This window comes from Dipodomys merriami, unplaced genomic scaffold (assembly GCF_024711535.1).
Source record: "Dipodomys merriami isolate MVZ:Mamm:240054 unplaced genomic scaffold, mDipMer1.0.p SCAF_484, whole genome shotgun sequence".
Lineage (NCBI taxonomy): Eukaryota > Metazoa > Chordata > Mammalia > Rodentia > Heteromyidae > Dipodomys > Dipodomys merriami.
In genome coordinates this window covers 346321-490499 of record NW_027206051.1, presented here as the reverse complement: position 1 = coordinate 490499, position 144179 = coordinate 346321, and the positions used below count along the sequence as shown (strand labels likewise).

The following is a 144179-nucleotide window of genomic DNA, read 5'->3' as shown; positions in this document are numbered from 1 at the left end:
GCAACTTTATGGAATCCCATTTGTCCAACATTTCTTTGATTTGTTCTGTTTCTGGGTCTCTATTAAAAAAATTTCGGGCAGCGCCAAGGAGACCTAGGGTTTCTCCTATTCCATCCTGTAATGTTTTCAGTGTCTGCTTTGACTCCGAGGTCTTTGATCCATTTGGAATTGATTCTGTTACATGGTGATATATAAGTATCTAGCTTTAGTTTTCTACAAGTAGTTAACCAGTTTTTCCAGCACCATTTACTGAAGAGGCTGTCTTTCTTGTATTCTATTTTTTTTAACTCCCTCCTTTGGTCCTGAGGTCTGTTCTTGTGCTAGTAACAAGCTGTTTTGATTACTATGGCTTTATAGTAGAGTTTGAAATTTGGTATTGATATTCCTCCAGCAGTGTTCTTTCCGTTGAGGAGCGTTTTTCCTATTCGGGGTCTTTTATTGTTTCATATGAATTTTTGGATTGCCTCTTCTATTTCCTTGAAGAATTAGGTTGGAATGTTGATAAGTATCACATTGAATTTGTAGATAGCCTTGGGAAGTATTGCCATTTTCACGATGTTAATCTTTCCAATCCAGGAGCATGGGAGTTTTTCCCATTTTCTAAGTTCCGTTTTTGTTTCATTTTTCGTTTTTGAAGTTTTCATCATAGAGATCCTTCACTTCTTTGGTTAAGTTAATTCCTAGGTATTTTATTTTTTGTGGGGCTACTACAAATGGAGTTGCTTTCCTAATTTCAGCCCCACTTTTCTAACATTTGTTACCTTTTCCTCCTTTTGGTGCTGGGGACTGAACAGAGAGTCTTGTGCATGCCAGGGATGTACTCTACCTTTGAGTTGCATCTTCACCCAGAGCTTTGTGTATCATACTAGTCAAGGACTCTATTAAGTATTTGATACAATTACCAAGGTACATGAGAATAAGGGAGATGCTGCACTTAGCATTTGGACAAAATAATCACCCTGTCTATAGGAGTCACCTCAATGTTGGCTTGTGTGGCAATGAGTGCAGACCTCTGGCTGGGAGGAAACAAAAGCCATGCCTGAGAAATATATGGTGATCTACTGATATAATTATCAAGAAGAGTTTCCGAGGGGTGAGGCAAGAGTTATTAATTGTGAAACAAGAATTACTTCATCAAGAGTGTAAACTAATAATCCAAAGCCCCCAGAAAAGGCTCATAAATGAGTATTTAAGAGAAAACAAAAAAATATTCTTAGTCATTTGTTGTTGGGGGATTTAATTTTTTGAGTTCCAAGTATATTTTAGATATGAGACCCTTGTCCGTTTTATGGCTAGTAAAGATCTTCTCCCAATCTGTGGGCTTTCTATTGATCTTGCTAGCTATGCCGTTTGCCATGCAGAAGCTCTGCAACTTTATGCAATCCCATTTGTCCAATCTTTCTTTGATTGGTTGTGTTTCCTGGTCTCTACTCAGAAAATTCCGGGCAGAGCCAAGGAGACCTAGGGTTTCTCGTATTCCATCCTGTAATGTTTTCAGAGTGTGTGCTTTGACTTCGAGGTCTTTGATGCATTTGGAGTTGATTCTGGTGCAGGGTGATATATAAGGATATAGCTTTAGTTTTCTACATGTAGTTAACCAATTTTGCCAGCACCATTTACTGAAGAGGCTGTCTTTCTTCCATTCTATTGTATCAAATCCTCAAAGAAACAACTGCCCAATAAATAAGTGGGATAAAGACTTAAAGACAAACTTCTCTGAAATAGAAAGAAGGATGGCCAATAGACACATGAAGAAATGCTCAACATCCCTAGCCATAAAAGAAATGCAAATCAAAACAACATTGAGATACCACCTCACAACAGTTAGAATGGCAAAAATCAAGAACTCTAACAACAGATGCTGGAGGGGATGTGGACAGAAGGGAACCTTACTTCATTGTTGGTGGGAATGTAAACTTGTTCAACCACTTTGGAAAGAAGTATGGAGGTTCCTCAAAAGACTTCACATAGACCTCCCCTATGACCCAGCAATCCCACTTTTGGGAATTTACCCAAATGTTTACAAACAAGACCACACTAAAGCTTCCAGCACAACTATGTTTATTGCAGCATTATTTACCATAGCTAAGATATGGAACCAACCCAGATGCCCTTCAGTAGTTGAATGGATCAAGAAAATGTGGTATATATACACAATGGAATTCTATGCCTCCATCAAAAAGAATGACATTGCCCCCTTTGTTAGGAAATGGAATAACTTGGAAAAAAATATATTAAGTGAACTAAGCCAGGCACAAAGAAACACAGGTCCCATGGTTTCCCTTATTTGTAATATCTAGTATATGTATGAGTCAAGTGGAAAAAGTAAGATAATGTGATGTTAGGAAAATGAATCCTTAGATAGGTATCTTAATGTTTTTTTTCTTTCATGCATGTGTTTCTAATGCATTTATAAGATTATTTCTTTGTTGCTTTGTATGTCCCTCCCCCACAGTATAACCCCCGCTTTCAATATATTTGATGTCAGTATAACTTGTGGAGGAGATGGGGAAAAACAAGTCGTTTAAGTATTCAGGTGGACCTGTTGCAACAATGAAAAGTACAAATTGCCATGTCAAAAACGAGCTTTACAATGTCGGTGCGGGGGAGATGGGGAAGGATTGTGTGGGCGGGGAGGGGGGAGGCTGGTAAGGGAGGTGAAGGGTAAACAAAGGAGGAGGCTGCAATGCTTGGTAAGAAATATATTCATTATCTTGCCCATGTAATTGTAACCCCTCTGTACAGTATGTTCACAAATAAAATAAAATTTAAAAAATATTCTTAGTCACGGGCTGGGAAGGTGGCTCAGTGGCAGAGTGCTTTCCTTGCACGCATGAGGTCCTGGGTTCGATTCCTCAACCCCACATAAGCAGAAAAAGCCGGAAGTGGTGCTGTGGCTCAAGTGGTAGAGCGCTAGCCTTGAGTTGAAGTGCTGAGGGACAGCACCCAGGCCCAGAGTTCAGGTCCCACGTCCAGCAAAAAAAAAAAAAGAAAAAAAATATTCTTAGTCAAATACTGGTAGATATGCTAGGTGGGACCTCCATCACAGCTTGGCCTCAATCCTTAACCCACTGAGGAGTGAGAGTGCTTTGGCCAGACCTGCCTTCAGTTCTGACCCAGCAGCCTTATTGGGTTTGGGGATCATCCAACCTGATCAGTTCCAGTACTAAAGACCCAGGAATGTCAATTTGCTGGCCAACACCTACTCCCTAGGACTTCCACATTAGAAGCTCATTGCACTTTGATATGCCTTGGGGCAAGGACAGAAAACATCTTGCTTCTAGTCACAGATCACCCCCTGGGGAAGTTTACTTTCTAATGAGTGAGATCAGCTTGGCTTAAAGATCTGTACCCCACTCATCTCCACCCTACCAACCTCAGGCCTGGTAGAGGAAAGCTTAGGGAAATTACTATTTCCCAACTTTACTAGCAGCAAGGAACTTGCAACTCACCCAGTAGTATCTTTTCCTTAGAGCTTTCTAAAAGTTGCTAAATTCCCATAGGTCCTGTTTCTGAATAAAAAGGGGCTTACAGGTTATTGGTGGCCATGCAGGAATGCCTGGCACAGACAACCTACCTGAAGCCTCACTGCAAGAAGAGTGAAAGATTCTGGCAAAAAGAACCCTTGACTGATGTGGCCTCCTGTGAAAACAGAAGTGTTCGACCTCTTCCTGGCCATTGTAGGTTCTAAGCAATTGAGATTTCCATCTTACTCATGTAAAGTAACCATACCCAATAGGCTAGCTCCATGCATCCCTTTTGTCCTTACAACTCCCCCTGGGCCTCAGATAGCTTTGAATGCTGGAAAAGTGAGTATGAGAATGGGTCATTGGGCCATGTCTCCCCTTCTCTCCTTCACTTGGAAGGACAGAATCAAGCAGTTCTTGATACACTATGGGGCTGGTCAGCTTTTCACTCCCTCAAAGAGCTAGACTCACTTCTGTCCTTAATGTTGCCAGATGCCTTGAGAAACTACCCTGGCAACCAAGATCTTGCACTCATCCTGTGAGTTCTGCTTCACTGTAAGCACAGGGATCGGGGTTCCTGCTACAGTTTCTGGAGAATGTGACTGCAATCCCTCTGATGGGGCATGAGACAAGAACCTATCATTGTGTGAAGGAGAAGTAGATGTGTAATGGCCAGTATTCATAACTGCCTTTTGTGGTTCCATTCCCAAAGAGGAATGTGTAATGGGTGGCAGGTATAGCCAGTCCTGTGTCAGAATGAAGGAGGAAGAGGCCCTGCTACCTCAGTGCCCAGACAAGCCTTGAACGTCAATCCTGTCAGTACTCCAAACATCAAATTGGTACTAGGAAAATTGTAATATCTAGTTTCAGTTTTCTTTCTCTTCAAACTGCTTTTTTGCTACTGGCATGCTATTGAGAGATTGCTAACTTTAAAACTGGGCCAGGGAAAATAAAAAATATTGGCATTTGTCATACTCCTCTTCAAAATAGAAGAAATACCATGAATTTGAAACTCCTCTTGAGCACCAGTCCTATATTGCTAAGATTAAATCCTGCTGGCCACCTTTATATTTCAAATACATTGAAAGAATAAAAGGGATTCTTAAGAAGAATAAGGACTAAGAGTATAAAATGTATACTTCTTTATTTATATAAATAAGGCTTTCATATAATTATATTTAAAAGAAATCTGTATTTTTACATTCACCACCAGTGAGTTTCTGACAGGAAAGGCTGTGCATAATGATACACAGCAAGGATCCCACTCCAGGACAACAGGAGCTCAGGAAAGCACCATTAATTTGAGAAGTAGGCAGGCTCTGACACTCCTGTTGCACTGCTAGCAATGGGAAGTCTTAAACTAGTTCCTCCACCAAGTCTTCTTCAAATTCCCCCTGTTCATCAGCAGTGTCATCTTGGCACTGCTGGTACTCGGACACCAGGTCATTGATATTGCTCTCAGCTTCAGTGAACTCCATCTCATCTATGCCCTCACCTATGTACCAGTGCAAGAATGCATTGCACTGGAACATGCCACTGAACTGCTCTGAGATGCACTTGAAGGGATCCTAGATGGCTATGTTTTTGCCGATGAAGGTGGCCGACATCGTGAGTCCATGTGGGGGTGGGGTGGGGGGGAAGGGAAGGGGGGATGTCACACACAGCCGTCTTCACATTGTTGGGGATCCAGTCTCCAACGTAGCTGCTGTTCTTGTTCTGCACGTTGAGCATCTGTTCATCCACCTCTTCATGGACATTCAGCCTCGGAAGATGGCAGCCGCTGTCAGGTAGCAGCCATGGCGGAGATCACAGGTGACCATCAAGTTCTTAGGGTCAAATATCTGCTGGGTGAAGCTCGAGTACCGAGAGAGCATGGTACTGCTGGCTGGCACGGCTGGCCAGGGGCACAAAGCCAGGCATGAAGAAGTGCAGGCGGGAAAGAGCACCATATTCAAGGCCAGCTTGTGCAGGTCTGCATTCAGCTGGCCAGGGTAGCACAGGCAGATGGTAACCCCGCTGTTGGTGCCTGACACCAGGTGGTTCAGGTCGCCATAGTTGGGCGTGGGCAGCTTCAAGTTACAGAAGCAGATGTTGTACAGGGCCTTGTTGTCGATGCAGAAAGTTTTATCTGCATTTTCCACCAGCTGGTGGACAGAGAAGATCGCGTTGTAGGGTTCCAGCACTGTGTTTGACACCTTCGGGGAGGGCATGACACTGAAGGTGTTCATGGTGTGGGTTGGGTACCCCTCTTGAATATTGTTGAGAATCAGGGTGCCCATGCTTGACCCGGTGCCACCTCCCAAAGAGTGGGCCAGCTAGAAACCCTGTAGACAGTCACACCTTTCTGACTTCCGCCTCACCACATCCAGTACCGGCTCCACCAGCTCAGCTTCCTCTGTGTAGTAGCCCTTGGTCCAGTTATTGGTTGCCCTGCTCTGGCCTATCAGACACAAGCCATGATGGGACACACACTCCAAGAATATTTACTGTGCCATTTGCATTTTGAAGACAACAGGACTCTTCTGAGCCAACCTTTGCTTTTAATTTAGATAACTTTGGTGAAATAAAGGAAATGTTTTCATTGTATCTGGGACCCTACAAATCACCCAGGTTCTAAAGAAATAAAGACAATGTGGAGGAAGATACATTTTAACCCAAATCAACTACTTGTAGAAATGAAGAACAGAGCCTGCCTCAATACTGGAAATGTAATTAGTTTCACAGGAGGGACAGGAGCACATTGTGATCATAGGAAAGCTAAGCTGCAAGCACTTGTCTGCACCTTGCTCACACATAGCTATGCTTTGATTTCTGGTGTCCTGAAGTAGTTCTCTGTTATTGCCGGGCCTTTGAAATGACCAGCAGTGCTGAAACCTTGTTGGAGGCTTTCCCTGATTGCTGATCTTTCCATTCAGAGGCTTCTTTGTCATGGAGGGCTTGCAGAGTTGCACTGATCTGAGCTGTCTGAGTGGCCAGGGGCATGACTCCAGTGGACTGGAATAGGTGGGTTAGGTGAGGACAATATCTAGGTGTATAAAGGCTCAGCCCAGCACTGGAGTGCCTGGATGTTAGGACCCATAGACCATGATGACATACCAAATATGAAGTTGTCTGGCCTGAAGCTCTGGCCAAATGGTCCTGATCTCACTGAGTCTAAGGTTCCAGGCTCTAGGTCCACCATGATGGCCCGAGGAACATATTTTTTGCCTGTGGAGACAAGAGTTGACGTAGGCCTATAATTGACAAGAAACTTAGGGGCAGAGCTTATGATTCTGAGTGACTCTCAGCATTCATTACAGAAATTACAGCATTTGAGACATGGAAACAGAAAAGATTGGTTCAGCCATTGAGGGATTTTTTGAAGAGGAGATTAGCAGTGGTTCTCTCACTTCAGCCCTCCCTTCTTTTCAGGCCTCCTGGTCACTTCTGCCTTTTGCACACCATCCCATCCCTGCCAATCCTCCAGGGCTAGTCAGTCTTTACTGATGCAGTCAATATAAGCTAGCTTATGTGGATTCAGAACAGACAGAAGAAAGTAGAAATGCATTTGGAAGGTGGATGGAAAATGCCTCTCAAATGTGACTACCCATTTTGCCCCTTGGCCAATGAGACAGTCATGAGACAATCAAATTGCTTCAGCTTTCTTGTCATCAAGAGGTGATTCAAACTTATCCATTCTCTTTCTTGACACTGTCTCTCAAATTACAGAGGAACAATATGGTAATCTTGCTTCACAAAAAAAAAATGGAAAAGACAACATTGAAGGAAAAGCTCATTGCTTCATGATGAGTGTTGGGCTGTTAAGAGCCAGTTGTCATTGTTGGAGTTTTTTAAAGTTACTCACCCATAAATCCTTACAGGTGTCTTCCTTGCCAAGGTAATTCAAGTCATTGATTGATATTAGCCTATAAAACTTCCATGGAGATGTTGAATATTTTTGTGATTACCATCTTGTGAGATGAAATCCATTTCTGACTTAGTAAGGAATGGACTTGAGAATTCTGATAATTCTCTTAGAACTTCAATTCTGAAGGAAGCTAAATAAATCTTGATAGGATAAGAACAAATATATGTGAACTAATCCTTCCTCTTCATCCCTTTTCCTTCCCTAGTACTGTTAATTGGGCCACTGGCTCCTCTTCTCCAGTTCCAAATGCCTCAGGCCTTAACCCATTCCTTCTCCACCTCCTCACATTTTTCTCGTCTCCATTCCTGCCAGTTTTCATCTTCAGGTTCACCTTTAATTCACCTGCTATTGTCTCTGCACATTCCAACACTGTAGATTCCACCAAATGTGGCTTGTCAAGGGAAATAATTATACACTATTTTCTTCTCATATACTTGTACTGTACTCTATAGTAAATCCACTGGCTACATAGCATGTACCTGTTATTAAGTATGATGTCATGTAGAGACACTTGAATGTGTGTGGCAGATTATTTGTAGGTTCTATACAAATACTATTTTATATAAAGAACTTGAGTGTGTGAAGATGTTGTTATTGGTGGGGGTCCTCGAGCCCATTCCATGAGGATACTGAGGGGTGATTGAATTTTAACTAATGGTGCTGTTTTCATACTTCTTTAAATGAAGTTATGAACTTATTAAAAGACTATTTTTTCAGCCCTTTGTTTACGGATCAAATCTATAATCCTAGCTAATCAGGAGGCTGAGATCTGAGGATCATGGTTCAGTGTTGTCTCAGAAGGGAAGGAATGTACTTGGAACTCTTATTTCCAATTAACCACACACACGCACACACACACACACACACACACACACACACACACACACACACACACACACACACACACACACACCACAACACAACACAAAGCTAGAAGAGAAGCTCTATCAATTGAGCCACTAGTAGACTTCCATGTGAACAGTGACCTGATTGAGCCTCACAGGTGTCTGCTGGACCAGACATCCATTAAAATGGCTAAAGGATGCAGATATCTCATACAAGCTGTGTGACATCTCTGATTGGGTCTGGGATGGATATGGCCACAGACTTTCCTATGACCTTGAGAGTCATATAGCTCTCTCCTACAGACAATTAAACCCTGTACAAAGCAACCCAGTAAGTACCTTCCCTTAGGACCCCTCCTGTCTAGCAAGACATTTGATATTCTCTTCTTCAATAAATCATTGCTGTTTTATTCTTCCCTCTGCATCCATGAACTCATTCTTTGAGATCATAGAGACAAAATATGTGATTCAGTTATTAGGTTTTCAGTATCAACATGATGGCCTGCTTCAAAACAGAACTTTTTTTTTTAATTAATTGTATTTTATTTTATTTGAGAACATACTGTACAGAGGGGCTACAATTACATGGGCAGGATAATGCATATATTTCTTACCAAGCATTGCAGCCTCCTCCTTTGTTTACCCTTCACTTCCCTTCCCCGCCTCCCCCCTCCCCCCGCCCAATTTTACCCCCCTCCCCCCACCCAATTATAACCCCCTCCCCCCCCACACCGACATTGTAAAGCTGGTTTTGACATGACATTTTGTGCTTCTCATTGTTGCAACAGGTCCACCTAAATCCTTAAACGACTTGTTTGTCCCCATCTCCTCCACATGTTATACTGACATCAAATATAGTGAAAGCGGGGGTTACACTGTGGGGGAGGGACATACAAAGCAACAAAGAAATAATCCTATAAATGCTTTAGAAACACATGCATGAAAGAAACGAAAACATTAAAATACATATTTAAGGGTTCATTTTCCTAACATCACATTATCTGACCTTTTCCGCTTGACTCATACCTATACTAGATATTGCAAATAAGGGAAACCATGGGACCTATGCTTCTTTGGGCCTGGCTTACTTCACTTAATAAAATTTTTTCCAAACCTTTCCATTTCCTAACAAATGGGGAAATGTCATTCTTTCTGATGGAGGCATAGAATTCCATTCTGTATATATACCACATTTTCTTGATCCATTCATCTACTGAGGGGCATCTGGGTTGGTTCCATGTCTTAGCTATGGTAAATAATGCTGCAATAAACATAGTTGTGCTGGTAGCTTTAGTGTGGTCTTGTTTGTAAACATTTGGGTAAATGCCCAAAAGTGGGATTGCTGGATCATAGGGGAGATCTATGTGAAGTCTTTTGAGGAACCTCCATCCTGCTTTCCAAAGTGGTTGAACAAGTTTACATTCCCACCAACAATGAAGTAAGGTTCCTTTGTGTCCACATCCCCTCCAGCATCTGTTGTTGTTAGAGTTCTTGATTTTTGCTGTTCTAACTGGAGTGAGGTGATATCTCAATGTTGTTTTGATTTGCATTTCTTTTATGGCTAGGGATGTTGAACATTTCTTCATGTGTCTATTGGCCATCCTTCTTTCTTCTTCAGAGAAGCTTCTCTTTAAGTCTTTCGCCCACTTATTTATTGGGCAGTTGTTTCTTTGAGGATTTGTTGTTGGGTGGTTTAATTTTTTGAGTTCCAAGTATATTTTAGATATGAGACCCTTGTCCGTTGTATGGCTAGTAAAGATCTTCTCCCAATCCGTGGGCTTTCTATTGATCTTGCCAGCTATGTCATTTGCCCTGCAGAAGCTCTGCAATCTTATGCAATGCCATTTGTCCAACCTTTCTTTGATTTGTTGTGCTTCCGGGTCTCTATTCAGAAAATTTCGACCTGAGCCAAGGAGACCTAGGGTTTCTCCTATTCCATCCTGTAATGTTTTCAGAGTGTCTGCTTTGAGTTCAAGGTCTTTGATCCGTTTGGAGTTGATTCTGGTGCAAGGTGATATACAAGGATCTAGCTTTAGTTTTCTACATGTAGTTAACCAATTTTGCCAGCACCATTTACTGAAGAGGCTGTCTTTCTTCCATTCTATTGTTTTAGCTTCCTTATCGAAGATTAGATGGCTATAGGTCTGTAGGTTCATTTCTGGGTTTTCAATTCTATTCCATTGGTCCTGAGGTCTGTTCTTATGCCAATACCAAGCTGTTTTGATTACTATGGCTTTATAGTAGAGTTTGAAATTTGGTATTGATATTCCTCCAGCAGTGTTCTTTCCATTGAGGAGCGTTTTTGCTATTCGGGGTCTTTTATTGTTCCATATGAATTTTTGGATTGCCTCCTCTATTTCCTTAAAGAATGAGGGTGGAATTTTGATAGGTATCGCGTTGAATTTGTAGATAGCCTTGGGAAGTATTGCCATTTTCACGATGTTGATCTTGCCATTCCAGGAGCATGGGAGGTTTTGCCATTTTTTAAGTTCTGTGTTGATTTCCTTTTTCAAGATTTTAAAGTTTTCATCATAGAGGTCCTTCACTTCTTTGGTTAAGTTAATTCCTAGGTATTTTATTTTTTGTGGGGCTATTACAAATGGAGTTGCTTTCCTAATTTCAGCCACACTTTTCTCATTGTTGGCATATAGAAAAGCCATTGATTTTGGGGGGTTATATTTTATAACCTGCTACTTTGCCAAAGTTTTGAATCAGCTTGAGTAATTTGGGAGTGGAGTCTATGGGATTCTTTAAATACAAGATCATGTCATCTGCAAAGAGGGAGAGTTTTATTTCTTCTTTCCCTATTTGGATCCCCTTTATGTCTGCATCTTGTCTTATTTCTGTAGCTAGGCATTCTAATACTAGATTGAAGAGAAGTGGAGAGAGTGGCATCCTTGTCTTGTTCCTGAGTTAAGAGGAAATGGCTTTAGTTTTTCACCATTGAGTATAATGCTGGCTGTAGGTTTGTCATATACAGCCTTTATTGTATTGAAGAATGTTCCATGGATTCCTAATTTTTCCAGAACCTTCATCATAAAGGGGTGTTGGATCTTGTGAAATGCTTTTTCTGCATCTATTGAGATAACCATGTGGTTCTTATACTTGCTCCTATTGATGTGATGAATAATATTAATTGATTTGCGTATATTGAACCAGCTTTGCATCCCTGAAATGAATCCTGTTTGATCATGGTGTATGATTTTTTGGATGAATTGTTGAAGTCGATTGTCCAAAATTTTGTTGAGAAGTTTTGCATCAATGTTCATCAAAGAAATGGTTCTATAGTTCTCTTTCTTTGATGAGTCCCTGCCTGGTTTTGGGATGAGGGTTATGATGGCTTCATAGAATGTGTTCGGTAGTGAGCTTTCTCTTTCAATTTCATTGAAGAGTTGGAGGAGTATTGGTGTGAGCTCTGCTTTGAAGGCCTTGTAAAATTCCGCTGTAAAACCATCTGGTCCTGGACTTTTCTTAGCTGGGAGGTCTCTTATTGCTGTTTCTATTTCAATGCTTGATATGGGCCTGTTAAGCTGGTTTAACTCATCTTGGTTTAGTTTTGGCATGTCAATATTTGCTAGGAAAAGGTCCATTTCTGTCAAGTTCTCAAACTTATTAGCATAAAGTTTTGAGAAGTATTCCCTTATAATGTTCTGAATCTTGGTTGTTTCCGTGGTGATGTTTCCATTCTCATCTCTGAGTTTATTAATTTGGGTGTGTTCTCTCCTTTTTCTGATAAGGTTTGCTAAGGGTCTGTCAATTTTGTTAAGTTTTTCGAAGAACCAACTCTTTGTTTTGTTGATTCTTTCTATAGTTTTTGTAGATTCTAATTCATTTAATTCTGATTTAATTTTGATTATTTCTTTCCGTCTACTGGATTGGGGTTTATCTTGCTGCTCTTTTTCAAGGAGGTTTAGATGTGTCATTAAATTGCTAGTTTCAGATCTCTCCAATTTGTTGATGTAGGAGCTCAGAGCTATAAACTTGCCTCTGAGTACTGCCTTTGCTGTGTCCCAGAGGAGCTGGTAATTTGTGTGTTCATTTTTGTTGAATAGCATGAACATTTGAATTTCCTTTCTAATCTCTTCCATGACCCACTCATGATTCAGCAGTGTGTTGTTCAGCCTGCATGTGATACCGGACTTTCTTTGGTGGCTTTTGGTGTTGAGTTCTAATTTTATTCCCTTGTGGTCAGAGAGAATGCAAGGTATAATTTCAATGTTTCTGAATTTAGACAAGTTTGCTTTGTGGCCTAAAATGTGATCTATTTTAGAAAACGTTCCATGTGCTGCTGAGAAGGACGTGTATTCTGATGCTGCTGGGTGAAATGTTCGGTAAATGTCTGTTAAGTCTAGTTGATCTATGCAGCTGTTTCGATCTGCGGTTTCTCTGTTGAGTTTTTGCCGAGTTGATCTATCTAGTGTGGAGAGTGGTGTGTTAAAATCCCCAACAATTAATGTCTTTGGATCTATATGGGATTTGAGGGAAAGTAGTGTTTCTTGGATAAATTTGGGTGCTCCATTGTTTGGCGAATAGATATTTAGAATTGTAATATCCTCCTGAAGGAGAGATCCTTTAATTAGTATGTAGCGACCTTCTTTATCTCTTCTCACGAATTTTAATTTGAAGTCTATTTTATCTGATATTAGGATTGCAATTCCCGCCTGTTTATGAGGGCTGTCTGCTTGGTAGATTTTGTTCCAGCCTTTAACCTTGAAAATATGTTTGTTTTTATGGGCAAGATGTGACTCCTGCAGGCAGCAGATAGAAGGGTCTTGTTTTTTAATCCTATTAGACAGACTATGTCGCTTAATTGGAGAGTTCAGTCCGTTAACGTTAAGAGATAGGACTGAGAGGTATTTGGGAGTTACTGCCATGTTATCCACCTTCTTGGGGGCTGTGAAAGCTGGGTTCTTCCTAAGGTTCTTGGATTCTCAGTTTAGGTGCAGTTTTTTGGCCTTTGTTGCGTTCTTGTTGGTTTTCTATGTGTAGGACTTAAAAATCTTTTGTAGGGCTGGTTTGGTGGAGATGTATTGTTTCAATTTTTCTTTGCTATGGAAGGTTTTTATTTGGCCTTCAGTTATGAAGGAGAGTTTAGCTGGGTACAGTATTCTTGGTTGATAGTTTTTTGTTTTTAGGGCATGGCATATGTCATTCCAGGCTCTTCTTGCTTTGATTGTCTCTGCTGAGAAATCTGAGGTGATTCTAATTGGTTTCCCTTTATAGGTGATTAACCTTTTCTCCTTGACTGCTTTAAGGATATTTTCCTTGGTCTGTGTTGATCCTGTTTGGATGATAATGTGACGGTGGGATGTCCTATTCTGGTCTGGTCTATTTGGGGTTCTAAAAGCTTCTTGTATCTTAATAGGCCTATCTTTTTGTATGTTTGGGAAGTTCTCTGCTAGGATCCTGTTAAACAAATTTCCTAGACCATTAACTTCTGTTTCTAGGTGCTCCTCTACACCCATTATCCTTAGATTGGGCCTTCTGATGGTGTCTTCCAGGTGTTGGATAGACCTATCATATTTCTTGGGCTTGTCTTGGATGGTTGTATGTTCTTTCTCTATAATATCTAGGCTGTCTTCAATCCCTGAGATTCGATCTTCTGCATGGTCTAACCTGCTGTCCAGACTTTCTACTTTGTTTTTTATCTCTTTTCCTTCTAATTGGTCAGCTTTGATGGCTTCAAGTTCTTTGTTGAAGCTCTGTTTTAGGTCTTTTATGAATTTCTTTACTTCCTTAATTTGGTGTTCAGTGTTTGTTCTCAAATCACTTAGTTGATTGGTTATGGTTTCTTTGGACTCCCATTCCTTCTGTTGGGTTCCATTCAGCATTCCCTTTGTGGTCTCCCTGACTTCCTTCAGCTCTTTGTTAATGGATTCCATGAATGCCTTTAGTGATCTTTGTGTATTCTCTACCTGGTCTCTTAATTCGTGAATTACTCTTTGATTAGTTTCCTCCCTTCTGTGGGATTCCTGCAGTTCTCTTTGAGTGTTCTCTGCCTGCTCATGCCATTCCTCCCTTTCTCTTTGAGTATTCTCAAGTTGTTCACGCAAATCCTGTATCAGTTTTTGAGAAGCTTCCTCACGCTTATGATATTCCTGTATAAACTTCTGGGATGCCTCCTCTCTCTCCCTATCACGCTCATACAGAGTACTTTGTACATTGTCAAACTTCTCATTTATCATGTTTGCTATTAGTGTTTGTAGAGCTGTTTGGGAACTCTCATCTGGATTATTCTTTATCTGTTCTAATCCCTGATTATCAAGGTTGGGAATTGAGATACCCGAATTTGCCATTTTTCTTGTGTTTTTCCGGCTTACTCGGCCCATTTGAGATGAAGATTGCACCACAGTTTTGTGCTAGAACACTATCTTAAGGCAACCATCAACCAAAGTTTGCATTTGTACCGTCAATAGTCTACAGATACAATCTAGTTCAACAGATACATCTATTCAACATCAAACGACTATATGTTAAAGGACTTGGAACCGCAGAAAAGAATTTGGAAAACCAGAAATTATTATGATTAGGGAGAGATGTGGGTAAAAAATGGGAATAGATTGGTGTGGGGAGGCACAGGGAGAGTTAACTATGTCCTAATCACAGTGCAAGAAATGGGTTGGGTAGGATGCAAGTAGAGAGAGAGAGAAAAAGAAGAGACGGTAAGGGGAATAAAGAGAGACCAGAAAAAGAATAGAAACGTAAAAATTAATGTTATTATAGAGGTTAAAAGACCGTCTATTTAGAGAGGAATGTGAATATGTTCAGAGAAGGGGAGGGACATAGAGGAGATGTGAAAATCTTTAAGGATGGGAAAGGGAGAAGAAAAGATCAGAAGTTCAGTAGAGCTAGATAAAAAACAAAAAGATAATTAAGAAAGAAAGAAAAAGAGAAAGAAGACAAGAAAAGAAAGGAAAACTCTCATTCACGTATTCCTAAAATAAAAATTATAAGATGAGAAAAAAAATAGTTACTGGAAAACAATTATTTTTTCAGAAGAGGCAAAAATTAAAGATTAATAAAAGTTTTAGAAGGGAAAAAATTTACATATATATATATATATATATATATATATATATATATATATATATATATATATATGGTAACAAAAAACAAAAAACAAGCAAAAAAAAAAGAAAAGAAGAAGAAGAAAAAAAAAGAAAAGAAAGAAAAAAAAAGTCTTTTGATTTTTTTTTTTTTGGGGGGGGAGGAGTGGGAAGAATCCTGTATCTCCCTTTTGTCTGCAACCAGTCTCTTGTTGGAGTCTCTGGTCAGCTTGAGGTCCTGTGGCTTGATTGGTTTCTTAAGTCGGTTGGTTAGAAGAGGCAGAAAAATGCTCTGCTTTACCCAAGATTTTGAGATCCCCCTCCCAAGTTAGTTTTCTGGGAGGGTGGTCTGCTTTGAGAGTCACAAAAGAGGGGGATCTGGTGATGAGGCTAGGTTCTGGGTAGAGTTGAGGCCTTTCAACAAACAGTAGCTTTTTCCTGGGGCTATTTTGTGATAAAGCTCACAGCGCCCAGCCTGGAGCCATTCTCAGGGTTTCTGTTTTTCAATTGATTGTGGTGGCTGCTAGAGGGAGGGGCAGCCTCTGGCTCTGGTTACCCAGCGAGGCAAGGCACTCCGATGGCTGGCGCCTGAGCTGGGTGACTTTTCCCTGGATGGAGCTGAGTCTGGCAGGTCACTTCGCAGTTAAGTTCTTGTGACCTGCTAAATGACTCATTTTATTCCAAGGCCTGAGCTGGAGCTAGCAGCTCCTCCGATCTTTGTCGGTATCCAAGATGGAGATCACCGGTGCTGGGGGTGGAGGGGTGGCCTTCCCTCCTCTGCTCCCTGAGGAGTGAGGACCTAGGGCTTGTACTCACGCCGAGTCTTGGATCCTGGGTCGTCTCTGGTCTGCAAACAGCAGGATGAAGATGTTCGCTCCTTGTCGGTTCTTGTTTGTGTTGAGTAGAATCCGCTCGTCCGCTGCGTCTGGCTCCTTCGTCCCCGACTCTCTGTGTCTCAGGTATGACTCCGCGGCGGTGGTCGCCGCCGCGACTCCGCCGCCGGAGCGGCAGCTGATGCGTTTCCTTGGCTTCCCCTCTCTTGTCTAACTCTCTGTCCTGTGATGGCACACTTGGTGTGATTCTCTGGCTTAGGACTGTTCACTGGAATTCTAAAACTACTTTCTATGCGAGAGCTTGTTCAGATTCCAGCTTCTCCTCCGCCATCTTCAAAACAGAACTTTTATCTGCTTCCTGGGCACCAAAGCTGGTGGATCCTGAATGCTTTTATCTTGAGCCCTTTTTGTGTTGCCACCAAACCTGTGCTAGAGTATCATCAGTGCCCAAGGGACACACCGGGAATGCGTTTGTTCCAATCACACATGGTATACCTAGGTGTTGAGTCTGCAAACATGATGGGTACTCACAGATGTGTGACTTAGTGATGTCAGCCACTCAGCACAAGGTTTCCCTGGACCAGAGTCTCATCCCCATGCATTGGGTGGATGATAGGTGAAACCTTTGTTTCTCATACACAGATTATATCCTGGTTGTTCCTAGCAAATGAATTCCATAGACCCCAGGGGAAACAAGCTGAATCCTTCTTTTAGTCATTTCTTCCCTAACACTGACACATCTGCTCCTTGAAGACACCATGGCCACATACCTCTCAGTAGAGGCTTTCCAAGACCCTACTCCATCATGTCACCCACCCACTTCAGATCTTTTAGCAGCCACTTTCCTCTAATAAACACTTCCCTCACGTCCAGCCTCCCCTATGAAAGTCTTCACTGTTGGGTTTTTATCCTAATGTAGAGGTCACATGCTTAACTATCAAGGTCATGGTTATTTGATATCTTTGGGGTCTACACACAGGACTGCTCAGGGCAATATTGATCCAATGTCTATGGCTCTGTTCACAAGACTGCTCAGTGCCATGGTGATGGGATGTATAGTGTCTGCATATGGGACTGCTCAGTACTATAGTGAATGATGCAGAATATCCATAGAAGGGCACCATTTTCCCATTGAGATTTTCAGCTTTCATTACTTGTGTATAGCTGGTATTCCACACAGCACTCTAAAATCTATGGGAATTTAGGAGAGAGCCTCTTTATCATGAGTTAGCAGAGAATGGAATAAAATAGAATACTCAGCTGTAGTGGTGGTGGCTTTAGCTGGTATTTCTTGATACTCAGCAGACTAAGATCTGAGGATCTAAGTTCAAGGCCAGTCCAGGCAAGAAAATTCATTGAGATTCTTATCCCTAATTAACCACCAAAAATCCCAAAGTACAACTATGACTGAAGTGGTAGAGCACTAATCTTCAGCAAAAAAAAATCCAAATCAATGTTTATGCATTAATTTAAGCCTTAGGACCAACACACACACACACACACACACACACACACACACACACACACACACACACACACACACACACACAAACACACACACACACAACCATTTGTCCAGCACTGGTGGCTCACACACCTGTAATCCTAGCTATTTAGGACGCTGAGATCTGAACTTCAGAGTTTCAATCCAGCCTAGGCAGAAAAGTTTGAGACTTATCTCCAATTAACCACCAGAAAACCAGAAGTGGTCCTGTGGCTCAAAGTGCAAAAGCACTAGCCTTGAGGGACAGTGTCTAGGTCCTGAGTTCAAGCCTTTCGACTGACAAGAAAAATAAAATGTAACACCTGGATCAGGTCCTTTGTCTCCTTTGTTTGAGGAAAGAGTCTACAGACAAAAAGGAAGAGGTAAGACAGCATAACTTTATTGACGGAAAAGACCATCAGAACCCTTGCTAGACAGGAGAGGCCCATGGGAGGGAAGGCACTAGTTGGTGTGGGTTATGTAGGTATTAATGAGGTGTCTTTAGGAATGATCTATATGTCTCTCATGACCATTGGACAGTCTGCAGGTCATATCACTCCCCAGGCCTAGTCAGAAGCTCCACAAAGCCAACCCAAGATCTTTATGCATTCTTTAGTCCTTCTGAGTAAGTTATAATTTTGGTACCTACCTCTGGGGTATAGTCACCTCATCACAGTGTTCATTGTTCCAGGGGCGATGGGCCATGATATGATGTCAAGGAGCCTGCACACAGGACTGCTCAAGGCCAAAGTAAAAGAGAACTTCTGTGGGAGAGAGACTTTGCCTCCATTGCACAGACATGCTCTTTTTATGCTCTGATAACTCTGGGCGGTTTTTCCATGTTTTCTCATTTTTTTCTCCAATGCTTTAGATGGAAACCAGGACATCATGCATGTAAGGCAAGCACTTTCCCATTGCACTTATATTTCTTTCCTTGGATTTGTTTTTAAATGAGCAGTAGATTTCATCTTTGTGTATAGGAAAATAGTTATCAAATATCTCCATTTTAAAGGTTTCAGCTGATGAAGTAGCACAGTATTTTTTATAATCTAAAATAGAGATATTCTGCCTTGGATATGTCCAGAGGCCTCAGACATAAAAAGGCTTGGGATAACTGCTGTGCAATTGGAAAGGCCAGGCTGAAGCCTTTTCCTTTTGCCCCAGCTTGCTGTTGCACCAGTGCTCCTTTCACCAGAAATGCTCATTTTCTCCATTTCTGCTCCTTGACACTTAGCTAGAGGAGTCAGCTCCAGCCCTCTGAGAACTCTCTATGGGGGTGCGGAGTGGGGATTCCAGTATGGGAGAGGGCTTCTCTTCCCCCTCCATCTTTTGTGCTGGTCTTGGGCTTGATCTCAGGGACTGGCTCAGTCAGTTTTTCTGTTTGTGTATTTTTTCTTGCTTGTTTGATTTTTAGTCAAGAGTAGAACTTAGGCAACAGTTTCACTTCCAGATATTTGGGCTCCTAATTAGTGATGAGTCTCATGAACTTCCCTACACAGGCTGGCTTTGAACCTCATTCCTCAGATGTTTGCCTCATGAATAACGTGGATTATAAGCATGAGTCACAATCACCTGGCAGAGAGAGGGGTCTTCTTTCAGACATACCAACTACACAGTGACAAAGATCAAGAGGGGTAGCCTCTTTGTTTCAGCTGACCCCATCTTTTTCCATCACATCCAGCGTCAGCCCTGTACCAGCTATGGAGAAGAGCTTGGTGCTTCTTCAGGCCTGATCTGAATTAATTCATTGATCATACTAATAAATAAAATATTTCATGAGTATGTTTGTCTTCTCACCAACAGGAACGGATCTAGAAATCAAGAATCATTTATACCTTAGCTTTCCAACTCCAGAATGTAGAAAATTACTCACGTTGCATATGCCTTTCTTTACTAAGTGAATTAGATCAGAACAGCCTTCACATGTGCTTCTCACCCAGTGGAGATGATAACAAGGTAGCAAGATGTTGGGCAGTCTTGTATAGAAATTGGGCAAGGACCATAAAAACAAACACATTTTGACTTTGAAAGGCTGGAACAAAATCTACAAAGCAACGGTCCCCATAAACAGGCAGGAGTAGCAATACTAATATCAGATAAAATAGACTTCAAATTAAAATTAGTTAGAAGAGATAAAGAAGGTCGCTACATACTAATGAAGGGATCTCTCCTTCAGGAGGATAGTACAATTGTAAATAGTTATTCGCCAAACAACGAAACACCCAAATTTATCTGAGAAACACTCCTTTCTCTCAAATCTCATATAGATCTAAAAACATTAATTGTTGGGGACTTTAACACACCACTATCGCCACTAGATAGATCAACTCAGCAAAAACTCAACATAGAAACCACAGACCTAAACAGCTGCATAGATCAACTAGATTTAACAGACATCTACTGAATATTTCACCTAGCAGCAGCAGAATACACGTTTTTCTCAGCAGCACATGGAACATTTTCCAAAATAGACCACATTTTAGGTCACAAAGCAAATTTGTCCAAATTCAGAAACATTGAAGTTATACCTTGCATTCTCTGAGACCACAAAGGAATAAAATTAGAACTCAACACCAAAAGCCACCAAAGAAAGTCCTGTAACATATGGAGGCTGAACAACACACTGTTGAACCACCAGTGGGTCATGGAAGAGATTAGAAACAAAATTCAATTGTTCATGATATTCAAAAAAAATGAGCACACAAACTACCAGCTTCTCTGGGACACAGCAAAGACAGTACTCAGAGGCAAGTTTATAGATCTGAGTTCCTACATCAACAAATTGGAGAGAGCTGAAACCAACAATTTAATGAGACAGCTGAGCCTCCTTGAAAAAGAGCAGCAAGATAAACCCAATCCAGTAGATGGAAAGAAATAAAGTTAAATCAGAAATAAATGAATTAGAATCCAAAAAAATCATAGAAAGAATCAACAAAAGAAAGAGTTGGTTCTTCAAAAACATTAACAAAATTGAGAGACCCTTAACAAATCTTATCAGAAAAAGAAGAGAACACACCTAAATAAATAAACTCAGAGATGAGAATGGTAACATCACCACCGAAACAACCAAGATTCAGAATATTATAAGGGAATATTTCTCAAAACTTTATGCTTATAAGTTTGAGAACTTGCCAAAAATGGACCTTTTCCTAGCAAATATCGACATGCAGAGACTAAACCAAGATGAGTTAAACCATCTTAACAGGCCCATATCAAGAATTGAAATAGTAATAGCAATCAGAGACCTCCTTTCTGCTGTTTTACAGCGGAATTGTACAAGGCCTTCAAAGCAGAAATCACACGAGTACTCATTCAACACTTCAATGAAATTAAAGAGAAAGTTTACTACCGAATTCATTCTATGAAGCTATAATAACCATCTTCCCAAATCCAGGCAGGAACTCATCAAAGAAAGAACTATGGACCCATATCTTTGATGAACACTGATGCCAAACTTCTCAACAAAATTTTGGCAAATCAGCTTCAACAATTCATCCAAAAACATCATACAGCACAATCAAACAGGATTCATTTCAGGGATGCAGTGCTGGATCAATATACGCAAATCAATAAACATAATTCATCACATCAACAAGGGTAAGGACAAGAACCACATGATTATCTCAATAGATGCAGAAAAAACATTTGACAAGATCCACCACCCCTTTTGAAGGTTCTGGAAAAATTAGGAATCCATGGAACATTCCTCAATACAATAAAGGTTGTATATGACAAACCTACAGCCAGTATTATACTCAATTGTGAAAAACTAAAGCCATTTACTCTAAACTCAGGAAGGAAACAAGGATGCTCACTCTCTCCTCTACTCTTCAATCTAGTATTAGAATGCTTAGTTACAGCAATAAGGCAAGACCCAAACATAAAGTGGATCCAAATAGGGAAAATGAAGTAAAACTCTCCCTCTTTGAAGATGAGGTGATCTTGTATTTTAAGAATTCCATGGACTCTGCTCCCAAATTACTCATGGTGATTAAAAACTTTGGCAAAGTAGCAAGGTATAAAATTAATCTCCCAATATCAATGGCTTTTCTATATGCCAACAAGGGGAAAAGTGTGGCTAAAATCAGGAAAACAACTCCATTCAGAATAGCCCTACAAAAAATAAAATAACTAGGAATTAACTTAACCAAACAAGTGAAGGACCTCTATGATGAAAACTTTAAAAACCTGAAAATGGAAATCGAAACAGAACTTAGAAAGTGACAAAAAACTCCCAGGCTCCTGGATTGGAAAGATCAACATGGTGAAAATGGCAATACTTCCCAAGGCTATCTACAAATTCAATGCGATATCTATCAACATTCCAACCTCATTCTTCAAGGAAATAGAAGAGGCAATCTAAAAATTCATATGGAACAATAAAAGACCCAGAATAGCAAAAAAGATCCTTAACAGAAAGAACACTGCTGGAGGAATATCAATACCAAATTTCAAACTCTACTATAAAGCCATAGTAATCAAAACAGCTTGGTATTGGCACAAGAACAGACCTCAGGACCAATGGAATAGAATTGAAAACCCAGAAATGAACCTACAGACCTATAGCCATCTAATCTTTGATAAGGGAGCTAAAAAAAATAGAATGAAAGAAAGACAGCCTCTTCAGTAAATGGTGCTGGCAAAAATGGTTAACTAGTTGTAGAAAATTAAGCTAGATTGTTATCTATCTCCCTGCACCAGAATCAACTCAAATTGGATCAAATATCTCAGAGTCAAAGCAGACACTCTGAAAACTTTACAGGATGGAGTAGGAGAAACCGTAGGTCTCCTTGGCACAGGCCAAAATTTTCTTAATAGATACCCAGAAACACAAGAAATCAAAGAAAAGTTGGACAAATAGGATTGAAGGAAAGTGCATAGCTTCTGTATGGCAAAGGACATAGTTCGCAAGATTAATAGAAAGCCCACGGATTGGGAGAAGATCTTCACTATCCTTACAACAGACAAGGGTCTTATATCTGAAATATACCTGGAACTCAATAAATTAAATCCCCCAACAACAAATCTTCAAAGAAACAACTCCCCAATAAATAAGTGGGCTAAAGACGTAAAGGGAAAATTCTCAGAATAGGAAAGAAGAATGGCCAATAGACACATGCTCAACCTCTCTAGCCATAAAAGTAATGCAAACCAAAAAAATATTGATATACCACCTCACACCAGTTAGAATGTCTATAATCAAGAAGTCTAATTACAACAGATGCTGGAGGGGATGTGGACAGAAGGGAACCTTACTACATTGTTGGTGGGAGTGTAAACTTGTTCAACAACTTTGGAAAGCAGTCTGGAGGTTGCTCAAAATACTCCACATAGAGCTGCAATCCCACTTTTGGGCATTTACCCAAATGTTCACAATCAACCACACCCTAAAGCTCCCAGCACAACTATGTTTACCACAGCATTATTTACCATTGCTAAGATACGGAACCAACCCAGATGCCCCTTGGTAGATGAATGGATCAAGAAAATGTGGTATATATACACAATAGAATTCTATGCCTCCATCAGAAAGAATGGAATTGCCCCATTTGTTAGGAATTGGAAAGACTTGGAAAAAAAATATATTAAGTGAAGTAAGCCAGGCCCAAAGAATCATAGGTCCCATGGTTTCCCTTATTTGCAATAACTAGTATATGTCTGAGTCAACCAGAAAAGTTCAGATAAGTTGATGTTAGGGGAATGAACCCCAAGGTACGTATTCAGATGTTTTTTGGGTTTTTTTCCTTTCATGCAATTGTTTCTATCATATTTAAAGATTATTTCTATGTTGCTTTGTATGTCCCTCCACCACAGTATAACCCATACTTTCACTGTTTTTGATGTTGGGATAATTTGTGGAGGAGAAGTGAAAAAACAAATTGTTTAACTAGGGATACAGGTGGACCCATTGCACCAATGAGATGTACAAGTTGTTATGTCGAAAAACGAACTTAACAACTTGGGGGAGGATCGGTTGGGGGGAGGGGAGGAGTATGGGAAGGGATGGGAAGGGGAAAGGAGGAGTCAACAATGCTTGATAAGGAATGTACTCGTTATCTTGCCCATGTAATTGTAACTCCTCTGTATGGAATTCTCATAGTAAAAAAAGTAAAAAATAAAATAAAAAGATGTTGGAAAGGGTGGCTCGTCTGAAATCTGAGCTATTCAGGAGGACAAGATCTGAGGTTTGAGGTTTGAAGCCAGCCATAGCCAAAAACTGACACTTTTGTCTCCAGTTAATCAACAAAAAACCTCAAGTGTATCTCATGTGACAGAGCCCTAGCCTTGAGCACAAAAGTGAAGAGAGAGTATAAGGCCAAAAATTCAAGCCCTAGGGCCATCACACACATATACACGCACACACACACACTCACACACTCACAGAGTGGGAGAAGCTACGTGGACTAAATGAACAATTGGGACTCTGCCAGTGGTTTTTTGTTTTGTTTGTTGGCTTTTGTTGGTCATGGGGCTTGAAGTCTGACGCTAGGCACTGTCCCTCAGGTCTTCAGCTCAAGGCAAATGCTCTACCACTTGAGCCATAGCGCCACTTCTGGTTTTCTGGTGGTTTATTGGAGATAAGATTCTCACGGACCGGGCACCAGTGGCTCATGCCTGTAAACCCATGGTTTCCCTTATTTGCAATATCTAGTATATGTATGAGTAAAGCTGAAAAGGTCAGATAATGTGATGTTAGGAAAATGAACCCTTAGATATGTATTTTAATGTTTTTTCTTTCATGCATGTGTTTCTAACGCATTTATAAGATTATTTCTTTGTTGCTTTCTATGTCCCTCCCCCACAATATAACCCCCGCTATCACTATATTTGATGTCAGTATAACTTGTGGAGGAGATGGGGGAAAAAAAGTCGTTTAAGGATTCAGGTGGACCTGTTGCAACAATGAGAAGTGCAAGTTGTCATGTCAAAAACGAGCTTTACAACGTCGTGGGGGGGGAAGGATTGAGTGGGGGGAGAGGGGGGAGGCTGGGAAGGGATGTGAAAGGTAAACAAAGGAGGAGGCTGCAATGCTTGGTAAGAAATGTATGCATTATCCTGCCCATGTAATTGTAACCCCTCTGTACAGTATGTTCACAAATAAAATAAAAAAAAAAAAAAAAAAAAAGAGTCTCACGGACCGGGCACCGGTGGCTCATGCTTGTAATCCTAGCTACTCAGGATGCTGAGATCTGTGGAACGCGGTTCAAAGCCAGCCCAGGCAGGAAAGTCCGTGAGACTCTTATCTCCAATAAACCACTAGAAAACCAGAAGTGGTGCTGTGGCTTAAGCGGTAGAGTGCTCACCTTGAGCTGAAGAGCCCAGGCCCAGAGTTCAAGTCCCATGACGGAACAACAACAACAAAAAAGAGTCTCATGGACTTTTCTGCCTGGGCTGGTTTTGAACCATGATCCTCAGATTCAGCCTCTTGAGTAGTTAAGATTGCAGCCATGAACGACTGGCACCCAGCTATGCCAGTGTTTTTAATGATCTCCTTCCCTCATGAGTTCTGCTTGAGAATGTGGCTTCTGCCTTTGGACAGTGGCCACCGGTAGCGCTAGCTCTGGTCAAATCCAGGCAGGAATTTCTGAAGCTTCTCTGACCCTGTGTACCCAGGCACCCTCACCACCAGCCCTCGCTGCCAACAGGAATGAGTAATGAACAATCACATGACCAGATGAAGTGCAGAAAATTCCATGCTTAGTGATCTTTTACTCTAAATAGCATTTTTAAAAGAAACGTTTGGTAACACAATGAAGAGACAAAGGTCAAGGGGGTAACCAATACAACAACAATATAAACAAAACAATATGTTGGAAATGATCTGTACAACTTGGGGCTGGGTGATGGGGGTAGAGAAAGCAGGAGAAAATTGAGGGATGGGGTAACAAGTTTGTCAAGAAATGTATTTATTACCTTATGTAACACTAAACTGTACATCATCTTGACAATAAAAATAAATAAATAAAAATGTATAAATAAAAGGAAAATTTCAGCATAGCAGACTGGGAGTGAAAAGTCACGTTTATGAAAGTACAGTCAAACAAGAATAGTTTCTTAGGTTAGTGAAGGAAAAGATGATGTCATATTCATTTTTATATTACTCAGCCTCAGAAGACAATGAGCACATATTTAAACATACATTTTATGCGAGGCACTATTGTCTCATGGATACAATTCTAGCTACTCAGGAAGCTGACATCTGAGGACCAACGTTCAAAGTCAGCATAGGCTGACAAGTTTTCAAGACTGTTATCTCCAATTAATTAGCAAAAATAATGATACTAGAGGCATAACTATATGGCATAGCACCAGCCACAAGCCAAAACAAAATAAAACAAAGAACCCCAGTAAGAATGAGAGATCCATTTTTCAAGACCTAATAGTGGGACACACGCACACACACACACACACACACACACACACACACACACACACACACACGCACGCACACACACACACACACACACACACACACACACACAGGTAAGCAGGATGCTAGCACTGTATGCCAGAGATTAACTTGTAGGTATGCTAGAAACTACTTCTCAGGAGATCTCTCCCAACCCTGAGCATAGGACAGGCTCTCTGAGAAGATCCTCTCTTCCCCTGGCAAGTCCCACATATGCACAGCCCTCTGTCCTCCAATTAAATCACTTTGTTTTGTGTTTGCTGTTTTGTGGTCTTGAACTCAGGACCTTTTACTGTGATGTAGCTTATTCACCTTTTCAGTGCTTACTTGGAAATAAGAGTCTCATAAACTTTCTTCCTAACACTGGCTTTCAATCTCTTATCTTTAGATCTCAGACTTAGTACCTAGGGTTACAGGCGGGAGAAATGAGTGCATGACCTCTAAACTATTTTTAAGCCTTAAATTTCTTTTTTGTGCATTCATGGTCCCCCCTCTTCTTTTCAATGGCAGTATCTGTGGTTTTCTGACTCATTTCCTTTGGCATTCAGTGATATCAGTAACCAGATCTCTGATGGTGGGACAAATCTCATTGTTTGATAGACATACAAGGAAAAAGTTGGGGCTTGAAATTTTTCCCCAGGTAACAGGAGATTAAAAACTTGGTGAGGATAGGAGTAGAGAGGTGGTCGTTAGGATTCTAAGGTGTATTAGTTAATATTGTTTAAATAGAAATTAGGATATACTTACATAATTTTTCCAATTTTTAATGCTACTCATTAAAATCATATTCATTATGGTTCGGACCTGGAATTTCTCCAAAAAGGATAGTCATCCATTGTAGCAATTAATGTTCAGAGATGCAGCTTCAGTGAAGTAATTGCATTTGAGTGCTCTGTCCTCATCAGTAAGTAAATCCATTGTTAAGTTCCTAATTTGATAGACTTTTGGAAGCGATGGAATCTTTGAAGGTTAAAAGACCTAGTTGAAAGACCTGGGGTTTTAAAAGTGATATCCTTTCCTGGCCTGTTCCTCTCATTTATCCTCGTGCTCTGTTTGCTTCCTATTTGGTCCATGAGCTGAGTAGCTTTTTCTTAACACATGCTTCCACCACAATGTGGCAGACTCTCTGGAATCTTCCCAGATTCATCAAAGGACAAAGCTGCCCTTGAGTGTGTTTACCACAATGATAAAAATAGGTAAATCTGTCATTTTTGGAGGTTAATTGCTTTTAATTAGAACAGTGATTCTCAGAGTATGGCTCAAACCTACATCATCAGCACTGAGGAATTGTCAGAACTGTCCGGTTTTTTGTCTTTTAATATTTTTTGGTAGTTCTGAGGTTTGAATGAAGGGTTTTACACATTGTAGGTAGTCACTCTAGCAATTTGAGCCATGCCTTTTAAACTTTAGTTATTTTTCCTATAAGGTTCTATGTTTACAACCCCAAGGCAAGCCTCAAACCATTATCGTATCATCTAGCTTTCTGAGTTATTGGATTTACAGGTGGGTTTGATCCTGAGATAGGATCTTGATAATATTTTTTCTGAGTTGGCCTTGCTTCCTAAGTAGCTGAGATTATTGGCTAATGCAAACCCAAATTGTTGGCTGTCCTTTTCCTTTGCCCCAGATAAGCTAATTAGAGAAGAAGGGTAAGAGTGAGCCTATCCAAATGATTTTGGGGAAATGTAGATTAAATGTAGATTGGATTTGCAGGAACTGTGTTGAGGACTGCTTTAGTAGAAATTTAAAAAAATATTCTAAGGATGATAAAGGCTGATTTTTGAAGAGATATGAGTGATGGAAAAACATGTTTATCACTCTTTAATTTGTTATCTGTCCCTTCACAAACATGTGACATCCAAAGCTGGCAAAACTATGTCCATATTGTCAAACATAGCTAACATCCTGTCCACACACAGCCAGCAGGCAGCAGATATCCATTATTAAGTTAACATGCATAATTGAATAATAGTAGAATAATAAACTATTATTTCAGTCTTTATTAGAAAGACAGTCAGCAATGTAGGCCCATATAGTTCAAGCATTTGTGTGTCTTAAATCATTTAAATAAGGATACAGTTGGACTCATTGCAACAATGAGATGTACAACTCGTTATGTCGAAAACGAACTTTACAACTGTGATGGGGGAGGAGGATTAGGTGGCGGGGTGTGGAGAGGATGGGAAGGAATGGGAAGGGGAAACAAAGGGGGAGACTACAATGCTTGATAAGAACTGTACTCATTATCTTGCCCATCTAATTGTACCCCCTCTGTATAGTATTTTCACAATAAAAAAGTCTACAAAATATCTGGGTTCAAGTTGTAATTAATTAACTTTAATTTTTGTGCCTTTCCTGGGCTTGAATTCAGGGCCTAGACAATGTCCTCATGCATTTTTGCTCAAGATTTGTGCCCTACTGCTTCAGACATGGCTCCACCTCTGGTTTGTTGATGGTTCATTCGAGTTAAGAGTATTACAGACTTTCCTACCCAGACTGGCTATACATATGATTCTCAGATCTTAGTCTCCTGAGTAGCTGGGATTTATGAATATATCATCAGTATCCTGAAAGCTTTTATTATAGAGATCTTAACATGTTCATTTGTATGCAGAATTAGAACAAATCATTATTCTCCTTAAAAGCTTTGATTGCATATTCTAATTATAGCATGTGCATTAATTTTGTTGCTGTCATTAAAAATCCCTACAACTTCGGGGATTTAATTGACTGAAATTTTGTATATCAAAGTGACATATAAGCTTGGTACTGGTGGTTCGCACCTGTAATCTTTGCTACTCAGAAGAGTGAAATCTGAGAATCATAGATAAAACTAGCCCTATCAGGACAGCCTATGAGACTTTTATCTGCAATTAAGAGCCGAAAAATGGCAGAAGTGGGGCTGTGGCTCAAGTTGTAGGGCATTAGGCTTTTATCAAAGCAGTTTAGGGACTCAGAATCCAAGCCTCAGGACTAGCAGACATAAAAGGAGACAAGGGAGCTGCACAGATGCAAAAGGCCTGAGAAACACTAAAGGTTTGTGTTTTTAAGTTTTAATACAAAGTTGTATAAAGTTGTAGAGATTTGATTACTCACAACGGTGGTACTTAAATGAATTAGCAGGCAACAAGTGAGTGTTTGTGGGTCTCCTTAGATGACTCAGTTTATTAGAGGGTCAATGGAAAAGTTCACCTGACAAAATTAAAAGGGCAAAGATGAATTTTGGCTATTACAATACGAGTTATTCAACTCAGCTGAAACAAAATTGGGAGAGAGTTTGCTGTGTGTGCCAATTCTGTGGTTTAGACAGGGCCTGGGTGCTGTCCCTGAGCTTTTTATTGCACAAGGCTAGTACTCTGCTCCTTGAACCACTGTTCCACTTCAACTTCTCTGTGTTTAATTGGAGATAAGAATATCACAGACTCCTCTGCCTGACCAGTCCATGTTGCACATGTAGTGACAATACGAAATGGAACCTCATTATCAAAAAATAACCATGGTTAAGTTCATACTTATGATAAAATATTTGAACTATAATTTTTAGATATTAACAAATATATTTTTGTATGCTAGGCATTGGTGGCTCATGCCTGTAATTCTAGCTACTAAGGAGGCTGATATCTGAGGATCAAAGCCAATCCAGGCAGGAAAGTCAATGAGACTTTTTTTGTTTTAATTTTTCTTTCATTTCTTTTGTGAACATACTGTACAGAGGGGTTACAATTACAGTGGCGAGATAATGCGTACATTTCTAATCAAGCATTGCAGCCTCCTCCTTTGTTTACCCTTCACATCCCTTCCCAGCCTCCTCCCCCACCCCCCCCCCGCCACCCGACCCAATCCTCCCCCTCTCCCGCCCCCCCCCGCACCAACTTTGTAAAGCTCCTTTGCTACATGACAATTTGTACTTCTCATTGTTGCAACAGGTCCACCTGAATCCTTAAACGACTTGATTTTCTCCAATTCCTCCACAAGTTATACCGACATCAAATATAGTGGAAGCAGGGATTATACTGTGGTGGAGGGAAATACAAATCAACAAGGAAATAATCTTATAAATGCATTAGAAACAAATGCATGGAAGAAAAAAAAATTAAAATACATATCTAAGGGTTCATTTTCCTAACATCACATTATCTGACCTTTTCCGCTTGACTCATACCTATACTAGATATTGCAAATAAGGGAAACCATGGGACGTATGTTTCTTTGGGCCTGGCTTACTTCACTTAATATAATTTTTTCCAAGCCTTTCCATTTCCTAACAAATGGGGAAATGTCATTCTTTCTGATGGAGGCATAGAATTCCATTGTGTATATATACCACATTTTCTTGATCCATTCATCTACTGAAGGACATCTGGGTTGGTGCCATATCTTAGCTGTGGTAAATAATGCTGAAATAAACATAGTTGTGCTGGTAGTGTTAGTGTGGTCTTGTTTGTAAACATTTGGGTAAATACCCAAAAGTGGGATTGCTGGGTCATAGGGGAGCTCTATGTGGAGTCTTTTGAGGAACCTCCATACTGCTTTCCAAAGTGGTTGAACAAGATTACATTCCCACCAACAATGAAGTAAGGTTCCTTTGTGTCCACATCCCCTCCAGCATCTGTTGTTGTTAGAGTTCTTGATTTTTGCTGTTCTAACTGGAGTGAGGTGATATCTCAATGTTGTTTGGATTTGCATTTCTTTTATGGCTAGGGAGGTTGAACATTTCTTCATGTGTCTATTGGCCATACTCCTTTCTTCTTCAGAGAAGTTTCTCTTCAAGTCTTTAGCCCACTTATTTATTGAGCAGTTGTTTCTTGAGGATTTGTTGTTGGGGGATTTAATTTTTTGAGTTCCAAGTATATTTTAGATATGAGACCCTTACCTGTTGTATGGCTAGTGAAGATATTCTCCCAATCCGTGGGCTTTGTAGTGATCTTGCTAGCTATGACCTTTGCCATGCAGAAGCTCAGCAAGTCATGCAAACACATTGCTCCAACCTTTCTTTGATTTGTTGTGTTTCCGGGTCTCTATTAAGAGAATTTCAGCCTGAGCCAAGGAGACCTAGGGTTTCTCCTATTCCATCCTTTAATGTCTTCAGAGTGTCTGCTTTGACTTCGAGGTCTTTGATCCATTTGGAATTTATTCCGGTGGAGGGTGATAGATAAGGATCTAGCTTTACTTTTCTACAAGTAGTTAACCAATTTTGCCAGCACCATTTACTGAAGAGGCTGTCTTTCTTCCATTCTATTGTTTTAGCTCCCTTATCGAAGATTAGATAGCTATAGGTCTCTGGGATCATTTCTGGGTTTTCAATTCTCTTCCATTAGTCCTGAGGTCTGTTCTTATGCCAATACCAAGCTGTTTTGATTACTATGGCTTTATAGTAGTTTGAAATTTGGTATTGATATTCCTCCAGCAGTGTTCTTTCCGTTGAGGAGCGTTTTTGGTATTCGGGGTCTTTTATTGTTTCACATGAATTTTTGGATTGCCTCTTCTATTTCCTTGAAGAATGAGTTTGGAATTTTGATAGGTATCACGTTGAATTTATAGATAGCCTTGGGAAGTATTGCCATTTTCACGATCTTAATCTTCCCAATCCAGGAGCATGGGAGGTTTTGCTATTTTTGAAGTTCTGTTTTGATTTCCTTTTTCAAGATTTTAAAGTTTTCATCATAGAGGTCCTTCACCTCTTTGGTTAAGTTAATTCCTAGGTATTTTATTTTTTGTGGGGCTATTACAAATGGAGTTACTTTCCTAATTTCAGCCACAGTTTTCTCATTGTTGGCATACAGAAAAGCCATTGATTTTGGGGGGTTAATTTTATACCCTTCTACCTTGCGAAAGTTTTGAATCACCTTGAGTAATTTGGGAGTGGAGTCTATGGGATTCTTTAAATACAAGATCATGTCATCTGCAAAGAGGGAGAGTTTTATTTCTTCTTTCACTATTTGGATGCCTTTTATGTTTGCATTTTGTGTCATTGCTGTAGCTAGGCATTCCAATACTAGATCGAAGAGAAGTGGAGAGAGTGGATATCCTTGTCTTGTTCCTGAGTTAAGAGGAAATGGCTTTAGTTTTTCACCATTAAATATAATGCTGGCTGTAAGTTTGTCATATTCAGCCTTTGTTGTATTGAGGAATGTTCCATGGATTCCTAATTTTTCCAGAACGTTCATCATAAAGTGGTGATGGATCTTGTCGAATGCTTTTTCTACATCTATTGAGATAACCATGTGGTTCTTATACTTGCTCCTATTGATGTGATGAATAATATTAATTGATTTGCGTATATTGAACCAGCTTTGCATCCCTGAAATGAATCCTGTTTGATCGCAGTGTATGATTTTTGGATGAATTGTTGAGGTCGATTGTCCAAAATTTTGTTGAAAAATTTTGCATCAATGTTCATCAAAGTAATGGGTCTATAGTTCTCTTTCTTTGATGAGTCCCTGCCTGGTTTTGGGATGAGGGTTATGATGGCTTCATAGAATGTGTTCGGTAGTGAACTTTCCTATTTCAATTTCATTGAAGAGTTGGAAGAGTATTGGTGTGAGCTCTGCTTTGAAGGCCTTGTAAAATTCCACTGTAAAACCATCTGGTCCTGGACTTTTCTTAGCAGGAAGTCTCTTATTGCTGTTTCTATTTCCATGCTTGATATGGACCTGTTAAGATGGTTTAACTCATCTTGGTTTAGTTTTGGCATGTCAGTATTTGCTAGGAAAAGGTCCATTTCTGTCAAGTTCTCAAACTTATTAGCATAAAGTTTTGAGAAGTATTCCCTTATAATGTTCTGAATCTTGGTTGTTTCTATGGTGATGTTTCCATTCTCATCTCTGAGTTTATTAATTTGGGTGTGTTCTCTTCTTTTTCTGATAAGATTTGCTAAGGGTCTGTCAATTTTGCTAATTGTTTCGAAGAACCAACTCTTTGTTTGTTGATTCTTTCTATAGTTTTTGGATTCTAATTAATTTAATTCTGATATAATTTTAATTATTTCTTTCCCTCTACTGGATTGGGGTTTATCTTGCTGCTCTTTTTCAAGGAGGTTTAGATGTGTCATTAAATTATTGGTTTCAGATCTCTCAAATTTGTTTATGTAGGAGGTCAGAGCTATACACTTGCCTCTGAGTACTGCCTTTGGTTTATCCCAGAGGAGCTGTTAATTTGTGTGTTCATTTTTGTTGAATAGCATAAACATTTGAATTTCCTTTCTAATGTCTTCCATATTCCACTCGTGATTCAGCAGTGTGTTGTTCAGCCTCATGTGTTACCAGAATTTCTTTGGTGGCTTTTGGTGTTGAGTTCTAATTTTATTCCCTTGTGGTCAGAGAGAATGCATGGTATAACTTCAATGTTTCTGAGTTTGCTTTGTGGCCTAAAATGTGGTCTATTTTAGAAAATGTTCCATGGGCTGCTGAGAAAACGTGTATTCTGATGGTGCTGGGTGTAATGTGCGGTTGATGTCTATTAAATCTAATTGACCTATGCAACTGTTTAGATCTGCGGTTTCTCTGTTGAGTGTTTGCCGAGTTGATCTAACTAGTGGGGAGAGTGGTGTGTTAAAATCCCCAACCATTAATGTCTTTGGATCTATGTGGGTTTTGTGGGAGAATAGTGTTTCTTTGATAAATTTGGGTGCTCCATTGTTTGGTAAATAGATATTTAGAATTGTAATATCCTCCTGAAGGAGGGATCCCTTAATTAGTATGTAGCGACCTTCTTTATCTTTTCTCATGAATTTTAATTTGAAGTCTATTTTATCTGATATTAGGATTGCAACTCCCGCCTATTTATGGGGTCTGTTTTCATGGTAGATTTTGTTCCAGTCTTTAACATTGAAAATGTGTTCGTTTTTACGGGCAAGATGTGACTCCTGCAGGCAGCAGATCGAAGGAACTTGTTTTTTAATCCAACTAGACAGTCTATGTCGCTTACTTGGAGATTTAAGTCCGTTAACATTAGTAGATAGAACTGAGGGGTATTTGGTATTTCCTGCCATGTTATCCACCTTCTTGGGGGCTGCGAAAACTAGTTTCTTCCTAAGGTTCTTGGATTCTCAGTTTGGGTGCAGTTTCTTGGCCTTTATTGTGGTCTTGTTGATTTTCTATGTGTAGGACCTCTTTAAGAATCTTTTGTAGGGCTGGTTTGGTGGAGATGTATTGTTTCAATTTTTCTTTGTTATGGAAGGTTTTTATTTGGCCTTCAGTTATGAAGGAGAGTTAAGCTGGGTACAGTATTCTTGGTTGATAGTTGTTTGTTTTTAGGGCATGGCATACATCATTCCAGGCTCTTCTTGCTGTGCTTTTCTCTGCTGAGAAATCTGAGGTGATTCTAATTGGTTGCCCTTTATAGGTGATTATTCTTTTCTCCTTGACAGCTTTAAGGACCTTTTCCTTGGTCTGAGTTGATCCTGTTTGGATTATAATGTGATAGTGGGATGTTCTATATTCTTCTTGTCTATTTGGGGTTCTAAAACTTTCTTGTATCTGAATAGGCCTATCTTTTTGCATGTTTGGGAAGTTCTCTGCTAGAATCCTGTTAAACAAATTTCCTAGAACATTAACTTCTGTTTCTAGGTGCTCCTCTACGCCCATTATCCTTAGATTAGGTCTTCTGATGGTGTCTTCCAAGTGTTGGACAGATCTATCATATTTCTTGGACTTGTCTTGGATGGTAGTATGTTCTTTCTCTATAATATCTAGGCTGTCTTCAGACCCTGAGATTCGATCTTCTTCATGGTCTAACCTGCTGTCCAGACTTTCTACTTTGTTTTTTATCTCTTTTCCTTCTAATTGGTCGCTTTGATGGCTTCAAATTCTTTGTTGAAGCTTTGTTTTAGATCTTGTATGAACTTCTTTACTTCCTTAATTTGATGTTCAGTGTTTATTCTCAAATCACTTAGTTGATTAGTTACGGTTTCCTTGGACTCCCATTCCTTCTGTTAGGTTCCATTCATCATTGCCTTTTTGGTCTTCCTGACTTCCTTCAGCTCTTTGTTAATGTATTCCATGAATTCCTTTAGTGATCTTTGTGTATTCTCATCCTGCTCTCTCAATTCCTGTATTACTCTTTGCTAGCTTCCTCCCTTTTGTGGGATTCCTGTAGTTCTCTTTGAGTATTCTCAGCCTGCTCATGCCATTCCTGCCTTTCTCTTTGTGTATTCTCATGCTGCTCACGCAAATCCTGTATCAATTTTTGAGTAGCTTCCTCGCGCTTATGATATTCCTGTATAAACTTTTGGATTGCCTCCTCTCTCTCCCTATCACGCTCATACAGAGGCCTTTTTATGTTTTCAATCTTTTCATTTATCATTTTTGCCAGCAGTGTTTGTAGAGCTATTTGGGAACTCTCCTCTGGATTATTCATTATTTGTTCCTACCCCTGGTTATCAAGAGTGGGAATTGAGATACCCGGGTTTGCCATTTTTCTTGTGTTTTTCCAGCTTACTCTGCCCGTTTAAGATGAAAAGAGCTCCAGTGTTGTGCTAGTACACTATCTTAAGGCAAGCATCAACCAAAGTCTGAATTTGCACACACAATAGTCTACAGATACAATCTAGTTCAACAGATACATCTATTCCACATCAAACAACTGTATGTTAATGGGCTACGTACCGCGAAGAAGAATTTTCACAACCAGAAATTATTAGGGTTAGGGAGAGACGTGGTTAAAAAAAGTAATAGATTGATGTGGGAAGGCACAGTGAGAGTTAACTAAGTCCTAATCTCAAAGCAGGAAATAGGTTGTGTAGGATTAAAGTAGAGAGATAAAAAAGAAGAAATGGAAAGGGAAAAGAAAGAGAATAGAAAAAATATAAAAGTAAAAATTAATAATATTATGCAGAACAAAAACAATCTATTTAGAGAAGAACGTGAATATATTGAGAGAAGGGGACGGATATAAAGGAGATGTGAAAAACTTAAAAATAAAAATGCTTAAGGGGCTGGGATGGTGGCTCAGTGGTAGAGTGCTTGCCTTGCATGCATGAGGCTCTGGTTTTGATTCCTCAGCACCACATATACAAAAAAAGCCGGAAATGGTGCTGTGACTCAAGTGGTAGAGCACTTGCTTTGAGCTGAAGAGTTAAGGGACAGCGCCCAAGCCCAGAGTTCAGGCCCACAACCGACCAAAAAAATAAAAATAAAAATAAAAATGCTTAAAATATTATATAGGTATAAAGAGGTAGTACTGCTATTAAGGAATTTAAGCCTCAGAGGTTTTGAATTGAGTAATAAATTTGTGGATTAAGTGTGTACACAATGGGGGATATTGTCTAATAGTCAACTAAGAGTTTATCTGAGGATGTGCAGGACAACAATTAAGTCACATAAAGAAGAACAAAAGAGAGGAAATGGTGAAAAGGACAAGAAAGGAAGAAAAAAGATCAGCAGTCCAGTAGAGCTAAACAAAAAACAAAAAGATAATTAAAAAAGAAAAAAAGAGAAAGAAAACAAAAAAAGAAAGAAAAACGCACACTCAGGTATCCCTAAAATAAAAATTATAAGAGGAATAAAAAGTTACTGGAAAACCATTTTTTTTAAAAAACGCAAAAATTAAAGATTAAAAAAAGTTTTAGAAAAGAAAAAAAAATTTATATAAGGTACCAAAAGAAGAAGAAGTAGAAGAAGAAGAAGGAGAAGGAGGAGGAGGAGAAGAAGAAGAAGAAGAAGAAGAAGAAGAAGAAGAAGAAGAAGAAGAAGAAGAAGAAGAAGAAGAAGAAGAAGAAGAAGAAGAAGAAGAAGAAGAGGAGGAGGAGGAGGAAGAAAGTTCTTTGATTTTTTGGGGATGGGTGGGAAAAATCCAGTATCTCCCTTGTGTAGGTAACCAGCCTCTTGTTGGAGTCTCTGGTCTGCTTGTGGTCCTGTGTCTTGGTTGGTTTCTTAAGTCAGTTTTTTCTAACAGGCAGAAACATGCTCTGCTTTACCCAGGATTTTGCGATCCTCCTCCAAGGCTAGTTCAATGGGAGGCAGATCTACTTTGAGAATCACAAAAGAGGGAGTTGCAGTGATGAAGCTAGGTTCTGGGTAGAGTTGAGGCCTTTCAACAAACAGTAGCTTTTCACGCTGGCTAGTTTGTGAGAAATTCACAGCACCCACTCTGGAGCCATTCTCAGGGTTTCTGTTTACTGAATTTCAATTGATTGTCGAGGCTGCTGAAGGGAGGGGCAGCTTCTGGCTCTGATTACCCAGTGAAGAAAGCCACTGCTAGGGCTGGCGCCTGAGCTGGGTGACTTTTCCCTGGGTGGAGCTGAGTCTGGCAGGTCATGCCGCCGTTAAGTTCTTTTGACCTGCTAAATGACTTGTTTCATTCCAAGGCTTGAGTTGGGGCTAGCAGCTCCAACGAGCTTTGTCGGTATCCAAGATGGAGATCTCCGATACTGGGGGGGTGGGAGGGGTGGCCTTCCTTCCTCTGCTCCCTGGGAAGGAGTGAGGATGTCAGGCTTCTACTTCCGCCGAGTCTTGGTTCCTGGGTCATCTCTGGTTCTCTGAACTGCAGGATGAAGATGTCCGCTCCTTGTCGGTTCTTGCTGGTGTTGAGTAGAATCCACTTGCCCGCTGCATCTGGCTCCTTCATCCCAGACTCTCTGTGGTTCAGGTATGGCCCCTGCAGTCGCCGCCACCACCGCTGCCGCCGCCGCCGCCGCCGCCGCAGCTGCTAGCAAGAGCTCAGATCTGTCTCCTAGCCTGGATTTTTTCTCTCTGGCCTGACTCTCTTTTCTGTGATGGCACACTTGGTGTGATTCTCTGGCTTAGGACTGTTCACTGAAACTCTAAAACTGCTTTCTATGCGAGAGCTTGTTTAGACTCCAGCTTCTGCTCCTCCATCTTCCCGGAATTCCATCTCCATGAGACTCTTATCTCGAATAAACCACAAGATAAACCAGAACTGGCACTGTGATTCAAGTACAGTGTTAGCCTTGAGCTGAAGAGCTAACTGACAGCGCCCAGGCCCAGAGTACAAGCCCCATAACCAAAAATGTGTATACTCACTCACACACACACACACATACGTAGGGATTGTGTTTTTCTTTTACCCATTCATCATTGGTGGACCTACAGCTTTCTTAATGATTGCAATAAATATGGACAAGATCACATAGTAGATCTACTATTGCCAACTTAGATATTTTTAAATGTGCATTTCCATGCAATTTAGTACATTAATGATGTTGTCCAGTGATCTACTTTGAAACTTTTTCCATCTTCTCTAATTGAAACATTGGAGAAATGCACCTTCTACAGATCTGCTTTGCTAATTACATCACCATCAATTATTTAATGCATATGGCATTCCATCAAGGTAACTGTCTTTTGAACTAGTGCAGCTGCAAGCACTTAATCATTCATATGTTTACTCATATTTTTTTTATTTTCAAGATGATGTACAGAGGGGTTACATTTACCTAAGTAAAGTAGAATGTGCATTTCTTCTCAAACATGTTACCACTTCCCTCATTTTTCTCATAATTTCCCTCCCCTCTTACACCTTCCCCCCAAGTTGTACAATCATTTCCGACATATTATTCTGTGTATATTGCTGCTCTGTCATCTTTTCTCACCTTTCTGTTGTTCCCCTTCCTTTTCCTTATTCAGATAAATGTATATAAAATACCAGAGTACCAAAATCAAATACAGTGACAACAGGGGATATATCATAGTGGGAAGAAAATACAAAAAATTTACTTGTTTTTATTTTTTATTTTTGGCAGGGGGCGGGTGGTCATGAGGCCTGAACTCTGGGCTGGGGCCTGTCCCTCAGCTCTTCAGTTCAAGGCTAATGTTCTACTACTTGAATCATAGCATCACATCTGGCTTTTTCTGTTTAGATGTTGCTGAAGAATTGAACCCAGGGCCACATGATTGCAATAAATAGAGGCAAGTACTCTACTACTGAGCCACCATCCCATCCTGTTGTTGCACTTTTAATGTACTATGTGATTTTTTCGTTTTTTTGGTACATTCTCTTTTTTTTAATGAGTTTCAAATAATTGTGGAAAATTCTTTCATATACAAATAGATCCTGTGGAGATTTTAGCTAGAAAAATTTTCTATGTGTTTCATTATTTTTTATTTTTGTCGGTCATGGGGCAAAAAAAAAGAAACTTTGCCACTTTAGCGGGGAGGGGGGGAGGGAGGAGGAAATGGGAAGGTATGGGAAGGGGAAACAAAGGAGGAGCAACAATGCTTGATAAGAAATGTACTCATTTCCTTGCCCATGTAATTGTAATCCCTCTGTGTGGTATTTTCACAATAAAAAACAATAATAAAAAATTGCTATGTGTTCTGGTATATAGGTATAATACTGTCTTCTTTGGAGGCCAAAGTAGGAAGATTTCTTGTTCAAGTCCAGCCCTAGTAGATTAGCAAAACTATATAACCCCCAAGTATAAACAAAAGGGGTTGTGGACATAACTCAAATACTATAGCACCTACGTAGCATGCACAGGCTTTGATTCAATCTTCAGGGGAAACAAAAGTGAAAAGGAAGAGAAAAAATCCTGAATTATCAAAGTTGATACTGTGCAGATATTTCTAGATAACCATTTAGCCATCAAAACTATACAGGAATTTTTAGAAAGAGATAAGAATTTCAACAAATTGCAATTGCAGCAAACATGGCTTATTTATCTTATTTATATTATGGTGGGAATAATAGGCAATTAGAATGAATATGAGAGCTTCAGAAGAAATTGGCAATTTATCGAGGAAGAATGTCAAGCATTGCTTTGAGACACTAAAAATGGAAGCAGCAGGTCAGATTTCAGACATATTTGCAGCTGAACTGGGATGTAGACCAGCCCTGCCCTTACTACAGTCCCCTGAAAAAATTTTTGCCAACCTCTGCTATCCTTCTGGGCTGTAAAGCCATTCTCCTAACCTGCTCAGAGACAGGGGCTTCACCCCAACCAACGTCTTACAAAACAGTTCACCTTTTGCCAGCCCCAATCAAAAGTCCTGACAAATAAGCAATGGAATTCCCATCTCTCCTTCGTGTTTTTGAGCTAAAATTCTGCAGCCATATTTTAAGAATGTATTTTCAAGATTGTTTGAATTCGTGTTTCCTGGATGGGAAACTGGAATAGCCCCAAATGCATCTATTTTTATTTGTTTCCCACTCTGCTGATGTTGTACTCACTTGACACCATGGAAATCATTGTGGGTAACCCTTGAAGTTGAGCTAATTTTTCAAGGCCCCTGGGCAGTGGGATAGATCACCCTCTCAGATTAGCTATTACAACCAGTGATTAAAGTGTAACCTGGTCTTTCAGAAATAACAGAAATTCTGCCACGTTTTTCAGTTCTGTTAAATGTGGTGGACAGAGCTAACCCTGAATGCTGGCTGCATGTTGGGTTGCCATAGAAGCAAGCAGCATCCTTGGCCACTTGTTCCACAGAGAAGCTCCTCCCTGTGCCAGCTTAATAAAGCAGAAAGTACCTTTCTTTGTTGCTGGCATAGCTATCTCTGCCCTCCCCAAGATAGCTGAACAATAGAAGGGGTATCTCACTAATATGTGGCATGGAAAATACAGGCAACAAAGTGATGGACTTAGCTGTGTCCATCGCTGGCCTTAATGACCCTAGGGGATAGGTGAGATTTTACATTAGACAAGATCATCAGTAATGCCAGTGGGAGATTCTTGTCTAAGCATTGGGAATAGCTCTCAGTGTTTCTTTTGCCTACATTAAAGGCTGCTTAATGCACTAGAGCTTGTCTTGGAAAAGACACTGAAAGGAAAAACATAGGGGATCGAAAGGGCCACAGAGACACAGAGTTGTCCTAGCCCCTTGTTAGGGATCTTAGAAGAGGAGGTGCACACATGTGGAAGCCCTCAATTTAAGCCTCACTTGATTTGTGAAATAAAATCATTCACTGAGTTGATGTGCCTCCTGAATTCTGCCTACCTGCATGTTTCCCTTTACAATTCACCCAAATGCCAAGGATGATACAGTACACTGTACTCAACAATCTTTAAATAAACTGAGGCTCAGGGATATGAGCCTGAGTTCCTTGGTAAGCAGCAATGCTGGCACTTGGATCTATGACTCCAGCTGTGAACCTACACTTCATTTGTCTTTTCTGACCTTGAAATAAGAAAATTCTCTTTTCCTGCCTGCCAGCTAACTAGCTCCATGCTCAGTGCCCACTTCCCTATACTCCAGTTCTATCTAGAGAATAAAATACTCGAAGTCAACTATCTTCCACACTGATGTGTCTCTGCTTACCAGGAATCAATGCCTGGGGTGCTGGTAGGGCAGCAGAGGACAGCCTCCTTCTGCCTTCCTTATTTCATGCAAGTTTCTTTGTATATACTATCTCTCTTGTAACGCAAGGCTCTGGTGGAGCAGTGTTGCTAATGGGGCAAGATAGAAATCCTAGGAGGTGGAGTTCTCTTTTAATTTTAAATTCCTTAATTCTCAGTTGTCTTACTTTCTGAGGTATAACATATAAGCAAGGGGACAAAGAAATATGCTTTTAGCAAATATCAGAAGAGTTCTCTGTGTCTATTAGAATTGTTGTTTTTGTTGATCATAGAGTTTGAACTTAGGGTCCAGGCACTGTCCCTGGGCTTTTTTGCTCAAGACTAGAGCCCTACCACATTGAGCCAAATTTCCACTTCCAGTTTTCTGGTGGTTAATTGGAGATAAGAGTCTCACAGACTTTCCTGCCAGGGCTGGATTTGAACCACAATTCTCAGATTTCAGCCTCCTGAGTAACAAGTATTACAGTCGTGGGCCACCAGCACCTGGCAGAAATTTTTTCTTTTTTCTTTTTTTAAATACTGTGAAATTTGCAGAGAAAGCAAGAAATTAGAATCTATTGTTGGGAGAGCAAATTAATTAAATGTTTTGTGGACAGCTTGACAAAGTACATTAAGTAATGAAATATGCCTCATCTTTGACCCAGCTAAATACATCTGAATATTCCTCAAAATAAGTCACAGAGAGAGGAAGATATTCTGGGCAAGCATGCCTCAGCACCATATGTCCGTCCTAGGCAAGGTCTGGAAAAATAACCTAGGTGATAAAATTATTACTGCATGTATTCAACTAACTGGAAAGCAATTCTTAAAATACTACATGCCTATTGAAAGGAAAAGGTATTCTTGACACAGGAAGCAAAACAAAAGCAAAGTGTTAAAAATAATAGAGTTATCTTGGGGTTCATTTCGCCTAGCATCATCTTTTCTGACCATCTCGGCTTGTCTCATATGTCTATAGTTCTAGCTATTCTGGAACCTAAAGCCAGAAGCTCACTTGAACTCTAGTTCAGGGCTCACCTAAGCAACATATTGAGATACTGTCTAAACACAAATAGCTGTCTTCATCTAACCAGACCATGCTCAAGAAATTATGTAGTCCCAAATGTTTGTATAAAGTACACTTAGGAAGAAGAGGTTCAGGTGTACCTTCACATACAAGGGTGACAGATAGGTAATGACAAATATTTAAGGCTTGAAGACAGAATTTTTATTGTGTTCACTATAAATGATGTATTTGAACAGATCAGACAGACAGATAGAATTGTGTCCATTCATTGAGCCTAAATCAGAATAAAATATACTTAATCGAATCCATTACATGTTACCACAAATTATAAGGCAGCTATCCAACCTGGGTCCTTGCATCCAGCATAAGGAGAATTCAGGTAAGAAGAAAACATATGTAAAGATGATCGAAGGGTTTAGTAGAAGAGAAAAATAACAAAGAGCACATATTATAGACACACCACAGAGAAAAGGGCAATTCGGCCCAGGTCAGCCATCTTGGCCATCTTCCTCATTACAGAGATTGGTCTTGGGTTAAATAGGGAGAATTGTAGACCTTGAAGATGGCTTTCCGATTGGTGGCTATCCTTTCTGTTTCTTGTAATGTTATGACTTCAAAGATTTATTGCCCCATCCTTATGTACTCAACATTTTGAGCATACTCTTTATTCTTCTGTAGCCCTCTTCGCCCATATCCATGTCAGCTAGCTTTGGTTTAGCAGCTGATCATGCCATCTGCCAGTTCTATAGACCACATGTTCTGATTGACTACTTTGCACTAACTCACACTAGAATTACTCTGATTTAAAAAATATGCCATGTTATACATGCATCTGAACAACATGTGGTAGCACATAGTACATTATGTATCAGGTAAAAATAGGGAATAAACATTTTCAGAACAAATACTGTAGTATATTCCCTAAAGTATTAAGTACTACAATTGTTTTATTGAAATGTATAATCATACATAACTGGTATTTTTGTCAATAAACCTGCTTTTATTTAGGAGGTAGTATGTACAGAAATAGCTCTTAGACATAATATTAAGTTATCGTAAAAAGAACTCCACTTCCATTTCTATTCAAGATGGGTAATTTAGGTATCAATTCCCTCACTTTCTAGAGCAATGAGTTCTCTTCTTCATAGGCAGAACACAGATTCTGATAGCCTTCTTGCTTTAGAGCTGGCCCTGACATCACCCTGACACACTGGCATGGCTTTTTCTTCCCACCAGGTTTCTATCAGATAGGGAAGCTTTATGGTTGCACACTGAAGACTGACCACCCCAATCTCCAGTCCATGTCTCCCAACTTGAGATAGGATATTCCTTACAGTACCTGAAGTCCATTAGTCCATTAGTCCATTATCTATCTATCTATCTATCTATCTATCTATCTATCTAATCATCTATCTATCTATCTATCTATCTATCTATCTATCTATCTATCTATCTATCTATCTATCTATCTATCTATCTATCTATCTATCTATCTATCTATCTATCTATCTATCTGTCTGTCTGTCTGTCTGTCTATCTACCTATCTATCTATCTATCTATCTATCTATCTATCTATCTATCTATCTATCTATCTATCTATCTATCTATCTATCTATCTATCTATCTATCTATCTATCTATCTATCTATCTATCTATCTATCTATCTATCTATCTATCTATCTATCTTTCTGTCTGTCTGTCTGTCTATCTATGCTCTATTTTGTGTGCCAGTACTGAAGTTTGAACAGAAAGCCTCATGCTCTTCCTTAGCTGTTTTTGTTCAAGGTTGTCAGCCTCCCATTTTAGCCACACTTCTGCTTCCAATTTTTTGCTGGTTAATTAAATATAAGAGGCTATAGACTTTCCTGCCCAGGGTGGCTTTGAAACACAATCCTCAGATCTCATCCTTCCAAGTAGCTAGGATTACAAATGTGAGCCACCCCTGGGTGACTTCTTATCTTCATACACCTCCTATGGTTTGTGTCATCACCCAAAGGGCTTCTAGCCATAGAAAGCTTACCCATTCTGTCCATGGTTTCAAGATGGAGGCAGCCAAAACTGACAGTCTCAAAGCCTGTGATTTCATCCCACTAGACCCTACCGAAGCCTTCACCACATGAGGCATCTCCCTGCCATATTCTAGCTCCAATCTTTTTATATCCTTTCTCCCTTTTCTCACCTTCTACCCAGACATGCATAATCTCATCATTACCTTGGAACTAGTCATCTATCCATCCCATTCCTGGCATTTAAAGAACCCCTGGATTCCAATAGCTCAAGCCTGTATTCCTAGCAACTCAGGAGTCTGAGATCTGAGGATTGTGGGTCAAAGTCAGCTTAGTAAGAGTGAAGCCCACGAGAACCTTACCTTCACTTAACTACTAGAAGTTGAGCTGTGGTTCAAGTGACAGAACACGCTAGCATTAAGTAATAAAGTTCAGGGACCATGTACAGGCCCAGGTCTCTTGTGCATGTACACAAATACGCATGAAAACACATAATGTAATCTGGTTTTATTGTTTGGTGTTTGAATAAGGCTACTTGTTTACAACCTTAGGAAAGAGCACATTTCAGTTGCTTTTTCTACAGTGAACTTGGATGTAAGTCCTGTGTTGTCCTCAAACCCCTGAGTTTCAACAACTGAATATTACAAGTACTGGGATGTTATGCCTGAATGAAATCAACTGATGGTTGAGTCTGCCTTTGCCAGCTGACACTGTCCACAGGGTACTTCTAGTCTTTAGACACTTCCTATGGAAGTGACTGTCCCTTGTAATGTAAAGACTTTTCAGCGGGGGGGGGGGGAGGGTGTTGGGCTGGTAGGGATGGTAAGGGGAAAAAAAGGAGGCAACAATGCTTAATAAGAAATGTACTCATTACCTTGTTCATGTAATTGTAACCCCTCTGTACAATGTTTTCACAATAAAACTTACTAATAATAAAACAAACAAACAAAAAAGACTTTTCTGCCCCCTGGCTCCTGAAACCTCCTCTGAAGTTTTCTTCCTCCTGTTGTCAGGATTCAGCTCATGTGTGCTCCTCTCCAAAAGGCTGAGCAAGCTTTCTTGGAAGATGCATTCTGTCTCCAGGGAGAATGAGACATAATACCTCTTTGGGCAGTAACTCAGGTTTCTGCCCAATCCCATCTGCCAGGATTTTGACTCTGCACTCAGAGCTGCAGCTAATATGGAATGAATGAAAAAGACAACAGTGAAAAAGAAGACCTCCCAAAAGAGCTTAGAGAAAGAGTCATAGATTGGAAATTGCTTGGAATATGGTCTTCCGTCCATGAGGCCTCTCCATTTACTAGCTAGCATTCCTGGGCTGGAGTGCCTCTTTGTGGCTCCACCCTTGGTCATGTATACAATTCCTATATTGCCAATGTAACATCAAAAGCTGATGTTCCCAGGGACATTGGAGGGGACAGCAAGAGGTAGCTACCTATTACTTACACACAAACTACTTAGGCTGTCTAAAGAAATGAAGTCTGGTCATTTGTAGCATTGTGTTGGCAAATTCACCATCTATGGATGGGAGTGCACCTTAATCCTAGTGGAGCTAGAAGAGTCATACAAACGGATTACCCTGAAGCTTTGAGCAGAGCTAGCTGTTGCTGCTGGCTTCTCGACTATTTTGTCTTTGAAGTACCAAGAAATTGATGAAAACATCAGCACATCAAAGCAATTCTCAGTGTTCTTTTGTCACAAGAGTTCCAAAATAAGTTTCCAGCAATAGTTTTGCAAAAGCTTTGGCTGCTCTGTCCCCAGGAGAGACGTCACCTGCCCAAAGTGCCTATTGGACCTGGACATCATCTTAGAAACCAGCTCATCTGGGCTTGTTTGAGGGCTCTCGAGGTAGAGGCGGGGGTGGGAAGTTGATATCCCCAGACCTTATGTCTTTTATCGAGGCATTATCTCTTATTATAATGGTCTCTTTTCTTTTCAGTGAATATCAAGTGTTGTCCTGAATACTGGGTACAAAGCTGTGAACAGAATGAGGTACTTTCATCATGGGGCTTATTTATTGCTGCAAAGCCTAATGCATCATAAATAAGTGGAGATTATGCAGAATATTATGAGAAAAAGGCATGGTAAGGAAAGCCAAACTGTATGATTTCACAATTGAGGGATGTGTAGCTTATACACAAAGCCCAAAAAACAAACAGCTTTAATGTTGTTTCTCTTTTTTTTTTTTTTTTTGGTGGTAGTAGGGCTTGAACTTTGGGATTGGGCGTTGTCCTTGTGCTCTTCAGCTGAGGTTGAGAACTCTATTTGGTTTTCTGGTGATTATTTGGAGATAAGAATCACAGGGAGGGCTGGGAAGGTGGCTCAGTGGTAGAGAGCTCTCCTTGCATGCTTGAGGCCCTGTGTTCGATTCTTCAGCACCACATAAGCAGAAAAAAAAAAGCCAGAAGTGGCGCTGTGGCTCAAGTGGTAGAGTGCTAGCCTTGAGCTGAAGAGCTGAGGGACAGCACCCAGGCCCAGAGTTCAGGCCCCACCACCCGACCCCCACGCCAAAATAAAAAAGAATTGCAGGGAGTTTCCTGCCCATGTTGGTTTTGAATCGTGATCCTCAGATCAGCCTCCTCAGTAGCTAGGTTTACAGGTGTGAACCACTGGTGCCTGGCTAATGTTGCTTCTTACTTGCTCACCTTTGGTGCCAACGACCTCCATGAGTCAAATCTCGAAGTGTCAAATTGAGAACTATCTTGTACTTTGAGAAGTTATAGGGAAATAAAAAATTCAGAGATATATGCCACAGGTTAGGGAGTCAAAGTTGGATTTGAATGTTTTGTCTCCCTTTGGGTGAATGCTTCCTCTTTAAAGATTTAACACTTTTCTCAAAAACAAAACCAAAAAATATGGGATGGATATACTTAAGCCATATCTTGTCTTGAAAGCCTTCTTGTTTTGAAATTATTTTAAACTCAAAGAAGAGTTGCAAAGAGTAGTGAGAGTTCCCACATACTTCTTCACTGCTTTTTTATTATGAACATACTATTAACATCTTATATAACCACTCTCATTTACTGATTCTAAGACATTCACATTTGCACAATATTTTCAAGCTCCAGATGTTATTTGAATTGTATCATATCCCTCTCTAATGTCTTTGTGTATGTGTTCTTGTATTAAAGTACTGATGGCCACAAAAAGGGGTCAGAAATCATTTTTTCCTTACCTGAAAAGGAAGAGGCATGGGACATAGTTCTAACAGTGTGTAAGTGTGGAGACTGCACATTTTGGAAATGGTTACAAGCCTTATTAAAAGAACTATCTAGTTAATAAAAGTTGTCACCCTGGTCAATTGTCCTGGGCCACTGCCTCAAATGTTGCCTTAAAAACCAGCTGGACACCCGCCTATCAAGCCTATGCCACATATCCTTAACCAGTCTTAGTAGAAATTTGCAGCCCAGAAAAATGTGTGATAACCCTTTTGAGTCAGTGTGGGACCCTGCTGCTGCTTCTACCCACCCTTCTGGATAAAGTTCAAGGACGGCCTTATAGTCATCTGGAAGGAAATCTATGTTGTCATCCTGACCATGTTGACCATAGTGACAGTGGACTGGACTCCTGCCTGACTCCATCACCTCTGACTGCTTCCCAGTGGAAAGCTGCTTTGGATCTGCTGAAACTGAGTCTGTGGTATATTATTTCAGTGATATCCAGTAACTCTCTCTATTCCCACAGTAGATATTGAGGGCAAGGATGATATCACTGGCTTGCCTCAGGCACTTCAAGGATTAGGAAACTAGAAATCCACTCTACAATCAAATCCTTGCTTGGTTTGGGTGTGGTAAAAGGCCGCTTCCAACAATAGCTATAAAGGAGAGATCTTTATCAATGGAGGTAGTAGGAGGAATGAAACTCACCCCTGCTATTAGAATTAAAAATTTAACAAAATTCTCCACCCAAGGGATGCCTTGAGGCAGTTCTGATAACCTGGTTCCTCAAGCCAAAGAAGCAAAATGGGCCCAAAAGCCACAAAGAAACTCAGGGAAAGAAAGAGTGTAGTAAAGAAAGCCTTAGAAAGGAATTGAAAAAAAATCTCATCTGGATTAAAAAAAAAAAAGATATAAAAATAAGGATTGTCTTAAAATGTTTGTCACAGTGAAAAGGGGAAGAAGACAAACCCCAGAAAGTTTAAGTATGTAACAAATGGTAGGAGTATGTCTTAAAAATGAAGCTTATGAGTAAGTTGGTATGAAATTAAACTAGCTTTCATATACATAGAGTCAGGATGGGTGAATTGATGTGGAACTATTCTTTATGTTTATCTGTATGGTAGGGAGGAAGGATATGCCCACTTCAATCTAGATGCTGGTTTAGCTAATTAGAGCAGCCAGGTAGACTCGTTGTGAGAGGGGATTCTCTTAAATTTACCATGACTGAATGACTCCTTCCCTTTGCCCTTTTGCGCTCCCATTGCATTGTCTATTCCAAAGGGTTTATGCCCTGTGAAATGATGTTTGGCAGACCATCCTTCTTGTATCCTCGCTTAAAAACTGCAATGTTGACATAGATGACTGCTCCAGTCTTTACAGGCACTGCAGACTGTTCAACAGGAACTCCATTCCCAATTTCAGGCACTCCTGCAGGCAGCCCCTGTAGTTGGCCCTAATTACTGATCATGAGACACTGTGTGGGTCATATGACATAAAAAAAACTAACTATCCTCAGTGGAAAGGACCTTATACTGCTATCCTAACAGCTCCAACCACTGTCAAGGTGAATGGGATCTGGTCCTGGATCCACGCTTCACCACTTAAGGTGGCCCTGCTACCAGAAGAGACAAATGGATGGACCCTGAAAAGCCTCTCAAGCTAAGACTCATCTCATCATAATTTTTCATTTATGCTTCTGTGCTCTAAATGATGTTAACTACCACTGGCAGTTTAAAATCAGAGACAAGGGGACAGTTTTCTTACTTCTGCTATTGTAATGTCCCTGATTGTAGCAATTTAATTTTACCAACCAACTCAACTTGTGGAATATGACAAACTGCTTCAGGTATCTTGATGTCAGACCCCTTCTCCTACTATGTTCTGGTGCAATGGAAGCCTATGGTCATACATTAATCCAACCTTGGCCTCTTGGATTTTGATAACAGCAGTTCCCCAATTAAATCTTTATACCAAAAGTGAAAATTTTCAGAGATTGTTATGCCACCTCTTAACCAAGAGGACAGATTTTATTCCTATAATGTTAGGGATGAGTCTGGTTACCTCTGTTGGAGGAGCAGCTTTTGCTGGAGGTGCTGTAAGACATAGTTTAAAACTTGCTCAAGAATTTGAGGAGAGGGTAGATGAGGATACTCATGCCTCTTCAGTGTCTCTGGCATGCATACAAAGACAACTGAACTCTCTAGCGGGGGTGGCCTTGCAGAATCATACGGCACTAGACCTTCTCACAGCTTCCAAAGAGGGAACCTATGTTTTTCTAAGGGAAGAGTGCTGATACTGTGTAAATGAATCACGGCTGGAGAAGAAAACATAAAGGTTGTAGGTAAACTGTGTGAAGGACTCCACCAGCATCCATCTGCTAAACTAGATCTAGTATGGGTTCAAAGCCTTTTGGCCTGGTGGCTAGTATCCCTAGCCACCAGCAATTATACTATTTCTTCTACTTGTTATTACTGGTTCCTGTGTGGTTAAGTCTTTGATATCACTTATAGAAAAAATAATTGGGACTGTCAAGCTGATGGCCCTTCAGGCCCAGTACAGCCTCCTGAGTCAGGAAAAAGAGTCAAGAATTTGACTCAGTTACAAAAAGAAAGGGGAATGTAAGGATCTCTTAGGATTAAAGACCCCAAGACCAAGCAAGGACACTGAGTCAGAATATTAACCTCTTATGGGGAACTGAGGAATGCAATAATCTCTTGCTTGAAACTGAGGAATGAAATAACAGGAAATTGCCATTGTAAAAGTCCCTTGTTTGGAAAAAAAAGTTGATGTTATCATACTAATAGAACTTTGCAGCTTGTACCTGCTTGTGTTTTTTGCCTTCATTAGCCTAGGCTGTGTTCATGTTTAGGGTCATAGTGTTAGCTCCCAAGTCTACACTGTGTCCCTGGCAGGACAACTTCTGTAACACCTAACAAACTTCTTTAATCTCTAAGCCCGCTTTGATGGACTCATTCTCAGACCCTGTAAGAATTGAAATAACAGTGATTAAGTTGTCTTAGATACTAATGAGGGGAATTTGTTTTAAGGATATCTCAGGTAACCTCAAAGTAAGAATAGAGTAGGATCAGACCTAAAATCTAGAAGTAGCCATGAACATCCATTGGCAACCTGGGAATGATTGTCTCCTGAACCCACATACCTGTTTCAGCATTCTCACTGTTAAGAAAATGGAGGAAAACAGAAAAGGAATAGGCCAGACTCAATGATCAACAGGTGGGGACTGTTTATTGCCAGCAAGGTGCATAGACCTTTCAGGTTTGGAGGTTGTTTGAGGGACTATATTTTGGATGGACTTATATAGGGCTTGTTTTCACAAAGAAGCAGAAAATAAAAAGTGGCTTATGCTCTCTTAGGCCACAAGGAGACTTCCTTGACCAGGCCCACAAGTTGAATGTTCTACACTGGATGAAGGGCTATTGTCCCCTGGGGACCAAGTGTTATATCCTTGGCCAGGCACTGATTGGAACCTGCCTGCTGACAGGCATGTGGCCACGCTTGTTTTCTTGTACCTGGTGTCTTGCTTGAGCTGGAGGAATTAGGCAGGAATCAATCTTTCACTCACTGTAACAAATTTTTCAAGCCAAATTGCACAGATTCCAGCCTGTTACCTTTCCTGCAGCAGAATGTGGGGACATCAGGTTATACAGTGCTGTGGCGTTTTAGTGAGAGCAATGAAAAGAGTCCCCAGTATGTGACTTCTGTTAGAGTCATAGGAACTCTTGAACAGAAAAGTGTTGGTAGCTAGTTGTGATTCAGCTAGCTGCAGAAGGTCTCTGGCATCTCTAAAGGAGAACTGGGTCTCTCTGTTGACTGCCACTGGCAGGTAAGAATGTTACTGTAACAGAATAGAGTTCTAATGCCTGTTCCCAGAGCTAGGGCTGGCTCTGATTAGTAGAACCAAAGGACGAGGCTTGGGAGTGGTAGAGGCTGGTGGTCAAATGAATCTAGCTGCTCAGCAGAAAATGGAATATGAATTTTACTAAGAAATACTGGAGCATCTCTTAATCATGAGATACCCTCAAATCAGGCTTTCACTGAGCTGGATGCAGAGCAAAACAAGCACAAAGCCACTGGTAACAACCAAAAACCAGCCCTGCTTCTATTCCCTGCAAACATTCTCCAGGAAATATTGCCACACCATGCAGAACAATTCCTACCAGATCTGCTGAGTTTCTGCTAGGCCCAAAAGTCGGGTTCCCTTTCCATTTTACTTTTCATTTTCAGTCTTTTTCTCTTGTTTGTTTTTCTATGAGATCTTCTTTTATTTGTATTTATACACACACACACACACACACACACACACACACACACACACACACACACACACACACACACACGCATTTGTGAAAATACCTTACAGAGAAGTTACAATTACATGAGTACATGAGCAAGGTAATGAGTACATTTCTTATTAGGGATGGTAAGAGGAAACAAAGTGGGAGGCAACAATGCTTGATAAGAAATGTACCCATTACCTTTTATTTGTATTCTGTGACAAGTGATCTGAATTTTCCCTGTTACTGCTTCCAGCACATGCTGCCCTAGGTCCAATTGAACACTCTACCACAATGCCTGGACCTCTGCTGTAACAGCTTCACCTAGTCCTATAATTGAATCCCAGGAGGCTGGGAATATGGCTCAGTGATAGAATGCTTCCCTAGCATGCATGAATTCATGGGTTCGATTCCTCAGCAACACATAAGCAGAAAACACCAGAAGTGGTGCTGTGGCTCAAGTGGTACAGTGCTAGCCTTGAGTAAAAGAAGTTCAGGGGCAGTGAAAAGGCCCTGAGTTCAAGCCCCAGGACTGGCACAAAAAAGGAAAAAGAATTGAACCCCAGGGCTTCCGATGTCACATTTAGAAGGCATGTTTTCTTCCTACATTGTCTGTCATGTGTATCTACAGCTTTCTCTAACAAAGGTTTTTCATTGAAACTACAGTTGCTTACATCTTAGCCTTAGGATCTGATATAGGGATTGATCTCTGGGCAACAGGGCTGGTTGAAATGCAAGACATTTCCTTAGCACAATTCAAGGGCCTACTCTACTTGTTTTAATGTTCTGGGAAAGTTTTCTCTTTTTTTTTTTTTTTGGGTCCAGTCGTGGGGCCTGAACTCTGGGCCTGGGCACTGTCCCTCAGCTCTTCAGCTCAAGGCTAGCACTCTACCACTTAAGCCACAGCGCCCCTTCCGGGGTTTTCTTTTTGTTTATGTGGTGCTGAGGAATCAAACCCAGGCCCTCGAGCATGCAAGGCAAGCGCTCTACCACTGAGCCACCTTCCCAGCCCCTGGGAAAGTTTTGTAAAGCAGTTTTGAAAGTTTGAAACAAGAAAGCACCAAGCTCATGGCTGGTCTCATTAACTATTGGGTGAAAACTCCAGAAAAGTGGTGGGAGGTGGGGATGTCTTCCTGCTTGGCCCATAGTAGCATGGCATGCAGCTCTTCTGCAATCAAGCATATTTCTACTGATCATATGTGGACATGGCCAGCTCATCCTGGTACTCTCCAGGTAGTATTTCTTAGGCACCAGGAACTCCATGTAATGAAGTTCAGGGAGTTTACACAGTGCAGAGAAGAGGCGCTTGAGGGTGCAGGCTCACAGCAGGTTAGCAAGGAACTTGAGCTCCTAGAGATAGAGGCAGGAACACAGGCCCAGGATCATCATGACCACATAGCTATGGGTAATAGCACACTCCACTGGGGTCCACACCCGCACTATCTGGGCAACCTGTTGCCGGAGCTTGAGGAAAGTAGAGGGATATAAATGAAGCAGATTGTGTCTACTGAGGTGCAACACATCCAGCTGGGCAGCATGGATACAGTCTGCCAAGAAGTTCATGTCCACATGGTTCAGAGCACAATTGGCCAGGTCCAGCATTCTCAATCATGTCCTGAACGGGCTGTAGAACATGGAATAATCAGCACTAATCAGGGGAGTTCCATGTGAGCAACAATGGATGTGAGCAATCCATCTGCTTGTCTGTCACAGAGAACAAAGACTACACCTTGCAGGGCAAGTCTTGTTCTTACCTGACTGCATGCAGTCTATGAAAATCGTTTGTGACACATGATGCTACATGAAATGCAAATGTCTGTGTCCATAAATATGGTTCACTGGGATGCAGGCTGGCTCCCTTGCTTTCAGACAGTCTACAGCTGCTGGGCTTGCTGTGTGGTTCAGAATTAACCTGAACCAACGAAACCTTTGTCTTCATCTCACCTAAATGGCAGATTTTATCAACAACCATTTTCATATGAAAGGAGTTATGTACATGATCCTGGAGAGAACATCCACTCTGAGAGCTTGCTACAGAGGAAATGAGGCATTAGTAAGAAAAAAGAGCCATTACTCTAACAATAGAAGAATCCATTACTATAGAGCCAGGAAGGGAAAGCCAGACATCCCCAACTGAGGCACCATATCCACAATCCAATAATTCTGATTTAGATAGTGTTGGCAGCAAGCATCAGCAAAGGGGCAGCTGGGCCCTGTCTCTGACTGAGTCCCTCACTGTCTGTGCATGCCCCTCTTGATATCATAACTGCAAATGGGTGAAACTATTAGCTAAGACCTTATGATAATCCTGCTTATGGAGGAGGCCAGGCATTCCCCCAATTCCCATGAATGATCTTGGGTTAATATCTGCTCAGAAAGGCCAGGGTGACACTGCAGTCCCACAGTCAGCTGACAACAACCTCATGTCACCCAGCTGAGCCAGATTTCTATACCTGACCTGAGATAATGCCAGTCACACAGTGTTGGGAACTTTTTTGCACCACAATAGACAGCTACAGGAGTCACTATAGTTAGCTTTGCCTTATAAAGCAACATTCTAGACCCATTAGTTAGCATGTTCTTTTCACAGAGACCTCTCCCTCTCCCTTCCCCCTCCCCCTTTCCCTCTCTGTCCTGCTCTTCTTGCTTTCCCCCACTCTTCCTCCTATCTATGCTAGGGATTACAGCCAGGGTTTTTCATGTGCTAGTCAAACACTGTAGCATCAAGGCACATTTTAGCCCTCATTTTTCTTTCTTTCTTTTTTCTTTCTTTTTTTTTTCTATCTTTCTTTCTTTCTTTCTTTCTTTCTTTCTTTCTTTCTTTCTTTCTTTCTTTCTTTCTTTCTTTCTTTCTTTCTTTCTTCCTCTCTCTCTCTCTCTCTCTCTCTCTCTCTCTCTCTCTCTCTCTCTCTCTCTCTCTCTCTCTTTGTCTGTCTCTTTCTCTCTTTCTTTTCTTATTTTGAAGACCAAGACACCATTCAAACTCAGTATCTGATGCTTTTGCTCACTGGCTGGTACTCTAATATTTGAGCTACACCTCCAGACCTTGTTTTTTGAGGCAGTCTCCCCATGTTATCCATGCTGGACTTGAACTCACTTTCCTTCTTCCTCAGGCTTCTGAGTGTTGGGATTGCAAGCCTGGTTTTGATGCCTACCTTACACATTGTCTCTTTCTAACTAGAAGCAGTCCCCTGAGGTCCCTCACTATTCTGGATCACTCCTGGTCCTCCAACTTCTTTATTTCTCTTTTGTGCTCTCTTATGTGCAGCTCCAGAGAGCATTGAGCTTGGGGCTTTGTGAATAAGCTGTTCTTCTACCTATCACTCAGTGCCCCTACAGCCTGTGAAGCCAATGACCAGAGTGCTTGACCCATCCCTCCTCCTTTCAGTATCTGAGATTCACCCTAGGAGAATCTGGATCTTCCCTGTCAGCATGGAGAGGGCCACACTCAGCTCTATCAGGTAAGTCATGTGACTGAGCTCTCAGGAGATGGAGCCAAGGAGGCAGTCTTCATGCTTAGAAGTTGGGACAGAAGTGAAGGGTGTGTCAAAGGCCTTAATGGGGAGGATGAGTGAAGTCAGACGAGGGAATCCCACCTGGGCTAACAACTGCTGCACATGCCAGCATGTAGCCGCACATTGTGGGCAACTTCCAGCTTGCACAGCTAACCTGTCCTGGCTAGGCCTAACACCTGCAGAAGCTACCCAGGGCTCAAGCTGTCTTCCCTGAATGAGGGGCAGTGCATTTGCAGAGCAGCCATACCTGCTGATTCCAGGGCCTGCACCACTATCTCAAAGTTGCCTTCAATGGGCTGGGAAGGTGGCTCGGTGGTAGAGCGCTTGCCTTGCATGCCTGAGGCCCTGAGTTCGATTCCTCAGCACCACATAAGCAAAAGGAAAAAAGCCGAAAGTGGCGCTGTGGCTCAAGTGGTAGAGCGCTAGCCTTGAGCTGAAGAGCTGAGGGACAGTGCCCAGGCCCAGAAGGGCCCCACGACCGGACGCCCCCCCCCCAAAAAAAAGTTGCCTTCAATGACAAAGAAATAAATGAGGACTTCAATAGGTCACCTAACTGCACAGGGCTCTGCCTGTAGTTGGCAGCATATTCTAGCCAGGAGCTCAGTGTGGCTCCATATTCCCAGAGCCCTTCCACAAAGGCATTGCTGTACCTGCACATCCCGGATACCCATAAGGTCAGATCTCTGCAGCTGATGAATCCTTTTAAAGAATTATTTAAGAAAGATTTTTCCTTTGTTTTATTTAGAAAAGAATATTTTAAAGGTTCATTCCCTGGAAAACACTTCCCCAGTTTTAAATGCCAAGACAAATAGTTGGGTTCCACATGAGAGTGCCATTAAGATACTAGAACTCTATGTACTTTTCAGGGATACAATGAATTTTGGGATGACTCAATGTTTTAGGTATCCATGATTCTAACACTAGATACATTTCTACTTTCTCAATACACTGAGAAGAGATTTTGATTCCAAGAGACTTTGAAAAATAGTATGAAGTCTTTCATAACTCCGCATCAACTCTTCATTTTATGAACTTATTTTCCTAATATAATTTATGAAGCTTTATAGTTAATTATTTTCTCCAAAGTCACAAAATCATTTTTTGAAGATTTTCTAATAGGGATAAAACTTTGAGACTGAAAGGTCAATATAATCCTTTTTGTCTACTATAATCAAGAATCTCTTAAAATTATTGTTGAATGTTAAATTCCTCCAAAGCCTATACTTGAATGGAATCGCTTCTATCTTGAGGGTATGAATTGTGTGTGCTTGGGAAAAATTCCATTTATCCCATTAATATGTGGAGGATATTTCACAGTAAGGAGATCCAGGTAGTACTTACCCACTTTGGTCTCATCTCTGTACTCTGTGCGTTTGGGCAAACTTCAACTTTGTTCACGACTCATTTAACTTCTGTAGATTCTATGATGAAGATACTCTTTTTTTGTGGGGGGGGGTCTGGTTGTGGGGCCTGAACTCGGCCTGGGCACTGTCCCTCAGCTCTTCAGCTCAAGGCTAGCGTTCTACTACTTGAGCCACAATGCCACTTCTGGCTTTTTTCTTTTTGCTTATGTGATGCTGAGGAATTGAACCTAGGGCCTCAGGCATGCCAGGCAAGCACTCTACCCCTGAGCCAACTTCCCAGCCTGATGAAGATTCTCTTAAATTTAATTTTTTTCTAAAATATATCAGAAGCCTGTAAGTATTCCTCAATACATCATGTATTCCCACAACTTATGCAATCCCTTCCTTTGATAAAAAGTCCTTCCTCTAATTAATATTAGCTAACTCCAATAGTATAGTATAAATAATTACTCAGGTTGAGGAGAGAAAGTTGTTCTATAAGTGAAATAAATACTTAGTTTTATCAAATTTTATCATTTTTAACCTCTGAAAAACTCTAGAGGTCCTAATTAAAAGCAGCTTTCATTTACACACACAAGAAAAGAGGTTAATTAATCTATTATACACTAAGAACAATGAACCTCTGAGAGAAAAACCCATGGCATTTTTAATTATGGCTGTTATTATTATTTTAAGAACTTTTGTATCCCTTTTTATCCAAAGAAAAAAATTAGATACTATTCTTAAACAGACCAAGTTTCATTACCAAGAAAGTTAAAAAAAAAACCTAAATAATGTGAGAAAATAACTATATATTATAGATTTTAACCTCAGAGAATATATGAAGAACTCCTCAATCAAGTAACACAAAAGGAAATTCACTTTCAAATAGTTGTGGAACTTCAACAAACATTTCTTCAAAGCAGAGAGATAAAGCACCACTAAGCAACCCCAAAGTTGCTAGGAAAATGCCATCAAATCACAGGAAGATACTGCTTCATGCCTTCTACAATGACTGTGACTTAAAAAAAATACAGAAAATGGTCTGGGAATGTGGCTTAGTTGTAGAGTGCTTGCCTAGCATGCATGAAGCCCTGGGTTCAATTCCTCAGTACCACATAAACTGAGAGAGCTGGAACTGATGGTGTTGCTCAAGTGGTAGAGAAAAAGAAGCTCAGGAAGAGTGCCCAGACCCTGAGTTCAAGCCCTAGGACTAGGAAAAAAAGAGGAGGAGTTGAACTCTTTTGGCACAGCTAAGGTAATGAGAATGTAGAATGTTACAACCACATAGAAAAAAAGTTGGTGAATCTTCAAAGAGTCTAACATAGAATTACAATATGACTCAACAATTCTATTTGTAAAGATACAAACAAACAATGGACAATAGAACTTACATGGATGCCAGTGTTCATTGTAGCCTTATTTATAAATACTGGAGAGAAACCTTCCGAATGTTCATTTATAGATGAATGAATAAACAAAATATGGCATCTCATAGTATGGAAATTAATGTGCCACAAGAAATAAATGACACTCTGTCCATGCTGTAACATGGACTGCACCAACCTTGAAAAACATTATAAAACTAAGTATTTCAAACCAGACACAAAAGCATAGCTCATGTATGATTGTACTTATAAGAAATATCTAGAATAGACAACAGAAACTGATAGCAGATTAGAGATTGTCCACAGTTAGATGGAGGAAGAGATGAGTGACAATTTATTGATTAATGATGATACAGTTTCTGTCGGGTCTTTGTCCGTCCCACGAAAGACGGACGGGGTCTGAGGAAAGGTAAGTGCGGCGCTCGCCCGTTCCCCAGCCTCCCTCAGCCCGGGAGACAATCAGACACAGGAGGGAGCCAAATCCAGCAGGTAGAAAACTCATTTATTAAAAGAGAGCAGCCCTTTTTAAAGACAAAAAGGCAAGGGAGGAAGAGGAACCAATCACTGTCAAGGTCATACCCTATCATGCACCTAAGCCTTCACGGACTGGTTAGGAACTGATCAGAAGGTCAATTGGGCTCTGCCCACTCTACTCCCTCCCAGCACCATCTTTGCTGCCCATGTGCTCTACAGTTTCTGTTTGAAGCAATAAAAAATTTAAATACTGGTGATGGTTGCACAACACTATGAATATGAGCAATGTAACTTAAACACTTATATATTGGAAATTTGGTTATTTATAATTCACCACAGTTTAAAATGTCAAAACATGAAAATTAGTATTAAAGATGTGTTTCATGGGCTGATAAAAACCAAAATGACAGCTCAACATGAGTGGCTCATGCTTGTAATCCTAGCTACTCAGGAGGCTGTGACCTGAGGATTACAGTTTGCAGCTAATCCAGTCAGGACTTTTATCTCCAATTATATACAAAATAAACTAGAATTGTGGCTGTGACTCACATGGTAGAGAGCCAGCCTTGTGTGAAAAGGGCTAAGGGACTTGGGCTCAAGCCCCAGTAGTAGCACAAAAGAACAAAAAAAAAACCCAAATGATAATGGTTGTTCTCAGCACTCAAGAAACCTACTAATATTTGTTCTTTCTCAATGTTTCCCTAATGTTAGGATATGAAAACCACATCCAGGAACTTTTAAAAATTCATCTTTCCTCAGCGTTTCCATAAATGCATGGCAAATCCCAGAATTGCTATACTGATTTCTATTACAGGCTTGTGACATCATGATTTCAAAACCACACACAAGGGGCTAGGGATGCAGCTCAGTGGTAGTGTTCTTGCGAAGTGTGCACAAGACCCTGTGCTCCATCCCCACGACTTCTATGAAAAAACTCCAAATCACAACACACATACTCATAAACAAAAGTATTGTTTTAACTGATCATTTCCTATAAGAATGGCTTCTATTATTTCTTTGACTAATGTTTAGCAAATCTGTGGCTCCTAAGAGAGACACAATTTACACTAACAGAGTTAAATGAAGTGATAATTTATGCGGAAGGTAGAAATTTCTCATAAACTCTAACGGAGAGCATTATATTTCAAGTGGTACTAGGGAATTTCTTTTATCTTGCAGAAACCAGTAACATTTAGAGGCACATCAAAGACCTTTTAGAAGAAAATATGGGAAAGAATAACACGACCATTTAGGAATGCCTCAATTTCTTTTTGAGACAACAAAATAATAATAATAATCAGAATGAATATTTTCTGGATTTTGAAGATTCTGTGTATTAGCACAATGAAAATATGAAGTTTTTATAAAATTTAAAACTCTTCATTCTAACAGATCACATACAGTTGGATTTAAAAGTTTCTCTTTCTTATTTGGTAAAAGAAAATGTTATATTTTGTCTGGCTTGCCCCACAGGATCAAAAAAAGCAAGAAAATCCAAGTATTCCAGCTGGTTGCTGGTGGCTCATACATGTTATCTTAGCTGAGGATGAGATCTGAGGATTGCAGTTGAAAGGCCAGGAAGAAAACTTCCTGAGAAATTTATCTCCAATTAACCACCAAAGAAAGCCAGAAATAGGGCTGTGGCTTAAGTGGTAAAGTACTAGCCTTGAGCAGAAATGTTCAAGTACAGGACCCTAGTCCTGAGTTCATGCCCCAGGATTAGCAAAAACCAAACGAAACCAAACAAAAAATACCACCCAAGAGAAAACCCCCAAATATCCCCTTTATTCCAATCTTACTTTCTCAGATATTAGTGAGCACATGCCTGATAAATCCTGCCCCATATTGGTGAGCATTGTCCCCCGAGGAAAACTTGATCATTCTCCATCATGTAAACTCTGAAGTGGATGAGAAAGAGAGGTGTTTGAGACTTAAGCACTAATATTTCGTTTAGTATCTTTTTTCCAGTAGCAGGAAAAATTGATGAAAGTCTGTTATTGCAAAATCTCAATGCTGGGATTCAGCCGAGATGCATTCCTGAGTTCATAGAAGAATTTACGTTAGGAAGTGGCGCTGTAGCTCAAGTGGTAGAGCGCTCGACTTGAGCTGAAGAGCTAAGGGACAACGCCCAGGCCCAGAGTTCAAGCCCCACGACCGACAAAAAAAAAAAGAATTTACGTTATGCTCCTCAGTTCAACAAGAAGAGGTCCATGTTTTTATTTTCCATGCTACTTCAACACTTCAACCCTTGACATTCAGATAGAACACACACACACATATGCCTTAAAGGGCTTCTCTTCCACATTTTGCAAAATATAACGTTGAGCATGTAGGTTTAGGTATCCATTTCTGTTGTTGCCAGGGACCAGCCTCGGATCACAATCCTCTACATACTAATCCTTCATAGCTCAAATTATAATGTGTACCATTATCCCTGCTTGTTGGTTGATCTGGAAACTCACATTTTACCCAAGCTGGCTTCAAAATGCAATCTTCTATACTACTTTCCAAAGTGGTTGAGCAAGTTTATACTCCGACCAACAATGCAGTAAGGTTCCCTTCTGTCCACATCCCATTCAGCATCTGTTGTTAATAGAGTTCTTAATTATAGCCAATCTAACTGGGGTGAGGTGGAATCTCAATGTTGTTTTGATTTGTATTTCTTTTATGGCTAGGGAGGTTGAGCATTTATTTCTTCATTGGCCATCCTTCTTTCCTCTTCAGAGAAATTTCTCTTTCATTCTTTAGCCCACTTATTTATTGGGCAGTTGTTTCTTTGAGGATTTGTTGTTGGGGGATTTAATTGAGTTCCAGGTATATTGTAGATATGAGACACTTGTCCGTTGTATGGCTAGTGAAGATCTTCTCCCAATCAGTGGACTTCCTATTGATCTTGCCAGCTATGACCTTTGTCTTGCAGAAATTCTGCAATTTCATGCACTCCCAATTGTCCAACCTTTCTTTGATTTGCTGTGTTTCTGGATCTCTTTTACAAAAATTTCTGCCTGTGCCAAGGAGACCTAGGGTTTCTCCTATTTTATCTTGTAATGTTTTCAGGGTGTCTGCTTTGACACCCAGGTCTTTGATCCATTTGGAGTTGATTCTGGTACAGGGTGATATATAAGGATCTAGCTTTAGTTTTCTACAAGTGATTAACGAATTTTGCCAGCACCATTTACTGAAGAGGCTGTCTTTCTTCCATTCTATTTTTTTTAGCTCCCTTATCGAAGATTAGATGGCTATAGGTCTGTGTGTTCATTTCTGGGTTCTCAATTCTATCCCATTAGTACTGAAGTCTGTTCTTGTGCCAGTACCAAGCTGGTATCATTACTATGGCTTTGTAGTAAAGTTTGAAATTTGGTATTGATATTCCTCCAGCACTATTTTTTCTGTTAAGGATCGTGTTTGCTATTCGGGGTATTTTATTATTCCATATCAGCTACTTTGAAAAGTAGTATGGAGGTTCCTCAGAAGACTCCATATAGAGCTCCCCTATGACCCAGCAATACCACTTTTGGGCGTTTACCCAAATGATCACAAACAAGGCCACACTAAAGCTACCAGCACGACTACGTTTATTGCAGCATTATTTACCATAGCTAAGATATGGAACCAACCCAAATACCCCTTCATAGATGAATGGATCAAGAAAATGTGGTATATATACACAATGAAATTCTCTGCTTCCATCAGAAAGAATGGCATTGCCCCATTTGTTAGGAAATGGAAAGATTGGTACAAATTATATTAAGTGAAGTAAGTCAGGCCCAAAGAAACATAGGTCCCATGGTTTCCCTTATTTGCAATAACTAGTATATGTCTGAGACAAGCAGAAACGGTCAGATAAGTTGATGTTAGGCAAAATGAACCCTAAGATAAGGACTCATGTTTTTTTTTCTTTCTTGTGATTTTTTCTTTTTTTGAGGGGGGGGTCTGGTTGTGGGGCCTGAACTCTGGGTCTTGGTACTGTCCCTCAGCTCTTCAGCTCAAGGTTAGCGCTCTATCACTTGAACCACAGCACCATTTCTGGCTTTTTTTCTTTTTGTTTATGTGGTGCTGGGGAATTGAACCTAGGGCCTCATGCATGCAAGCAAGTGATCTACCACTGAGCCACTTTCCCTGCCCCTTTCTTGTGATTATTTCTAACATATTTATAAGATGATTTCTTTCTTGCTATGTATGTCCCTCCCCCACAGTATAACCACTGTTTTCACTGTAGTTGATGTTGGTATAATTTGTGGAGGGGAAGGGAATAAACAAATTGTTTAAATAAGGATACAGGTGGATCCATTGCAACAATGAGATGTGCAAGACGTTATGTCAAAAAACGAACTTTACAACTTTGGTGGGGGGGCGCATATGGGGGAAGGGATGGGAACAAAGAAGGAAGCAACAATGCTTGATAAGAAATGTACATTACCTTGCTCATGTAATTGTAACCTCTCTATATGGTACTTTCACAATTAAAAAATGCAATCTTCCCTATCTCCACCTCCAGAATAGCTAGGATTATATATATGCCACCGTGTTCAATGTAAAATTAACTCATTTTTTTGTTTGACTGAGGTTTGAACTCAGGGTGGCATTCTACCACTTTGTCCATACACCAGCTCTTATCAAGTTTTTTATCTTTAGTTTATGGATCACTTAATTCACTCCAAGTATCAATTTCATTTTAATTTTAAGAATTATAGTTTATTTTTGTTTTCCTTAAAATATTTGTGCAAAGGAAGGAATGTTCTGTTTGAAAATAAAGATAGTTACCCTTTAAAATATTTACTCTGTATTGAAACTCTTAGAAGGCAAGGTATGGCTCAAGTGGCAGAGCACCATTCTTGAGTAAAAACCAAGCAAGCATGTGAACAAGCCCAATTTTACCGCACCCACACACACCCACCCACCCACACACCCACACACACACACACACACACACACACACACTACAACACTTGGCATGAAATTTTAAGCTTTACAGGTATTAATAATTTTACTTCTCACAAAAATGATTGTGTTAACTAATACCTATAGTTAACACACGAAAAGTCACTAGAATTATATATACTATTTTATTTTCCAGATGAGGAAACTGAGTCATGGGAAAGATCAGAGGATATTTTAGAAGAGGAAGCCAGGAATTCTGTTTTAGAACCCACAGGACTTAACACACTATTGACACTATAATACTGCTTGATTTAGTGTATTAAAAATCCCCTCTGTACATTATTTTTACCACACCTCTGATGGACTTCCTGCTCATTGTGTTGATTAAAATTTGACCACTTTCATTAATTCACTAAACATTTTCCCAGAGCTGCCCAGGCTTCTGAAAACACTAAGCTAATAGATAATTTTGAGGGTCAAGTAAAAATCTGCAGAGATAGGTTTGTATGAAGCTAATGAAGTTTAAGCTTATCCTCTTGGGAGCCCTTCAAGTCATGGAAGAGGAACAAGCTGTGGTCACCCAGTCAAAAATTTTGATACATTTTGAGACATATAAATTCAAATGGATAGAACTAGTATATCTTTCTAACCCAATATCTCCTGTGTCATTTGGCATGCTTTCTTCCCTTCTTAATTATTTTTAGATAGTTGTAGGAGTTTCAACTAAATGTGTCCCTTTACATGTACAGTGCATTTTGATCAGTTAATGCTTGCATCATTCTCCCCTCCACCTATCCATTTCCTTGCCTATTTTCTAATATGTCTGAGTTCCATTTCCACATGTGCAAATTGAATATTATGACTATATTTGCCCACCATTCATCCCTCTATTTGTCTACTCACTTCTCCTTATTTCCCATCCCTCTCACTCATATTTGAGCTCCTTAGTATTCTTTTGTTAAACTGTTGTTCAAAGTTGTACTAATTTATATTTCCACCAATTAAGGTTCCTTCTCCCCTCCTACTCCATTCTTGTCAGCATTTGTTGCTGTTTGTATTCTTGATGATGGCCATTATGTCTAGAATGAGATGGAATCTTGATTCTGTTTTGATTTGCATTTCTTTTTTGGCTAGAGGTCTTCTACAGGTTGTATTTTTAGGTAAATAACCATGTCCTTTGCTGTGCAGAAGCTTTTTAGCTTGATACAATCCTATTTGCCAAGTCTCTTTTTTATTTTCTAAGTTCCTGGAGTTATATTTAGGGAGTTTCTGCCTATGTCAATACATTCTAATGTTTACTCTTTCCTGTAGTAAAGTTTTAAATCTTATATTGAGGTTTTTGATCCACTCTGAATTGATATTAATTTAAGGTGTGAGAGAGGTCATATATATGGACATTTGGTTTTCCCAGCACCATTTGTTGAAGAGGCTGTCTTTTTCCACCATACATTTTATCAGATAGCTGTGGGTTCTTGTATTCATTTCTTCGCCTTCTAGTCTGTTCCACTTCAGGTCTGTCATACTTTCTAGAGTGGCTAGGACTATTTTGAGATTAACTAAGGAGAATGTGAGTTGGAATTCATTTAGTTTGACTTTACAGAAGTCTCTGATAATCACATATTGAATAATTTATTTACTGATAGTGATTGTACTGTAGCAATAATTTTTATGGCACATTTTTAATAGAAACATTGAGCAAAGCTGTTTAATTGTTTAATCATTTGTTAATGAAGAGGAATTCATCACATAGATTGAGAGAATATTTTGGTTCTCTTGCTGATTGATACATATACACCTAAAATTGATGAAAGCAACATAATTGTTAGACACACAGGTTAATGAGTGTCTAAGTAAGTTGAAAATGATTTAAGGTTAGTCTCTGGACAGGAAAAAAATAAAAGGATCTGAGAATATAGAACTCACCTAGAAAAAACTTCAGAGAGAGGATTTCACAAACAAGACAATTCAAAACTGAAAATATGGAAGAATGAAAATATAGTCAATTATATTGTATGAAAGTATGAATTATTTTTTATAAAATATATTAATAAACAATTATCATTTTACAAAATATTTATAGTATAACCTAAAATATTAAAATACCTTTTCATTTCAAAGAATGAAAAAAAAGATACCAAAGGAATATGGGATAACTGCAAAAGACGTTACATATGGATGATGGGAATATCATAAGGAGTAAAGGAAAAGAAATAGAAAAAGTATTTGAAATAATAATGACAGAACTTTCCCCAAATTAATGTCAGGTATGAGCTACACTTTCAGGAGAAACTCTGGTAACAGCAAGTTACCAGAATGAATTCTGCAAACAACAATAAAGGCCCCTAAAAGAAGAAAAAAATCCTCACAAAACAGGTATATGTGGCATGCTGTAATAGTTCATGGTTATAAATTAAAAATAGCCAAAAGGTCTAAGCATCTTTCAGAACTGTAGTACAGGTGATGACAAGTCCCTGGACACTTTCCTAATGTCTATGACAATCAGAGGGAAACCTTCCTTGACCCCATGAGAGCAGAACTTTCTAGAGGATTACGAGGTTCCTATGACAATGAGTCTGAAATACCTTATTTTCCCTGGGGACAAAGTCATTACACTACTTATAAGCTATATGAATCTTAAAATGAAGCTTACTCCTGCAAAATCTGCTTAAAGTGCATTTATGAAAGTAAGAACTGATAGCTCAATATAAGAATAAGAAAATGGGAAGCATTCCTAAACTCTGAAAATGGAATTCTCAAAGTTAGTCAGCTGACTACTGACTACTGCCCTGGACCTGCTTCTATTTTCTACATTGTAACACTGCTAGTGGTTCATACCTGTAATTATAGCTACTCAAGAGGCTGAGATCCTAGGATGGCAGGTCAAAGAAGTCAGACTGGGCAGAAAAATACCAGAAAATCTTATCTCCAATTAACCAGCAAATAGCCAGAGGTATGACTCAAATGGTAGCATGCTAGCCTCAAATCTCAAATAAATAGAGAGAGAATCCAAGGCCCCGAGTTCAAGTCTCAATTCCGGCACACAGAAAAACAAACTAAAAGAATACTGTTATGGGGTGAGGGGAGCATCAAAAATATAAAAAATAAAAAAGAATACTGCTAAAGGAAAGTTTTTGAGTATTAGAAGGGGCTCAAGGTTTATAACTTTATATTATATACGCATATAATACGTACAGCTATAATTTAAAATATATAATCAATTTATACATGTAAGAGAGTCCAATCATGATATAGATTATATAATATGTTTTTCCTTTTTTTACTTTTTTATTGTGAAAATACTGTACAGAGAGATTATAATATATTTTTCTATGGACGAACAAAGACAAGAATTTCATTTTTAGAAGCCAAACAAGTAAGAATATGAAGTGAAATACTTAAACTCTACTAAAAACAAAAATCACCAACCTGGAATTCTGAACCCATGAAATTATCCTTCATCAGTCAGATAAATATAATTGACATCTACATTAGAAGGGATTGTATTCAAGTTCACACATGAAAAAAAAAAAAGGTCACACATGAGCTTTCATTGAGACAGAGAAAATTCCAGGTAAGAAGATAAATGAAAACAATAGAAATAATATAATACCTGCTCTTGCACCAAATAGAATTAAACTTGAAATCCATAATATAAATTAATAATAGAAAGATACTTAAAGATTAAACACTGCTAGGTGTCCAGGGTACATATCTGTTGTCTTAGCTATGTGAAATGCTGAGACTAGGCAGATTGATGTTCCAGGCCAGCCAGGGTGGAAAACAAAAGTCTTCAAAACTTCATTTAATGGAATGAAGATGGTATACACCAGTCATCTCAGCAATGATGAAAATCCATATGGGAAGGAGGTGAGACACATCTCAGAAGTATATAACCAATGCTAAAAAGACTGGAGATATGGATCAGCAGTATGACACCTGACTAGCAAATGTGAGGGCCTGAGTCAAACTCCAGTGTCACCTAAACAAAGAAACGAACAAATATATCTCAAACTTTGAAATGCATCAGAAGCAGTGCTTTGAAAGAAACTTCTAGCACTGAATGCATACAGTAGGAGGTAGACCTCAAGTTATTAAACCAAGTTTCTATTTTAGTTAACTAGAAAAATTCCTGAGTTCAATCTCTAATACCACTACCACCACCCAGAAAAAATAAATGAAACTTGTAGAAAATCCATACACCGAAACCTGCAATGATAAATTCAAAAGTAATTCTTTGAAAAGATCAAGAAAATCAGTAAGATATTACTTAAGATGAGGATTAGATAAATTAACAATATGAGAAATAAAAGAGATATCTGATAATTTCAATGATGTTAAAGTATAATAAAGATAACAAAGGAATATTGTGAACAAACCTATGCCACAAATTTGATAATCTAAATGTAATAGACCAATTTCTTCCAAAATATCTGTCAAAACTTACACAAGAAGAAATCAAGCAGGATAAGTCTGAATCAATTGAAAAAAATTGAATAGCTAGGAATACAGGTGTGAGAACCAGAACCTGTCCATCTTAATGTATTTTTAATGACTTCAAGTCTATCAAGTTATCACAAAGACTTTGAAATCTTATTACTTATTTATCCCTTTTTATACTAGCTGCTATTCTAGTTCTTTTTCCATGTATTATTAACCTGTGTGATAGTTACATTATGCTTTGAGGTTGGTGTAACTACAAATTTTCCAGAAAGAAATTGATGCAAAATAAATTGTTCAATTCTATGAGGCGGTTTAAATGGCAGACCGGGGGCTCAAACCAGAATTTGGTGTTTGTGCCTTAGTGCAGTGTACTCCTCTCTGTGCCACTTCTGTGAGATAGGATGCATTTATAATTCCATACCTGGATTTCTATTTCACTTTGAATTCTATAGCATTTGCTATGGGTTCCATAGCTTTGTTTTTATTTCCTCTGTTGTAATTTTAGGTCTTAGAAAGGGCAGTGATTATTTTTTTACTCTGTCCTATTGTTTCAGACTTTTAGACTATATATGGACCCAGCATTATAAAGCAATTTTCCACTGGTCTAGATAATTTAGCACACACTGCAAACTCTGAAAGCTTCAATTGGGAGATACGTCCAATTACTTTCCAATCTATTTTTATGTAATAATCAATTTTGAAAGTATAAACCATATTCCGTTTGTAGGATTTGCATTTTGCTTAAAATAAAGTCCAATTTCTGAGATTCTCTAATAAGCATTGTAGATTATCCAAAACCTTAGCAAGTCAAATACTTGTCTCACTTCGTCTACCAAGAAGAAACCTGGAGTTCCCCAATCTTAATATTTTGTGCCATTTTGAGCATAATATTGTAACAGGTTCGAAGGCCCTTTGACTGAGGGGCACTATCATTTGGGCTCAGAGATTAACCAAAAGCAGTATAAAAGCTTGGCATCTCAGCTTCCACTTTATATCCACCTACCAGACCAATGACTTACTGTATCCAGGTTCCAGCTGAGAAATCCTGAGATGATGAACTGCCTGGCTCTCTATGAGTACTGCCTTCCAACTCTCACCACATGAACACGTGTGTGACTGGGATTTTAAAATTATGCATTTGTTATTGGATGCTGGTGTCTCACACCTGTAATCCTAGCTACTCAGCAGGCTGAGATCTGAAGATCCTGATTCAAAGCCAGCCAAGGCAGGAAAGTCAGTGATATGTATCTCCAATTAGGTAGCCCTGAAAAGCCCAAAGTGGAGCTGTGGCACAAGTGGTAGAGTGCTAGCTTGACTATAAAAGCTAAAGGAGTACATCCAGGCCCTGAGTTCAAGACCTAAGAGTAGAACAAAAAACCAAACTACAAAAACATAAAAAATATGCATTTCTCTCCTGCCACTGCCTTTTCCTCCTATATAAAGCTAAAGAAAATGTGTACTCAACTTGGGAGGGGGAAGGAAGGAGCTGGGGAGGTGGGGAGGGAAGGTATGGTAGAGGAAAAACAAAGGAGGAGGAAACAATGTTCGATAGGAAATGTATTCATTACCTTACTCATGTAACTGTCCCTCTGTATTCTATTTTTATAATAAAACAACATAAAAAAGAAGAAAATATATGCTTAGACTGGACCTATGGAACCAGGAGTATATTCCTGGACCCTGTAACAATGGGTTTCATCTATCAAAGTTAATGGACGTATCTTTGATGCTTATATTCATAAGCCATCTATTTGGCATTTTGAATTTATGACAACATTTTTTGCTAGCTTTCAGACTTGAACTCAGAGCCTTGCACTCTTGCTTGGATTCTTCTCTCAAATCTGGTGATCTCCCACTTGAACCACAGCTCCACTTCTGACTTCTTGTGGGTTAATTGGAGATAAGAGTCTCTTGGATTTGCCTACCTAGGCTCACTTTGAACTGTGATCCTCAGATCGCAGCTTCCTGAGCAGCTTAGAATACAGGCCTGAGCCGCTGGCACCCTCCTATAACAAATATTTTTAACTTTTCAAAACCTCTGTGATCACCTGCCCTTGGAACAGGTAGCAGTACTCTGTTCTATACCAATTTTCCTCCACAGCACCTAAGCAATCGTCCCAGAGAAATCTTCCCTTACCTCCTACTACCCTGTCCCTAGACACTTCTCTAACCCCAATTTCTGTCTCTCTGCTCACACTGTCTTCATTTTCTCCACACTACTTACTCTCTTCTAAAATAACAAGTTGAACTATAAGAAATTGTGATTCACTTAGGGTAGAAGCTCTTGTTTGGTTTCTATGTTTACTTCCACATGGTCCAACATAAAAACAAGACATTTTATCTGCTTCATCAGTCACCTATCCTTACTTCCCTAAATCCAGTACCTGGCAGATATAATAAGATATAAACCATCTTTTCAATCTCAATCATTTCCTTCAATACTGAGTTAAGATAAAAAAAATCAGGATGATAATTGACAGCACTTCCACAGAGAAGGCCTTTGGGTGTGATTTCTCTACATGTCTAATGATACACCTTTCAATACAGACACACATCAACCCTGATCCCAGCACACGTTGTGAACATGCCACAGCCATTGCTCTGTCATGGGATTGTAATATAAATTCCATTTAATAGTGTCATTACATAATGGAGATTTTTGTGTTTCCCTGTGAGCATGGTACTTGTTAACTTTGTAGCAAATTTAACAAGCATCTCAGTGACAACCAAACCTCTACATCTTTTTCCTGTGAAAGGTGCAATGGGGAATGATACCAGGCAGGCCTGTATCCTTATATTGATTCAGTTAATCAATTTTATGATAGAATCATTATTTTGAACTTATTCTGCTAAACTGTAGTTAGTTTGCCAGATATGCATTTTTTGAAAATGGAAGAGCTTTGTGGTGCTAGGTCCTCTCCAGGAGCAAACCCACACAAAGGGATAGATTTTTCTATATCTCTTGCTCAACAATCTATTTTGTAAATATTTCTAATTGTGGATTGTTTTTTGCAACTCCTAACTCTTGAACTCAAGTCCTGTGCAATGTCCCTGAGCTTCTATTACTCAAGGATAACACTCTACCACTTGAGCCACAGCAACACTTCTGGCCTTCAATGAGGAATTGAACCCAGAACTTCATGCAAGCACTCTACCACTAAGCCACATTCCCAGACTATGGGTTTTGTGTGTGTGTGTGTGTGTGTGTGTGTGTGTGTGTGTGTGTGTGTGTGTGTGTGTGTGTGTGTGTGTGTGTGTGTATGTATGTATTGGTTCTGGGCTTGAACTCAGGGCCTGAACACTATCCCTGAACTTTTGTACTCAAGGCTACTGCTCTATCACTTGATAGCTCCACTCCAGGGTTTTGGTGACTAATTGGAAATAATAATCACACCAACTTTCTTGTTCAGGCTGGCTTCAAACCATGATCCTCAGATCTCATCCTCCTGAGTAGCTAGAATTACAGGCGTTGGAAATCTAATTCTGTTTGTTTTATTTTTGCTTGCAAATAAACCTATGCACATTGAATTTCAAACTTTACACTGGAATATTGTTTATATGTTTGATGAATAGTGATATTTCTATTGCAATGTTCATCAGAAAAGTATGAATAATTTCTGAAATTGGGTCATTATTTCTGTAGTCAATAACATTGTGATAACAAGTCCAGTCTCTGGCAAATGATTTAAAAATTTATTCTCTGAGATCAATTCATCTTTTTAAATTTGTACCTATCTTCAGTGATCTTAAGGATTACTTAAGGAATAATAATAGGAAGTACTAGTTTGGGGACTATAATAACTGCTCTTGCATTTTACATTAATGAAATGTATGTGAGAAAAATTAAGTTTTTAATTACCTTTTCTCTGAAATTTCCAAACTACCAACAGATTATTTGATAACCTGAAGTTAGTGGTGACTCTGGGGAGGAAGGACCTTGATTTGCAGCATTTGCCAAATTTTGTGCTGTAAGTAGTCCCATAATGGGCTATTTTAAGCTAATCAAAAGTTAAGCCCTTTTATATTTCTAAGTACTTTGTCACGGATTTTTGTAAAGTCAAAGATGCATTCGCCTTCCAGCTGACTATTATACTATGAAACTCCTCTTCAAAAACATTGGCCAAGATAGAAAAATAACAGTTACTCTGTCATTTCAGAACTAAAATATGTGGCTTAGATGGTAAGACTTCCTTCAGTGCAGTTTACTCTATGGTTAACAGGTGGCTTATTGGCTTCAACTGTTGATAATCCAGCACTGATCCTAGATTCAGAATCAAAGTAAAACTTCACAGTTACAGCCAGAGTTTATTCAGTACTTGCTTTTAAATTACAAAATAAGCTTAAATAGTTAAAACACAAATAGGACACAGATTTACTTTAATCTGTCAAAAAGATAAATAAATATTTAATGGTTTAAATTGTGACCTTCAAAAATAGGTACAAAGTCTGACCCTTCTATTACCTTTGCGTACCTGGGAGTATGATCTCATTTAAACATAGGCTCTTTGCAAATGTAGTCAATAAAGGATCTTAGTGAGACAACATGTGAATTTAGAGTAGACCCTAAACCCAATGATAAGGTAATTTCAGGGATTGGATTTGTTTGGGTTGTTGTGCAGTACGGCACAGATCATAATTTACCCGAAAGACTCAGCTACTCAATCCCAAGCTGCTTGTTGCCCATGGAAATATGACCTGCCAGATCTTCTGGGTGTTGTTCTTTTGTTTCGTTTGGTTTTGTTTTCCTGAGGAGAAGCCAGAAGCAAGATTTTCATTTGATAGCACTGTAGATTTAAATGTCTCAAGCAAAGGAAAAGGAAGAAAAGAGAAAAAAATGATTGGTTCTTTTCAGGTTTTGAACAAATGTATGACCTTTGCTTTATAAAGTAACATCTAGATCTAAAAGAGTTATGCTAATTTGTTGCTTGGTAATTGTCATTGTTTCTCAGTGCCTTCAATTAACAATGCTTCCAAATAAAATAGGCTTAAAATTTGTCATCCTTTATCATCCTAGTTAGAGTGGCCGATGTGTATACAGGAATATCTTAAATTTACAGGCAACTGGTTTTCTAGAACCATTTTGAAGTAAAGAATTTCAAATGATGAAAGTGTGGTATTACAAAACAATAATTTATTTTGAAGGTTCAGCTTTTTCATATACTGCAAGGTAAGCTATTGGGCTGTTGGGTGCTCATAATAAAATGATTGTATAAAGAATTTCAATCTCCCATTTTAGGTTTTAAGCCTACAACTTTTAGAACTAGTTATGTCTTTAAAAAGTCAACTATCCAAGTGAAAAAGGAAATCCATTTTCTCAATTTTCAATCTAATTTGAAGAACATATTTTTAGCTATGGGAACAATAGTTAGCTCTGCCTGATGACATGTTGTCTTTAAATTTTATGAAAAGAAAGAATTAGAAACAATTTCGCGGCTATATATTGCAGAACATAGAGGAGGAGGTTATATTGTAATTTGATTCTTTATTATTATATGCTGTGAGGTTACAAAAGATGGTGACAATTTACATTATTCAGAGGTACAGCTCATGAAGCACTGCCATGGTAGCTGGAAGTCTGACTACAGAATTGGTCCAGACAAGACCCGCCTGCCAAGAAAGCAAACTAAAATGACGTGATATGATAAAAACAAATGAGTGAAAAAGTGGCTACAGCCATTTCCTATCAAATAAAATGATGAAAGAAAGACAGATGGGCCTCGTGGAGCAAGATGGTCGGGTTAACAGTGAGGATAAAATATTTAACTAAAGGCAGCCACTATTGTTGCAAATATATTTAATAAGTTGAAATAAACAAGTGTATATAGCCATAAAGACGAACTGTAGTTCATTGTAGTTCTCTGAAGAGGAATATGGGATATATGGAAAACAAATTATCATAGGAATAGGAATGGGCAACAAATATTTGCATAAATGAAATAGAAATAAAAGCTGTTTTCTGGAAAACTAATTGTTTTTTATAGGTGGATGATTCATAGATGATCTGTGTGTGTGTGTGTGTGTGTGTGTGTGTGTGTGTGTGTGTGTGTGTGTGTGTGTGTGTGTGTACGTGCGTGTGCGCTGTTGTCACTGGGCACTGGGACTTGAACTCAAGGCCAGGGTACTACCCCATAGGCTTATTGCTCAAGACTGGTGCTCTAGAAGTTCCAAATATAACTTCTCCTAGTTAGCTGGAGATAAAGTCTTCTCTGTCCTGGCTGTCTTCAAATTGTGATCCTCAGATCTCAGCCTCTTGAATAGTTACAATTACAAGCATGAGACATGAGTCAGTGGCTACCTGATAAGTCTATGCATGTTTTTGTGTTTTGTATGTTTTTAAATATTCTCTTTTAAGAAAAACCATAAAACATATGAAAATAAAACTTAGTTGAATTAAAAATTTAGCCAGACTTTGTGAAATATTAAATGCCTTAAGATGTGTATTGCCTGGGATTTCACTTCTAAAATAAATAATTTAAGCCTTTTTATTTGAGAGATGAGAAATAATTTTCTTCTCAAATGCACATTTGCAAAAGATTTTGGAATGTTGTCTCTAGTGATTTTGACTTTTTTAGGAGATGAATAATGATGAAATTATATTTTATTCAGGGTTCAGAAATCTATCAAACATTTTTGGTTTGCATAAATAAACAAATGGTTAACATTCTATTTTAAAATAAAACAAAATATTCTCTTTTGGTAAAGTTTCCCATAGAAACCTAAGAAAAATAAAATAAATAAATGAGAACATCACTGAGGCTTTGCTCCGAATGATTTACAGTATCCAAAAGTTTTCACTTGCTTTGTGCTAATATTGTCCATGACCATTACATGGGTTTTCAGGAAAAGCTATTATCCATTATGTATACCATTCATAATTGACTCATAGCTCTTACCAACATGCTGTTGAAATTCTTTTCACTTACTATTTTGGGAACAAAGAAAAACTCAAGGGATTTTTATGCAAAATTGGTAGTATTTCCCCCATTTCAGAGTCCAGGAAGGCAATGTAAACTTTTATGACTCTCCTGAGTCTCAAATTATTCTGCTTTAAATATTCCCTGTATGAGAAATAAAAAGAAGCAATCTATATGTGTGAACTATTTTTAATGTCAGTTTAAACAGATGTTTATCCAAAGAAGTCATACAAATCATCATCATTAGTCTTTGAGAGTATGTTCGCCATCATTATCAGGGAAGGCAAGTAAAATTATCTTAAGATATTATTGCTGTTAAGATGGCTATTATAAAAAAAGATAAGAAAACAGATAAGAGGAGTAAAAACAACTATTGTCAATCAGATAGAGAATTCAGAACCTAGATCTCAGAACCTTTGTGCTCTCTTGAGGGTAATTCAAAATAGTGCAATAACTATGGAAACCAGTATGAAGATGCCTCATAAAACTAAAAATAAAACTTCTATATGATTAGTAATTCTACATTTGGATATATATCTAATATATTAAAATCAGGATCCCATCAAAGACCTTGGAGTCAAAGCAGACACTCTGAAAACATTACTGGATGGAGTAGAAATAAACCCTAGGTCTCCGTTGCACAGGCCGAAAATTTTTTAATAGAGATCCAGAAACACAACAAATCAAAGAAACGTAGGACAAATGGGATTGCATGAAATTGCAGAGCTTCTCCATGGCAAAGGACATAGCTAGCAAGATCAATAGAATACCGACGTATTGGGAGAATCTTCACTAGCCATACATTGGTCAAGGGTCTCATATCTAAAACATACCTTGAACTCAAAAAAATTAAATCCCCCAACAACAAATCTTCAAAGAAACAAGTGGGCTAAAGACTTAAAGAGAAACTTCTCTGAAGAGGAAAGAAGGATGGCCAATAGACACATGAAGAAATGCTTAACCTCCCTAGCCATAAAGAAATGCAGGAGCTGGGAAGGTTGCTCAGTGGTAGAGCGCTTGCCTTGCATGTATGAGGCCCGGAGTTCGATTCCTCAGCACCACATAAGCAAAAAGAAAAAAAAAAGCCGGAGGTAGTGCTGTGGCTCAAGTGGTAGAACACAAGCCTTGAGCTGAAGAGCTGAGGGACAGCGCCCAGGCTCAGAGTTCAGGCCCCACGACCAGACCCCCCCCCAAAAAAAGGAATGCAAATCAAAACAACATTGAGATACCACCACACTACAGTTAGAATGGCTAAAATCAAGAAGTCTAATAATAACAGATGCTGGAGGGGATGTAGACAGAAGGGAACCTTAAGTCATTGTTAGTGGGAGTGTAAACTTGTTCAACCACTTTGTAAAGCAGTATGGAGATTCCTCAAAAGACTCCACAGAGAACTCCCCTATGACCCAGCAATCCCACTTTTGGGCATTTACCCAAATGTTTATGAACAACACCACACTAAAGCTACCAGCACGACTATGTTTATTGCAGCATTATTTACTATAGCTAAGATATGGAACCAACCCAGATGCCCCTCAGTAGATGAATGGTTCAAGAAAATGTGGTATATATACACAATGGAATTCTCTGCCTCCATCAGAAAGAATGGCATTGTCCCATTTGTTAGGAAATGGAAAGATTGGAACAAATTATATTAAGAGAAGTAAGGCCGGCCCAAAGAAACATAGGTCCCCTGGTTTCCCTTATTTGCAATATCTAGTATATGTCTGAGTCAAGCAGAAAAGGTCAGATAAGGTGATGTTAGGGAAATGAACACTAAGATATGTATTCAAATGTTTTTTTTTCTTTCATGCGATTTTTTCTAACACATTTATAAGATTATTTCTTTGTTGCTATGTATGTCCCTCCACTACAGTATAACCCTGCTTTCACTGTACTTGATGTCGGTATAATTTGTGTAGGGGAAGGGGAAAACAAATTGTTTAAATAGGGATACAGGTGGACCCATTGCAACAATGAGATGTACAAATCGTTATGTCTAAAATGAACTTTACAAACTTGGTGCGGGGGGGGATTGGGAGGAGGATTGGGTGCGAGGGAAGGGGTAGGATGTGAAGGGATGGGAAGGGGAAACAAAGGAGGAGGCTACAAGAGGCTACAATGCTTGATAAGAAATGTACTCATGGGCTGGGAAGGTGGCTCAGTGGTAGAGCGCTTACCTTCCAAGCATGAGGCCCTGGGTTCGATTCCTCAGCACCACATAAGCAAAAAGAAAAAAAATGGAAGTGGTGCTCTGGTTCAAGTGGTAGAGTGCTAGCCTTGAGCTTGACTGGACTCCCCCCCAAAAGAAAAGAAAAGAAAAGAAAAGAAAAGAAATGTACTCATTATCTTTCCCATGTAATTGTAACCCTCTGTACAGTATTTTCACAATAAAAATAAATAAATGAATAAATACATAAATAAATAAAATAAAATCAGGATCCCAAATAGACATAAATATTTCATATTTTTTGCAAAATTATTCACAATAGCCAATATAATGAACCAAACCAAGCATTCCCCAATAGATGAATGCAGAAAGTACAGTATGTACATACAAAGGGATATAAATGAGCCTTAAAAAATTCTGCTACAGAAAAGGTCAAAAGCTATGCACATGTGGCCATAGAAGATGACCCTAAGTGAAATTAACCCCAAGATGGGGACAAAAGTGGTTTTTTCTTTCTCACTGTTGTTTTTAATTTACTAGGTGATTTTTTGTATGTTCTTCCCATCATGGTATAACCCCTGTTGAAACTCTATTTGATTTCAGTGCTCTTCATCTTCTAATGTGGGGAGTGGAAGGGAAATAACAAAGTGCTGAAACAAGGATACAGTTTGACCCATTGTAACAATGAGATGTACAAGACACTTTGTTGAAAATGAACTTTACAACTCTGTACAACTTCGGTGTCGGGGAGAGGGAGGAGTTTGGGAGATGGGGAAGGAAGGAATAGTAGGGGAAAAACAAAGAATAAGTAACAATGCTCCATAGGAAATGTATTCATTACCTTATTCATGTAACCATAGCCCCTCTGTAGAGTATCTTTACAATAAAAAAATAAGTTCTGCTACGTTCCCCAAAAGGTGTGAACTGGAGGACTTTATGTTAAGTGAAATAAGCCAGTCACAGAAGAATGCCTACGAGATTTGGCTTCTTTGAGGTATCTATAATGATCAAACCTACAAAGATAGGGAACATAGTGGTGGTTTCTAACAACTGAGGGGAAGGGGAAAGTGGAATGTTGCTTGATGAGAATAATGATTGGGATTTTTTTTCTTGTGACTATCCTGGGACTTTAACTCAAGGCCTGGATGCTATTTTGCTCAAGTTTAATGCTCTACCATTTGAGCCACATCTCCAATTCTAAATTTCTTAGTACGTAATTAGAGATGAGTTCTATGGGCTTTCTTGCCAGGGCTCACTTCGTACGAAGATCTTTAGATCTCAGCCTCCTGAGTAGCAAATATTACAGGCATGAGCCACTGGTGCCCAGTAAGAAAAAAACTTTATGTTGGATAAGTATGTTCTGGAGATTGGTTTACAATATGGTGCTTGTAGTTAACAATTCAATATTGCATATGCCAAAATTTAAGATGTTTAGATTTCATAGCAAGAGTTTTTGCTACAAAAAAAAACAAGGGAATATGAAGAAATTTTGGGTTGCATATGTCTATTACCAGGAGGGAAAAAGGAGCAAATTATTCTGTAATCTGTTTATATTATCTCCAAAGGATCATGACCTAAAAGCCCAAAAGCTTTGTCTGCATTTAGCAGGTGACAGTGGTAATCATTTCTACTAGACATTGAATCAGCAATGTTGAGTAGAAATCTAGAGTGGGAAAGTGAATGTTTATGGCTTTTCAAGTTCTCAGTTCCTGGAAATTTCCATACTGATTACAAACAAGTGAGGAGAAATAGGTGAAATTAATCCACACAAATATACTCTAAAACATATAGTGGTCCTGCAAATTACACACTCTCAAACATATTTCTCATCTATTTCTGAAAACCACTCACAAAATTCTCAAGTAAAGAGAAAACTTTTGAAAGAATTTTATATTTAAAATGCTGATTGGAGTCATATACTGCTTTTTTGATTGGAAATTTAGTTTGTCAGGTAGCATTATATTTCTTCTAGAGTAAATGAGGTTTATAAAAAGATGAGGCAAAGTAAGAATGTTCCTTAACATTGCAAAGATACATTCATTTCCCTGTCCTGAATAAGAATCAATTTTCAATACCCAAGATACCTTCTTTTATGACCTTTATAGAATTTTAAATATCAGAACATGCCCTTTTTAATTGTCCAAATTTCTGACAGGAAAATATCTAAATTATTTACCGTCAGCTTTCTTACTTTTGTACTCTTAGCTCTAAGCCCAGTGCTTGACATGTAAGTGTCTAATAATTGTTAGATGAGAGGAAAGGTATTCTTAGAAAAATTCAGTCGTTTTGATCAAAGATATAGCCTCTGTCAGTATTGTTACCTTGTCACCATAAGGTATTCATTAACAACTTTTGTCAATGTAGGAGAAAATCTTGTCAAAGTAACGATGTTTTATAACAAAGGCAAGGCTTGCCATGAAAAATTTTAACTTGGGAAATGAAATCAGTATTAATCAGTGAAAAACATTATATTCTCATCTCTGTCACTATAGTAGCAACTGGATTTCTGCTTGTTTTGATCTCTATCCTTTATCTTCTATCTTTCATCTTCGATCCTTTATCTCTGCTCTTTCAAAACTAGGATTGAGAAGGAGTTCATGTCTAAGGAGGGGGATAGAAGAGTAAGATAGAGTAGAAAGAAGGAAAAAATTACTGTAGAATATTAATTGATTTCAGTATAATGCTGCCCATTTAGGAAGTATATATGGTTACTTATTTTTATCCGAACATATGAAAATACTAAGATGGTCTCAGTAAAAATAGCACTTAAACCAAAATTACACCAAAGCCTAGTGTTTACACCAGGTGGTCACAACATTTCAGGAGAATTGAGCATCAGCAATTGCACATCATAACGAAGGATGACAGGTTGTGTTCAGGATGAAAAAGGACTCAAATGACCCAGGAAGGGATTAATGATGATAACTCAGTTTTTCTCTACCACCTTGGAGACAACTCTAGAAGATCTTAATAATATTAAAAAATAATAATAAACATATAGAAGTGTAACAATATTAACAATACAGGTCGATATCTTAAGATGAACAATGGATTATGGTTAACCTTGTCATCATTTAAAAGTACAACTTACAACATAACTATGCAGATAAAATGATTAGTGTAACTGACTGTGGAATGCATCATTTTAGTTGTAGACCCTGAAGCACGAAGATATTTTGAATTGTGGTCACTTTTGTAGCATGTTTGTAATATTTGTGATGTTATTCTGGATACATAAAAGGCAAATAAATGTTTTAATACTATTAGTAAGAAATATTTTCAGAGACAGAGATGAAAGAAGAGGAGAAAGCTGAGGAGAGAAATTCAAAGATGTTGAAGTAAAAACCTTGTGTATTTAAACTTAAGTTAGAAATATTAGACAGAATTCATGATTGCTATTTTCCCCTCTAAGGAAAAATGCAGCTGTTTTTAAGGCATGGGAGTATGACAAATCAGATGCAATGAACATGAAGAATTCCAAATTGTCATATAAAAATGTGCTCCTAAATGGAACCAGAGCTCCTTGGGAAAATGGTTGGTTCTTTGTGTAGGACAGGAAGTATTCTTTCAGTATGAACATCTGATGTATTTTTGTATCAGAAAGCAAGAAACAAAAACTAATGAGGTTATGTCAAAAATAGGATGCAAAAATCTAGGTGCCAGTGGCTCATGCCTATAATCCTAGCTATTCAGGAGGTTGAGATCTCAGGTTTGAAGTCAGCCAGGGTAGGACTCTGATCTCTGGCCAACCACCAGAAAATCAGAAGGTAATGATATTGTTCAAAACATGTTTAGCTGACTTAACTGTAACATCTCCATACATCACTTTATAATAATAATAAAAGTGCACAAAAGGAAAATAAAGTAAAACTAAAAAGAATAAAATTGCAATGTAATATAAGTTGCTTCTGTTGGTACTTAAAAGGAGGCAGAGGAACAAAAATGAAAATCACATACCAAACTCATTGAAATATGTATGTCATTGTTAAAACATCAACTCATTATTTTAACTATTAGTAACTTTAAAAAAAGTTAAGCAATTATCCTATATTTACTTACAAATGTTATTTCAGATAACTATAAAGAAAGAAATTATAAAGGAATACAGAAAGATTCCAGTTAGTTAATTGTGAAGGATAAAAAAAAGTCATATTTAAACACTAAGTAATGATGATCAATATATGCCAGAACTTTTAGCTAAAATCTTGATGTAGAGCTTTACAATAAAAGGAATCAAATTGGCAAATCCTTGAATTCACTGATGGTCTTAGCACCAGTAACTTCTGGCATAATATATTACTAAAGCAATAGCACCTCCTATTATTTATCCTTAAGAGCACTTTCTCCTTCAAATAATGAATCTGATTCACTTCAGTATTTAGTGCTCATTTCCAATCAATGGGAAATACTTTAGTACACGTCAATTGCCATAGGAGGAAATAACCACGTGCATTTGCAGATATTCAAGAAAATAATTGACTAATTTCTATAATAAGCTAAAAACATAAAGGAAGAGAGTGAAAGAAAGAGCATGAGATTTTAAGACAACTTAAAAGACCAACAAATAGGAGCAATACAAGATAAACTCAGATATACAAGAAGCATAGATACGAAAATGATGGTCCAAGGCAGGCCCCGAGAGAAAATGGAAATGGGTGACTCTCTCCAAAAAATAACGAAGGCAAAAGAAGGGCTTGGGACATGTCTCAAGTAGGAGATCACCTGCCGAGCAACTAAAAAACCCTGGATTCAAATCCCAGTATAAGCAAACAAACAAAAAAGTAAGACCAATAAATATCAGCAGATTGATTTTTATGCTTATTTCCCAAAACAAAATGAAATAAAACAATGGTAATGATAATTTGGAAATGGGCTCCTAATTGAAATATAACAAAGACTCACTAATTTGGGTAGCTGTGATAATACTCCTTTGTCAGAGACATCTTGAAATGTTAAAACATGGAATAACATGATTTTGCTATTGCTTTAAAATATTCAAGGAGAAAGAGAGTAGGAAGAAATAAAATAATTTTGGAAACATGTTGATGGGGGTTTCAGGTAGTGAATGGGTGTTAGAAATGTTATACTTCGCTATACTTTTGTCTGGAAAATGTTATAATAATTCTTAAAATTTCACTTTTTGGTAAGTTGCGCCATCAAGTTACATAGAAGAGAAACATTTAAAAATATGGATTGCTAAAGTTTAGAGTTGAATCCAAGTTTAAAGAAGAAATTAAGTCATTTGGTTTAAACAATAAACAATCTGCCACAAACTGGTATCCTTTACTGATGTGGTGAGACTATCACAAACCTTGGAAGATGTCAAAATAAGTCCAAACATGATGAAGAGTGTAAGTCTTATAGTGTAGCTCTGGTCTTAGTCTGGTGTAAAATCATAAAATGTTAACACATGGTGCTGATATGTTTTAATAAATTTAATTGTATACTTCGTAACACATTTTGTAAGTCATTGAATTTGTGGGACCTTTGCTGTGCAAAGATTTGATGTATTAAAGGAATCAGTTATGTTAAATTATAATTGCAATGTTGTATAGAAATACTCAAATCTGCTGGGCGCCAGTGGCTCACGCCTGTAATCCTAGCAAATGAGCTGGCTGCCATATGAGGATCACAGTTCAAAGCCAGCTCGGGCAGGAAAGTCTATGAGACTCATCTCCAATTAACCACTAGAAAACTGGAAGTGGCGTTGTGGCCCATGTGGTAGAGCACTCTCCTTGAGCTGAAGAGCTGAGGGACAGCATCCCAAGCCCAGAATTCAAGCCCCATGACTGACAAAAATTAAAATTAAAAAATTAACTAAATAAATAACGAAATACTCACATCTGTAATCAATGGTTAGATGCTCAGAAAAATATTTGTTTCCAAACTTTCAAAAGATTCATAAGATTTTCATTAGATGCACAAAAAGACCTTAGTGAATTTTTGAATTATTTAGCACATACTTGGCATTTAAAAATCCTGTCAAAATTAGTATTCAGAAATTTAAAGCTTTATGTTATTTTTTTTACTAAAGAAGAAAAAAATCCATCCTATGAAAATTGAAACACACTATGTTTATTTTAAGATGCTTTCTTTGTTCAGGATTTTATGAACTTTTTAGAATTCTAGTATCTTTCATTTGCATATTGAAAAGGAATCATGACACTTCACATTTGTCATGACTGATATAAGTTGATTTGATTATTTGCTGTTTAAAATAGAGGAGGTTGTGTGTTTGTGTACTGTACATTCACATAATCATTTTCGTAATGAAACAATTGTATTTGCAATACATACCTCTTGGTGAATAAATCTGATCAGGACACTACTTAAGACAGACGTCATTGAGATATGCCCTAGAGCAATGTATCTCCTGAGACAATAAAGATAATGATTACAGGACTAAATGTTCATATTTTAATTAATTAATTTTAATTTTAAAATTATTTTTACATAGCTAGTCACATCTTTTTTTTTTTTTGAAAGAATTCTGTTATATAACTGCAGTCTGAAGTTCTGTGCATTTGAAATTTCAGGTATTCTACAAATTGAATATGAAGATTTCATTTATTTTTCCCAATAATATATCAACCAGCAGATATCTGTTCAGAAAGAGATAATTGTCTTCAGTGGTTCTGGGTAGATGGCAGAGGAGAAGCTGGAGGCTAAACAAGCTCTCGCATGTAAAGCAGGTTTAGTGTTCCAGTGAACAGTCTTAAGCCAAGGAATCACACCAAGTGTGCCACTACAGTACAGAGACTTTGGCCAGAGAGGGAAAATCCAAGGAAGGAAACAGACCTGAGCAAATGCCAGAAGCCGCAGCTGCAGTGACGGCAGAGGTGGCAGCGTCCGTAGCCACCATACTTGCAACACAGCGAGTCTGGGACCTAGGTGCCAGACGAAGTGGGCATGCAGATTCTACTCAACACCAGCAAGAACTGACAAGGAGAAGACATCTTCATCCTGCAGATCTCAGAAGAGAGACAACCCAGGAACCAAGACTCTGGCGTGAGTAGAAGCATGACATCCTCACTCCTTCTCAGGGAGCAGAGGAGGGAAGGCCACCCCTCCCCATCCCCACTACCAGAGATCTCCATCTTTGATACTGACAAAGGGCTGGCTGGGGAGCTAGCTCCAACTCAGGACTTGGAAGAAAACAAAAGATTGATTTAGCAGGTCACAGGAACCTAACCTGACTTGGCAGGCTCAGCAACACCCAGGGAAAAGTCACCCAGCCCAGGCAGAAAAAGCTCCACCCATACAGGAGTGGTTTTGTTCACTGGGTAAATAGAGCCAGAGGCAGCCCCTTCCTACAGCAGCCTTGACAATCAATGGAAATTCAGTAAACATAAAGCATGAGAATGGCTCCAGGATGGGCTCTGTGAGTGTCTCAGAAGCTAGCCCCTCAGGGAAAAGCTACAGTTTGCTGAAAGGCCTCAACTCTACCCAGAACCTAGCCTCATCAAAGCATCTCCAAAATAGAGGAAACAGCCATCTCCCTCTTTTGTGATACTCAAAGCAGATCTCCTCCCAGAGAACTACCCTAGGAGGAGGATCACAAAATCTTGGATAAAGCAGAGCAATTTTCTGCTTACCCAAACAAACTGACTTAAGAAACCAATCAACCCACAGGAAAATCAAACACCATAATCATACCAGAGACTCCAACAAGAGACTGGTTATGGACACAAGGGACATACAGGATCTTCCCATGCCCCTCAAAAATATCAAAGAACTCTTTTATTGTACCTTTTTTTAAAAAAAAAACTTTTTTAACTTTTCTTAATTTTTAATTTTTAACTTTAAAAAATTGTTTTCTATTAAACTTTTTTTCTTCCTCATAATTTTTATTTTAGGGGTATATGTGTGTGGGTGTTTTTGTTCATATAGGTTTACTAATGTTTTGATCCTTTATTTTCTTTCTTTCTCATTCTTTTCACATTCTCTTCTCTTTTGTTCATTTTTGCGTGACTTAATTGCTGTTCTGCTCACCCTCAAATATACCCGTGGTTGATTAGATTTAAATTCCTTAATAGCAGTACTACCTCTTTATACCTATATACTATTTTAAGCATTTTTATTTTTTAGGTTTTCAGGTCTTCTTCCTATCCCTCCACCTTTCTCATCCTATCCCCGTTCTTCTCGGTATATTACATTTCTAATTTTGCAGAATTTTAAAGTGTTTCACTTTTTAATTATAATTCTTGTTTTTCTTCTCTCTTTTTTCTTTTTCTTCTTCTTTTCTCTCTCTCTACTATCATTCTATCCAATCTATTTCCCTCTTTGAGAGTAGGACTTAGTTAATTCAACACTCCCTTTATCTTTCCACAGCCCTCTATTCCTATTTTTACCCACATCTTACCCTAAACCTAATAATTTCTGGTTTGCCAAATTCTTCTTTGCTGTTTGTAGTCCATTAATACACAGTTGTTTGATGTTGAATAAATATATCTGTTGAACTAGATTGTATCTGCAGACTTTTGACTGTTCAACTACACACTTTGGTTGATGCTTGCATTAAGATAGTATTCTAGCACAAAACTGGTGTTACTTTCATCCCAAATGGGCAGAAGAAGACGGAAAAACAAAAGAAAAATGTCAAGTCCTGGTATCTCAAGTCCCACTCATGAAAATCAGGGGACAGAAGAGACAATGAATAATCCAGAGGAGAGCTCCCATAAAGCTCTACATACACTACTGGTAAACATGGTAAATGAAAAGATTAAAACCTGCAAAAGACTCAGTGTGAGCGTGATAAGGAGAGAGGAGGCAAACCAAAGATAAATACTGGAATATCATGAGCTTGAGGAAGCTACTCAAAGATTGATACAGGAATTGCATGAGCAGCTTGAGAACACTCAAAGAGAAATAAAGGAATGGCGTGAACAGGCTGAGATCAGTCAAAGAGACAGGAATTGCATCAGCTTGCTGAGGACAGACAAAGAGAAAGTCAGGAATGCTGTGAAAATGCTCAGAACACTGAAAGAGAACTACAGGAATTGCATGAACTGAGGAAGCTAATCAAAGAGTAATAAAGGAATAGAGAGAGCAGGATGAGAATACACAAAGATCACTAAAGACATTCATGGAATCCATGAATGTCTGAAAGAAGCTGAAAGAAGTCAGGGAGTCCACAAAGAGAATGCTGAATGGAAAACAACAGAAGGAATGGGAGTCAAGGAAACCATAACCAATCAATTAAGTGATTTGAGAATAAACACTGAACACCAAATTAAGGAAGTAAAGTTCATACAAGATGTAAAACAAAGCCCCAACAAAGAATTTGAAGCCATCAAAGCAGACCAAATAGAAGGAAAAAAAATATAAAAACAAAGTTGAAAGTCTTGATAGTAGGCTAGACCATGCAGAAGATCGAATATCAGGGATTGAAGACAGCCTAGATATTATAGAGAAAGAACATACAACCGTACAAGACAAATCCATGAAATATGATAGATCTATCCAAAACTTGGCAGACACCATCAGAAGGCCTAATCTGAGAATAATGGGTGTAGAGGAGCACTTAGAGACAGAAGTTAATGGTCTAGGAATTTTTTTAACAAAATCTTAGCAGAGAACTTCCCAAACATGCAAAAAATAGGCCTATTCAGATACAATTAGCTTTTATAACTCCAAATAGACAAGACCAGAATAGGACATCCCCGCATCACAGTATAATCCACACAGGATCAATTCAGACCAAGGAAAAGATCCTTAAAGCTGTCAAGGAGAAAATATTAATCATATATAAAGAGAAATTAGTCAGAATCACCTGAGATTTCTCAGCAGACACAATTAAAGCAAGAAGAGCCTGGAATGATGTATGCCATGGCCTAAAGACAAACAATTATCAACCAAGAATACTGTATCCAGCTAAACTCTCCTTCATAACCAAAGGTCAAACAAAAAACTTCCATAGCAAAGAAAAATTGAAACAATATATATCCAACAAACCAGTCCTACAAAAATTCTTAATGATGTCCTACACATAGAAAACCAGCAACTCCACAATAAAGGTCAAGAAATCGCCCCTAAACTGAGAATCCAAGAATCATAGGAAGAACCCAGTTGCTGCAGCACACAAGAAGGTGGATAACATGGCACAAACTCCCAAATACCTCTCATTCCTATCTCTCAACGTTGAAGGACTTAACTCTCCAATTAAGTGACCTAGACTGTCTAGTTGGATTAAAAATCAAGATCCTTCTATCAGCTGCCTTCAGGAGTCACACTTTGCCCATAAAAACAAACACATTTTCAAGGTGAAAGGCTGGAACAAATTTTACCAAGCAAACGGCCCCCATAAACAGGCGGGAGTTGCAATCCTAATATCAGATAAAATAGACTTCAAATTAAAATTATTGAGAAGGGATAAAATATGTCACTACATACAAATTAATGGATCTCTCTTTCAGGAGGATATTACAATTCTAAATCTCTATTCACTGAACAACGGAGCACCAATAGTTAGCCACTACTTTCCCTCAAATCCCACATAGATCCAAAGATATTAATTGGGGATTTTAACACACCACGCTCCCCACTAGATAGATTAACTCGGCAAAAACTCAACAGAGAAACCACAAATCTAAACAACTGCATATGTCAACTAGATTTAACAGACATCTACCTTATATTTCATTCAGGCAGCATCCAAATACACATTTGTCTCAGCAACATATGGAATATTTTCTAAAATAGACCACTTTTTGGGTCAGAAAGAAAACTTGTCCAAATTCAGAAACCTTGAAATTATACCTTGGATTCTCTCAGACCACAAGGGTATAAAATTAGAACTCAACACCAAAAACCACCAAAATCCTGTAACACATGGAGGCAGAACAACACACTGCTGAATCACGAGTGGGTCATGGAAGAGATTAGAAACGAAATTCAAAGGTTCAAGATATTCAACAAAAATGAACACAAAAATTAACAGCACCTATGGGACACAGCAAAGGCAGTACTCAGAGGCAAGTTTATAGCTCTTAGTTCCTACATCAACAAATTGGAGAGATCTGAAACTAACAGTTTAATGACACATCTGAACCTCCTTGAAAAAGAGCAGCAAGATAAACCCCAGTAGATGGAAAGAAATAATTAAAATTAAATCAGAATTAAATGAATTAGGATTAGAAAAAAAACATATATAGGATCAACATAACAAAGACGTGGTTCTTCGAAAAAATTAACAAAATTTACAGATCCTTATCAAATCTTATCAGAAAAAGAAGAGAACACACCCAGAAACATCACCACAGAAACAACCAAGATTCAGAATATTATAAGGGAATACTTCTCAAAACTTTATGCTAATAAGTGTGACAAATGGACAGAAATGGACCTTTTTCTAGCGAATATTGACATGCCAAAAGAAAGCCAAGAAGAGTTAAACCATCTTAACAGGCCCATATCAAGCACTGAAATAGAAACAGCAATAAGAAACTTCCCAGCTAAGAAAAACCCATAACCAGATGGTTTTCAGCAGAATTCACACCAAGCAGAGCTCACACCAATACTGCCCCAACACTTCAATAAAATTGAAAAAGAAAGTTCACTACCAAACTCATTCTATGATGCCATCATACCCTCATCCCCATACCAGGCAGGGACTCATCAAAAAAAGAGAACTATAGGCAGTTTTCTTTGATGAACATTGATGCAAAACTTCTCAACAATATTTTGGCCAATCGACTTCAACAATTCATCCAAAAAATCATACTATGAAACAAGATTAATTTCAGGGATGCAAAGCTGGTTCAATATAGGCACATCAATTAATATAATTCATCACATAAACAAGAGAAAGCATAACAACCACAACGTTATCTCAATAGATGCAGAAAAACCATTTGACAAGAGCCAACACCCCTTTATGATGAAGGTTCTGGAAAAATTAGGAATCCATGGAACATTCCTCAATACAGTAAAGGCTGTATATGACAAACCTACAGCCAGCATTATACTTAATGGTGAGAAACTAAAGCAATTTCGTCTTAACTCTGGAACAAAACAAGGAATTCCACTCGCTCCACGTCTCTTCAAACTACTATTAGAATGCCTAGATACAGCAATAAGACAAGATGCAAATATAAATGGGATCTAAATAGAGAAAGAATAAGTTAAACTCTCCATTTTTGCAGGTGACATGATCTTGTATTTAAAGAATCACACAGGTTCCACTACCAAATTACTCAAACTTATTCAAAAGTTTGGCAAAATAGCAGGGTATAAAACTAACCCTCAAAAATCAATGGCTTTTCTGTATGCCAACAATGAGAAAAGTGTGGCTGAAATTAGGAATGCAACTCCATTAGTAATAGCCCCACAAAAAATAAATTACCTAGGAATTAACTTAACCAAAGAAATTAAGGACCTCTATGATGAGAACTTTAAAAACCTGAAAAAGGAAATCAAAACAGAACCTAGAAAGTGGTAAAAACTCCCATGCCCCTGGATTGGAAAGATCAACATCATGAAAATGGCAATACTTCCCAAGGCTATCTACAAATTCAATGCAATACCTATCAAAATTCCAACCTCACTCTTCAAGGAAATAGAAGAGGCAATCCAAAAATTCATATGGAACAATAAAAGACCCCGAATAGCAAAAACGCTCCTCAACAGAAAGAACACTGTTGGAGGAATATCAATACCAAATTTCAAACTCTACTACAAAGCCATAGTAGTAAAAACAGCTTGGTATTGGCACAAGAACAGACCTCAGGACCAATGGAATAGAATTGAAAACCCAGAAATGAACCTACAGACCTATAGCCATCTAATCTTCGATAAGGGAGCTAAAAAAATAGAATGGAAGAAAGACAGCCACTTCAGTAAATGGTGCTGGAAATAAAATGGTTAACTACTTGTAGAAAACTAAAGCTAGATACTTATATATCACCCGGCCCAAGAATCAATTCCAAATGGATCAAAGACCTCAGAGTTAAAGCAGACACTCTGAAAACATTTCTGGATGGAATAGAGGACAAACCCTAGGTCTCTTTGGCACAGGCAGAAATTTTCTTAATAGAGACCCAGAAACTCAACAAATAAAAGAAAGATTAGACAAATGGGGTTGTAGGAAATTGCAGAGCTTCTGTATGGCAAAGGACATAGCTAGCAAGATCAATAGAAACCCCCGGTTTGGGAGAAGACCTTCACTAGCCACACAATGGACAAGGGTCTCATATCTAAAATATAGCTTGAAATCAAAAAATTAAATCCCCCAACAACAAATCTTCAAAGAAACAACTGCCTAATAAATAAGTGGGCTGAAGACTTAAAGAGAAACTGCTCTGAAGAGGAAAGAGGATTTCCAATATACACAGGAAGAAAAGCTCAACCTCCCTAGCCATAAAAGAAATGCAAATCAAATCATCATTGAGATATCACCGCGCCCCAGTTAGAATGTCTATAACCAAGAACTCTAATAACAACAGATACTGGAGGGGATGTGGACAGATGGGAACCTTACTGCATTGTTGATTGGAGTGTAAACTTGTTCAACCACTTTGGAAAGCAGTATGGATATTCCTCAAAAGACTCCACATAGAGCTCCCCTATCACCCAGCAGTCCCACTTTTGGGCATTTACCCAAATGATCACCAACAAGACCACACTAAAGCTATCAGCACGAATATGTTTTTTTCAGCATTATTTACCATTGCTAAGATATGGAACCAACCCAGATGCCCCTCAGTAGCTGAATGGATCAAGAAAATGCCATGTATATACACAATTGAATTCTCTGCCTCCATCAGAAAGAATGACATTGCCTCATTTGTTAGGAAATGGAAAGACTTGGAAAAAATTACATTAAGTGAAGTAATCTAGGCACAAAGAAACAAAGGTCCCATAGTTTCCCTTATTTGCAATAACTAGTATATGTCTGAGTGAAGCAGAAAAGGTCAGTTATGTTGATGTTAGGGGAATGAAACCTAAGATATATATTCAATTTTTTTCTTTCATGTGATTGTTTCTAACATATTTGTAAGATAATTTCTTTGTTGCTTTGTATGTCACTCCCCCATACTATAACCCCTGCTTTCACTGTATTTGATGTTGGTATAATTTGTGGAAGGGAAGGGAACAAACAAATCGTTTAAATAGAGATACAGTTTGACCCATTGCAACAATGAGATGTACAAGTCATTATATCGAAAAATTAACTTTACAACTTTGGTGATGGGGGTATAGGGAGCGGTGAATTCGGTGGAGGTGGCGGGGTGGTGGGGAGAGGATGTGAAGGGATAGGAAGGGGAAACAAAGGAGGAAGCTACAATGCTTAGTAAGAAATGTACTCATTATCTTGCCCATGTAATTGTAACCCCTCTGTACAGTATTTTCACAATAAGAAAACGAGATCATTGTCTTCTTAATCCTTAACATCCATAACATCTGTTAACATTCTTAATAGTCTATAACATCTGTTTATTCTTCTGAAAGAATGTCACTTTCAACAAAAAATGTCATCCTCAGATTGCCGGGACAGAATTCTTGCAAATGCAACCAGCAATTGATGTTTATGCCTTCCAAAATTAAGTTTGAGCCTGTTGCATATTAGACAGTCCATGAACGAAATGTATTCACCTTCCTGCTTTTTTTGGCATTTTCTTTTGGCATTCTCTTCCATTACCTGCCTGTGATGCTCACAGTCACAGTGCTCTTCCTCCTTTGGCTTTGAACCCACTTTCTATAGAACATGGCTGTCATTTGGACTGCATTTTAAATAGGCTTCAGATTCTTGGAACTTCTGTTTGTCCTAGACGTCTAGCCTTAGAATAACAAGACTATGTCTTTTAGATTTTTTATGGTAGTATATTACATTATGGTCTCTAATAAGAGTAGTAAACTGGGTCTGCAAGTACTTCATGTATTTCTAGATAAATTACTTCATTCTCTGCTGTTTCAAGGTAAACAAGATTCGTCATATTATTTAGCTGTCTGCCAATTTTATTTTTCTTGTCTCAAGGATCAGATGCCTTCTATGATTCAGAGTCTTCCTCTGCTGCTATTAGAATATTTCAACCATTTGGGGGGAAGGCTTTTTGTAAATTTTCACTTGCAAGGTTTTCTTCCATGTAAGTGTTAATTGAAAAATACAAGGCAGTATTGTCAGCTTTAGCAAACTCAGTATAAAAAAAGAAAAAAAGCAGACAATGTTATTTCTCAAGACTTTATGACTGTTTGTGGACTTGTTCTGAATCATTTTTATGTGACTCCTACCTCAAAAATGCAACAAAACTAGTTCCACCATCTATCCCATAATGTTCCAGAGTTTTCCTGTTGTTACCATTGATAAATGCAATGAAGGGACCAAGGGACTCATTGAAAATAAACGTAGTGCTAGGTTTCCAGATTTGGAACTATAGTCTAGGAGTTTAGATATGACACCACAGCAGGAACTTGTTCTTAGAAATAAAATACAATCCCTACTGATAAAAATATCCTATCATTTATGAACTTTGAATGCCTTTTTTGTTGCTTTTTATGAAATAATAGCATTTTTTCTGAAGGCTAGGAAATCCAAGCTCAAGGTCTCTTTTGGTTAGGACCCAGGCTCTCTGTTTCCAAGATGATATCTTGTCACTGCACTCTTCTAAGAGGGGTGCTCTATCTTCACTATAGGAGATCTAAGGGCAAGGAGGGGACAATTCTCTTCATCAAACACATACAAGGACTTGTAATCTACTTACCTGTCAAGTACCTCCTAAAGGCAATGCCTCTTTCTAATAGGTCTTGGATGATGAAGTTTCAGTGCTAGTTCTGAGAAGACAATAATATTCTAAACATAGCAAAGCTAGGTGCCAGTGGCTCAAACCTGTAATCCTAGCTACTCAGGAGGATTATATCTGAGGATCACAGTTCAAAGCCAGTCCCGGCAGGAAAGTCCGGGAGACTCTTATCGCCAATAAACCACTAGAAAACCGGAAGTGGAGTTGTGGCTCAAGCGGTAGAGTACTTGCCTTGAGCTGAAGAGCTGAGGGACAGCGCCCAATCCCAGAGTTCTAGCCCCACGACCAACCAAAAACAAATGTCCTACACATAGCACAGATATTTATTAAAAATGAAGTAGTAGTTTTTTTTAATACTATCCTATACAAAGAAGAGTAGAAAATATTAGCAGTGATGTTTAGAGTTGAAGGTAACTGTCATACAGGAAGTGGACATGGTGGGAGAGGTAGAGTAGAGGAATGCTTTCTTGTTATGATTTGAAGTACCAATGAGAGTTTAACCATGTCACATGAATTATTTTAATGAGAATAAAAATATTTGAAGAAAATTTTGAGTGACAGCCAGACATTGACATTGCAGAAGAACTAAGTCTGATGTTAAAAATCAACCCATTCTAAAATGGAATCTGACAGAGTAGAAATCCTAGAACCCGAGATGAATGCTAAATACTTAAAAGGACTAGATTTTAACAAGAGTATCTGCCTCTTAGTTTTCTATTGGGCCCTTCAAATTATGTAGCCAGAGTGACCAATAATAATTACTTGGATTCTAACAATTCTGATTAATTTTGACTGTTTTTGAGATATATGTAAATAGATTTATGTACTATGTGTTTTTCTTTTGTTTGGTTTCTTTCATTCAACACTGTATTTGTGAGATCCTTCCATATTCGTGTATTTATTGGTAGATTATTTATACTCACACTGCATAGCACTGTTTTCAAGACTTTGTATGTTTAGAAAAAATCTGGAGTGTTTATTAAAGCAGATCTCTAGATCCACTTTCAGAACTTCTGTTTTAGCTACTCTAGGGTAAGTTTTAAGGGCTGGTTTTACTAACAATGCCCATATGTGATGCTGGAATGGGGATCGTATCTTGAGAACCATTTCTATAGAGGATGCCATATAGGAATAGACTACCATGCTTTCAATATGCATTTGGTTTGTGATTACTGTTTTCTTTCTTGAGATAAGGTCTCCCTGTTGCTTAGGTTGGCCTGGAACTCTTTATCAGAATTCCCACTTCTGCCTCTCAAGTGCTGAACTTACAGATATATACCACAATGCCCACCTTTTTCTGATCACTTTAAAAAATATTATCCATGTATTTACTTTTGGCTATACTAGTTTATTCTGATAATCTTCATTAATTCCTTTATTAAAAATAAATAGCTCATGTAGTGAGACTATGTATTATCTTATTTTAAAAAATACATTGTACAGACAAAGGATAATAATGACATCATATTGTTTTCTGAGTGTCAAGCAATAAACTCATTTTATTACCATCTCCAGTTTGCTTATGAGAAAGTAAAAAGTATAGGATGCTGAGGTTGGCAAAGTTCAAGGACATGTCCTTAAGTACCACATCTCTTCCCCTAGACATGCCATATTAAGTATGACAAGCCAGAAGTGTAATCTATATAGGTATAGATCAGAAGATACAGGAGAAATCACTCTCACTGCAGAAATCTCTGCCTTGCATTCATAGAGCCAATACTCCAGCTGATGGGACAGATACAAAGTATATACAATAAAGGATAACAGCAGGTAGGTGGGTACAAGTCAGTGAGCTCAATTTCATTTGATAAAATATACAGAAATAATTTAAAAAGAAAAGAATTGAGTCCTACAATCCACGGAGAAATTTAGTAAACAATGTGAAAGGGCCTTCAAGGCAAGGAGGATATTCTGAGTAAAATATCATATGTTCTGACAACTGAAAATAGTTCTATCTGGTTGAGACATGAGGTGAATACGGATGAATTGCATCGTAGAAAACACCTCATGGGGGCTTTGTTATATGAGAGTTTAGAAAAAAGTAAACAAGGGAAATGCGGTCAGATTTGCACTGTGTGTGCATGTGTGTGTATGCGTAGGTACGCATATGTGCAGAGCATGTGTGCACTGGGCCTGGAGCTTGAATTCAGAGGCTAGGTATTGTCCTCAAGGCATTCTGCTGGTTAATTGAAGATGAGACTTTGGACTTTTTTTCCCTCTAGCTGGCTTCTAACCTCAGTCCTCAAATCTCAGCCTTCTGAGCATCTGTGATTATAGATACGAGCCTCTGGTACCTGGTTCAGAAGTAGAAACGGTCAGATAAGTTGATGTTAGGTGAAATGAACCCCAAGATAGGGACTCAAATGTTTTTTTTTCTTACTTGCTATTGTTTCTAATATATTTATGAGATGATTTCTTTGTTGCTTTGGATGTCCCTCCCCCACGGTATAACCCCTGTCACTGTATTTGATGTTGGTATCATTTGGGGAAGGGAAGGGAAAAAGCAAAGTGTTTAAATAGGGATACAGTTTGACCCATTGCAACAATGAGAAGTACAAGACGTTATGTCGAAAAACGAACTTTATAACTTTGGTGCGGGGGAGGGGGGAGGAAGACGGGGAGGTGCGGGGAAGAAGGGGAGATGGGAAGGGATGGGAAGGGTAAACAAAGGAGGAGGCAACAATGCTTGATAAGAAATGTACTCATTACCTTGCTTATGTAATTGTAACTCCTCTGTACGGTATTTTCACAATAAAAATAAAATAAAATAGGTTTAAAAATTTGCCTTTTAAAAGATCACTAAGATGTCAGATAAAGGATAGACTATAAAAAAGGAAGAAAACAATACATTGTCATAACTGAAACTTTTAAGGAGTATTCAGTCAATAGTACATTTTCCTCAAAATTTCTAGCCATAATAGAGCAAGTGATTGATATAATTTTTGTTAGGCACTTTAAGTAATTTCTAATATTAATCTATCTATGCCTACTATATTTATTATCTACTAAAACAAAGATAATGATAAAAATGTCATTCCATTGTAATACTTCACTTGAAATCACTCTGTCTCCAAAGATAACACAATAGATAAGTTACAAAAGTATTCTGGAAAATTACAGACTTGAAAGAAATTGAACTGATTGTAAAAACAAATTATTTCAACTTGATTGATTGGTTCTAAGAATACAGAGTACTTCTAAAGGGTTGGGTATAACAATAGTCATGAAATTAAAAGAAGTGATATTCCTCTGGTATGTGAGAACTCTCTGTTATAGAGCTACAGAACTAGGTATATACATACTCTGTTCCACTTGAGCAGTACTTTCAAAAATTTTAGATACACTGAAAATGTTAATTATGACGATGGCATTAATGATATAGGTAACTACTGTTCATTAAGTGCTTATTGTGAATTGAATGTTTCATTTTTAAATTAATTTTATTTCTAATTAACATTTTTTATTATTGTATAAGTGGTTTCAACTCAATGGTCAAGTGTTTCATTTCTATTATTTCAATTATATAGATTAACTATCCTTTCTTTGAAATGTTAGGCATCAGAAGTGTTTTAGATTTCAGATCTGTGATTGGATTTTGGAATATTTGTACATGTGTGTGTGTTTGCATGTATCTTTTAGGACAAGATTGAAATAAAAATATGAAATTTACTGTTTCATATACAATGTACATATTCTGAGGTGATTATATATATATATATATATATATATATATATATATATATATATATATATACAGTGTGTGTGTGTGTGTGTGTGTGTGTGTGTGTGTGTGTGTGTACCTTCATTTTCGCTGAATTACATCAGAGGCAATTGGGAATTTTCCTCTTGTGAGGTCGTGTCAATTCTCTGAAAGCTCTGGATTCAAGTATTTTGGACTTTAGATGTTCAGGTTAGGAATATTCAGCCGTTTCCAATTCTATGAAGCTGGTATCATTATTCCCAATTAGCGCTAACAAAACTAAGGCTTAAATAATTTATCCAAAACACTCACATTGAATGTGTTAATTACTTACAATGTGAGGATTTTAAGCCTCACATTTATGAGGGTTTTAAGACTCACATGAATGTTACCTAGAAACTCATGTCTTCAATTACGACATAAATCTCTTTGTTCTCTAGAACTGCATGTGATACTCAATTTTCAATAAATAACTGGCTCAAAAATACATGAAATATGTCAAACAATGCATTGAACAAAGCTTTTTAGGGCCTAAATAACTTTCTTTAAATCTTCATAAAAGATAAGAATGATACACAATTAACAGAATTATATCCCATAATTATAGCCATAAGGAATAGGACTATAATTATAACCATAAGGAATAGAAAAAATGTGTAAAATTTAGAACTGATTTCAAAACATTTTCTCAATTAATTCTAAAAAAAAAGAAAGATAAACATAATGAAAGTAGAGATCTCTATACAATGGACAAGAGAAGGGGTTTAAGAGGAAGATTTATATGCAATGGGAACTAGAACAATAGATAAAATATATGTAAGCGCTCGTGCTTGCTATCACAGCTACTAAGGAGACTAAATCTGAGGATCCTGATTTGGAGCTTAGCCAGACAGGAAAGCCTGTGAAATTATTTCTGATTAACAAGAAGTAGATGAGTGGTTTAAGTGGTAGAGAGCAGAGAGCCAGCCTTGAATGAAAAAAAGCAAGGGAAAGCACTCAGCAAGCCCCAGTACTGGGAAAACAGGGAACACACACACACACACACACACACACACACACACACACACACACACACACACACACACACACACACACACACTGCACATAGATATGGAAACTGAGAGTGTGATAGGGCTTAAGGGTTTGGTGGAAAGTATCCCTTCTGATTGCTTTGGTAATTAAACTTTATATCATAACATTATAGAGAGGAATGACCCCCATGAAAATATCAAGTAAATATACAGACATAAAACTATGAGTATTTCAACCCCCAACTCTAAAGCAGAGGGAAGACATTGGGATTTTGTAGAGGGATTAGGCAGCCAAGAGTTGGAGTGTTAAGTTCTGGTTAGCTTGGAACTTGTGTGTCTCAAAGTTTTTGACTATTAAAGGTGTATGTTCTGTTGGGCACTAGTGGCTCACCCCTGTATATCTTAGCTTAAAAATTGCTTTTTACATATAAAATTAATGATTATAAATACTAAGAATGAAGTTGACATAACTAATTTAAATATTTCATTAGTTATTTCTGGACTTTGACTTTAGTCAGTTTCATATTTCGAAACTAATTTCAAAGTATTTTTATGCTTCCAGCACTTATGTAAGTCCTTGAAATGCTAGCAGGTGCAAGGCTTAGGTCCTATATTGTATAACAGAACCAATGGTCATGCACCACATGTTACATTGAGTATGCACTGGTGTGGCATGAAGACAGGCACACTTTCTCCTGCATCAACCTATGAGGGAAAACTCCAGTCATTCTCATAGAGGGTTTTGAAACAGAAGTTCAAATTCTACAAATACACACACACACACACACACACACACACACACACACACACACACACACACACACACACATACACACACACACACACACACACACATAGGCATTTTACCAGGGGCAAGATCACAGAAGATCCATCCTCTTTCCAGCAGTCCCTTTCCTCCAAAGGCTTTTCACTTAGCAACCAGTAATTTTGTCTGACTTATCTCTTAGCATTTATTATAAATATAAAATGGTAAATTTCTAACTACATTGTTCTCTCTGATGTATTCAGTGTCACACTTCTACTGTAAAAAGAAGCCTTTCCTTCACATCTATTTACTATCTAATTTATATAATTATCCATACATCTACCCACATAGCTATCTATCTATCTATCTATCTATCTATCTATTTATCTATCTATCTGTCTGTCTGTCTGTCTATCATCACTGGTGTCTTGCACTTTTGGAAGAACCAATGTGTAGCCTTGGATTCTTATTCTATCCAATGGATTATTGTCTACTTACATTTTCATAGATATGGCCAAATGGGACTTTTTTAGAATTGATCAATTGCCATGTTTTTTTGTGGTGTCCCCAGATATTTATATATATTATTTTCTTAGGAACTCTAGATCTTATTAGTGTGGAAAGGTACTAAGGAAAAAAGAATTGAGTGCTTGATAATGTGTTTAATTAATTTTCTTTAGTAAAGAAAGCTAGAAAACACAAAATATGTCCATGCATTCAAACTTCTACTAAGCTTTACATTCTAATCCAGACTTCATAGAATTTTTCCTTTACTATCAATATTCCATTTGTAATGCCCATCTATAATGAGAAATTTTGTTCCCACTATAAATACATTTCCTTACTTGTTCAATTTATGTAGTTCTACAATATACACAAAGTTTCAGAATAACTAAATTCTTACACTCCTAAAAAGGACAGCAAAAAAGAGTTTATAATTTTTCCAAGTTTTTATTTAGTAAGAGCTTGCTGAATAACCTAGGGTAGCCTCAAAAGCATGATCCTTCTGCCTCAATCTCCCAAGTAATAAGTATACAAGTCTGTTTGACCACCACCTCTAACATTGCCTTTGCTAGGCAAGCTTTTTGCCACTAGCTATATGTTAACTCTTTATCTTCTTTAGATTAAAGATATAACGTAAAGCTATTATATGCCAAAATAACTGGGATAAGTTGGATTTATTTAATACTATTTCTGGTTCATTATCAAATGTGAGGTATGGATAATTTCTACTCCACTTATTAGCTTAAATAAAACTTTCTAATGCTCTGAATTAAGTTCTGTTAGGTGATTTCAGTATCTTTGTTTTTCTGTGAAGAAATTTCCCTTTGAATCTGTTGTGTTTCAAAATAGCAGTGATCTAGTCTCTCATTTCAGCTCTGTTAACCTCTGAACAAGTGGTGAGTTTCAACACACTTTTACTGAAAAAATTGAATTTTATGTAATAATTGCTACAGGATTTTTTTTAAAAGTAGGAATTGGAAGAGGTAAGTTGTTACCTATCTTTCTGCTCTATTCCACCTCTTTTCTTTCTGATTTCACAGGCAGAAGAGATACTATTTGAAGTTTGTTGACAAACATTTCTTAAGATGTTGGGTATATTCTAGGCACTGAAACAACTAGATCTATCTGAGGATTAGCATCTAGTGTCAAAATGAAATTGTCCTGTGACATGAGGCATCCACTGAGAACATTATAAGCTTTTTCTACATGATATATCAAAAAAGTACATGTTTTTATTTGACTAATAATAAGCACATTTCTGTTTATTTTAAAGTATATTTTTGCCTGGTTTGCTTTCCCTCTAGTGATTAAATGGCAAAACTAAATTTCTCACTTGGAGTCCTATGTATCAAGTTTGTGTAAGAGTGTGAAGATCCATTACTGACATCACTATACTATAAATCATTGTAAATAATTTTTAAGATGGGTCAAATCTATGTAACCTAATTTGGACCCACCAAATGAAAATTATGTGTTCAAAATTAATTTTTTCATATGTATTTACAAATGATAAAAAGAAGACACAAGACAATGTATCTTCAACAATAGGGGAAAACCTCTTCACACAAAATTTAAATTAAGTAGGAAAAATATTAACATGAAGTGTTTTTTGTCTCATTTTCTCCCTAGATTCTATGAGGTGTGCACCATCTTTCTCTATAGTCTAAACAGATTATTGCTTATTTCTGTTAAATTCCTATGATGCAGTTGATAAGATTTCCTTCTTTTGCCTTAATTGCTGGAGAAAAGAGTATAGTAATGAACTAGAGAATGCACAAGGAACTCCCATGGACTTATGAGCAAGTTTATGCTAGAATCCAGAAAATCCTTTCCCTGTATCTCTCCTCTTCTGAAAGGAAAGCCTTGGATAAAGCCAGTGTTTATTACTAAATAATGGTCCATTTTGAGGATATATTTTTTGAAGATTTAAAATTATATGATGTTCCTCATACTTTGACTGATGGTTAGTGATCATAAGCAATTTGTAGGCCTTATGTGGGTTCTCTTTCTTTTTCTGTGCACAGGTCTGTTCTGTGGACAAATATAAATTAATGCTCAGATACAATTTCTGTTATGTATGATTGGGTGGAAAGGGGAACAGTAAGAGGGATAAACCTGATATTATTCTTAATAGTGAAGCGAGAATAAAGCCAGTCACTGCAGACACAGCACTTATACACTCAGCAGCATGCACTGGAGGATTTTTTAAATTTTAATTTTATTATAAAGGTGTTATACAGAGGAGTTGCAGTTATATAAGTAGTGCAATGAGTATATTTCTTGTTGAACAGTGTTACCCCCTCTCCTGTTTTTTTTTTCTTTTAGAGGATTTTTCTGACACGAGACAACAAAAACAGTGCCTACAAATTCCAGGAGTTGGTTCTATGAGTTATCAATCATAGTTTTTAATGGACACGAAGTCAAAAGTGACCATGCCTGGCCTTGTAGCAAGATTCAAAATGTTGGCCAAATATTGTCATAAAACATTCAGGTGTTAGCTGGCTGGTGGCTCATGCCTGAAACCTCGCTACTCAGGAGGCTTAGATCTGAGGATTGAGGTTCAAAGCCAGACTGGGCAGGCAATTCCGTAGACTCATCTCAAATTAAGCACCAAAGACCTGGAAAAGGAGGTGTGACTCAAGTGGTAGAACATTAACCTTGAGCAAAAACCTCAGGAACAGCAAGCTGGCTCAGAGTTCAAGCTGTAACATACCAAAAAAATCAATCAAACAAACAAAAAGAACTGATATACTCAACAATCTTGTTAAGGGAGGTTTTCAGAAAACAGAAGGCAGACAAGAGCTAGGTAACAGAATTGCTAATACAGAGTAAGGGCCAATTCCTAAGAATTAAATCTCAATGTATCCTGGGTTTAGGTTAACATACAAGGTCTCTAATGATTAGATGTTAATTAGGTTACTTACAGAGGCTTTAATACTTTGGCCATAAAATATATCCATTTCAAACAGGTGTTACTTCATACAAATAACACCTTATATGAAGCATGTCTATGTGGGAATCTATACGATTGGATTCCTGTTATGTTTACAATAAACAATCTTATGCCAGGTATACCCCGCTGTGAATGACAACTTTCTTGTTAGCAATACCCTGGGTTTTTGGTTAAAGGATATTATCCTTAGAATATTTGTTTATAAGGATATTTAACTAGTCATCTTTTCTCTTCCCTAGAAGTATCCTCTTACAATGGAAACGAATGAATTGGAAACCTTTTGTTTATTTCCCAGATGGCAAAATCCAGTGGGTTGAAATCCAGCCAAGTTCTTCCTTTCTGAAATCTGAATTCATTTTGTAATTACTTAAGAACAGAATCAGATAAACTTTAAGGAATTTTGTTTGTCTCATATTCATTTACCTAGTAAATGTATCTCACATCAAATTTTAATAGGTAAAACAGTTCAAGCATTGGTGGCTCATGCCTGTAATCCTAGCTATTTAAGAAGCTGAGGTCTGAGGATCATGGTTTGAAGCCAGCCAGGACACAAAAGTCCATGAGACTCTTACCTCTAATCAAACTCTAGAAAATCACAAGTGGCTCCATGGCCCAAAGTGGTAGAGCACTAGCCTTGAGCAAAAGAGCTCAGGGACAGTGCTCAGACCCTGAGTTCGAGCACCACGACTCACACAAAAAAAGGAAAGGAAAGAAAAGAGGAACGAGAGAGGGAACGAAAGTGGGAAGGAAAAGGGGAAGGGAAGGGAAGGGACGGGAAGGGAAGGAAAGGAAAGGAAAGAAGGAAAGGAAAGGAAAGGAAAAGAAAGGAAAGGAAAGGAAAGGAAAGGAAAAGAAAGGAAAGGAAAGGAAAGGAAAGGAAAGGAAAGGAAAGGAAAGGAAAGGAAAGGAAAGGAAAGGAAAGGAAAGGAAAGGAAAGGAAAGGAAAGGAAAGGAAAGGAAAGGAAATCACTGGCCTTGAGCAAAAGAGCTCAGGGACAGTACTCAGATCCTGAGTTCAATCACCATGAGTCACACATACAAAAAGAAGAAGAAGGAAAGGAAAGGAAGGAAGGAAGGAAGGAAGGAAAAAGTAAGGAAAGAAAAAACTTACACATGATACTTAAAAACGTGCTCTTTACTATCTGGCATAAGGGAGATGGGACAAATTGATATAATCTGGGCAGTTTTTGTGAGCTTTCCTCTTTGAATTTAACTTATTCTCTCAGTGTGATATAATAAGGATGCATTATGCTAGGGGATGATATCCTGTCTTATAAAATCAAAGCATACTCACCCAAAATGCAAAATAGGAGTAAACGTAATAGAGTAAGTCACATGTACTAATGTTAGTAAATAGAATAAATAGAGTAAGCGTACGTAAAAGTAGTAGAGTAAGTAATATTTACTAATGTTAGTAAATATCCTTTAATGATATATATTCTCTCTTGAATGGGATCAACTTAATTTATCATTAATAAATTCATGACCCATTATCAAATTCAGAAATCTCTCTTAGCAACATCTCATACCACCTGGAAATATTTTGTAAAGAAATTGTTATATCTCAACCATAGCTTCTCATGAACAGTTTCATATCAAACTAAATGTCAGTAGATTTCCTTCCAGTTTAGTTTTTGCTCATAGTTAATGAATAAGCAAGAATTAGATATCTTGCATATAAATAATACAAAAGAAAAGAAAACTGAGCAATATTAGGACTATGAGTCTGTTGGCTTTGTGTCTTCCACTTGATGGGCTTTGATACAATAACTACTATGAAAATTTACTTTTTAAAAAAGAATCCATGGGCATTTAGAGCTATAACATCAGTGCAGAGAAATTACACATGGTAGGAGCATACAGCTTCTCTGAGACTTTTGACAAAATATGTGAGCAATGGTACATGCCATATAAATCTATTTTTATTTCATATTTATTTATATTTATAGTGTATTTATTATATCATAATATTTATATATTTATTGCTGATACCATGGTTTAAACTCAAGGTCTTGTGCTTGCTTAGCTTGTTTTCTTTGCTGGCATTTTACTACTTGAACATGTCTCCAGTCCTGCTTTTTGCTGTCTATTTCAGAGATAGATTCCCAAGTACTTTTCTGCCTGGGCTGGCTTTGAACAGTGTTCCTCTGAATCTGAGCCTCCTGAGTAGCTAAGCTTATAGGCATAAGCCAACTCTATTAAGCCACCTCTGTTTTGGAGATTTCATGACAGTTCAAATGTAACTATAGGCTTAAAGAGAAAGATATACAGGATAGACTATTATATATTTTTGAAAAGCAATTAAATTATAATCAAATCCACGTCCTTGAATATAGATGATATAGATTTTAAGAAAAAAGTTTGAAACTACTAATTTGCCAATCTTAATGAGCTTTTATTTATTTATTATTGTCTAATCTATTATTGAAAATAGCTCTAAAAAAATCTTATGTTCTACCCGTATTAGTAACATCTCAATGTGGAAACAGCTTTTGCTTGAAGTACAATTGAATCTCAATGTGGATGGTACTCAGGAGTTTGTAGAGGAGCCTCTGCTGGCCTCCTAAAGATGTGCCTACTGCCATCAGAGTACTGGCTGCCAACCTTCTGCCTTTCAAGTCCAGCAGATGAGGGATTCTAAGAAACATCACTTCTTGCCTGTGAAACACACTAGGCATAAAAAGAGGGTTACTACAGGCCAAGGATGGATACTATAGCTTACTATCTCACTATCTGGTACATTGAAATTTTATTTAAAGCATCTGTACACAATCTTTGTATGTTAACATTCATGTATTTACCTCAAAGATATGAATTATATCTTCTTTATATAAAAATTAGCCACTTTAAAGTATAGACTGAAGGAAATTCAAAATGGATTTGTCTCATAGTTGAAAGTAATCATGTCAAGAAGACATAACCTTTTGATACTTATATTTATCATTTTAGTCACAAATGTTGCAGAATACTCTGAATTTTGCTTTGTGTTTTGATAAGCAAGAACTGTGGTTTATCATTCTTCAGTGTCACAAGCATGACTAGAAGACAATAATGGTTGGGATAAATTTGTGATCTTTTCTTCATTAGAAAAAAGGTTTTAAGAATCAACATATAAGTATGTATTTACTTCAGTTAACAATACTATTTTTAAGTGTTTAATATTTATTTGAAATCATTCCAGGGAACCATATGGAAGGGGCTAATAATATTCCTCTTCCTACTACTCGTCTTCCTCCTCCTCCTCTTCCTCGTCCTCCTCCTCCTCCTTGTCCTCCTCTTCATCCTCCTCCTTCTCCTCCTTCACGAGTCCTGGGCTTGAACTCTGTATGGGCACTGTCCCTGAGCTGCTTTTGCTCAAGGCTAGCAGTATACCACCTGAGGCACAGCACTACTTCTGGCTTTTTCTGTTTATGTGCTACTGAGGAATCAAACCCAGCGCTTCATACATGCTAGATAAACACTCTACCACTAGGCCACATTTCCAGCCCAACAATACTATTTTTAAATTAAGGATCTGTAGGAAACAAATTGGTAGTTTGCCAATTTGTTTTTCACATGAATGGTTTATACTGGATATATTTATGAGTTATTGAATTATCAAGTCCTTTTATGTGTAAAATTGTTTGAAATGATGCTATATATCAGACATTCATATCTAAATTTTATGAGGAAGAAATATGGAGGCTAACATCACAGATAGTCAGTGATATTATCTAGGAATTTGATCTAGGTGGCTCCTGTTAACCAATTGCAATTGAAGGTAATATTATAGAACTAGTGGGAACTATATATATATTTTTTTTATTTCAGTATACTAAAAGCCAAAGAGCTGAAGTATCTTGCCTTTGACTATATTGTGAACTACAGAGCTGGAATTATAAGGTACAATAGCAAGGCTACGTTAAGCAAGGTTGTAGCAAACGTGAATCTCAGTGGATTTAATATAGAAAACTGTGATTTATTCTTTCATAATGGCTACTAGGTATTCAGAACACCCTGAGAAATGTATTCTACTTCCCTTACTGCCTTAGAATGGAAGTGACACATTAAATTCCTTTACAAAGAATGAAAACAAATGATCTCAACCTCACTTTCAGAATGTGTGCAGGAATGTAGTCTTCTTACAGATGTCCCTGTCAGAATGAGTCCTTATACTCAGCCACTTACTCTTATCGTGACACTTACCTGTGTCTCAACTTAGATACTGTGAACTTTGAATCTGGTCTGATGTTATTCAAAGAAAATTTGTATCCCTAAGAACTGTTTATTCTTAGCTTTCCTTGCTTTAAAAATATTAACTTAAATATTAAAAAATATTATTATTCTTATAATGGATGGGATTTGGGATATTTTCTTTATCATACTCAATATTAGACAACAATAAACCCTTATTCAAAATTGATGGAAAAACTCATTAGGCCTCAAGAAAGAATTTAGGTTTCAGATTTATTTCTTCAGGTTTTATAGTGAAAATGGGCACTCTGAACATTTCATATCCCTACTTTCTCTTGAAAAATGTCATTCTATAGCTCCAACTACATTTTCTTAGGTGAAATAGCTACAAAAAATATCATTGTAAAACAGAGGAAAATTAAGCCAAGAAATGATGTTTTTATAGTACTCTGAACAAAAGCCATGGTATATAAATGAGAGACATACACTTCATATTTATCATATTCATATAATATATAATGATGCAAAAATTCTAAAATTAAGTAATATTTTAATAAAATATGTAAACCTCACTCTACACTGACACCAAAGGACAATAAAATATGGTAGAACAATTTAATATCACCAAACAAGTTGTGCCATGAAGATTTTACTCTGCAGCCATGTGCCCATATCAAAGGCCTGGCTCATAGCCTCTGGGAGCTTTGGAAAGCTCTATCTTTGTACAGAGAATTTGGGACAAACCAGAGGCTTTATACTAAGGATGACACGTGTGAATGTTTTTGTTATCCTAGGATGCTGACCATAGTATGTAAGTTTACTTCAATGAAGACAGGAGGTTATAGGGACTGAGTCTCATAGCTGATTCATGCCTCCATGAGCAGCCCCCAGTAAAAACCCTGATGTTAACACTCTTGTGAGTTTCTCTGGTTGGTACCAAACCTTGTCTCATACTGTTGCTGGGGGAATTAACTTCTGTCTGCTTCTACTATATTAGTCGAGAATAACTCAAAGTTTGCTCATGGACTTTGCTGTCGGGTTTGTTTTTAATGCCTTTGCTTCAGTTTTCACTGCAATAAATGGCACTGCTTTACCCAGGTCTTCAAGTCTTTCCGGTGAATTACTAAAAAGGAGGGAGTTCTTAAGTCCTTTAAAGCTCAAAGTGACTAAAAGTTCATAAATAAACTATTTTCTAAACAAATTATGAGACCAAGTATCATAATAATATTTCAAGTATTTGTTAGGCACTTTTGAATGAATATCCTTTTCTCTTTTTTCTCTAAAGACAAAGAATCCAGCATCGTTTTAATCTGTAGAAGTCTTAAAAGCTTTGTGCATAAGGGTATGAGTTTTAACCTAATCTTACAGAGCTCAGGAGAGAATAGAGCAATGCTTGAAAGCTGCAATCCAGACAACAGTGTAATGAGAAGAAATGAGTTGAAATGTGACTATGAGGTAAGTAAAAAGTTAGTCCTAACAATGTAGATTGGGGCCAAATTGAAGAGGTTTTTTATTTTTCTGTTGTTTTCCATGAGATCAACAGATACACTTTCAGTAAATTTCAGTTAATCAGATTTGTGAAAGTTTCTGTATGAAGACAATTCCCTATAGGGATCTCTGTATGCTGCTAAATTCTAATCAAAATCTTACTGTTAGAAAAAGCACCTGTAATAAGGATATTGCAGTATTCCACACATATTCTCTCATTGTGACGTCCTTATCAAATTAACACAATACAGAACTGCAAAACTGATTTGTCTCCAGCCAGAAGTTGTTTTCTCCACCTACCATCTAAGAATCCAGCTATGTTCTCTTGGATTATTGTAAATCACAGTAGTAAAGGTTTCACAATCACAATCATAATTTGAGTAATGAAATATGATGCAAATCCACTTCTGTCCCAGTTTCCCTGTGTTTTCCATGGCTCTAAAGCTTCCAGAATGACTGTTGTCAGAAAGATGCACTGGCATTTATGTTATTGATCACAGAGAACCTGAGTGCATACTGGTTTCTTTGGAAGTTATTTTTGAGGGATGAGGGTTAGAATGGGTGGAATTCATATGTGTCAGGTTGAGGTAAATATTTAGATTACACAAGAACATGAGGACCTCATGTAGGGTTTCAAAGGTTATAGCTTCATGATGACCACCTCACATTTTCACTTGCCCCAGCTTGGCCACTGCCTTTTCCCCACTGCTATATAAAGATAATATATGAAAGATATGCACTGATTTTAGTTTGTATTGTTTGTTTGTGTTTCTTCTGTCAAATGTGGAAAATAAAGGCAATCTATACTTGATGCTCCTTAATTTGATTCACTTCAAAATTCAGGTGTATTGGCCATATTGTAGTACTAATTTTCTCACAACTATAGGCTATCTTTCACATTTATGAACGTATCATCTGTATTTATATTATGTGAACATTTATTCCATTTGCTTCTTACTATTTAGTAGACATGAGCTTGCAATACACTAAAATTAGACCTCTTATTTATTTCCTTTTCCTTAAAATTATATTCTTTCATATATTTCCTATCTCAATGTCATCAGTGTCCACGGTGATTTTTAAGTCAGAATCTGCAATCATTATGACTTTTCCCACTTCTTCATAAGTCCATTTAGCCACCATGTTCCAGATAATTTACTGCCAGAAACTTCATTATCCTATGCTCATTTTTTCCTGTTTTCCTATATATAAACAGCAGCATTAGTTTAGGCAACTATTCTTGTCTGATTCCTGTTTCTTAATTTGTATTTTTCATTTTGAAAATATATCATGAAATGTTATAACAGATGCTTAGAGTATAGAGCAAGAGACATAAAAAGGTCAAGGTAAATCTTGTTTCCCTATGCTGCTAATCCTAGAGGAGTCTTCTATTGAGGAAAACGAACTGGAGCTATAGAACTGGAGTTCTATTGATATGTTAGGCTGAGCACCTGGGTGGAGATGTTGAATTGATGACTGACCCATAAATTGGATTTAAGGATACAGATTTTGGATGTCACCTGGTTAGTAGTGGTATCAAAAAGCCAAAAGGTTGGATAAGGTCAAAAGGAACTGAGTCTAAGTAGAAAAGGTAGCTGTCTGTAGACTAATAAGTAGAAACTTCCAATTATTTAGGGGATGAGATAAAGGGGACAAGGGAAGTATAATGTAGGTGAAGGTCAGCTACAGGGAAGTGTAGTTGTAGATGTGGGAGGGAAGGGATGGTAGGGGAAAAACAAAGGAGGAGGCAACAATGCTTGATAAGAAATGTACTCATTACCTGGCTCATGTAACTGTAACCCCTCTGTACAATATTTTCACAATAAAAAATTATTAAAAAAAGAATAATTGAGGTGATTAAGCAGGAGCTTCCAGAGATGTGTGGTGTTGGAAACCAAGTGATAGGCTCTGTGAACTGATGGTGAAGGGGAAATACATGAGAACTATTAGCAACTTGAAGCTTATTGGTGACTTTCCAATTCTACTAAAACATTGGGGCAAAAATCAATTATGAACAGTGTCTAAAAAGAATTAGATAATACATTGAGAAGGAAGAGTATAAGTGAGGTGTATAAGGAAGAGTATATAAGTGAGCAGAGAATTGGGATGGTTTTCTAAAAAGAGAAGTACACTCTAAAAGGGTTTTTGAGATGAGAGGTGTTTCATGCTACTGAGCAAGAGAAAATTGATGGTACAGGAAAGGAAGAAGAGAGGGAGCAGAGTAATGTTCTTGAATAAGCAAGAGGGGATTGGATCTGATACATGAGTGGAAGGACTGGATTTATCTAAGATCATGGAGATTTCCTGAATGCACAGAAGAGGAGGCCGAGTGCATAGCTCAGATGTGGACAGATGAGATGTGATGAGAGCTTGTGAAGTTTTCTTCCTGTTGATGCAATTCTCACTGAGAAATGAAGGTAGCTCAGTGGTATAGCACTTGCTTTGCATGCATAAGGCCCTGGGTTCGATTCCTTAGCACCACATAAGCAAAAAGAAAAAAGCCTGAAGTGGTGCTGTGGCTCAAGTGGTAGAGTGCTAGCCTTGAGCTGAAGAACTGAGGGACAGCGCCCAGGCCCAGAGTTAAAGGCCCACGACCGGACCCAAAAAAATAAAAGAAATGCAAACCAAGGTCATGATCTGGAAGTGAGGAACTGAAAACTTTGGGAGGTAATTTTCTTTTTCTCATGTCTTAAAGAAATTTATATAAGCCTATGAACTGGGTACCTGTAGCTCACATCTGTAATCTTAGCTACTCAGGAGGCTGAGATCTGAGAATCATGGTTCAAAGCCAGCCTAGGCAGGAAAATCTGTGAGATTTTTATATCCAGTTAACCACCAAAAGCCAGAATTGAAGCTGTGGATCAAGTGGTAGAACACAAGCCTTGAATGAAAAAGGTAAAGGACAACACCCAGGTCCTGAGTTCAACCTTTGGGACTAGTACATGTGCACACATGTACGATTGTGTGCACACATGCCACCACACCCACACATGGCTACTTGAATAAAAATAAAACAATTTATTCAAGAAGTTGGAGATTTAAAAGGTAAAAAACGATACATAAACCTTCAGCTAAGCTGACTAAAGGAAGGCGGGAACAGGCTCAAATGAATAAAATTGTTGGTGGGAGTGTAAACTTGTTCAACCACTTTGGAAAGTAATATGCATGTTCCTCAAAAGACTCCACATAGAGCTCCCCTATGACCCAGCAATCCTACTTTTGGGCATTTACCCAAATGCTCACAAACCAGTCCACACTAAATCTACCAGCACGACTATGTTTATTGCAGCCTTATTTACCATAGCTAAGATATGGAACCAACCCTATGCCCCTCAGTAGATGAATGGATCCAGAAAATGTGGTATGTATACACAATGGAATACTATGCCTCCATAAGAAAGAATGACATTGTCTCATTTGTTAGGAAATAGAAAGACTTGGAAAAAATTATATTAAGTGAAGTAAGCCAGACCCAAAGAAACATAGGTCCCATGGTTTTCTCTATTTTCAATTCCTAGTGTATGTCTGAGTCAAACAGAAAAGATCAGATAGGTTGCTGTTAGCGAAATGAACTCTAAGATAGGTATTCAAATGTATTTTTTTCTTTCATGCAATTGTTTCTAACACATTTATAAGATGATTTCTTTGTTGTTTTGTATGTCCCTTCCCCACGGTATAATATCTGCTTTCACTGTATTTGATATTGTTATAATTTGTGGAGGGGAAGGGAAAAAACAAATCATTTAAATAGGGATACAGGAGGAACCATTGCAACAATGAGACATACAAGTTGTTATGTTGAAAATGAACTTTACAACTTCGGTGGGTGGGAGCGGGGAGAGTGGGGAGGATTGGGTGAGGGGGGTGAGGGGAGGATGGGAAAGGATGGGAAGGGGAAACAAAGGAGAAGGTTACGATGCTTGATAAGAAATGTACTCATTGGGGCTGGGAAGGTGGCTCAGTGGTAGAGCACTTGCCTTGCATGCCTGAGGCCCTGGATTTGATTCCTCAGCACCACATAAACAAAAAGAAAAAATCTGGAAGTGGCGCTGTGGCTCAAGTGGTAGAGCATTAGCCTTGAGCTGAAGAGCTGAGGGACAGCGCCCTGGCCCAGAGTTCAGGCCCCATGACCGGACCCCCCCCAAAAAAAAAGAAAGAAAAAAGAAATGTTCTCATTATCTTGCCCATGTAATTGTAAGCCCTCTCAACAGTATTTTCACAATAAAAAAGAACAAAAAAAACAAAAAGGGATAACACACACATCAATGAAATAATGAGCATAATGGGCTGGGAAGGTGGCTCAGTGGTAGAGCGTCTTGCCTTGCATACCTGAGACCCTGGGTTTGATTCCTTAGCACCACATAAGCAAAAGGAAAAAAGCCGGAAGTGGCACTGTGGCTCAAGTGGTAGGGCGCTAGCCTTGAGCTGAAGAGCTGAAGGACAGTGCCCAGGCCTAGAGTTCAGGCCTCATGACTGGACCCAAAAAAACCCAAAAATAATAAAGAAAAGAAATAATGAGGATAGTGAGGGAATATTTGAAAGCTTATATTCAAGTAAACTGGACAATCCCAAAGGAAGACACACATTTCTAGAGGTACTTGAACTACCAAAATTCAAACAAGAAAATATAAATCACTTAAATAGATCTATAAGGAATGAGAATGAAGCAGTAATAAAATTCTCCTGACCACAAAACGTCTAGGATCATATAATTCAGTGCTGAATTTGACCAGACCTTTAAAGAAAAACAAGCATAAATACTCAAAATTTTCCATGAGTAGAGGGGAAAAAATACTTTTAAACTTGCCACGCCTACTCCGGTGGAGTCTGCTTAGCATGGAACACCTGCTTTCAGACCTGAGAATGGGGCTTCACAGAAGCCTACCTCTGAGAATGGGACTTCACCGAAGTCTACCCTCAGAGAATGGGGCTTCAAAGAGGCCTACCTCTCAGAATGGGACTTCACCGAAGTCTACCTCAGAGAATGGGGCTTCAAAGAGGCCTATCTCTGAGAATGGGACTTCACTGAAGTCTACCTCAAAGAATGGGGCTTCAAAGAGGCCTACCTCCTGGAAAGGCTGGCAAGCCCCTGGGAAAGATGTCTTTCTGTTTCTGTTTTTCTTTTCTTCGCTGTATAGGAGTGCCTATTAATCTTTTACTGTTCTTGCTGCTTGTTCTACTTACTCATGCTCAACGTTCCCTTATTCAAGGCTCTTTCTTGGAAGTGTTGATGATTCCAACATCTGATGAGTGTCCTGAGATTATGACTAACTCACCAGACTTAAGTGCTACCCTAAAAACCCCTCTTAAGGAGGGTATTAGACAAGTCATAAGTAAATATAAAAGTATTGGGGGTTTCATGACGTCACTTCAGCAGAAGGAATTGTTTGTAAGAAATTTACAAGAAGCTGTAGGCACGGCTAGAGCAAAAAGAATGTATGGCTATTGGAGACTTCCTTTTAATCTTAAAGCATATACAATAGACTCATATAGATACCCTGTAGATAAAAAAGATGCAGAGGGATATTTGGACCAAAAGCTAAAAAAGATCCCTAAAAGGTTGATAGATGAAAGGTGACAATGGCTTATCAGAGGAAAATGGTGGGATCCTCCATTATCTAGAGGACCCCAAAGACTTCCCCCAGATCCATAGCCTTTTACAGGTGTGTATGATAAGGATGGCAACCGTTGGGAAAACTACTTAGGAGAAAGAAATTCCTATTACTCTCTTTCATTTACTGAGAGACTTGCTAGATCTAGGCCTCCTTGGTGCTTACTATCAAAGAAGGAATAAGAAAGATCTTATGAGACAGTTAAGGCCACTATGGAAAAGAGTAAATGATTATGTGAAAGGGTTATAGAAAAGACACTATGAACTTAAATTTGATATATGGCCAGATTTAACTAAGTATACTGAATATCATGATTTTGGCCACAAATTGGGGACCCTCTAAAGAATGACAAAGGATCACAATTGCTTAGAAAAGATTTGAAACGCATGAAGTACAAAACTAAACAAAAGTAACAATAAAGTACTAGAGTTCATTCCTTTCTGTCCAGCACCTGGCACATATGCTCTGGTTAATGGTTAATAGATGATAAACATCGAAACCAATTGTATTTCTTAAAAGTAGAGCTAAAGCCGAAAATAAGTGCCTATCGTCATAGCTCCTCATCCAAAAAACAAGATCAGGTGACCAGCTGGTGACCACCCAAGAATGAAGCCTTGCAGCAAGATTGTGTAACCTTTTGCCCTTTCTCATGGAGACTTTTGCTATAAAAGCTTGTTATCCTCTGCAATAAATCGCACTCAGCATTCACTCCTCTTTTGTGTGAGTTGTGTTTGCCATCTCCCCACCTGTTCCAGTTACCTCCACTAGGTATCCTCTGTCATCCCGACAGAGCCGGTCCGCGGCACAAACTCATCATATGAAGCCAGTATTCCACTTATTCTAAAACTAGACAGAATACAACAAAAAGAGATTTATAGACCAATCTCTATGATGAACATAGATGTAGAAATTCCCAAAAAAATTGTTGCACGCCAAATGCAATACATCAAAAAGATTATATCCTATGACCAAATTGCTATATTCTAGATACTCAAGGTTAGTGGATCAACAAACTTACATCAATAAATGCAATATCACATATGAACAGACTCAAGGAATCCTATTATCATCTTAATTCAGGCAGAAATATCCTTTGACAAAAATTCAACATCTTTTCATGACAAAAGCTCTGGAGAAACTATGAGTTTAGGCAATGTTCCTCAATATAATAAATGCTATATTTGACAAGCCTATATTGTCAACGTCATAGTAAATGAAGGCAGAACTGAAATAATTTTTTCTAAAGTCAAGAACAATACAAGACATTCAGTCTATTCCCTTTATTTCTATTCACAATAGCACTGGAATCCTAGCCAGAGCAACAATGCACAAGAAGAAACAAAAGGGATTTAAATAGGGAAGGAAGAAATAAAGTATTGTTATTTTCAGATGATACGATTCTATACTTAAAGCACCTTAAAGTTCCACCTCTTTTGTAATATAGCAGAATATAAAGTCAGCATTAAAAAACCAATAACTATTCTGTACATCAACAGAAAAATAGGAGAATAATTCCATTTCCCAATAGTTTCAATTTTTTCTATGAATAAATTTAACAAAGGTGAAAGATTTCTATACTTAAAAGCATGAAACATTGAAGAAGAAATTTTAAAAAGACACTAGAAGATAGAAAGGCATCCCTTGTTGCTGAATATACAGAGTTAATATAAAGAAAATGGCTATATTAAGGAAAGCAATGTTTGCAGATAATGAAATTCCTACCAAAATCTCAATATCATTACTCACAGAAACAGAAAAAAAATCAATACTACAAATATAGCAAATATCCAATGCAATCCTGAACAAAACTAAAACAAAGTTGAAGGTATCATGATACCTCACTTCAAATTATATTACAAAGCCATAGGAACAAAAATAGCAATCAACTGGCCCCAAAATAGACATGAAGATTACTGAATAGAATGCCCAGAAATGCTGCTACCACAATCTGATTTCTGACAAAGGATCTCAAAGCTTGTATCAGAGAAAAGACAGACTTTTCAAGAAATGGTGCTGGAAAAACTAGCTTTCTTCATGCAGCAGACTGAAACCAGATCTCTTTCCCTCTCTCTCTCCCCTCCTCTCTCTCTTTCTCTCTCTCTCCTAACGTCAATTAAAAGTGAATCAAGAATTTTAATGTAAGACCTGAAACTTTGAAACTACTAGTCGTAGTCAAAATACTGGAATGCATTGGCATAGGGAGTGACTTCCTGATTAGAAATTCAATAGCTCAACAAATAAGGGCAAGTATTGACAAATAAAATTATATTAAACTAAAAAGCTTTTACACAACAATGTCTCTAAAGGCTAAAGGGACAACCTACTGTATGGGAGAAAATCTAAAGCAATTATTCATCTGACGAAGAATATACATAATACAGAATATACAGTATATACATAAAACTCAAAACACTGAACTCTTCAAGAACAAAAATGGGCAAAAGTGCTGAACAGATCATTCTTGGGGTAAGAAGAACAAACGACCAATAAATACATAAAGAAATGCATAACGTCCCTGGCCATAAAGAAATGCAAATCAAAATGACAGAGATTTCATCCCACTCCAGCCAATATGGCTAGAGCAGAAACAACATCACAGAGCATATGAGGATGCCAAGAGAAAAGAGTCCTGTTTGTAGGAATGCAAATTAGTGCAACTACTATGTAAATAAGCCTAAATTGATTTCCTCAAAAAAAATAGTACTGTATGCTGCAACCATGTCATGATTGGGTATTTTATTTATTAAATATTGTTAGTGGGAGTAGGTATTGAATTTAGAGCCTTGAACTTGCTAGGCTGGTGCTCTCCCACTGGAGCCACACCTCCAGCTCTGCTTTATGCTGGGCCACACCTCCAGCTCTGCTTTATGCTGGTCATTTTCAAGATGGAGTCTAGCAAACTTTCTTAGGCAGGTTGTCTTTGAACTGTGATCCTCCATATCTTAGCCTCCTGAGTAAGATTAAATGTATAAGTTATCATCATTTGGCTCACAGTTAGGCATCTATCTGAAGGAATGAAAGTCATAAAACAATAAATGTACTTATATATCCATGTTCATTACAATACTTTTCTTAATAGCCAAACCTGAGAAAAACCCAGATGCCCTATAACTGATGAGTGACTCCAAATATGTGCTCTATATATACAATAGGCAAGGAAAAGAACCACATGGTCATCACAATATATGGGGGAAAACATTTGACAAGATCCAACACCGCTTTATGATGAAAGCTCTGGAGAGTCCAGGAATATATGGGACATTCGTCAATATAATATAGGCATACATAACATAGACAAACCTACAACCAGCATGTATTTAATGGTGAAAAGTTAAAACCATTCCCTCTAAAATCAAGAATGAGAGAAGGATGTTCACTCTCTCCACTCCTCTGCAATATAGTACTGGAATTTCTAGTTAGAGCAATAAGGCAGGAGACAAACATAAAGCGGATCCATATAGGGAAAGAAGAAATAAAACTCTCTCATTTTGCAGATAACATGATCCTGTATTTAAAGAGCCCCATGGATTCCTTTCCTAAGTTACTTTGGCTGAGTTAGCAGGGTATAAAATTAACCCCAAGCTGGGCACTGGTGGCTTATGCCCGGCATCCTAACCACTCAGAAGGCTGAGATCTGAGGATTGTGGTTCAAAGCCAGCATAGGCAGGAAAGTCCGTGAGGCTCTTATCTCCAATTAAGCACCAGAAAACCCAAAGTGTCATTGTTGCTCAAAAGTTAGAGCACTTACCTTGAGCTGAAGAGTGCTGGGACAGAGCCCAAGCCCAGAGTTCAAGCCACATCGCCAACAAAGGAAGAAAGGAAGAAAGAAAGAAAGAAAGAAAGAAAGAAAGAAAGAAAGAAAGAAAGAAAGAAAGAAAGAAAGAAAGAAAGAAAGAAAGAAAGAAAGAAAGAAAGAAAGAAAGAAAGAAAGAAAGAAAGAAAGAAAGAAAGAAAGAAAGAAAGAAAGAAAGAAAGAAAGAAAGAAAGAAAGAAAGAAAGGAAGGAAGGAAGGAAGGAAGGAAGGAAGAGAGAAAGGAAGGAAGGAAGAAAGAAACCCCCCAAAATCAGTAGCTTTTCTGTATGCCAATAAGGAGAAGAGTGAATCTGAAATCAGGAAAGAAAGTCCTTTTGTAATAGCCTCAAAAAACACTTTGGAATTACCAAAGAGATGAAGGACCTCTGTGATTAAAACGTTAGAAACAGGTTTAAGGAAGTAGAAAAACCTCCCATTCTCCTGGATTGGAAGGTTTAACCATGAAAATAGCAATATTGCCCAAAGCTATCTACAAATTCAATTCAATACCCATCAATATCCAACAAAATTCTTCAGTGATATAGAACAAACAATCCACAAACTAATCTGGAATATTGGAAGACCCTGAATAGCACAACCAATCCTTAGTAGGAAGATCAGTGCTGGAGGAATATCAGTACCAGGAGGAATATCAGTACCAAGCTTTAATCTCAATTAAAAAGCTATAGAAATTAAAACAAACCAAAACAACTTGGTACAGGCTCAAAATAGGACAGAGGACCAATGGACTAAAATAGAAGAACCAGAAATGAATTTACAGACCCATAGCCACCTTATATTTGATAAGGGAGCCAAAGGATGGCAAAAAGGACAGCCTCTTCAAAATTGATGCTGGCAGAATTGGCTACCCAGTACTTGTGCAGAAAACTGAATTTAGATCCTTATATATCAACCTGCACCAGAATCAACTCCAAATGGATGAAAGACTTTAATGTAAGATCAGATACCCTGATAATATTACAGGAAGATATAGGGGACACGTTAGGGGGTAGTACAGTTCAAAACTTACTAAGTAATGATCCAGAATCAGAACAAATCAAAGACTAGGTAAATGGGATTGCATACAACTGAAGAGTTTCTGCCTGGCAAAACACATGCTTTAACAATTGCTGGTGGGGATGTGGCCAAAAGGGAACATTACTACACTGTGGTTAGGAATGCAAACTGGTTTAACTACTCTGGAAAGCAATATGGAGGTTCTTTAATAGACTAAACATATAACTTCCCTATGACCCAGCAATTTCACTCCTGGGTATGTATCTAATTGTCTAAAATCAGGCTATACAAAATGCCACCAGCATGACCATGTTCAATGCATCATTGATTACCATACACAAGACATGGAATCAGTTCAGATGTCCCTCAATGAATGAATGGATCAAGAAAATGTGGCCAGGCACTGGTGGCTCATGCCTGTAATCCTAGCTACTCAGGAGGCTGAGATCTGAGGATCGTGGTTCAAAGCCAGCCTGGGCAGGCAAGTCCAATATACCACTAGGAAAAAAATGGAAGTGGTGTTGTGGCTCAAGCCGTAGTGCATTCGCCTTGAGCTGAAGAGCACCAGGACAGGGCCCAAGCCCAGAGTTCAAGCCCCACGATGAGAAAGGAAAAAGAAAATATTGTATGTAACAATGCTCAACAAGAAATATACTCATTGCCTTACTCATGTAACTGTAACCACTCTGTATAGCATCTTTAGAATAGAACAAAACTGTTTTTCCAAAAGAAAGAAAATGTGATATGTATACACAGTGTAATTCTATGCTTCCATTGGAGAGCATTACATTCCCTTGTTCATAAGGAAACGAAAAACTTGGAAAAAAATTATAGTAAGTGAAGTAAGACAGGCCCAAAGAAATACAAGCTGCATAATTTCCCTCATTTGTAATAATTAAAATGTGCCTATAAATCTACAAAAAATTCCAATGGATAGTAAAAGACAAATAACTACACTTGGACATAATGAATTAAACAGAAGTCTAAACAGTCATACAGTGAGACCAAAGGAGTATATCCTTAATAGAGGGCTCATTAGGTATGTACATATGAGCATATAAAATGATATTTATAGAAATGAACTCCAAAAAATGGAAGTAAAAAGTTTTTTATTGTACTGTTTCAGTTTTTTAAAATCTTTCTTCTCTTCTCTTCTTTCTTTTTCTTTTATTTTTTTTAATTTTTATTTATTTTTTACTGTGAATATACTGTACAGAGGGGTTACAATTACATGGACAAGAAAATGAGTATATTTATTATCAAGCATTGTAGCCTCCTCCTTTGTTTCTCCTTCCGGTCCCTTCCCAACCTCCTCCCCCCCCCCACCCCAGCCTTCAAGCCCCCCCAACAAAGCTGTAAAGTTCGTTTTCGACATAACGACTTGTACACCTCATTGTTGCAATGGGTCCACCTGTATCTTTATTTAAACGACTTGTTTTTCCCATTATTCTCCACAAATTAAACCGACATCAAATACAGTGAAAGCAGGGGTTATACTGTGGGGGAGGGACATACAAAGCAACAAAGAAATTATCTTATAAATGTGTTGGAAACAATCGCATGAAAGAAAAAAAACTGAATACATATCTTAGGGTTCATTTCCCTAACATCACCTTATCTGAACTTTTTTGCTTGACTCATACATATACTAGATATTGCAAATCAGGGAAAACTTGGGATTTATGTTTCTTTGGGCTTGGCTTACTTCGCTTAATATAATTTTTTCCGAGTCTTTCCATTTCCTAACAAATGGGGCAATGTCATTCTTTCTGATGGAGGCATAGAATTCCACTGTGTATACGTACCACATTTTCTTGATCCATTCATCAACTGAGGGTCATTGGGTTGGTTCCAGATCTTACTATGGTAAGTAATGCTGCAGTAAACATAGTTGTGCTGGTAGCTTTAGTGTGGTCTTGATTGTAAACATTTGGATAAATGCCCAAAGTGGGATTGCTGGGTCATAGGGGAGCTCTATGTGGATACATTTAAGTAATCTCCATACTACTTCCCAAAGAGGTTAAAAAAGTTTACACTCCCACCAACAATGCAGTAAGATTCCCTTCTGTCCAAATCCCCTCCAGCATCTGTTGTTATTAGAGTGCTTGGTTATAGACATTCTAACTGGGGTGAGGTGGTATCTCAATGTTGTTTTGATTTGCATTTCTTTTATGGCTAGAGAGTTTGAGCATTTCTTCCTGTGTCTATTGGAAATCCTTCTTTGTTCTTCAGAGGAGTGTCTCTTTAAGTCTTTAGCCCCGTTATTTATTGGACAGTTTTTTTCTTTGAGGATTTGTTGTAGGGGGATTTAATTTTTTGAGTTCCAGGTATATTTTAGATATGAGACCATTGTCCGTTGTATGGCTAGTGAAGATCTTGTCCCAATCTGAGGGCTTTCTATTGATCTTGCTTGCTATATCTTTTGCCATGCAGAAGCTCTGCAACTTCATGCAATCCCATTTGTCCAACCTTTCTTTGATTTGTTGTGTTTATGGGTCTCTATTAAGAAAATTTCGGCCTGCACCAAGGAGAACTAGGATTTCTCCTATTCCATCCTGTAATGTTTTCAGAGTGTCTGCTTTGAATCCGAGGTCTTTGATCCATTTGGAGTTGATTCTGGTGCAGGGTGATATATAAGGATCAAGCGTTAGTTTTCTAAGAGTAGTTAACCAGTTTTGCCAGCACCATTTACTGAAGAGGCTATCTTTCTTCCATTCTATTTTTTTTAGCTCCCTTATGGAACATTAGATGGCTATATGTCTGTAGGTTCATTTCTGGGTTTTCAATTCTATTCCATTGGTCCTGAGGTCTGTTCTTGTGCCAGTACCAAGCTGTTTTGATTACTATGGCTTTATAGTAGAGTTTGAAATTTGGTATTGATATTTCTCCAGCATTGTTCTTTCTGTTGAGGAGCCTTTTAGCTATTCGGGATATTTCATTATTCCATATGAATATTTGGATTGCCTCTTCTATTTCCTTGAAGAATGAGGTTGGAATTTTGCTAGGTATCACATTGAATTTATAGATAGCCTTGGGAATTATTGCCATTTTGACGATGTTGATCTTTTCAATCCAGGAGCATGGGAGGTTTTGCCATTTTCTAAGTTCTGCTTTGATATCCTTTCTTCAGGTTTTTAAAATTTTCATCATAGAGCCCTTCACTTCTTTCGTTAAGCTTATTTCTAGGTATTTTATTTTTTGGGGGTTATTACAAATGGAGTTGCTTTCCTAATTACAGCCACACTTTTCTCTTTGTTGGCATACAAAAAAGTCATTGATTTTGGGGGTTTAATTTTATACCCTGCTACTTTGCCAAAGTTTTGAATCAGCTTGAGTGATTTGGGAGTGGAGTCTATGGCTTTCTTTAAATACAATTTCCTGTCATCTGCAAATAGAGAGTGTTTTACTTCTTTTCTTATTTGGATCCTCTTTATGTTTGCATCTTGTCTTATTGCTGTAGCTAGGCATTGTAATAATAGATTGAAGAGAAGTGGAAAGACTGGACATCCTTGTCCTTTTCCTGAGTTAAGAGGAAATGGCTTTAGTTTTCACCATTAATATAATGCTGGCTGTAGGTTTGTCATATACACCTTTTATTGTATTGAGGAATGTTGCATGGATTCCTAATTTTTCAAAAACCTTCATCATAAAGGGGCGCTTGATCTTGTCAAATGCTTTTTCTACATCTATTGAGATAACCATGTGGTTCTTATCCTTGCTCCTGTTGATGTGATTAATTATATTAATTGATTTGCGTATATTGAACAAGCATTGCATCCCTGAAATGAATCCTGTTTTATAAGAGTGTATGATTTTTTTATGAATTGTTGATGCATCTGTTGAACTAGATTGTATCTGCAGAGTATTGACTGGGCAAATACAGACTTTGGTTGATGGTTGCCTTAAGATAGTGTTCTAGCACAAAACTGGTGTTATTTTCATCCCAAATGGGCAGAGTAAGCCGGAAAAATAAACACAAGAAAAATAGCAAGTCCGGATATCTCACTCCCACTCATGATAATCAGGGACAAAATAGATAATGAATAATCCAGAGTAGTGTTCCCAAATAGCTCTATAAACACTGCTGGCCAACATGATAAATGAAAAGATTGAAAACCTACAAAGGACTCTGTATGAGCGTGATAGTGAGAGAGAGGAGGCAAACCAAGATTTATACACGAATAGCATGAGTGTGAGGAAGATACTCAAAAACTAATACACAACTTGCATGAGCAGCTTGAGAATTCTCAAAGAGAAAGGTAGGAATGGCATCGGAAGTCTAAGAACACTCAAAGAGAACTACAGGAATGATGTGAACGTGAGGAAGCTAAACAAAGTGTAATACAGGAATTTAGAGAGCAGGATGAGAATAAACAAAGATCACTAAAGGCATTCATGGAATCTATTAACAAAGAGGTGAAGGAAGTCGGGAGACCACAAACGGAATGCTGAATGGAAACCAACAGAAGGAATGGAAGTCCAAGGAAACCATAACCAATCAACTAAGTGATTTGAGAATAAACACTGAGCACCAAATTAAGGAAGTAAAGAAGTTCATACAAGATCTAAAACAAAGCTTCAACAAAGAATTTGAAGCCATCAAAGCTGACCAATTAGAAGGAAAAGAAATAAAAAACAAAGTAGAAAGTCTTGACAGCAGGTTAGACCATGCAGAAGATCGAATCTCGGGGATTGAAGATAGCCCAGATATTATAGAGAAAGAACATACAACCCTCCAAGACAAGTCCAAGAAATATGATAGATCTATCCAACACTTGGAAAACACAAGCAAAAGGAATAATCTGAGGATAATGTGTGTAGAGCAGCACCTAGAAATAGAAGTTAATGGTCTAGGAAATTTGTTTAACAGGATCCTAGCAAAGAAGTTCCCAAAAATGCAAAAAGATAGGTCTATTCAGATACAAGAAACTTTTAGAACCCCAAATAGACAAGACGAGAATAGGACACCCCACTGCAACATTATAATCCACACAGGATCAACTCAGACCAAGGAAAAGATCCTTAAATGTATCAAGGAGAAAAGATTAATCACCTATAAAGGGCAACCAATTAAAATCACCTCAGATTTCTCAGCAGAGAGAATGAGAGCAAGAAGAGCCTGAAATGATGTATGCCATGCCCTAAAAACAAACAACTATCAACCAAGAATACTGTACCCAGCTTAACTCTCCTTCATAACTGAAGGCCAAATAAAAACCTTCCATAACAAAGAAAAAAAAAAAAAGAAACAATATATCTCCACCAAACCAGTCCTACAAAAGATTCTTAAAAATGTCCTACACATAGAAAACCAGGGAGACCACAATAAAGGCCAAGAAATTGCACACAAACTGAGAATCCAAGAACCATAGGAAGAACCCAGTTTTTGCAGCCCCCAAGAAGGTGGATAACATGGCAGGAACACCCAAATACCTCTCAGTCCTTTCTATCAACATTAACGGACTTAACTTTCCAATTAAGCGACATAGACGGTCTAGTTGGATTAAAAAACAAGATCCTTGTATATGCTGCCTTCAGGAGTCACATCTTGCCCCTAAAAACAAACACATTTTCAATGTGGAAGGCTGGAACAAAATCTACCAATGAAACGGCCTCCATAATCAGGCGGGAATTGCAATCCTAATACCAGATAAAATAGACTTCAACTTAAAATTTGTGAGAAGAGATAAAGAAGGTCTCTACAGATTAATTAATGGATCTCTCCTTCAAGAGGATATTATAATTCTAAGTATCTTTTCGCCAAACAAAGGAGCACACAAATTTATCCAAGAAACACTACTTTCCCTCAAATCCCACATAGATCCAAAGACATTAATTGTTGGGGATTTTAACACACCACTCTCCCCACTAGATAGATCAACTTGGCAAAATCTCAAAAGAGAACCCGCAGGTCTAAACAACTGCATAGATCAACTAGTTTTAACAGACATCTACCGAATATTTCACCCAGCAGCATCACAATACACGTTTTTCTCAGCAGCACATGGAACATTTTCTAAAATAGACCACATTTTAGGCCACAAAGGAAGTTATACTTTGCATTCTCTCAGACCACAAGGGAATAAAGTTAGAACTCAACACCAAAAGCCACCAAATAAAGTCCGGTAACACATGGAGGCTGAACAACACACTGCTGAATCACGAGGGATTCATGGAAGAGATTAGAAAGGAAATTCAAATGTTCATGTTATTTAACAAAAATGAGCACACAAATTACCAGCTCCTCTGTGACACAGTAAAGGCAGTACTCAGAGGCAAGTTTATAGCTCTGAGTTCCTACATCAACAAATTGGAGAGATCTGAAACCAACAATTTAATGAGACATCTGAACCTCCTTGAAAAAGAGCAGGAATATAAACCCCAATCGAGTAGATGGAAAGAAATAATTAAAATTAAATAAGAATTAAATGAATTAGAATCCAAAAAAACTATAGAAAGAATCAACAAAACAAAGAGTTGGTTCTTTGAAAAAATTAACAAAATTGACACACCCTTAGCAAACTTATCAGAAAAAGAAGAGAACACACCTAAATAAATGAACTCAGAGATGAGAATGGAAACATCACCACAGAAACAACCAAGATTCAGAACATTTTAAGGGAATACTTCTCAAAACTTTATGCTAATAAGTTTCAGAATTTGGCAAAAATGGACCTTTTCCTAGCAAATATTGACATGCCAAAACTAAACCAAGATGAATTACACCATCTCAACAGGCCCATATTAAGCATTGGAATAGAAACAGCAATAAGAGCCCTCCCATCTAAGAAAAGTACAGGACCAGATGGTTTTACAGCAGAATTCTACAAGTCCTTCATTGCAGAGCCTACACCAATACTCCTCCAACTCTTCAATGAAATTGAAAGAGAAAGTTCACTACCGAACACATTCTGTCAAGCCATCATAACCTTCATCCCAAAACCAGTTGGGGACTCATCAAAGAAAGAGAACTATAGACACATTTCTTTGATGAATATTGATGCCAATCTTCTTTCTTTCATTCCCTTCCGTTGTTGTATAAGATTTCTGCAACCTTCATCTTGTATATAAGCTCATCTGATTTGGGAAGGGGGAACACAGAAATAGTGGGACAATAGGAAAACCAATCTGCAGTTGGATATGAACTATACAACTTTTGGGGGGAGAGAAGTCAGAAGGTGGAAAACTGGGAGAGAATGACGGATGGGGTGACCCCGTTCGAAAGAAAATGTACTCATTACCTGAATCATACTACCCCTGTGGACATCACCTTTACAATAGAGTTTTTAAGAAAGAAAATGTATTTTATTTCTAAATAGAAGAAAGAAGAAATGGTTGGAACTGGGAACACATTAATTGAAGTAAGCCATGTTCAGAAGGACAAAGGTCAAATGTTTTCTCTCATATGTTCATGCTAGACCTAAAAAGTTAACATATACATAAACACATAAAAATGTTTGTAATTTAGGGGATTGTTGAGGAATGATATAGAGGAAAGGAAAAACAAATGTTAGCTGATGAACAATATAGAAATACAGTGCACCTGTGAAGAGAGCAGAATGAAATTCAGTGAAAGCATTTGAGTAATAGATAGTACTGGAGATAGGAGAAAATTAGAGCAAAAGAGGATAGCAATAGAGTAAATTACACACATGTAAAAGGGCATGGTGAAACCCGTTTGAATAATAACCATACACTGAAACAAGCGAATGACAATCAGGAAAAACAGGTCTTATCCAGGGTATAGGTACTAGTGGCAAGGGGAAGGGAGAAGGAAAAGGAGAGTAAATAAGATCAAACTACTCTATGCTCACGTGTGTATAATGGATAATGAAGCTTGTTGTGATTGGTTTGGGAAAGGTGGAAGGGAAAAGAGGGAGAGAGGAGGGATTGAGTCTAATGAAAGTGCATGGTATAAGTATGGACATGTCAAATTGTTCCTCTGCAACTAATTGATGCTAATAAAAATATACAAAAGGAATTGTTATGCACTAAAATGAGATTATTAATTTAAGTTAAAAAAACGATTATATTTGTTGGAAGTGTGCTATTTCAGGTAAATAAAGAGATGGCATTAAGACTACTTTCAGCGATCATTTTTATAGTTTGTTACTAGAGAAACTCTGCTGATTGTGTAGAGTACCACTATATTATAATGGGAAAAAATCAGAATCACTACAGATCTCTCTACACTGAATGCAACAAAGGCCTGGGAAAGTATGATCCGAGACTTGAGAACCAATAACTGCCAGCGCAGACTGATTTAACCAGGAAAGCTAGCAATCACATCCAATGGAGAAACTAAAATTTGTAAAAATAAAGAAAAATAAATGGATTCATAAACAATAAGCTATCATTACAAAGAATATTAATATGGGGAACACAACCTGAAGAAAGCAATCATGAACAGAAATTCACATCAACAGATATCACTAGAAGTCTGACTTAATAAGCTCAGAAGAAAGGAAAGAAGAAAAACTTAGGAAAGCAGGAAATTGACAGGAAACACAATGCATCTCTCTATAATAATCATAAATATTAATGGGCTCAATTCATCAATAAAAAGAAAAAGAACTGCAGATTGGATCAGGAAACAAGACCTATCCACCTGTTGACTTCAGGAGACCCACCTCACAGCCAAACATAAAAACAAACTCCAAGTGAAGGGTTGGAGTAAGATCTACCATGCAAATATTCCCAGCAAGAAAGCAGGAGTAGCTATCATGATATCTGGCAAAATAAATTTTTCATTAAAATCAATACAAATAGAAAAAGAAGGATACTACATACTTATACAGGGAACATCCAAGAAGAATATATAACCATTATTAGCTTATATTACCCAAATACTGGTGCACACAAATATGTTAAGCAAATACTCTCAAACTTAAAGAATAAAATAGATCCAAATACTATAATACTGTTGTGCCCAGATCGCAGGACCCCCACCAAAAAGAACACAAGTGTCAGACTTTACAACTGTTTTAAGTTTTTATTTAGATGGGCTGCAGCTCAGGTCTCTTCCTACACTCTGACACAGCGGAGACTAGGAGGAGAGCCCTGAGATAAGGATTTTCAGGGCTTATAAAGGCTCACAACCCTATGTACCACCACGTGTTGCTCTGCTAGCTGAAACAGCAACAAATGGTCACTGCCTCATAACCATTCATTCCCCGCCCCGCCCCACCCCGCTTGACTTATGGTCCTGAGACACAATCTTGTGGCTCCTGCCCAAAATTAACTCCAACAGCACTCGATCTTGAATGAGTTCTTATATTTCTAGTCCCTCTCTGACAGTAGCCATAAACAACAATAACAATAACAATCAGCCCATTTTTCTTTTCTTGAGGCATATGCAAAATGGTTGGTTAGGATGCTTGGAGACTTCCCATGTTTCCCCTGGTCGTCCAGGGCAAAGGGGTCAGCTGGTCTGGAATGGGAGCAGTGGACCCAAGCAGCTATGCCATCTACCTTAAGGGCAGGAGGAGTAGCCAGTAGCAACATGTAAGGTCCCTTCCACCGTGGTTCCAGAGATCTCAGGTTGTGTCTTTGAACAAGCACCCAGTCCCCTGGTTTAAACGAATGGGGGGGGGGTAAGAATAGAGGCAGAATCATATAATGCTCTAAACTGGGGCCACACATTTTTGTGGACAAACTGTAGATAGACAAGTTTACATTGAAATTCAGTATCACTCAAATCAGCAAGCAATTCAGTCTGAAGGCTAGGGATAATGGGTGGAGGGTGTCCATACATTATTTCAAAAGGAGTAAAGCCAAGCTGATAGGGTGAATTTCTTACTCTAAACAGGGCAAAAGGAAGGAGCGATACCCAGTCTGCGCCAGTCTCCAAAGCCAATTTAGTTAAGGTCTCTTTTAGAGTCTGATTCATTCTTTCTACCTGCCCTGAACTCTGGGGTCTATAAGCACAGTGCGATTTCCAATCCATCTCCAGTGCTGCGGCTATTCCCTGACTTACTTTTGAGTTGAAGGCCAGTCCATTATCCTACCCGATGGTGGATGGAAAGCCATACCTGGGTAGGATTTCTTCCAGGATCTTCTTAGCCATGACGTTCACGGTCTCATGCTTTGTTGGGTAAGCTTCAACCCAACAAAAACTAGCAAATATTTATATCCAAATTTTCCATTTTTATTTTCTGTGAAGTCTACTTTCCAATACACACCTGGCCTATCTCCATGGAGGCAAGCTTCTTTTGTAACCGGTTGAGTGGTGGCATTGGTGAGCTGACAGGCTTTACAATTTTTAACAATGTCCTCAATGAGTTGATTTCCTTGCCTAATTTTTACTTCTGAGTCGGAGCAAGTCCTGCATTCTTCGGGTTCCCATGTGAGAGGTCCAATGGATTTTCTTAAGTATCCCCTTTCCTAACCTTTGTGGCAAGATAAGTTTCCCCTCCCCAGTTTTTCACCAGCCCAGGTTTTATAGACCATGGGAATTTTCTTTATCCACTCCAATCTTCTTGGGAGTACTGAGGCTCATGAGGCAAAGCTCATGGCCCTGGATCTACTAGAGTCAGTACTTCTGCTCTGGGCTGGAGGGCCGCCTCCTTAGCTGCCTGATCGGCCAATTTATGTCCTTTGGTTATAGAATCAGTTCGGTTTTGCCAGGCGCTAGTGGCTCACGCCTGTAATCCTAGCTACTCAGGAGGCTGAGATCTGAGGATCACGGTTCAAAGCCAGCCCGGGCAGGAGAGACCGTGAGATTCCTATCTCCAATAAACCACCAGAAAACCGGAAGTGGTGCTGTAGCTCAAGTGGTAGAGCATAGAGGTGAAGAGCTGAAGGACAGTGCCCAGGCCCAGAGTTCAAGCCGACCAAAAAAAAAAAAAAAAAAGAATCAGTTCCCTTTTGATGTCTCGGCAGTGCATAATGGCAATATTTGCTGGTTCCCATAAGGCAGGGATGAGGCTTAAAATTTCTTGTTTGTTTTTAATAGCCTTTCCCTCAGCTGTCAGCAGCCCCCTCTCTTGGTAAATGGCTCCATGCACATGCATGGTGGCAAAAACATACTGACTGTCTGTGTAAATGTTTAGTCTCTGCTCTTTTCCCATCTCTAGGGATTTTGTTAGCACCACTAGTTCTGCTCTTTGTGCAGACATTCCCTTAGGGAGTGCTTCTGCTCACACTATCTCAGTGTCTATGGTGACTGCTGCACCCGCGTACCTTTTTCCATCTTGAATGAAACTGCTGCCGTCTGTGAACCAGGTATGTTCGGTATGCCATAGTGGCAAGTCCAACAAGTCTGGCCTCTTTTCTTTGGCCAAGTCTCTCTTTTCACGCTCAATTTCATGTTCTCTATCCTTCCTTTCCTGTCTTTGCTCCTCTGTCTCTCTCTTATTGTAAACCTTTTCCGCCATGGCTACTAGATCCCTAATAAACTTTTCACCAAGTCTGTGTAGAGCCAGCAACTTTGGCTTTATGTCTGGTGCAGCTTGATTTATATAGGCAAACATAATCATCTGAGTCGACTCCTGGGTCTCAAGGTTTTGACTAAAAACTTCCATGAGCCTCTCAAGATATGCTGCCAGACGTTCACTTCCTCCCTGTCTAACATCATAAACTTTGGCCATGTTAATAGGTCAGTGAGCTGCCAACTTGAGACCTGCCAACAGAGCCTAGCGATAGAGGAGGAGTCACTTGCTAACTTCAACAGTATTGTAGTACCATGTTGATGAGATCTCAGGAAAATAGGCAGCGATCAAGGCAGGATCTGTGATGGGCACTCCTGTGGGCCCAGGGATATGTTTCCAGGATGCCTCTCAGATATGGTCTCTCTCTTCAGTGGTAAAAAGTACCTGCAAAAGCTGACTACAATCATCCCAAGTGGGCTGATGAGTAAAGAGAATAGTTTCAAATAAACGAATTAAATTCTGGGGTTTCTCAGAAAAGGGGGCATTTTGGACAAACCAATTGTATATATCACTGGTAGAAAATGGCCATTTTTGGTATTTCTGTCTACCATCCACATCCACAGGATCTACAGTGCATAAGAGAAAAACAGCTGCATTAGATGGCATCGTCGAGTGACTGGCCCCTCAGAAACTTTAAGGGCAGGTGCCGAGTGTTTGGCTGCTGGTTCTATAGCTGCCTTCTCCTCTTGAATATTCTCAGGCACCGCAGAAGGAACCTGGGAAGGGGAGTATGGGGGAGGAATATTTCTTCTTCCAAATCATCTCCCTGAAAAAGTGGGGGGTACAATTTCTTTTCCTCTTTCTTAGTTTCTTTTTGTAAGTCTAGGGGCCTAGATGGAGGGTTGCCCATGGTTTCCAGTCCCGTCAGTCGTACAGTCCAAAAAAACAATAAATAATACAAACAAAACACATGCAGGCCTGACAGTTACGAAGTGGAGATCTCCCAAATTGGTCCACTGACTCCTGTCACGGCAGGGTTCCACAACACCCCAAGCCCCACAGCAGCAGTAGCAGATCCAGAGTGAGTGAGTTGGGCCTTGGTTAGGAGGCCCTCTTGATCAGTTCCGGCCCAACACCAAACAAACCCATACCCCACAATTCTCACGGCGGGGTTCCAAGAACCCCCCCACAAGAGGATCTGGGACTTCTCCCAGTTCCTCCAGGTTTGTCGTACCAGCGTGTCTATTTCAACAACCATTTACACAATATGAATCGGAGCGTTTGTCCTCACAAAGGAAAATGAAAGTGCAAACAGACAACAAGAGGACAAGACAAATTAACAAAGACAGCGCTGTTTACCTTTGGAGTCTGAGGTCTCAGGGGTCTTTGGGGGGATCTTGAATGAGTCCCCACTAATATGTTGTGTCCAGGTCGCAGGACCCCCACCAAGAAGACCACTGAGAGTCAGACATTACAGCTGTTTTAAGGTTTTATTTAGGTGGACTGTAGCTCAGGCCTCTTCCTACACTCTGACACAGCAGAGCCTTGGAGGAGAGCCCCGAGCTAAGGATTTGCAGGGCGTATAAAGTCTCACAACCAGGTGTACTACCATGTGTTACTCAGCTAGGTGAAACAAGAAACAAATGGTCACTGCCTCATAACCTTTTAATACTCCTTAGGAGAGTTTAGTTCCCCAATCTCACCAAAAGACAGGTCTACCAACCAGAGGATTGGCAGAGAAGCCACAGAGTTAAGTGAGGCCATATTTCAAGTGGAATTAATTGACATTTACTGAGTTTGCAACCCTAAAATGACACAGTGCCTATTCTTCTAAGCATCTCATGGAACTTTCTCGAAAATAGATCATATCATAGTTCATACAAGGAATTTAAACAAATACAAGGAGACTGACATAATCCTTTGAATCCTGTCTGACCACAATGGAACCAAGCTAGTTCTCAATAACAAAAGACACTGTAGAAATTGCTCAAATACATGGAAATTGAACAGCACACTTTTGAGCAATACCTGGGTAACAAGAAATTAAAGAAGAAATTTAAAAGTTCCTACAATCTAATGACAAGGAATACACATCACAAAGAAACCTGTGGGACAGGACAAAAGCAATCCTGAGGGGTAAATTTATAGCTTTCAGTGCACACATGAAGAAAATAGACACAGACCAAGAAAATAATTTCATGTTGTGGCTGAAACTGCTGGAAAATCATGGCAAAATAAATGAACCTAAGGTTACTAGATGGAGCAAGATAATCAAAATAAGAGCTGAGATCAATGAGAGAGAAACTAAGAAAAGCATAAATAAAATTAATAAAACAAAAGGCTGTTTTAAAAAAATAATAAAATTGATAGAACTTTAGCAAGATAAACAAAAAAAAGAGAGAAGAAACCCAAATCAATAAGATCAGGGATGCCACGGGAAAAGTTACAACAAATACCAAAGACACCCAAACAATTATAAAGAAGTATTTCCAGAAACTATACTAAGGAAAGAAAACCTAGCAGAAATCGATGAAGTTTTAGAGAAGTACAAATTGCCCAAACCGAACAATTAAATAAGCCAAGATCTTACAATGAGAAATAGGAATCAATCAGAAGTCTCCTAAGAAGGAAAACCCCAGGACCAGATGGATTCACTACAGAACTCTATAAGACCTTTAAAGATGAACTAATACTCATACTCCTCATATGCTTCCGAGAAAGAGAAACAGAGGGAGATATCCCAAACTCATTCTATGATTCCAATATCATACTCATCCCCAAACCAGGCAAAGACCCAACAAAAAAAGAGAACTACAGACCAATCTCCTTGATAAACACATATCTTAACCGAATTCTAGCCAACAGAATCCAGAAACACATTTAAAAAAATCGTACATTACGACCAAGTAGGCTTCATTCCAGAGATGCAGAGATGGTTTAACATGCATAAATCAATAAATGCAATCCATCGCATCAACAAATCCAAGGTCAAGAACTACATGATTATCTCCATTGATGCAGAAAAGGCCTTGGATAACATACAACATTCATTCATGCTAAAAGCTATGGAGAAAATAGGAATAGAAGGAACATTCCTTAAAACAATAAAAGCCATATACAACAGAACAATAGCCAATATTATACTCAATGGGGAAAACCTACAACCGATTCTCCAAAAATCAGGAACAAGGCAAGGATGCCCACTTTCACCACTCCTCCTCAATATAGTTCTGGAATCCTTATCCAGAGCAATAAGGCAGGAAAAGGCATTAAAGGGATCTCCATCGGAAAGGAAGTAGTTAAATTACCTCTTTCTGCAGATGACATGGTACTATACCTACATGATCCAAAAAAATCCAACCTCAAACTCCTAGAACTTGTAAGTCACTTCTACAAAGTAGCAGGATACAAAATTAACTCACAAAAATCAGTTGCCTTTCTGTACACCAACAATATACAAGCAGAAAGGGAAATCAGGGAAACAACCCCATTCACAATAACCTCAAAAAATTTAGAAATTAACTTAACCAAAGATGTAAAAGAACTATTTAATGAAACCTATAAAAACTTAAAGAGATTATAGAGGATACTAAGAAATCGAAAGACTTTCCATGTTCTTGGATAGGTAGACTTAATATAATGAAAATGACCATACTGCCAAAATTGATATACAAATTTAGTGCAGTTCCCATTTAAATCCCAATGACCGTTCATTACTGAAATATAGAAAACAAATACAAAAATTCATCTGGAACAAAAAAGGAACTAGAATACCCAAAATAATTCTAGGCAAAACAGACAACACTGGAGGGATCTTGATGCCAGACTTCAAACTCTACTATAGAGCCATAATAACAAAGACAGCTTGGTATTGGCACAAAAACAGACCCAAAGACCAATGGAATAGAATAGAAGATACAGAAATAAAACCACACACATACATCAGCTGATATTTGACAAAGCGGCCAAAGTCACACAGTGGAAGAAGCACAGTCTCTTCAACTACTGATGCTGGGAAAACTGGGTGGCCACCTGAAGAAAACTAAAAGTGGACCACAGCCTGTCTCCATGCAGTAACGTAAACTCAAAATGGATTGAAGACCATAACATCAAACCTGAAACTGAAACTATTGCAGAACAGAGTAGGAGAGACACTTGAACTTATAATAGGCACAGGCAAGAACTTCCTGAGCAGAGGTCCAACAAATTGGAGAGAGACTCGACAAATGGGACTACCTTAAAATAACAAGCTTCTACACAGCTAAAGGCATAGCAATCACCCTAGAAAGACAGCCAACAACTGGGAAAAAATACTTTCCAGCAATATATCAAACAAGGAGCTAATATCCAGTATATGCAGGGAACTCAAGAAAATAATCCCTCCCAAACCCAACAAACCAATTACAAATGGGCAAGGGAACTAAAGAGAGACTTCTCAGAAGAAGAGATAAAAATGGCAAAAAAAAAACCCATGAGGAAATGTTCACCTTTTCTGTTTGTAAAGGAAATGCAAATAAAGACAACCCAGAGACACCACCTTATCCCAGTCAGAATGGCCCACAATCTAAATTCAGCCAGTGACAAATGCTGGTGTGGATGCAGAGAAAGAGGAGCCCTATTACACTGCTGGTTGGAATGTACACTTATACAACCACTCTGGAAAGCATCTGGAGGCATCTCAGAAAGCTAAATATAAACCTCCCCTATGACCATTCCTAGGCATCTATCCTGAGCAAGATGAACCAGGATTCAAGGACACATGCATCTCCATGTTTATTGCACCACTGTTTACAATAGCCAGAAAATGCAAACAACCCAGATGCTCCACTACAGATGAATGGATCCAGAAATTCTGGTACCAATATACAATGGAATATTATGCAGCCATTAGAAAGGACAAAATAATGGCATTCACAGGGAAATGGATGGAACTAGAAGAAACCATGTTGAGTTAGGTAAACCAAGAGCAAAGGGACAAATGGCACATGGTATCCCTGATAGGTGGATGTTAAATACAAAATGTAAAGAGAAAAGACAAAGTAAATAAGACTTGAGAAACAAAGGACCTCCATTCATCTGGTCAAATCATTACTAAATGAACCCATGCTTCTGACCACATATATGGCATATATGTGCATATTGGAGGAGGACACAGAAATAGAGGGAAAGAGGGGAAAACATATAACAATGGGACCCATCAGCTGCACTGGATATTAATCAAAATGAAATAAGCAACTCAATGGCAGTGATGGGAGGGAAGGAATGAGTGGGAAAGAGGGAACAGCTGACACTAAGCAAAAGGAAAGAAATATACAGATCACCTGATATGAAAGAAATAACTGTGTTGTCAAACCTCATAGAACTCATAAACTTTATAGACCATGATAAAGACAATTGCCCCCATGAATCTTAGAATGTGTTTGTGACTTAACTATCCCACAATACAGTGAAATTTGTGAAATTTATGCAATCACTTAATCACAATTTAAAAATTGCAAAAAAGAGATGTATCAAAGAGAGACACACACATACACATATTTGTGTGTGTTTATATGTCTGTTTATGTATGTTTTTATATATACACATATATTAATATATATATTTCTATATCTATAGATATAGATACTTATATCTATAGATATAGAGCTACAGGTATAGATATATTACTCCAGTTCTATGGTTGAACTCAGGGCCTGGGCGCTGTGCTTGAGCTTCTTTGGCTCAAGGCTAGCACTCTAACACGTGAGCCACAGTGCCACTTCTGGCCTTTTCTGAACAGTGTACTATAGATAAGAGTCTCTCGGATTTTCCTCCCCAGGCTGGCTTCAAACCACAATCCTCAGATCTCAGCCTCCTGAATGAATAGTGAGGATTACAGTTGAGAGCTATCAGGGCCTGGCTCAGACTTATATTTGACCTTTTATTAGTCAAGAGCTGTCAGCAGCAGAGAAATATTATTTATTCATTTATCTATTTGTCTATTTATGCATTTGCAGTTCTATGGAGCAGGGAATTGCTTACAGAGTTGACAGGAAAAGGTAGGGTGGGCAATTCAAAGATTAGTGTGCACAGCAGCAATGACAACTACTAGGCTACAACTCAGGGTGGCAGTTGAGATACCAGAGCTTCAAAGAGGAAGCCATGTACTGAAGTTAAAACTTTAGTTAGATTCCCCCAGTGGAACTAAGGTTCCATGGGAATTCATACCTTACTTTCAGGTCCAGTGGGTCTAGTTACAGTTTTTGAGCTGGAGCTGCTTCTAGAAAGGTTATTTCAAGCAAAGCAAAACAGGGGATGTATTCAATCTTGAGTCCTCTTGTCTCCCAGTATCTACTGGTCCTAACCATCCCACTCCATGGAAGCCATTCAAAAGTAGCTGGGTGCAAGAGCTCCTGCCAAAGTGTGCAGGACAATGGGTGGGCAAGAAGAGGGCAGAGGATACATCTGAGAGCAAAGACACACTCAAGACACCGTATTCAAATTCTTATCAACAATACTTGAAATACTGCACTGACAGAGTCTGCTTTTTCATCTATAATGCAAAAACGGGACATTTACTCCATAGGGTTTTAATAATTCTAAATGCAATAATATATAGGCATAGTGTCTGGACATAGATCTATTCCTTTATAAGCATTGGTTTTCCTAGAGAGGTGAAGCGGCTAATCATTCTAAAGTGAACTTCTCCACAAAATCTTTTTTGGCAATGCTTTCATTTTGGTTATTTGATCAAAAACATCAGCAGAACCTAAAACTTCCTCAAAGAAGCAACTACTTAAAGCTCACATTTGTGCTAGAGGTCCCTGATAAGGTACTGCTTATAAGAATGCTCACAAAGATCAATGAAAAAGTGTTATGAAAGACAAGTCAGTAGCAGCTAATCCTTGATGGTAAGATAGAAACCTAAGTTTTCATAAATCTACAAATAGAGAGCCTTTAGTGGCTGCACCAAAGTTTTCGGAGAGGCATGTTTCTTAACAGTAAAATCTGCTTTCAAGATTAAAAGAGTTCTCAGAAAAAATATATCTGAGAAAAGGTAATATAACTTTAGTTAGTTACTTAGTTAGTTTGACCTAATTTGAATTTAGGAGGAAAACTTGGTCTGGGAAAGATTTAGATTCCTGCAAGAGGATCTAATTAATTAAACTCAGCCAGTTCGTGCCCACCACCTACAGCTGCACATGACCTAGAGCTGAGCCCAGGGTGAAAATTCATCATATCTCTCATACTGTCTCTACTTTCAAGGACTTTGTTTCTTGTTCTTTGTGCAAATTGTGATTTAGGGAGCAAATGAAACAAATCTATTTGATAATAAATAAATAAATAAATAATAGGCAAATTTTATGGATCACTGTAATTCTTTTCTGTGTGTGCTGGTCCTGGGGCTTGAACTCAGAACCTTGAACACTGTCCCTGAGCTATTATGCTCAAGTCTAGTGCTCTACCACTTGAGCCAGAGCTCTATTAACAGTTTTCTTGGTGTTTAACTGGAGATAAAAATCTCATGATCTTTCCTGCCTAGGCTGACTTTGAATAGTGATCCTTAAATCTTAATTCCTGGCCAGGATGAGCCACTGGCAACTGACTTCAATCTATATCTATATATGTAACATTATATATATATATATATGTATATATATGTATATATATATATATATATATATATATATATATATCACTTGATTAAAGCTAGCTGCATAAAACTCTTACTTTGTTTAAAGAGACATTTAATTTTAATGGAAATAATGAGGATTTTCAACAGCTTGTTCTGGAACAATATAGGACTTTGTCATTTACTAGCGTAATGGTTTGGGGAAAATCACCAGCTTGTGGACAATAATATTGACTCTTGTATTTCCATAGTGAGTACCTAAGGATCACCTAAGAGGGTTTGGTCTGCTGCCTGGTTCTACATTCACAAGTAACATGAGACTAATTCATGTGGACATACTCCATCTCGGAGCATCAAATTATTGTTACAATTATTGGAGAGTAATAAATGTTACTCTAAGTTTTCTGCACTTCAAAATTATTTGACGAACATTTGGGTAAATGCCCAAAGGTGGGATTGCTGGATCATAGGGGAGCTCTATGTGGAGTCTTTTGAGGAAAGTCCGTACTGCTTTCCAAAGTGGTTGAACAAGTTTACACTCCAACCAACAATGCAATAAGGTTCCCTTCTGTCCACATCCTCTCCAGCAGCTGTTGTTATTAGAGTTCTAGATTATAGCTATTCTAACTGGGGTGACGTGGTATCTCAATGTTGTTTTGATTTGCATTTCTTTTATGGCTAGAGAGGTTGAACGTTTCTTCATGTATCTATTGGCCATCTTTCTTTCCTCTTCAGAGAAGGTTCTCATTAAGTCTTTAGCCCACTTGTTTATTGGGCAGTTGTTTCTTTGAGGATTTGTTTTAGGGGGATTTAATTTTTTGAGTTCCAAGTATATTTTAGATATGAGACCCTTGTCTGTTGTGTGGCTAGTGAAGATCTTATCCCAATCCGTAGGCTTTCTATTTATCTAATTAGCTATGTCCTTTGCCATGCAAAAGCTCTGCAACTTCATGCAATCCCATTTGTCCAACTTTTCTTTGATTTGTTGTGTTTCCGGGTCTCTATTAAGAAAATTTCGGCCTGCACCCAGGAGGCCTAGGGTTTCTTTTATTCCATCCTGTAATGTTTTCAGAGTGTCTGATTTGACTCCGAGGTCTTTTTTCCACTTGGAATTGATTCTGGCATAGGGTGATATATAAAGAACTAGGTTCGTTATCTATAAGTAGTTAACCAATTTTGCCAGCACCATTTACTAAAGAAGCTGTCTTTCTTCCATTCTATTTTTTAGCTCCCTTATCAAATATTAGATGGTTATAGGTCTGTGGGTTCATTTCTGGATTTTCAATTCTATTTCATTTGTCCTGAGGTCGGTTCTTGTGCCAGTACCAAGCTCTTTTGATTAATATGGCTTTATAATAGAGTTTGAAAATTGGTATTGATGTTCCTCCAGCACTGTTCTTTCTGTTGAGGATCGTTTTTGCTATTCGGGGTCTTTTATTGTTCCATATGAATTTTTGGCACACTAAAGCTACCAGCACAACTATGTTTATTGCAGCATTATTTACCAAAGCTAACATATGGAACCAACCCAGATGCCCCTCAGTAGATAAATGGATCAAGAAAATGTGGTATATACACACAATGAAATTCTATGCCTCCATCAGAAAGAATGACATTGCTCCATTTGTTAGGAAATGGAAAGACTTGGAAAAAATTATAATCAGTGAAGCAAGCCAGGCCCAAAGAAACTTACGTCCCATGGTTTCCTTTATTTGCAATAACTAATATATGTCTGAGTCAAGCAGAAAAGGACAGATAAGTTGATGTTAGGGAAATGAACCCTAAGACATGTATTCAAATGTTTTTTTTTTTCTTTCATGCGATTGTTTCTAACACATTTATAAGATTATTTCTTTGTTGTTTTGTATGTCCCTCCTCCATGGTATAACCCCTGCTTTCACTCTATTTGTTGTTGTTATAATTTGTGGAGGGGAAGGGAAAAGAACAAATCGTTTAAATAGGAATACAGGTGGATCCATTGCAACAATGAGACGTACAAATCGTTATGTCGAAAACGAACTTTACAACTTTGGTGGGGGGGGGGTGGGGAGGAGGGTTGGCTGAGGGAGTGGGGAGCAGAGGGGATGGGAAGGGGAAACAAAAGAGGAGGCTACAATGCTTGAAAAGAATTGTACTCATTATTTTGCCCAGGTAATTGTAACCCCTCTGTACAATATTTTCACAATAAAAAAATTATTTGATGACAGTACTTTTTTTCAATATTGGGGTTTGAACTCAGGACCTGTGCTTACTAGACAAGTAGACTGCTACTTGATCTATGCCCTCAGCCCTACAAAATTATGTTTAACAAACTATGTTCTGTTACCTGTTGTGAGTTTACTTGAATTAGAAAGGAATTTTTCTTGTGTTTCTTATATTTATCTCCAAAATCACAATGAGGTGTGGGGCGGCGGATGGAATGAGATTGTTTTCTCCTGATGACCAGATTATTATGAGAATATTGTAAGGAAGCAGAAATTATTTTTCTTAGCTTCATTCCTGAATAGTACCACTGCAACATTATTGGCATATTTTTTCTGTGCTTATTTTTTTCCCTTTCGGGAAATAAAAGTTGTGCTGGAGGCTGAGTAGACCCTCTTTAACTGTGGAGCTGTGCATTGAGTCTTTATGTTTGATCATTACTTTTGAGTTAGGCTCTCACTTTCTGCCTGTGTTCATCCCTGGGCATGACCCACTTACATGAGGCTTGCTGGTAGTGAGTGTAGCATATCTATGTCACGACATCCAGGGCTCCATTAAAAAGAGGTTTCATTAATTTCTTTCTATCTGTGCTGGCCTTGAGCCACGATCCCAAAAATCTCAGCCTCCCAAGTTGTGAGGATTAAAAGCATGGACCACCAATATCTGGCTTCCTTTAGACAGTTAATGGGCTATTTATAAAGATTAAATTTGTACTATGTTTACTATGCATATTACTATCATGCCTTTTGGTTAATTTTGTATTTTAAGGATTTTCTTATGTCAGTAAACATGCAGAGGTGCAATGCTCATAATGTTATAATATTTCTTAATTATAGAAATATTGCTTCTCTGTTGGGCCCTTTGATAAAAATAGCATTCGTTTTACAATAAATAACAATATAGCTATCTTGGTGTATTCATATTTGCTTATACTGCTTGGTTGTTTCCTTATACACTAAGCATCAAAATTAAATGCATAAAATATAAGCCTTTAAAAATATTTATGTCTAATCAATAAAATAATGTGTATTATATCAGCTTTTATTTATTTTTACCAGTGTTGAAGGTTTTTTTGTTTTGTTTTGTTTTGTTTTTGCTGGTATTGGAATTTGAACTCAAGGCAGTTGACCGTACTCAGCTTTCTTGGCTGGTGTTCTACCACTTGGGTCATGCCACCAACACATAATTTGCTAGTTATATTAATGGATTCATATTGATTTTTCTACCTGACTGGTTTAAAGCTGCAATCCTGCTGGTCTCAGCCTCCTGAATAGTCAATATCATAGTGTTGTGAGATTAAGGAGTTTTAAAAATAGGCTTGGTAGCCATTTGAATATGAGTTTCTTCTTTGACAAACTATTTGTGAAGGAGAAAAGAATCTTTCTTTTATTTTCTGGGATTGAACCTAGAGTTGCTATACTAGCCCAGCATATTTTACTACTGGAGTCTACATATGCCTTTAGTCCTGTTTTTTTTTTCTTTTTCTTTCCTCAAGTTCTGTTGTTTTGGAAACAGGGTCCCACTTCCATCTTTGTTCAAGCTGGCTTTCAACTCATGATCCTCCTGCCTCCTGAGTACCTGAAAATATTTCTTGAACATAATTTATGATGTATTCATTGGAAAAGAAGTTTGATATGTAGAGATGCATAAAATATGAATTCTGTATTCAAGTAGCTCTAAATATAAAGAGAAGAGTACAGTGTCACAGGATCAGCAATGGGAACCTGGAATGGCTTCTAGGTAGGCTGAAGAAAAGTTATTCATCTTTGAGAGTGACAATCTTTTGAAGAATGAGTAGGAATTTTCCAGGGAGATAATCAACAGAAGTTTTTCAGAGCAGAAAGTGAATACTATATATGAGCAAAGGCTGGAAGTCTGGAAGAACAAATATACAGAAATTTACAAAAGCTAGCAACTGCTGAACTATAAAATAGGTTAAGAGGAGATGGAATTAGAAGACATGAAGGTGGAAAAATGGAACTTAAAAGGACTGAATGGTGATGGACGTAGTACACTTCACTGACTTGATCCTGAAGGAGATACGTAGCCCCTGAAGTCTAATTTATGACCACATAGCTAAATAAGTAGATGGCAATTTGAGTTTTTTGAATGTCTCATCTGTAGGCCAGAATCCTCTGTTTAATAATTGGCATTTAATAATTTGGCATTCTTAAAGAAACTCAATACTGATTATGTGCTAGTTATCTTGGAGACACGGGCATTATTTTAGGAAGAAAAATAATTGCCTTATCCATAACTTAATCCCAGTAGGACTCAATTTTATTCCCCCAGCATCACACACATCATTTATCTACTTAGTTCTGGAACACAGTGATATTGTTTTATGTCCCAGTCAAATCAGTGAAGCAGTTTTCATCCTACATAGATACAACATCCATGTCTTTATCCAGCCATTGCATATCATTAGATTTGGGATGGAATTAATCCATATTTCCATTATAGATACTCATTTCATCACCTTGTCCCTTGGAGGTTAAGGAGTCCCAAAGAGCCTCAGGCTAAACTATATAAATATACCTCTCTTGTATTGGTTCTGTCCCAGTAAAAACTGGAGCTATATTTGGTATAGGAGATTTGGATGGCATAGACTAATTTAAATAACAACTGACATCTAGTTATTTCTATGATTTTTTTAAAAAAAATAAACCTTTATATGATACATAGCATATAAATAACTAAATAGCTAGAAGAATTATCACAAATGAAGCTTCCCTTATACCCAACTTTCAGGTCACAAAATTAAATTGGAAATAACCGGTCATGGGGCCTGAACTCTGGGACTAGGCACTGTCCCTCAGCTCTTCAGCTCAAGGCTAGTGCTCTACTATTTGAGTCACAGCGCAACTTCCAGCTTTTTTCTTTTTTTGCTTATGTGGTGCTGAGGAATTGAACCCAGGGCCTCATGCATGCAAGGCAAGCGCTCTACCACTGAGCCATCTTCCCAGCCCTATCCTAACTTTTATCACCATAGATTACCTTCTTTGTATCCATTCTGGATAATTATAATATTATTTGATGTCTGGTGCTTCTCAACCGATTTGTCTATTTTTCCCCCCACCGGCCATTAGGTACCTTCCAGTAGTAACATACTATTTCCACTCTAAGTTCACTGGCCTGAACTACTTAATAGTTTTTGGGTCATAAGAAGCCCACTTACTCCATGTATCCAGAGTGAGGGAAAATTGAAAATGCTTGTAAACACTACTGATGACAAGCCCCACCCCCCACCATTAACTTGCACTCTGTGGAAATCTTCGGTCTTTACTTACAACTTGAAGGTCAAAGAAAAAACCCTATCAATATATTGAATGACAACAACGAATATTCCTTCTTCAACACCTCATATATTCTTGGAATTGTCATCCAAACAATTTAGCCTTCAAGTCCCCAGAGGCAGGTTTGTCTGAGAATAAGACATATATTTTCTTTTGTCCCCCAAAATCTCAAGCTAAGCACCCCTCTGGTGTATATGTTGTCTGGGAAAGGGAGTCTGGATGTTTCTTTGGTGTCTCTTAGTAATAATCATTGATTGTTTAAAAATATTCTCTACATTCTAAAATATCATATGGAATGCCAATCTTCAAAAATACCAGACAACACAAGTTTAATTTATTTCTTTTGTAATGCAAATACATCACAATGTAGATGTTTTGTAAATGTACCACAATGTAGAATTAGTCCAACATACTAACCCAACATACCACAGTGTTTTCAGATTTAGTCTATTATATAATAATGATGCTACTTATTTTCTTCATGGTTTCTTTTTATGTATACATATGTATTTCAGTTGGACACATACACATACATGCACACACACACACAAGAATTTCTACGAATGAGATACCAGACCCTATAATGAATTAATAGTTACCCTTAAGCATCAATGTTACAAGGTAGTGTTCCACAATTGGATTTAACCTTCAGTGTCTGCAGCTGCAGTGCATTCTGCTCACATTCACATTTCTTTCCATTCTTGGCCTTGTTCAAAGTACACTGGTACAGCACTTGGTTGTTTTTTTTAATTTAATTTAATTGTAAGAGTGATGTACAGAGGGGTTACAATTACACAAGTAAGGCTATGAGTACATTGCTTGTCGAACATTGTTACCTCCTCTCTCACTTTCCCTCCCCGACCAAGTTGTAAAGTTCATTTCCACCATTGTGTCTTGTAAGTATTGCTGTTGCATTGGTCCTTTGTCCTTTGTCTCAACATTTTTTTAGCCCCTTTCCATTCCCCAAATCACATAAATACATACACAAGACATGGGGTACCAAAATGAAGAACAGTGACAATAGGGGATAAACTACAAGAGGAAAAATGAAAGAAAAAAGAATTTCACACAGAACATAAAAATTAAAAACAAACAAAACCCCTCATTTCCATGGAGTTCATTTAAATTAGCATCATCTTATATGGTCATATGTATGTTTGGTCATATGTACATTGAGCTACTGCGATCCTCTGCTAGGACTATCATAGACACATGCTAATTATTACAAATAAGGGAAACCATGGAGCCTATATTTCTTTAATCCTGGCTTACTTCATTTGATATGATTTTTCCCAATCTTTCTATTTCCTTATGAATGAGGTGATGGCATTCTTCCTGATGGAAGCATAGAATTCTATTGTGTATATGTGCCACATTTTCTTCATCCATTCATCTACTGAAGGGCATCTGGTTTGGTTGCTACAAAGAACATAGTTGTGCTGGTAGCTTTAATGTGGCTTTGTTTGCAATTGTTTGGGTAAATGCCCTGGAGTGGGATTACTGGATCCATAGGGGATCTATGTGGTTTCTTTTGAGGAACCTCCATAATGCTTTCCAAAGTGGTTGAACAAGTTTACATTTCCACCAACAGTGCAGTAGGGTTCCCTTTGGCCACATCCACTCCAGCATCTGTTGTTATTAGACTACTTGATTATAGCCATTCTCACTGGGTGAGGTGGAATCTCAATGTTGTTTTGATTTGCATTTCTTTTATGGCCAGAGATGTTGAACATTTCTTCATGTGTCTATTGGCCATTCTTATTTCCTCTCCAGAGAAATCTCCTTTTTATTCCTTAGCTCATTTTTAATGGGGTGGTTGTTTCTTTTTTTTTTTTTTTGTCGGTCGTGGGGTTTGAACTCTGGGCCTGAGCGCTGTCCCTCAGCTCTTCAGCTCAAGGCGAGCGCTCTACCACTTGAGCTACAGCGCCACTTCCGGTTTTCTGGTGGTTTATTGGAGATAGGAGTCTCACGGTCTCTCCTGCCCGGGCTGGCTTTGAACCGCGATCCTCAGATCTCAGCCTCCTGAGTAGCTAGGATTACAGGCGTGAGCCACCAGCACCCGGCGGTTGTTTCTTTTTTTAAAAATAATTT

The 144179-nt window shown here is 38.3% G+C and overlaps 2 pseudogenes; both read right to left on the bottom strand.

The window, feature by feature from the left end:
* Window positions 1-4822: 4822 nt before the first annotated feature.
* Window positions 4823-18286, bottom strand: LOC138809095 (tubulin beta-2 chain-like; annotated as a pseudogene).
* A 26992-nt stretch (window positions 18287-45278) lies between these two features.
* On the bottom strand, window positions 45279-127675 carry LOC138809094 (leucine-rich repeat-containing protein 14B-like; annotated as a pseudogene).
* Between the last annotated feature and the right edge of the window lie 16504 nt (window positions 127676-144179).